Here is a 144,179-nt window from a genome sequence, read left to right on the forward strand (position 1 = left end):
CTCAGTAGTACTGACAGTACCTGAAACTCTTGCCAATAGAAGGTACAGATCTTCTCCTGTCACATTACAGTTGTGGCTAATATCTTCAAATACTGCTTACACTGATTGTTACCTCAAAATTATAGTAGTTTTTAGAACTGCTACTTGACCTTGTTATTTAATGCATAATAAAGAAACACATGTATTATCAAATTACAATCTTAAAAAACTCTTTTGGTAACTACCTCAGTAGGATTGGTTTCCTTTGTCATATAATGTATTTTACTACATAGTAAAAAAATTGTTTGAGAAGGGGCCCAAAGGCATTTCAGACTGGCAAAGGGGTCCCTGGCACAGACACGGTTTAGCTCTACCTTCTGTGTTCCGATTCCACAGACCTACTGTGCAGGTTGTCCCTCTACCCTAGGAGGTCCATTCAAAATGTCTTTAATGCTTCAGTTTAGAATATTGCAAATATTACCAGCTTTGTGTTATTTCATCTTCTATCACATATAAAATAATCACAATATATAATATATAATGTATTATATTATTTTATCTTATTCATAAATGTGAGATTGAACAATGCTCCACATCAGAAGATTGAAGGGTGTTTCTCATGATTCCTGCCTTCGAGGAAGGAGGCCTGACACACGACACACACTGCTCATGCGCTCCCATGAGGACACACAGAAGTGACCTAGATGATGTCCTTACCCCTCGCTTGGGTGGTGCTGGAGGTGTGGGCAGAGTATCAGCCAATGCCTCCCACAGGAAATGACACGTGCGAGGAAACCTAGAGAACGAGGAAGCATTAAACAGAATGAGAAGAGACTTTCACACAGAAAAATGTGTGAGCGTGAAACCTGACTCTGCCTGCAGTCCCGGGGCAGAGGAACGGCCCAGAGAGGAAATGCACACTGCTGGCCTCTCAACTCCCCATCCGCATGTGTCCAGAAAGACAATCTTTCTCACAATGCAGAAGGCAAGCGGCCTCCCAGTCTGGATGAGAATACTCAGCTAGCATTTACCATTCTATGCTGGCAGGTGGAGTTCTTTCTCTCAGCCTCTTTTCCCTGCCTCCTACCCCTAGAAGCTGCTAGGAGTGCAGAGCCCTTGGCTGACAGAGCCCTTCTGGAAAGGCCGGTCTCCATGTCCTGCGCCATCCTCAGTGCATCCTCCACCCAAGAGCTCTCCAGTGCGCCTCCATGGCTTTTACAAGCTCCTCCAGTCCCAGACTAGTGAGGGGCGCAGGGTCGTGTGCTTAGATGCCATGGTGCAAACGGTCGGGACACCTGGGGACAGACTCACAGTCCCAACTTCCCCATCAGCCCAGTCTGGAGGGGTGGGGGGTCTCCTCCCACCTGGACTACACGAGTCATTTATTACATCCTAAACAGAGATTATTAGCAAGAGACATTCCTATTTAAACTGTCGTTGAGCATTTCCTCCAGCCAGGCAGCAGCAGGGGCTGCTCAGCTAATTAGGGACTGACTGACTTCTCAGCACCGTTAGCAGCTGTGCCCAAGCCTTGCCCACCTGCATCTGCCACGGCACTGGGACCACTCCTTTGTGATGGGCTCTGTTTTCACTTTGTGTATCAAGATCTCAATGGAGCAACTGCCAGCCGCATATCTAGCTAGGACAGGGGTGTACATGAAAAATCTTTACATTTTTGAGGGTTGCTGTTTAGTTCAGGGAATTGTTTTACCTTATTCAATTATCCTGATGGGAAACAGGCTGCCTGTCCTGGGGAGGGGGCTCCTGCTTCCAGCTGCTGAGGTGAAGTAACACTTTCTGAGGAAGAGGATGGTGCCCTTTTTTGCACCATCCTCCGTAGGTTTTCTGTTTTGTTTTGTTTTGTTTTGTTTTGTTTTTTGAGGACATTTTAAATAATGATCATCAACTTCATGACTTCACTTACGGGGCATCATTCTTTTCTCTCAGAGGACAGCCTAGTTTTTTTTTTTTTCTCCCCTGGAGGATCAGTGTATTCATTTCCTCCCTTTCCTCTCCAACATTTTCTGAATGCTTTCACTGCTAGGCACAGGATAAACAGTAAAAATGATAGATCTCCTGCCCCTCTAGGTCAAATAAAGGAACACAAACATTTTAAAATAAAGTGCAATAAAGTGGTATTGATGCTGTCATAGTCATCTGGGCAGAGTATAGTTGGGACGTAATAAAAGGATGGTGATTTAAGTGTGGGGGCAGGCTCGTAAATACTGAAGGACAACAGAGCGAAGTGTTGACAGGAAGAGAAAGGGATGTTAGCCTTCCTGGAAGAGGGATTGGTGAGAGCAAAGTCCAGATGGAGACAACACTTGAGATGTTGGGAGTCACAGAAAGTCTGGATAATTTGAAACTTGCGTTAGATGGAGTGCAGAGAAAGATTAAATGGATGAAGTAGGCAGAGAAAGCATCATAGAGGATTTGGATACCATGCTAAAGAGTTTTGATTTTCTTATAAGAAAACGGGAAAGCTATGGAAGAGCTATAAGCAGGGGTTAGAGACTGACGCCAAGGAAACCAAAAGGGCAGTTATGAGGCTCTGTACTTAGACAGTAGCAGAGGGACGGGAGAGGGGAGGCAGTGAAGAGAAGCTTTACACCTTGAGAGGAAATGATTCTCTTCAGCATGGCATTCAAGGCTTCCATCTCTAGGATCCTGTCTGGTCTTATTTCCATACTCACCATTTACATTAATCTACTTTAAGCCCCTAAAGGAGTCATGCTGTCTCATGTTTCTGCAATAAGTGTTGCTAGTCCTTACTGAAAGGTTATTATATATACAAGGATCACTATTACATGATCTATCCCTTCTCACAACCGCATGTGGTCAGTTACTGTTTTTCCCTCAGTTGACAGATGGAGAAACTGAAGCACAAATAAGTTAAGTAACCTAACTAAGGTCACACAGCTAGTGAAGGACACAAATGAGATTTGACCTCCATCAGCCTCTTTCTAGAATCCATTCTTTTAACCACTATTTATAGCACTATCACACTGCCCCTTCTCTTAAAAGAAAGACCTCTCTTTCTTCACTTAGCTTACCTAATACTCCACCACCACTTAATTCAGCTTCTGCTTCCATCAACATTTTGAAAAATCGCTCACCAAAAATATCAATAATAGACTCCAGTGGGAACTTTTTCATTTTCTTCTACTTGAGTTTTCAAATGCTTTCAACCACTGACTACTCAATAAGCCCTGAAATATCCTCTTCCTTGATTCATATGATGATCTGCTGTTGGTTTTTCTACTTTATCTCTGGATGTGCTTTCTCAGCCCCTTCTGTTAATCATCCTTCTCTACAGAAACTTCATATTGGAGTTTTAAAGATTCAGTCGTAACCCACACACCCAGTCAATTAATCTTCAACAAAGGAGGCGAGAATACACAATGGATAAAAGTCAGTCTCTTTGGCAAGAGGTGTTGGGAAAGCTGGACAGCCGCATGTAAATCAGCGAAGTTAGAACACTCCCTCACACCAAACACAAAAATAAACTCAAAATGGCTAAAACACTTAAACATAAAACAGGATACCATAAATCTCCTAGGAAAAAAACATGGGCAAAACATTCTCTGACATAAATCACAGCAATGTTCTTCTAGGTCAGTCTACGAAGGCAATAGAAATAAAAGCAAAAATAAATAAATGAGACCTAGTTAAACTTATAAGCTTTGAACAGCAAAGGATACCATAAACAAAACAAAAAGACAACCTACAAAATGGGGGAAAACATTTGCAAATGATGTGACTGACAAGGGCTTAATTTCCAGAATATACAAACAGCTCGTACAACTCAATAACAACAACAAAAACAAACAACCCGATTCAAAAATGAGCAGAATACCTAAAGAGACATTTCTCCAATAAAAACATACAGATGGCCAATAGGTACATGAAAAAATGCTCAATATTGCTAATTACCAGAGAAATGCAAACCAAAAATACAATGAGGTATTACCTTACACTGGTCAGAATGGCCACAAAAGATAAATGCTGGAGAGAGTGTGGAGAAAAGAGAATCCTTTTACATCGTTTGTGGGAATGTAATTTGATATAGCCGCTACGGAAAACAGTATGGAGATTCCTTAAAAAAGTGAAAACAGACTTATATAATCCAGTAATCTCACTTCTGGGCATTCATTTGGAGAAAATGCTACTTTGAAAAGATACATGCACCCCAATGTTTATAGCAGCACTATTTACAATAGCCAGGACATGAAAGCAACCTGAATGTTCATCAACAGATGACTGGATAAAGAAGATGTGGTAGATATAGATATAGATATAGATATAGATATAGATAATGGAATACTACTCAGTCATAAAAAAGAATGAAATAATGCCATTTGCAGCACTATGAATGGATCTAGATTATCATACTAAGTGAAATCAGAGGAAGACAACTACCATACAATATCACTTATATGTGGAATCTAAAAAAATAAAATGGCATAAATGAACTTATTTACAAAATAGAAAGAGACTCAATATAGAAAACAAATTTACAGTTACCAGGGGGAAAAGGTGGGGAGGGGAGGGATAAATTCGGAGTCTGGGATTTGCAGATACTAACTACTATATTAAAAAAAAAACAAAACAGATAAACAACAAGGTCCTACTATTTAACATGGGGAACTACAGTCAGTATCTTGTAATGACTTATAATGATAAAGAATATGAAAAAGAATTTATTATCTGTATAAATGAATCAATATGCTGTACACCAGAAGCTACCACAACTATACTTCAATTAAAAAAAAATTAGAATTTGAAGAACTTCGGACAAAAAAAAGAAAAAAAGAAAAAAAACCAACATAAGAAACAAAAACAGCAGAAAAGATTCAGTCCTAGTTTTCCCATTCTTTTCTCTCTATGCTTTTTGCACTGAGTGATCTCATCTATGTTCCAGCTTCAATTTCCATCTATATGTTAACATCTCAGTTTGTATCCCGGCTTCCTCTTTGTTCTACAGACCCTTATAGACCAGTGCTTCTTTAACACTTGCTTGAATTGCTCAACAGCATCCTCCACTCAACATATCCAAGTGGAATTTTCAGTGCTCTCCCCAATATTGCTCTTCTGTGTACTTCAGCAAACACCTTTCACCTAGTCAAACAATCTGGAAACTTTTAGAGTACATCAACCAAAGAACACTAAGAACAAAACTGTAGTCCGAATTAGATTTATGTTGCTTACCGTGGCCAGGAGCAATGCACTCCAGAGGAATTATGGATCATCTTAGTAAGAGAGTTTTTAGGAGCTTCTTACAGGCTTTGGATTGTAGTGAATGGTTGTAGGAAGGATTTAAAAATGTGAGGTCCAGTTTTGATTGGGAGGTTGTCGGTTGTCAAAAAAGCTAGGGAAATTGAATAACTGATCTTACTTTTTTTTTTATTTTAATAGAAGGAAGGAGGATTAAAGTGGGCTGAAAGTAGTCACTGCTACAAAATAGCAATAACATGTTAGCCAGAAGAGAGCACGTTGAGAATAGCTTTGTCTGTCTTGTTCCAGACATGTCACTGAGTGGCCTTCTCTGAATATTGTCTGTAACTTATTTACTTTGAGTTTTAGCACCTCCCAGTTTTAGTTAAATTATTTTGGGAAAAGTGACTTGAACTCTCAGCTTTAATTTTTCAATATAAAACATAAAGCAAGTATCTATTATTATTTTAGGCAGAATATTCAGAATCACTTTACTTACGACTTTAGTTGTACACATATTTTCCTTTATTTTAACAAGGAAACTTTTTTTGAGGTTTCTGTCTAAGGAAAAACCAAATATTATTCTAGCCATATGCAAAAACAGATCCATGTGATTGATAGATTATGAGATCTACATTTTAGAGGCAGGACAACCAAGGAATCATCCATTGTTTGAGGTCTGCAGAGTTTTGAATCTATAAATATCTTGATTTTCTCGAGAGGAAATTAAAAAAAAAGACACAGAAGATCCTCAAATAATCAAGAAGACAGTATCTGTAGTGGCTAAGCAGTCAGAAGCCAGAATGCCTGGATATGAATTTTGACTTTACCACTTCATAGTTCTTCCCTGCCTTCTCCTACTTGGAGCAAGTCTCCTACTTGACCTCTCTTTATTTCAATTTTCCCATCAGTAAAGCAGCAGAAATAATATAGCCCCTTCCTCTTAGAACTGTTGTAAGGATTAAATAGGTTAATAAATATAAAGTGCTTAGAACAGCACCTCCAGCACAAAGTAGGCACTCAATAAATATTTAGTTGGTATTATTATAATCCATCATGTCATTTGGAGTTTAAAAAACCTTTTAAAATTTGAGGAGTTGCCAAGGACCCTGTGTATAAACGGTATGTATGTGTATAAGAAAAAGAGAAAGCTGGAGTCACCTCCAAAATTTTTTAAACAGATCTAGCCATTCAAGAAGACTTCTTCAGAGAGAGCTCTCAGATACCAGCACACTGGAGAATAGTGAATCTAGAATTATGTTAACATACTGGAAGCTTCAATGGAGACTGGAATGGTGAAAGAGCAATTTGGAGAGTAGACTTTCAAAACTGTCAAAGAAATTGATGATGTATCCCTGCTCGCCAGGAAGGGGCTTATGCAACACCTCTGGACTGCATATAAGAGGAACTTCTAGGGGGATTTCATGAAATCTATAACTGAAGTGACTCTTTCTTCTCTTCCTGTCAAGCTGGCCATTTTGACATCTATTAACTAATACATGTAAGTGGGGTAAATTTTTTTTGATTATGACATCTGTTTAAATTGGCTTTCTCTGTTCATAATTTCAGTTAAACTATATGCTTTTAGCATTTACTAGATTGGAGGTGGTTTCTTTGGGGCAGAGAAAAACAGTTTGCAACAAAGATTAAATTGTAGTTTTGTTTTTCTTTTTTTTTTTAATAATCATTTGGGGCACACAGAAGAGTTCTTTGTATTTATTCTTATATTTGGTGACTGGTCATTTGTGCATTTTGTGTATTTAAATTTAATTTACTGGCACATTTATGTAGAAGACTTCAGCTATCTGAACTGATCGCGCTCTAGTCATGAGCAGACTGCTTGCCTAAGTTTCGTTGTATTTTATATACACACATCTCGGCAGGAGACCATTCAGGGTTTGCAGTTCACTGTCATGAAGCTGTCTATGGATCCTTTGTTTAACCACCAATGATTCCACAAGCTGGAAGCTTTTATGAGAAAAAATTAGATCCAAATATCCTATATATTTGTTTTAAAATGGCAAGTTTGGCCCTGGCTTAAAAAAAAGCAGAGTTCCTAAATAGTTAATGTATACAATGTATTTAATAGACATCATTAACCCTTAAATAGCAATCCTACTTCTGGGAATATACCCATAGAGAATAAATAATTGAAGAAAAGAATAATGCCATATGCTCAAAGCTGTTTGTAGCAGTCTTAGGTACGATACCAGGAAGTCAGAAACAACCTGAAGGTCTAACAATAAAATAATGGATAAACAGAGTGTATCTCATTAGGATGGACTCTTAAGTCATTAAAAATGATCATGGCAATGGAGAATCAAGGGAAAATGTTAATTACATGTTAAGTAAAAATGGCAGAATATAAGATGGTATATTGATTGTTAAGGCAAATATAAACAATGCACGTATTTGGATCAACTGAAAGTAACTACTTGGTGGTGGGAATATGAGTAATTTTAATATATTTTCTTCATTTTTTTTTAAACAAGAGAGAAAATAAAGAGTATTAAATGGTATGACTACATTATTTGGGAGCCAAATGCCTTATTCATTTTTCAGATTTGTAAAAATGACAGCTTGTATGTTAAGGCAATTTGAGCTTTAGCCCAGGAACCTGATTCATTTGCCTCAATAGATTCACTGTATCTTGATTCTCTTAATAAATTCTGTGCAAATTCCAATGCCAATAGGTTTGCTATCTTTATTAATATGACAAGATCCCATGGGTGAAAGATACCATAATCAGAGACTTAAAAAAGCACAACATATGATGTGGAGAGTCCACCAAAAGATATGAAGGCCTTTTGAAGAGCTGCTCCTAATTTCTGTATATATTTTTCAAAAGTTAAGAGTTTTATGGTAGATATATAGATAATATAGAATCTTTTCACACTGTGAAATTTAACTTTCAAATTAAATCTTTTACATTATAATCAAAAAACATGGTCATAGTCAGTTGTGAGAAATGGCTGCAAAAATCACCATAATTCAACCCCCCAAATTTATTAACAAGTCCCCTTGGAGTAATGCCTGTTAAAGAATGTCAGCTGAAGGCAGGAGGGATTTGTGAAATTCTTGTCTCCTTTGTATTTATTCTTTGGCAGTGACCGAAGAGGAAGAGAGTGAGCAGGAGCCAAGATCTGGTCCGTTTAGGGCAAGGTTGTGAGTTCCCTTGAGATCTGTATGCTCCCCAACCTTGGAATACAGCAGACACTATGGGGCCTGGCAGGGTCTTCTGTGTTCTTGGGCATAAAATTACCTCAGAGGAGCCTTAAAGGGGCTGTCTTCTCAAATGGTAAGCACTCGGAGATCTCCTTAAAATACCCATTCTGACTGAGTAGGTTTGGGGTAGGGACTGAGATTCTGCCTTTTTAACAAGTTCCCAGGTGATGCTGATGCTGTTGGTCCGTAGAGTGCATTTCTGAGTAATAAGACTCTAAGCTCAGCTAACTTGAGGAAAAAAAGTGATTCAGGGAATTTCCTGTTTTAATCTTTGCTTCCCATATTATTTCTATGACTGGAAACTCATCTTTGGACAAGGAAGTATGCCACTGGCGTGGACTTAAATGTAAAAAGAAGTGTTAGTATATACTGGAATACTTTCTTATAATTTTTATTTATCACTCTGGTGTCTAGAAAGATCTGTATTGGTAACTAAGAAATACATTCTGTAACTCATATGTTGAAGTTTTAAGCATTGCTAAATGCCCACCAGCTTTTTCGGAATGTTACTGCCCTAATATTATGCTGTGTGGTCATCTGTTTGGGTGGCTGTTTTTGAAATTTTGCCTCAGAATTTTCAAATTTTATTTACAGACCTCTTCATAAAATCTCCTCTCTGATTTTTTTGTTGGCCCTTGTATATATGATATGTAAAATGTCAAAGTATTTGGTATTTAATAATTAGCAATTATCCTTGGGTTTATTTTTAGCAAGTATTTCAAGATTTATTTTAAAATTAAAATTAAAGTTAATATCGTGGGCAGGAAGCTTCTTGATTTTCACTGATCTTCCTAAGTAAGTTACAATTAACCACTATTTATGGTGTTCAAGTCTTTCAAAAGTGACCTTGGGCTGCAACTTTTTACTTTAAATTGCCAACTTCTGATTTTAACTTAGCATATACCTATAAGACAATAAAAGCTAAGTATGAATCTATTACCCAAAGTAGTAAACACAAGATACATTATTTGGAATGTCAACAGGATTCTTAGTATTGAATTTTTTTCTCAAACCTATGAACAGTGAGCAGAAAGATCTCTTAGATTTGTTTCCAATGAGAACACATTGCTGTGGAAAATAAATTTACATGGTTGTTTAGTTTTGAATACAGTACTTTACACTTTAAATCGTTGGCTCACCAAATTTGGGTACCACAGGGTAGACAAAAGGGAAAAACAAAAGGGAAGTCTGTAAGTAGATACTGAGCATTGAAATCATTATGCTTTCAAGATAACAATTAAATCCTTACAGTGAATGAAGAATGGGTGAACTATTCTAAAGAATTACTACTTGCTCCTTGGGTTTACACTACTGTTCTGATACTAAGGATTTATATTCCTAATGTATATTATTGAATTAGTTTGTTGTTCTGAGGATTGAGGTTTATTGTGAAAACTCCCAGTTCATAGATGTTTAATTCAAAATGATACATGCACCCCAATGTTCATAAAGCACTATTTATAATAGCCTAGACATGGAAACAACGTAAATGTCCATCGACAGATGACTGGATAAAGAAATTGTGGTATATTTACACAATGCAATATTAGTCAGCCATAAAAATGATATAATAATGCCATTTGCAGCAACATGGATGGACCTGGAGAATGTAATTCTAAGTGAAGTAAGCCAAGAAAGAGAAGGAAAAATACCATATGATATCACTTACATGTAGCATCTAAAAAAAAAAAATTTACAAAACAGACTCACAGACATAGAAAACAAACTTATGTTAAACAGAGGGGGAAGGGGGAGAAAAGGGATAAATTGGGAGGTCGAGATTTGCAGATACTAACTACTATATATATAAAATAGATAAATAAGTTTATACTGTATAGCACAGGGAACTATATTCAGTATCTTGTAGTAACTTATGGTTAAAAAGAATATGAAAATGAATATATGTATGTTCCTATATGACTGAAGTATTGTGCTATACACCAGAAATTGACACAACATTGTAAACTGACTATACTTTAATAAAAATATTTTTTAAAAAGTTTCATTGGACTTTATATGTCTTACTTGATCAGAAATACTTATACCCTGCTCTTCAAAAAGTTAGAGAGATTTAGTCTTCTGCTTAGTCTAACTTTCCAAGATAGCATTTCTATTCTGGCCCCAACAAACAGCTATCCTATCCTTCTTACGCATTTGTATCTTAGAGAAAGGTTAGAATCTAAAAATCAGGACATAAATTAAATGTGTATTTGATGTAACTCCAGTAGGCTACTATGACCTTCAGAAGCTCTATAACATAGCTTTACTTATTTAACTAAACAAAATTCCAAGGGATATAAAGTTTTAATTTTCATAATAACAGAACACTAAGGAGATCCTGGTTGAATTTACTATTGTTTCATTAATCTTAAAGGTAGGAGGTATGCTATTAATAGCAGTAATTTTAATGAAATCCTTTCTTCTCTAAGCATCTGCAACCAATTTATGAGAATGAAAACACATTACCAATAACCTCATTAACAAAAGTGGATATTAAAACTGTGCTAGAGATCTGAAATATGAAGTATATTTTAAAAGAATTTCAAATCTGTTTATTTTCAAGGTAAAGAACAGTACTTGCTATTCTTAAGAGAAAAGTAATCCAAGAAAATCATTTATCTTGCAAGAGCTTTCATTTCTTGTACTGTAAATGCTGACCCTCAAAAATACTAAATATCATTTCTCAATACAGTATAAACTGTTGTTAAGAGGTAGCTTCCTGAATATAGTATAAGCTGGTAATGTAAATGTGGACCCTTGAAAGGCATCGTCTGCACACACAGAATGATGGTCAATATGCTGAAAACTAAAAGTGAATCCTCCTTTGCCTTCAGTTTTATTTTTACTTCTGTCCTTTTGAGTCAAGGAGAAATAGAGCACTAACATTATTTTTTCTGTATGATTTAAAATCTGTCCCTTATGCCTTTATTCACAGAGGTTTACCTGCACAGTTATACTGTCTACTAAAATTGGAAATAGTCTGAAGTCACCAGAGCACCAGAGATGTCTACTGTTATAATCAAATGGATCTGGAATTGTTTTATCTTTCCCATGAAACACATTATTTGAGTATACTTTACTTGATGGAAAACCACCATGAGTTCTTTTTCTTAGAAGTGTCGGAGCAGTATTAGAAGCCTGGATTCTTTCCTGAGAGGGCAGCTAACTCAGAATACATGTGCATTTAGTTCAACATGATCAGCTGATGCACACCAAATCCTATGTTGACCAAGTGGAAAGCAACATGTTCAATTTCAGGTTGGAATTTGCATACATTCTCTGTTTTTCTAAAATTAGGCTTTTCCTCCCATGAGATTTAAATACATTCTCCTTTGTTCTGTGCTGAAATGTGTTAACTCTCTTATTCTGCATTGTGCATTGGAGAATTCTAATAAAGGTAGTACAGTTTTAAAAAAAAAAGGTCTTCCATTGATAGAATATCTGCAAACTTAATGAGGCAATCCACTGAGGTAAACACATCAGTTAATAAATTTCCACACATGTAGCCGTAACATCATTGGCCAAGTACAAATCATTTGGGGAGGTTTGGAGCCTTTGAGTTTCTTTGGTCACAGGTGAACCAGAGCACAAACTTCACATAGCAGATTATTTCTTAAACAGTCTTCCTCCATGAAAACAAGCCGTTCTACTGACCACATTTAAAAACAACCTAAAGGAAACTGTAATTAAGAGGAAGAATGGGAAAGAAGTGAACAGTCTAGGACACAGTTCATGGTAAAGGATTGTGTGTCTATGTAGACACTTTCTTCTCCTAAATGTCATTATCTAAATCTTATCTCTACCATATTCCTTTCGTATGTGTTTCAATGAGTAGATTATGAACTACTGAAGATTAGGAACTATCAAAAGTTTCTAAATCCTTCTCTCCAACCTTTAGCGTGTAGCACCGTCATAGTCACCTAGTTGCGAACTAACAAGATACTGGGGTGGCTGAATTATATTTAGCACCCACAACATACTTTTATTGAGATATGGGGAATCAATAAAGGATTAATTGAAGATTCAATTTAATAGTTATATAATTATTAATGTTTTATTTTTCTTCTTGAGGCAGCTTTGGCATATTGTGTTTCTTGGAGAAAATTCTCCATTGTATACAAATGTTTAAATTTCAAAAAATATTATAAAGTTGTGCATAATATTCATATTACCATTAGAATTTTTGCAGGCTCTACAGTGATGCTGTCTTTTATATTCCTGATACTGGTTATTTGAATACTCTTATTTTGTTTTAAATGATTACTCTTGCCAGAGTTATGTCAATTTTATTAGTTATCTAAGAACCAACTTAAGAGGTGTTAATTATTTCTCTGCATATTTTTCTTCCACTAACTAGTTATCTTTTAATCTTTGGTCTTCTTCTTTTCTAATATGTGTTCAAAGCTATTGTTTCCTTATATTATGGTTTTAGCTCATCTCACAGATTTTGATGTGTAATTTGCAATGAAAATTACAATGTATAACAAAAATTTTATAATTTTTTCATTATAATTCAGTTCAATTATTTTCATTATTATTCAAAATATTTTCTGATTTCCACTGTGATTTCTTCTTTGACTCAAAAGTTATTTAGATGCCTAATTCTTATATTTAAAGCCTATGGGACCCTATCAAAACTCCAGTGGCATTTTTCATAGAATGACAACAAATAATTCTAAAATTTGTATTAAAACACAAAAGTCCTTGAATAACCAAAACAATTTTGAGAAAGAACAAGATTGGAATATCATGCTCCCTGATTTCAAATACTACACAGCTATGGTAATCAAAACAATACAGTATTGGTACAAAAACAGACACACAAATCAATGGAACAGAACAGAGAGCCCAGAAATGAACCCACACTATGGGCAATTAATCTACGACAAAGGATGCAAGAATATACAATGGGGAAAAGACAGCCTCTTCAATAAATGGTGCTGGGCAAACTGGACAGCTATATACAAAAGAATCAACGTGGACTACCCTCTAATACCGTGCATAAAAATAAATTCAAAATGGATTAAAATTTAAATGTAAAACCTGAAACCATAAAAATTCTGGAGGAAAACATAGGAATTAAGCTCTTTGACATCAGTCTCAGTAATATTTTTTTGGATATGTCTCCTCAGGCAAAGGAAACAAAAGCAAAAATAAACACATGGGACTACATCAAACTAAAAGGCTTTGCACAGCATAGGAAACTATCAACAAAATGAAAAGATCACCTACTGAATGGGAGAAGATATTTGCACAATATATACAATAAAAGGTTAATATCCAAAATTCAGGAAGAACTCATACAATTCAACATCAAACACACACACACAACCCCATAAACAACCCAATCAAAAAGATCTGAAGAGACATTTTTCCAAAGAGGACATTTTCATGGGCAAAAGATGATCAACACCACTAGTCATCAGGGAAATGCAAATCAAGACCACAGTGAGGTATCATCTCACACTGTCAGAGTGGCTATCATCAAAAAGAACACAAATGACAAATAATGGTGAGGATGTGGAAAAAAGAGAGCCCTTGTGCATTGCTGGTAGGAACATAAATTGGTGCAGCCACTATGGAAAACAGAGATCCCTTAAAAAATTAAAAATAGAACTACCATATGATCCAGTAATTCCACTCTTCAGTATATGAAGGAACTAAAAACACTAATTCAAAAATATAAATGCACTCCTATGATCACTGCAGCATTATTTACAAAAACCAAGATATGGAAGCAATCTACGTGTCTTTTGAGAGATAAATGAATAAGAAGATGTGATATGTATATACATATAATATATATAATAGAATATCATTCAGCCATAAAAAAGAATGAAACCTTGCCATTTGTGACAATGTGGATGGACCTTGAGAGATTTGTGCTAAGTGAAATAAGTCAGATAGAGAAAGACAAACATCATATGATTTTACTTACATGCAGAATCTAAAAAGCAAGACCAATGAACAAACATAACTAAAGACATACAAATTCATAGATACAGACAACAAACAGATGATTGTCAGAGGGGAGGAAAGAAACAGGCGAAGAGACTAAGAGTTACAAAATTCTGACTGCAAAATAAATGAGTTATGGGTAGGAAATATACAGTGTGGGGAATATAGTCAATAACTATGTAATATCTTTGTCTCATAACAGATCTAACTAGAGTTACTAGTATTATCATGGTGATCATCTTGAAATGGATAGAAATATGAAATCACTGTGCTGCGAAACAGGAACTAACATAGTGTTGTAAATGAATTATACTTCAAACAAACAAACTCATAGAAAAAGAGATCAGATTTGTGGTGTCCCTGAGGGGGGGATTTAGGGAGAGCAAACTGGATGAAGGCAGTCAAAAGGTACAAACTTCTAGTTATAAGATAAATAAGCACTAAGGATGTAATGTAAAACATTGATAAAAATAACTAACACTGCTGTATGTTACATATGAAAGTTGTTAAGATAGTAAATCTTAAAAGTCTTTATCACAGGGAAAAATACATTTTTTCTATTTTTTTAATTTTGTATATATATGAGTTGATGGATGTTCATTAAACTTATTATGCCAATCATTCCATGATGTAAGTCAGATCATTATGCCATAAACCTTAAATGTGTACAGTGCTGTATGTCAATTACATTTCAATAAAACTAGAAGGAAAAAAAATAAAGCACATGGGAATTTTCTATATATTTATATATGTACTTTATATATATATATATATATATATATGCACAATGAAATACTGTTCAGCCATAAAAAAGAATGAAATTTTTCCACTTGAAACAGCATGTATATATTTGGAAGGTATTATGCTTAGTGGATAGGTCAGACAGAGAAAGAGAAAAACTGTATGTTATCACTTATATATGGAATCTAAAAAATAAAACAAATCAGTGAATATACCAAAAAAGAAATGTATTCAGAGATTTAGAGAACAAGCTAGTGGATACCAGTGGGGAGAGGAAAAGAAAGAGGGATAGTGGTAGGGTATTAAGAATACAAACTACTATGTATAAAACAAATAAGCTATAAGGATATACAGTATAGGAAATATAGCCAATATTTTATAATAATATAAATGGAGTGTCACCTTTAAAAATTGTGAATCACTACTTTGTACACTTGAAAGATAATATGTAAATCAACTATACCTCAATAAAAAAAATTAAACATATGTATAAAAATAAAGCAGTCAATTTAGCTCATAGCCATCCAGGGCTGGGGTCGGGGCGGGGGATGACTCATGCCTTATGACAAAGACTGGAATAACCGTGCATGTTAAAGAGGGCAATAACAATAAGTATACTACTAATACTACTACTAATTATTATGCACAGTAAATAGAAACACAGATTAAAGAACAATGTTCAGATGCAGGTAGTATGGAGGTTTTTTTGTATAAATCTCTGCATTTATATCTACTGGTACAGAATAATCATTGTCAGAAATTATCCTAGAATAAATATTAATCTTAAAATAATAGATTATGTCAGCAAGTAAAATTACTGTGAAATTTATCCACTGAACATAAAGTAATGTTCTTTATTCAATAATCAAACCTACTTTTAAACACAGACAATTTCTCAGATTTTGAATGGGGACACTAACAATTCATTCATAAGTTGTCTGATTAGAACTTAGAATACATTTTGTATTTTTCCTATGAAATCAATGTTATAAACATGGTTAAGTTCCCATTTCTCTCCCTCTAGGGCATTTAAAAACACAAATATTGCTTTTATATTACGCATTATGTGCCAGGAATTACGGGCTTTACATTGAGAATGACAACCATCTACATCAGTATAAAAGAGCTATGAGGTCTAAGAACTGAGACCACCTGTGTTAACATGATTTATTTGTTTGTTACACGAAAACTTTGCCCAAGGAAGATAAGACTGTAAACCAATAAATAACTTCATTGTTTGTTTCAGGAAGTTCCAATATATTAATTTATCTCAGGCAAACAATCTGTTCACCTTGCCAAAGTGTTCTCTTATCAAGCAATAGTTTACTTATCAAGACTTGCTTCAAGACCCTCACCTCACTGTAGATACTAACCATAAAGCTTATGTCACAAACTTTTCCAACTCCCAGTCTGTTCTTCATCTTAAAAAAGTGAACTTAAACTAGAGCCCAGACTTTCAAATCCTATAAATATACTCCACTGACTTCCCCCTTCAGAGACTGTCACAACTGTCAAGGCGAAGTCCTCTATTACTGCAGAGAATTCCAATAAACTAAGTTTTGCTTTATTAACAGGGTGCCTGGAGATATTTTGGGGGAATTCAACAACATATATTTATTCCTTTAATCTTCATAACAACCGTATGAGTTAACTCTGTTCTTACGTTATTTTTACAGTGAGAAAACTGAGGCACACTGAACAGTTAAGTGACAGACAAGGACACAAAACAACTCATGTGAATCTAAACTATGGTACTAATACTACTGAGTTCTTCTTCCTCCAAGTCTGTTAATTTGAAGATCCCTTACAGAATCCTGCGCCCTGACCCTCCTAGCCCTGTAGAGTAGTTACAGTACTGACTAGTGTAATTAGTAATTTTACTGACTTCCTCACTGGACTGTGAATTCTGAGGCAGGGACATATCTCTTGTTTGTCTCCATAGTGCCAGTGCCTATCTAGCATAATCTCTGACACATGGTAGGCAGTCAATAAATGTTTATAAAATAAATATCAAATAAAACCCTACTTTACAAATGAGGTGCTGAGGTATTAAGTGTCTTGCTTTAACTCACCCAGAAAGTAACTGTCAGAAATGGTGCCCCTGCCAATGCACCACATTCTTCAGCTCAACTGTAAATGAGTTATCACAGAGCAGTTTTTATGAGATGAGAGTCTACAAACATTGCAGTGGGGATTTATCTTCCAAAATACTACATTTCTTTGCCTTTTGCTGAGATGATATCATCTCAGTGTGATCATACAGGTCATTTCATGTTGATTAGACGCTGGGATCTCACATTTTTCTCTGATTAATAAAAACTGGAAAGCCGTTAATTGGTAAACTCAATTTCTGACAGTGTTTTAAAACATTCAGAAGTGACTATAAAATAGTCTCCTTGGTTAAAATAGTTGTAATGCACTTCCCTACATTAAACAGAGCTTTTACACATATAAGGTTCTTTTCTTTCTTTATTATAATGGGAAAAGAATGTTATACAACTATTTGGGCTTCAGAAAAAAATGTGTAAAATTTTATATAGAAATTGAAATGATAAAAGGAAAGAAAGTAGGCTAGAAAGGTTTTCTGCTCCTTCTGAGATAGCTACTCATAGAGCAAACAATATGAGGAAATAAAAGAGAATAAAATAAGCAACCTAAAGAGACACATCAAACAAATGAAAATGGGTGAACCCTGTTTTCATTCTGAATTGAACAAACTGATATAAAAGAAATTTTGAGCCAATCACGGAAATGTGAATGAGGACAGGTTAACAGATTATTATGGAAAAAAATCCTTAACTTAGAAATATATACTAAAGTATTTATGTGAAATAACAAACTGCCTGAGACTTGCTTTAGAATTCTCTGAGGAAGATGGGTGTGGTGGCAAGGGTGTGTGTGTGCGCCTGCTCGTGTGTGCACAGATGAAACAACACGGGTGAATGCTGATCATTAGTGAAGTTGGTGATGTGTATGTGGGGATTCATTATATTCTATGCTCCATTTCTGGACAAGTAAGAAAATTTCAGAATAAAAAGCTTTGTACTAGCTCTTCAAAGCAGCTGATCATTCACTTGCATACTGGCTGCAAACTCAGTATCACAACCTAAAGCAAAGAACTATTCTCATCTGTAGATAGACTATGAAATTTAAGAAAGAAGTTACTTTTTCTTCTGGAAGAATTTTACACAGTCTCTGAACATCAAGGAAGCTTTTTCCCAGCTGTCCATCTCTTCCATGTGTATTAGAAACCTCAACTTTTTTAATAATGAAAGGAACCTTTACCACACTGGGCAGAGGCTGGCCTTGTCTTATTCACTCTTGCTTTTCTTAAACTGGTCTTTTAAAGAGCAAAAAGCAATTCCAGTAAGTGCCAACACATCCTTCATTTTAGTAAGATAAATAGCCTCAAGAATCTTTAAAGTGAATATCTCACCTTTAAGGTGCATATTCCTTTAAGGACATGGAATATTTCCTCGCGTTAATTTAGACTAAAAGGCAGTATAAAATATGCTTTATATTAAGCCCTTTTTATGTCTATCCTGGCTCCTGGGCATTTATTTAAGTGCGAATTTTTCCCCCCTGATAACATGGTAAATCCTTCCAAAATGTGGAAGAAAATGTAAATGATCTTCAGACCCAACTGGTTCTACTATACGTACACCTATACCTTTTATCTGTTTTTAACTCAGTAAAACAGTTAGCAAATATCATGGGTCTCAGATATCGAACAGGAAACAAGACGCAGATTACCATGGATGTACTAACTTAGGAATGTAGGTCAGTCCTTTTACAATATTTTCATGAGTTCTTATTTCATTAATGTATGCTCTGACAATGGAAAAATGGATTAAGGCATTCTGTTGTTAGCTGTTATTTTATCGTCTATTTAAAATACTTAGAAATGTTTTTCAAATACTTATATAACATGGCATTAATGTTTAAAAAAGCAAAATTAGCAATAGGTTCCACAAACAGACACATCTATTACCTTGCTTCAACTGAAATCACTGCTGCTTCTTCAGCGCAATAATAGCATAACACCTGGGAGATTTCACAGGATCAAACAACTTCACAAGCGCAGACCATGCAATATCATCCTGCAAAGAGGTAACTGATTTAAATAGACAACTATTTGTTGAGGATAAAAACGAAAGATGTCAGACCATATACTGGAATACAAAAACCATGTAAAAACACAAATTATATAAAAGAAATTTTTTTCTGTCGAATAAAATTAACATTTAGAATTTCACCTTTGGGAATTTATGCTGAGGAAATAAAGATTTACATGGAGAGTGAACCACAAGGCCACTCTTTGCTGCAACTGTGAAAAATGGAAAGTGGCTAGTAACAACTGGGTATTACTTAAGTAAATTGTTGTATGATGAAACGTTATTCAGCTTCTGTAGTACATTTAATGAGATGGAAAAATTCTATATAAAACAAATAAATCAGATGCAACACTGCACCTAACTAAAGTAGAAATAAATGCTCAAACATATACATGCAACATACATACATTAGAAGCGCTAGAAAACACAAATAACAGCTAATGCTGAAGGGTGAGATTATCATTACTTTTAGTTTTCTTTTTTCATGTTCTTCAAATTTTCTAACATAAATGTTACTTTTATAATAGTAAAATGCTATTTAAACTATTAAGAAAACTAAAAATTATATAATCTCTATCACTTCATTATCAATCTTTTAATCTTGGTGCACACCATTTTGCCTATTTTACTGAGGTCACTGGCAATTGTTTTCAAAAGGGAAATGAGGAGTAAAATAGGCCTGATTCTGTCAACCACCAACTTGGGAACCAAAACTTTCCAGTGATTTTGAGTTAGTAGCTTAGGAAAGTACATTAGTATCTAAATATTTAAAAATTGCCTTTCTCTACAAAAACACCATTTATTAAAAATCCACTTGTTTCAAGTAGTCTGTTGAAAAGAAGCTCCCCATATGATAAAACAAAATTATTAAAATAAAGAGTTTATAGTGGAAACATAAAGCTGAATCCACAAATGCACTTTTTTTAAACAGTTCAAAAACTTTATTTTGATCACAGCTTAGAGTAGAATCTGAAAAACTCATTTTCCCCAAAGATAATCAAAAGTCCAACTTTTTTGGTCATTCAACACAGATATAACAAATAAGACTGCAAAAAAAGCAGCAATTTTCATTGATCAGAAAGAAATTTCTATACTGCAGAGTGCATATGTCCCAAAATTCAAAAGTGAATTAAAAGGTAATTTTTACAAAATAAAATATATGAATGATACCTTTTATGTCTGGCCTTATTAATTTTAGCTATACAATATGTCACAAATGATGGTTTGACTTCAGTGCCTACTATACAGTAATTACCATACAATTAAAAGAATGTAAACTTTATTATAGCAGCTTTGCTGAAAACATCTGTTGTACATATGTTTTTGTTTCAAGAGATGGAAAGAATGTTTAAACTTGGAAAATATAGTGAGAAAAATTACCTTACTAGTTCTACGTGAAATTAAGTTATCCTAGTTATAAGTGGATCCATTTTACTGGATCTAAGAAAGATATTTGTGATACATTTAAAATTAACATAATTTACCTGCTCTTTCAGGTAGCAAAGTCGATCCAGAAGAATCAATGTCTCTATACAAGGAGCAAGAACAACTTTCAACTAAAAGAAAGAATAAAATAGGATGGTGGTACTTCAAAACAAACAAAAATACTAGCATAACACTTGTGTTTAAGAAAATGTACCTACAGAAACTTGTGTTAAGGTCAAATCTCCAATACCCAATGTACATCTTCAGAAAATGAATACTTCAGAGATCAAAAGTTGTTCTTTAATAGTAATAGGAAACTAATGTCCTTTGAGTGACTTTGGGGTAGACTCCAAAAGCAATCATACATATGTGATAGAAAGCTTTTAAAGGGGTACTAAGAATGAAATTCATTAAAAGGAATGCTTGTGAAATAACTGAGACCAATATGTGTTCAAAGAACTCTAAAACTTCTTTCCGTAAATTTATAATACACTTTAAGAGAAATCTACCATGTGTTCTCTTTATTACATTACTGACACCTAATATAGTTCTGAAATAGGAAATGATTCAAAACGGTTTTTCTACAAACAACATAGATTGGTTGGTCCTGTTATAAAATTTAATAGGATCCTATTCAAGTCTAGCAACATATTTAGTTTAATATGTTTAATTCTGAGATTTACCATATTAAAAGCCTCCAGCTCATTCATTCTAGGCTTATACTTCTCGTAGTAGTCCATTATAGTTTTTTCTGGCAGCTTTAAGATAAAACAACAATAATAAATAAACTTAACAACAGTGAAAAAATATTTCTTTCTTTATCAAACATACTCTAAAGTAAAATAAACATAATAATTTAAAACAATCTTAGGTGTCTGAAGAGCTCTAAGGATATTCAGGAAGGAGTCAATAACTAAATTCTTTCATTTAAATCTTCTGCATCTATATAGATTATTCAGCATAGCATAAATAAAATCACCAATAACATTCTATTAATTTTGTTTGATTTCAACAAGTAGTGATGAAATATTTACTTTTTCACTTGTTTCTTTGTTTGGGGTACATAGTAGGAGCTCAATAAACATCTTGAGTAAAATTAAAGTTTAAAACAATTAATCTAAAACTATATATCCTAGAGAATAATTCAAAGGCAACAGGAACACAATAAGGACACATAGTCATAGTTAATTTCCTCTAACATCCACTTAAATCCATCAACAAGCACCGCTTTCTTTTTTTTTTTTTTTCTTCTCTAAAACACAATACCCATAATACGCTGAACTCTTGTGGTTAGAAGGCCACCTTCTAGATCACTTACATGATTCTGTTCCCACCAGTTGAGATTTATTCTTACTGAGTTGATTGTATTTGCTCCTCAGGACATGCTACTTTAGAGAACTACATTCTGCTGGTTTTGTCAGTGATCTATATATAACCCTGGGCAATTTCTCCTGGCATCTTTCTGCATCCCTTGTTTCCTTCACTGTACTTCATAATACACATGGTTTGAGATTTAACATGCATTCTGATTTTCAAAGAAGGAGTTTGTGTTTCTGTTTCTCATTCTATTTGTTGCTTTAGTGTGACTTTGAAGAAAAAAAGGTGAGAAACTCATTTTCACTTTCCTATTTTAAAAAATGGAAGTCCTTTTCTTCACTTTGAACCAAAGCTGGATACTGTAGACTACTCATTATAGGTATGTTTGATGAAAAGAAGTTAAGGTAGTTTACTCCAAATAGTAAATCTATATACAAAGCTGTGTACAAAACCAAAACAAAACAAATGGCCTTGTTCTTATAAAAAAAGTTCAGTGGATAAAATTATATTAATGTTTCTAAGTAAAAAACTCAGTATTTAAGGTATGATTTCATGCTTTAATTAACATTTTCAATCAAATGCTCAACTACCAGCCTCATAAGATTAGATGAGAGATTCTATGGAAATTTTATGAAGACATTATCTTACTTAATTTTAACATCACTCTGTAACACATATATTCATGGTCTCATTTTATAGATGACATTATTGAGTGTCAAATCCAGTAAAAGCCTAGAAAGGGCAAGCACCTGATGAAGGCATCAGAACTGAGGTGCTACTGGGGTAGAACATACTCAGGCAAGGACAAACAGGCAAACTTACAAACTGAAGTACGCACTGACTGGCAGCTGGGAGTATAAGTCATGAATTCCATTGCTCCCTGCTGCCCATCTCCTAGACTGCAGAAAAAGGGATTAATAGTAGTTACTCTGTGTAATTGGGTCCTAGCTCAGTGGGCTATGGTTTAGGTTCAGGGAGACACCCAGTTCTAAAGAGAACCTGGGTAAGACACAGTATATGAACAGTCATGTTAAGGTGCTTTAGATTTTATTCCCCCTACTTTCCTTACAATTGTTTTGACTGATTTTAACTCCAGTATAGCCTATGTGTTAGACAGTATATGTCCTACAACTCAACACATTTCAAATACTTGACCAACTTCATCCTGTCTGCAAAAGTTTCAAGAGTCACAGTTCGGGGCATAAGCATTTCTTTAATGCTTCAGTGAGATTCATCATTCCTTGAATTTCTTCTGCCTTTACTTCAAACCTCAATTCTCCAATCTGTTTGAGAAGTGCATTTATTTTATCTGGTGGCAAGCGCAGATTCTTCTCTTTAGTCTTCCTTGTTGGCCTATTTGACGACTGCTAGTTTTAGAAAAACGCTAAACAAGCATTCTTCTTGTGCTCAATGTCTGTTAATAAGTTATACAAATATGATAAAAAAGGAGCATGGAATCTAGAGTAAGACAGACTGCACTGGAATCCTCCCTCCCCAATTTCCCAGACTTTGGCTTTAAGAAATCTACTTATTCGACTTCTTTACCTATAAGTTGAGGATAACAGTACTCATTTCATAAAGTCATCCTTAGTATTCAGTGAGCTAATATAATCAAAAATTTTAGCACAATGTTTGCCACAAAGCAAAGTTAAATAAATATTAGCTTTTCTCATATTATTTTTAAAAATAAAAATCTCAGAACAGTTTTAGATTTACAGAAATTTTGAAGATAGTAGTTTAGATATTCCCTACAGCCAGTTTCCCTTATAACAGAGTTATCTGTTATAGTGAATCAATACCGATATACTAGTATTAGTCAAAGTCTACATTTCATTCAGCTCTCCATAGATCTATCCAATGTCCTTTTTCAGCTCCAGGATCCCATCCAGGATACCACATTGCATTTAGTCCTATTGGTTGTGACAGTTTCTCAGACTTGCCCTGTTGTTGATGGTCTTGATGGTTTTGAGGGGTACTGGTCAGGCATTTAGTGGAATGTTCCTTCACTAGTGTTTCCCAGATGTTTTCCTCATCATTAGACTCGGGCTATGGGTTTTGAGAGGAAGATTACAAAAGTACAGTGCCATGTTCCTCATGAGATAGTGTTTGTCAGGTTTCTTCACTGTAAATTTCCTCTTTTTCCCCCTTTCCACACTACACGCTTTGGAAGAAAGTCACTATGTGCAGCCCACACTTGACTGGGGAGTTATACTCCATCATCTTGAGGGTGCAGTATCTAAACAGAATATTTGGAATTCTTTTTCATGAAAGATTTGTCTCTTCTCCTCTGTTTATTTATTAAAATTGTCTTTTTATAGATCTATATAAGGGGGTCCAGATAAGGAAGGGTGGACCACACTTCGTGGGGAATGCGTTGGATAAATGGATGAAAGACACACAGTTGTTCAGAGATCCTCCTTACATCCTACCTGATCATAAGATAGGTTAGCAATTGATCATGTTTTCACCACTAGATGTTGGGACTGAGGCTGTTATACACCCTTTGGCTAGAACTCAAGGTAGGGGGATGTGATGCCAAATTGTGAGTGCAAGGGAAAAATTCTTGAAGGAAATTAAAAGTGCTACTCCAGTGAACACACAAATGATACAAAAATGAAACAGCCCTATTGCCAATATGGAGATTTTAGTGGTCTATATAGAAGATCAAACCAGCCACAAAATTCCCTTAAGTCAAAGCCTAATCCAGATCAGGGATCTAACTTTCTTCAATTCTACGAAGTTTGAGAGAGGTGAAGAAGCTGCAGAAGAGAAGTCTGAATCTAGCAGAGGTGGGTTCATGAGGTTTAGGGAAAGAAACAATTGCTATAATATAAAAGTGCAAGGTGAACAGCAAGTGCTGACACACAATCTACAGCACATTCTCCGGAAGATCTAGTTAAGATCATTAATGAAGGAGGCTCCACTTAAACAACAGACTTTCAATGTAGACCAAAATGCCTTATAATGGAAAAAGATGCCATTTAGGACTTTCATAACTAGAGAGAAGTCAATGCCTGGCTTCAAAGCTTCAAAAGATAGGCTAATTTTCTCATCAGTTAGGAGCTAATACAGCTCATGACTTTAGGTTGAAGCCAGCCTCATTTACCATTCCCCAAATCCTAGGGCCCTCAAGATTTACACTAAATCTGCTCTGCCTGTGCTCTACAAATGGAACAACAAAAGCCTGGATGACAGCATATCTGTTTACAACATGGTTTACTGAGTATTTTAAGCCCACTGTTAAGACCTATGGCTCAGAAAAAAAAAGATTCTTTTTGAAGTATTATTGCTCATTGACAATGCACCTGGTCACTCAAGAACTCAGGAGCTATACAACAAGATTTGTGTTGTTTTCATGCTGCTAATACAACACCCATTCTGCAGCCCATGGGACAAGCAGCAATTTCGACTTTCAGGTCTTATTATAAAAAAATATATATATAAAGCTATAGTTGCCACAGATAGTAATTCTCTGATGGATCTGGGCAAAGTAAACTGAGAACATTCTTGAAAAGATTTACTATTCTAGATGTCATTAAGAATGTTCATGATTCATGGGAAGAGGTCAAAAATAACCTTAACAAGAGTTTGGAAGAAGCTGATTCCAGGCCTCACAGATACTTTGAGGGGTTCAAGACTTCAGCAGAGGAAGTAACTGCAGACGTGGTGGAAATAGCAAGAAAACTAGAACAAGAAGCAGAGTCTAAAGATGTGACGGAATTGCTGCGATCTCATGATAAAAGCTTTCCCAGATGTGGAGCTGCTTCTTATGGATGAGCAAAGAAAGTGATTTCTTGAGATCTACTCCTGGTGAAGATGCTGTGAAGACTCTTGAAATGAAAGCAAAGAATTTAGAATATTACATAAACTCCATTGATGGAGCAGCAGTATGGTTTGACAGGCTTGACTCCGATTTTGAAAGTTCTGTGGGTGAAATCTTCACAGGCAGAGTGAGTCACTCCTTTCCCTATGCCTCCATTGTACCTTATATATGTGTCTACTGTTGTAAGTTCATGTTACAATTACTTTTCTTCTTTTTTCATGGGTTATGTCTTAATTATCTTTGTAGCTTCAGAGTTTACTGCTATTGGCACAAGGGAGATACTTCAGATTAAATATTTGCTGATAACTAAACACTTTTAGTCTCAAAGGTCTTGCTTTTGCTGGCCTGTTTTGGAGAAATATCTAAGGATTTTTTTGGAATTATCCTTTATCAACTTTCACTAAGGTTCTAGTTCAGTGATTTTCAACTTTACCCATCCAACAGCACCCCCTTTCCATCAAATCACCAATTTTATTGTCTTTATTTCATTTATAATAGCTTGAATAAACTTTTTCATTCATTTGAATAAATGCTGCAGACCATGAAGAAAACATGAAATTTTAAAGACAATTTTGGAGGTTTTCTGAAATTTGGTGAGATATCAAAGTTTGGGACAGAAGGTAAAGGTTGAAAATGACAAATGCTCGAAGACAGTGATTTTCAGCTGGGGGTGATTTTGCCCCCTTCCCTGTCAGGGCATTTTTGACAATGTCTGGAGACTTTTAAAATATGATAAAATGTAATTTTTAAATGTAATTAAATGTAATCATTTTGATTGTTCACTAGGGTGCTACTGCTGACACCTAGTGGGTAGAGGCCAAGGATGCGGCTAACATCCTACAACGCACAGGACGGCCCCCACAACAATTAGCTAAGTGCTAGTGCTGAGTTTGAGAAATTCTGCTCTAGGAGGAAATGTCCAATGCTGTCCTTCACAACTGACTACAGGACTTACGGACTAATATTTTAAGCTGTGTCTGAGCCACATATATCTAGCTTTGGAATGATGACTTGTCTGGGAATGTTCTTGGTTTTTCCACATGTTTAACACGATTTCTTGTGACTAAGAATGTGTCAGGGCATGTTAGGAGATTTTCACTTCACTTGCTTGCATAGTTTTGAATGTGAAGAGATGTACTTTAAGAGATCAGAAATATATCGATGTGTACACCACACTTTCAATTATATATAAAAGTTTGTTAATAAATGATTATGAGTTTAGTCAAAGATCTTTTAAATATTTCAGTATATTTAATATTTTAAATTTAAGTGCTTTTGTTACTTTTTAATAATTAGGATCTCATGTGAAAATTAATTCCATTTTTTAAATAAAACTATTCATAGATCTCTTTTTACTGTGCTTGTGGTCAAAACTTTCATTTTAGCCCTGCTACTTCGTGATATGGGAGAAAAGTAATAGGATTCTGTTATTAGATCAGAAGTATGTCCGTGGTTTTAATAACTTATCCTATTTCCAGCCACTCTGGCCTGACAGACACAACTCTCTAAATTCCTCTCACTTAACATTGAAACAAACAAAAAAACCCAAACCATGTACTCACCTATCTGCTTTCTCTCACCCCACTACCTCTTAAATGCCTTATTATGTCCTATACCTTCCTCCCTTGCCAGCTTGGGCTTCTTGTTCCTTTTCCTCATCTATTTTATTTGACATATGTTTTTAATGAGTGTAAACAGTATTAAGAGAAAAATCAGTGGGGCACTGTTATTGCCCTTACTAGCTAGTAAAAGTAGCTTAAAAATCATTTAAGACTGATTTTTCATGGTGATACTTATCTACATTAGTCTTTTTTCCTTTTGTTTTTAATTTCACATTTCCATGTAGTGATGGTTAACAGTTGAGGTTCTGATGTAAGCTGAGTCTGTGTTCAAGTTCCAGCTCTACCAGCTGCATGCTCTCTGACCCTGGGAAAATGACTTGCCTTTTTCTGAGTCCCTCTTTCTAGATCATTACACTAGGAATAACGATAGTATTTATCACAGGTGTTTTTGTGAAGAGTAAATGAGATAATGTTATGATGTTCTTAGCATAAGAACTATATCACATAGTAAGTGCTTAGTAAATATTAGCTATTATTAATATTTGAATCAGTAATATAATAAGCATATTAAGAAACATTTATTATGATTATTATTAGAAACAAACCTGGAAAAAGAAAGCCAGCAGGAAAAATAAGTAACATTCTTTCTGGATTTTTACTATTTGGTTTTTGGTAAAGGATAATATATTATTAGTTTTTGGCAAAGGATAAACACATCATTAGTTTAAGTAAAAACTTAGCTCTCTAATTGTAAAAATTATGCTTAGGTTTGTGATCTTGATATTAAATGTAAGACACAGAATTGAGACACGAAATAAATACATATACTCATTAAGACTAATTGGAAGGAAAACAAATCTGATTAAAAATATTTTTTAAAGACAAATAAAATAACTAGGATAACAGTGTCTATTTGTATTTATTTATGCAAGACTAGAAGGATCTTCGTTTTGGTGACTAAATAAAAATATTTACAGGAGTCATATCAATTGCATTATTATAAGTAGTACATATACAAATATCAGAATGATAAAAACTAGCATATTTAGTTAGCACTTACTGTGTACAAACATTGTTTTTAGAGTTTTATGTATGTTACCTCATTTAATCGTTCTTAAATCATATGAATTAGGAATGCTTTTTAATAGCCATTTTATAGGGGAAGAAACTGATTAGTACCAGTCTAATTGCTTTAAGTAATAAAAATTTTAAGTAATAAAACAACTGGGGACTAAATGGGTAATTGGTACAATATAACTTAAACATATCTGTGTAACTTTTCTCTTTCAAGAAATATATTTCATTCCTTTAACCACCTATTTTATTCTTTATTTCAATTTATAATCAATTCAAAATACCAAAGTGATCTAGGTTCAACTTAATATTTTAGCTAACAACTCATCTGAATCATGTCAAGAGTTGCTTTTTTTCTCAATGTTAGAATATTTATTACCACTAGTCCATCAGTTTACCTTTTTGTCTTCAACAATATGTTCTCAATTATTAGCTTGGGCCTCCTATTATGTTATCACTTCCCAGGATTTTCCCATTCAAAGGCTTTTTGAATTGAAGATTTTTCATTTTAATTAGTTATACAATCTTTAAATAAATGCAGTTTAAAACCTTATCTCCTGTTCTACTTAAAATTCCCATTTGTTCTGTTATTTCATTTTCTCAAGTCTATTTTGACTTAAGAATTGGTACAATTTTTACCTGAAAAACCTAAAATAGGAATCACTCTGGAGGTAAATGACAGCAAACCATCCATACTGACAGGAAAGGTGAATTGGAGTAAAGGTGACTGGAGTTCGGTTTCACAAATAAGAGAAAAGTGCAAGGCAAATAACTTTTGTATTATCTCAATTCAAAATCCCACAGAAGTCCTCTTGTTTCTTATAAAGCAATGGGTAATCATATACCAACCTTGGACTCATCTAATCCAAGCTTCTTTAGAGACTTTTTGACATAATCCAGAAAGGAAGAGGATTTGGCGTAAATTTTACCAACATGCCGATCACTGCAAAAAAAACCTGAATCACTTTTTAGTTTTTCCAATTTAAATCATAGATCATTTAAAATTCAATCATAAAATGTTTTTAAATACCTTCTGTGTACATGACACAAGCTCCACTTGTGAGAAAAATGTAGTAATATTTTTGTGAACAGTTTTAACTTATATATTATAAAAATATTCAAGATCTGCTTTTGAGAATTCCTTTAACATACAACAGTGGAAGACAATACTATGAGAGAGAAGTTGTAAACTTATAAAATTTAAAAAGCTGCATTTTTAATGGGAACACTAGGTCTTTCAAAAGTTTCTACTGTGCTACAAAACACATTTTAATTTTACTGAAAGAAAGAGGAAATGTAAAGAGACAGCAGCTGAGTTTAAAACACTAGATAATGTCAAGATATGCCAAAGGGATGAGTAAGAAGAAAAACACTTAAAAAAGGCAGATGAGTGTTCAGAGTAGGAAAAAGAAACTTAAGAGAAATGCAGTGTAATGGAAGACAATGAGGAAGAGAGGTTGGGAAAAAAACAATGATCAACACGGTCAAATGTGGCTGAAAGGTCAATGAGGCTCAAGAATGAAGTAAGTTTTAACATAAACAATATCTACTGAGTAATACAGGCAGACAAGAATGTGGAGGGTTGGAGAGATCTGAAAAGAAAGGTTCAGAAAAGACTGTATGTAGATGATTTTAAATGGTCATTAAGAGAACAACAAACATATTAATGAAAAGATTCCAGGTCTTAAAGGAATACTTGAGGGGATATGAATTTGCACAAGGTTACCATCTTGGGGTGACCTCAGAAAAGGAAGATAGTTTTTGGGAAACTGAGAAATTCACTTTTAGACATTGTAAAGATTAATATATAAATATATTAATATCTAAAAAGCATGCAGACTGGGATACAAATTTGGGAGTTACCTACATAGAAATGACAACTGAAACCACCCCTATATATAGAGATATTTGTATGTCATAATTTCTTTCATTAAAAATGGATTATTTTTTCTTACAAAGAAATTATACCGTATCTGAAAATAGCTCCTATCTCTGTTATTAAGTGTGGACTCATTTTTGAGAATTTGAAAATCGCCCTATATTAATTTGAAGAGTAATCCTATTACAACCAAATGGCTATCAGAATCCTAAAATTACAATTAGTAAGAAGACATTCATGAAACTTGAAGGGATTTTCAATGGATGCTTGAGTACAGGAGCTGCTGAACCAATATTACGAAAAATTCTGCCACCCCTTGCCTCTCTGTATAAGAAGTCACTATCTGGGTAAAACAGAAACAAAACAAAACATACGCAGGGCTACTGTTCCACCAGTAGAGACATGAATGGCCACAACGGCTATTTAGGATTGATACCTGATCTAATTAGCTAAGTGGTTATGAAATATTTTAAATATAACTCCTGCTCATATTAAAAGATTATATTTACTGAGTTACTTATATATATATTTCAGTACTTCTTAAATTCTAAAGTGCATTTTATATATATCACTTTATCATTACAACAACCTTTCAGGACAAAAGGGAATCATTAGAGCCTTCACTTTAATAACGATTAACCTAAGGTACAGTTGCTGCATATTTCTTTGTTATTTCCTGATGATGCTCAAATTCAAAGCTGCTTCTACCAGTAACAGTGACCCTGAACAAATTCACCTGAAAACTAAAAGACTTTTCACTTACAATACAGGATTGTTATTCTTATTGAAATAAAATTCTCATACCATTTGGTGATGCCGTAGCAGTCTTTAATGATATCCTGCAGGACAGCACGATAGAAAAGGGACTCAGTAGGCAGCTGAAAAAAAACGTAGAGATACGTGAGCACAAGAAACAAACAAAAGCAGAAATCAGATCAATCCCTGAGAGTCAAGACCATAAGTGAATGTTACAAAGCTGACTTTATTGCTAAACATAGGAGATAATTTTATAATTTTTCTAAATTAAAATGTACTGAGGCTAATTCTCATTGAGAAAGTAATTCTGCAAGAAAATAGAAGAAACTAGAAAAAAAGTAGTAGTGAATGAGGAAGAAAAGGCATAATTAAAGAAAAATTAGCTAATGTCCCAAATGCAGATAAAACATAAAAACATAGAAATAAGTTTTCACAACCAGCCAAGTCGGCTCTATACAAGAGAACAGATAGGTAGGATATGTGCAAACAAGAAGAGAATGTGGGTCTGCCCTAATTGTGATGGATTAGAGACAGTATTACCTGGGATTCACACCAGAGAGAGAAGGTACTACCCCAAGTAAGGACATACTAAAAAGAGGTCTGAGGCCTAACACAGCACTGCCTACTACAGAGTTGAAAAGAAGGGCTTTGGAGAGGACATGAGCTCAGAGACTGAAGTCTAGGCAAGGCTCCACTTCCTGGGAAAAAAAGAGGTGGGAAATGTCCATGAAGGTGCAGAAGTTTTTGAAAGGAAGGAAGGAATGGCTGAAGAGAAGGACTCGAATGAAGCATAACAGTTTCAAAGAAGTAGAAGGTGAAAAAGGGACTGTACAGAAAAGAGAGCTTCATTGTAGCAAATACAACTCCTTGACTTGAAATAAAATCTCTGACTTCTAAATCTTCCTTTCCTGAAGATTTCTCCAAAACATTTCATTCAGAATTTCCCCTCTCGGGATATATTTTTCATTTGACATCTTTCCATCTTAAGTAATTCTTTTCCATAATATCCCAAATCTCTGTTTTACCATCTGTCCCCCATGTCCCCCAAAATCCTATCAGTTCTCTCACAAAAATGCTGAAGTCTCTTTTCATATATTAACACTTACTTCTATATTATTCTATTGAAATTCAAGGTATTTTGGGAAATATATTATTACATGAAGTGCAATATTAGTATTATAAATGGCCTACAAAGTTCTTAACTTATTATTTGATTAGTTATAATAGATAGGAACTTTAATTTTATGGGAAATGCATGTGAAACTCCTAAAAATAGTCGAATTGTTATTTGAACTGAGAAAGCCTGGCTCTGATGTCCCTGTCGCAAACCATGATGTTATTTTGCCTCTCTGACACTTTGGCAGGGAAGGGGTGTCGTTAATCTTTTTATTACATACTTTCATTTAGGAAAGAAGAGAAAAAACTTCTAAAAATAAAGCTCTCCTTTTCCATGTCTTTGAGAAAAAATACATAAAATAAATTTAGAAATAAATGTGTATTTATATTGTACTGATTGTAGAAAGACCACAAAAAAAAAAGACCAAGAAATGTGTTTTAAGCAAGAGAACATACAAAAATGGAATGCAGAGAGGAATACAAACACAACAGAATAAAGCATCATTCCCAAGTTACCCTGAGTAAATAAGAGCTTTACAGCTGTTTCCTAAGACAAAGGAAAGAGAGCTATGAAGTGCTGTCGAATGCACACTCCTGGAATAATCAGGACTATCCATCCTGGTAAATACAGATGGAGGTAAGTGGGAAGGAAGTCAGCATCTCTCAAGCAGCCTGTGCCTGACTACTCCAGGAATAAACGAGACGTAACTCAAGAGTTTACTTTCTTTCCTTCACAAGTGATAGATCAATTTAACATTTTAATGCATTTTAAATGGGAGGGAGTAGAAAGAGTACAGCCTCAAAGTATATCTATTAGACACGCATTTTACAGGTCTAGTGAAGAGAGCACTAAGCTGGAAATCAGAACTCTGCAACAAATTAACTGAGCTAGAACTCACTGTTAAACTGCTGTGTATCATATTCTTATGTAAGTTTAGGGAATATCCAACTCATAAGATAGACATAAACATAAGCTAACACTTGGGAAATTGTAAAACAGAGCACAAATGCATTGGGGCATTATTATGATAACAGCTCTTTCCTCTTTCAGACCCCTAAGGAAACATTAAGTTGATCTGCACTATGGTAGCTAAAAGCTTGGGCTCCAGAGTCAGAGATTCAAATCCCAGTGTTCACTACTTAATTTCCTCATGTGTATCATGGGGTATACTTCCTATCTCATAGGCTATGTTTGTGGTACTTTAACTGATGAAGAAAACTTTCAACAGTACTTTGGTAAGCACTGTGGTAAATTTAACTATTATTTTCATGATCATAACTATTAACCACGTATAACAGCAATAACAGTTGACATTTATTGAGTATTTACTATATGACAGATACTGTTTTAAGCATTTTATATCTTTCAGTCACTGAATCCTTGCAAAACTCTAGGAGGAAAGTATTATTGTTACTTTTATTACTATTGCCATTATTAGTATTTTATAGATAAAGAAATTAAGCTATGGAGAAATCATGACACGTGTCCAAGGTCACTAAACCAGTAACTAATGAAGACAGGATACAATCCAGCAGTTTGAGACTAAAGCCTATACACTTAAACAATATGCTCCAAAGCCTTTAAAAAATCAATTTTTATTCATTTTTAGATCGGAACAATGGATACTTAAATATACACACACACACAAAGTTCTAAACGTGATGTCTGGCCCGAGTAAGCACTCTGTAAATGATACTTGTTGCTACTATTTTTAAAAATTCAAACTGACATATTAATGCTCTCTGAAAAGAAGCAAAAGAGAGATTTCTAAAATTTAGGTCCAACAAGAAAACTCTAATAAAAACTTTTTTTAAATCTCTAAAAAAACTTTATTAAACCTCTATTTAAAAAACTCTAAAATTCCTAATACGTTTCAGGAATCATAAAGTAGAGGACATGGCAATTACATGAATACCTGGGGGATATATTTAACATGTTTATATGTGGAAACCCATTTGGCTGTTGCAACTAATGACTAACGAAGTCAATAAAGAAAAAAGTTAAAAAACAACCAACTAAAATGTGTGTTTTGGACTATAGTTAAAAAATAAATTGAAGGCTATACCTTGTTTATCTTTTTTGAACTAAGCCCATAAAAGCCTACAGTCAGTGACCACATTCTTTAGAAATATTTATAGACTATTTAATGTAATATGAAGAAATGAGACAGCAGTACAGGAGTATACTGTGGAAGTTTTTCTAAAAGTTCAATATACTTTTCCTGAAAGCTCATTTCCCTTTTAAAAGTAAACTTACAGAAAATGTATAAATTTGAATATGAAGAAGTGACAAGAAGAGGTGATATTTATTAAAATACATCAGGTTTTAAGTTCATCAGCAGGTCAAGTATGAAGAGTACTTTGGGAATAACTATCACATTCATCAACTGGATTAGAGTAAACACTCTTACTTACCCCTTGGCCAACTGCAACGCGTTCCAATGCCTTTAAGGAGGAAAAAAATAAGACAAAGACTGCTGATATATTTAGTCTTATCTTATAAGACTTATAAACACACTATATAAGGGCTTATAAAAGTGACATTTAAAAAGATAAATTAAGTGACAACATATAAGTTTATATACTTAAAAGTGTTAATATCATTAAGGAATGTTAACTGGTCCACTTGTATAATTTAGGACTGATGTATGGGTATGTGTCATATACACACCCCAACTCTACATACTCCTTGAGTTTTAGAAGGAATTAGAAAATACGAAAGAAACAAAATGATACATTCTTGGCTCACTTTTATTGTAGCTAAAATAATCAAATAAATCCAAAGTTATTACTGTGTATATATACATATAAATGTATTTATATACTATTTTTAACCTATTTTCTTCCAATTTTTAATAAATATAATTTCATCTTTTATTAAACAAGATTATATTGAACACATTATAGTTGAAAGTTTAGAAAATTACTTATATTTTTGGTCTGTATGGTCTGCATTTTTGTTTCGTGGATATAGTATGCCTTTATTTCTAAGGATTTTATTTATTTTATTTTATTTTATTTTATCTTATCTTATCTTATTTTATTTTATTTTATTTTGGAGAGTACCCATTTCCTCCAAGTTGCTTCTTTTCTATTTGTTTATCTGATCTCTATTCTTCCATGTTAGACTTCCTTAGACAACTAGTGGTTCTTGGCTGTCTGCTGACAATTAAAATGTGGGTATCATAAATGCAACTGGAAACATTGCGCTTATGAGTGAAGACTATTAATTGTGGGCCTCACCACAAAAGTCCTGTTTCATTGTGAAATCCCTCACGCCAATATCTTTAGTCTTTTCTCTTAGGTTAGTCAGATTCCCTACAAAAGACTATTTCGATTTCTTGCCTAGGGTGTATAAACTGCCAGCAATCTGAGAACAAAGTCATTCCAAGAATGACCTGCCATTCTAACAAGATCCTAAACAAGTATCATTTACAAATAAATAAAAGAACAAGGCAAATTCCCAGAAAAGCATTTAAGAGGACTTACAAAAGGGAATCATTGTTTGTGCATAAGTAGATTTCTAAGTTAATTCTCAGATACATGACCGAGAATACTGGCACACTATTTTTTATATTGCTGTGTTACTGGCATAGAAATGATGGACCCATAATTAATCTTGGTGTTGGACATTAAAGACACCATTTTAAAAACTCTATTTTAAATTAATGATGACAAAAGTCCATTCACCTCCTTTAACTTGAACCTGCTCCTTTTTAAACCAACGGAGAAGACCATGGGCTAAACTGTTCTAGATCTAAGGAGACTAACTTAATCAGGCGCTTTATATAAAGGTGCACTAAATAGCTAATTCATATCCCAGGTAGCTTAATAATATTTTTCCTATTTTATAAAAAAACAGGAAACCAAATGATCTGCTACAAACACACACAAACATACCATAGAGCTGTGGATAAAGCACTAAAGTAATTCTTTGTTTAAGATGTGGCTGTTGGTACATTTTATATGATAATTAAAGTAATTATATGTAAGAAGTTAAGTAGTATAATGTAGAATTATAGTATGACTATAAATTGTTACCACAGTGCATATAGAGTGAATGATGTTGGAAGGGCAAGTCATTTTTGCCTCATACTTTGCAATGCACAAAAGCATTAATGAGCTCTAAAAAATTTGGCATTTAATACAGCCAAAAAAATAAATAAATAAATTCTGCAACATCTGGATAAAACTCTCAGTCTAGAAGAAAAATAGTAATAATCGTACCAAACATGCTGACATTCTGGCATTACGACCACAGAACCATCTCTCTTCCTTTAAATAGTGGCACATTGGAAATCCCCACTTTTCTTGGGTATATTCTGCAGATGGGGAAAAAATATGGATTATTTAAATAAAATTCTTCCTTTTTTAGATAAAGTAAATAATATATTGAGAAAGCAAATCAGTCACTGAGAAAGTCAAACAGTAGTTAAACATGGAAATGGTAATGTTTAATAGTTCATTCTCATATGCTAATTGAAAGCATATTAATATTATGAAAATGGTATTTTCTCAAAAACAGCTGCTTTGTATTTAAGCTCCAGGTGTGATAGCAACCAACTTGCCAAAATTATTTCTCAAAGACTTAGCGAAAGCAATTTAAAATGGAAATACTTTTCATATTCAGTGTAACTACAGCAGGTAGGTAATGAGATATTGGACATTTACTGCTGACCTGATTTTCTAATAAAATGATTTATTAAATGTGACATTTGGCAGTTTATAATAGAACAATATTAATTTCATTCCTAACAATGTTGAAGCATCAATTTTTTTCCCACGATGTTCACTTTTCAGAAAAAGAACAGCTGTGTGGGCTTTTCTTTCTTCGTTATATTAACAGGCTGTAATATTTTCAACTGTGATTCAATTTGGCTCAGATGCATTTATGGCTCAAGTATCAGTAACAAACAAAAGCAACATTCATTGCTTAATCACACATACCTTCTGCTCAACTCACTTACAGATTTACACATGTAATTCGCTGATTTTTAACCCTTTAAGTACAACTATTAATTTACACAGGGTTTTTGAAAAGGGAAAATAATTCTAATTTTCTATTATAAAATTATGATTTAATTTTATTAATTAATTTTAATATACAATTAAAATTTAATATAGAATTATTAAAATTAGAAAATTCTGTTCTAATATTAAATCAAAGCCTGGAAAATAAGAGCTTAAGTTTAATCAAAACTCTGACAATTAAATATAAATATAAATATAAATTTTCTATTTGGTTAAAAAGTAAAGCAGAACTCAAAAACAAGAAAATGCTTCAAAAGAAAATATCGTTGAGGTAGATTCCACTAAATAAACTTCTGTGCTATGAAAGATCAGATGACTTGATTAAAATAGAGAAAATTTAAATTTTGTGCAGATAAAAGCCTGTGATAGTGATTTCTTTCAGGTATTAAATTAAGATTTATAACATCTTACTGATAATCAGATGGAGGATATGGACCTTGTCCCAGGTATATAAATAATAATAATGCTAGTATTTATATAGCACTTAATATTTTAGGCACTATTATAAATGCCTTAAATATATTAACTAGCTTTAAATGTTAACAGCTTTAAATTCATTAACTAGTCCCCACAGCAATGGTATACCTATTGTATACTATTATTCTCATGTTTCAGATAGAGAAACTGAGCACAGGGAAGTTAAGAAAACTGCCTAAGTTGCAAATCCCTCACATGGCTGAGCTGGAATTTAAGCCCAGGCAGTCTGACTCCAGAGGCCATGTTCTTAACCACCAGGCTACATAAACAAGTTCACCTAAAACTGCACGGGAATCAGGGAGCCTGCAGTCCTGGTAAACTGCTGTTGCCTCTGACTGTTCTTATCTAAAGTATGTTAGCTTTTGGACTTTTATAACTGCTTCCTAACTAGTCTCTCTGTCTCTGATCAAGCTCCATGCCAACCTATCTTCTATTATGCCAAAAATACTATTTTTCAGAAATGTAAGTGAAATGTATGCAACTCTTTTGCATTAAACACTCAAAAATATTTTTCATGGAACAAAGTATACTTTGTCTTCCACTAAATAATACTCAGGTCTCAGTACAGCACTCATGGCTGTCATAATCCGGTCCTAATTTGTTTCTTCAGTCATGCTTTCTTATTTTTAAGAAAAGTTTATTATTTATTTTTATTGTTCATTTTTCATATTTTCACCCTCACGCCCAACTTAGTCTCTGCCATATATCCATGTGGACTTGCCTTACTCAGAACAAACAGTTTCTGCCTCTTTGCCTCTTGTCCACAAAGTTTTCAAAGTGTCCTTCCCTAACTCATTTATCTTTTTGAATGAGGATCAAATGTCATCTTTTTCAGAAAGCTTTCCTTTATCCCTCAGTTATTAAAAATTATTCTCTCTTTTAGCCTTAATAGCATTTGGTTTATACATCCATCACTCATTGCTTCTTTCATTCTTTTTTTCAATAATTCATATTCATGGTTGGTTAAGATCTATAGGTCATGAATATATCATTCTCAGACATGCATGAAAGTTCTGTGTAACTGCTTCTGAATTCCTCACTAGATCATGAGCTCCCTAAGGGGACAGAGAGTACCTCACTTACCTTACATCCTCAGTGCCTACTATAGAACTATGTCGTATTGAATCAACATGTCCTCATTCTATTTTGAAAATATATGCTTTAAAAATTTATTTAGCCATAAATGAAACATGATATACAATTTTATCTAGGAAAAATAAACAGTTATTATGCCATAGAGACACAAATTTTTATCACCTGAGTTAATAATCTCAACTTATATTACACCTTCATATATAGAGGGTTTTAGAATATCTTATTTAAAACCACAATGACCGTTATTGAAAGACAGGCAAAAAAGATAGGAAAATATATACATAAAGTAAGTGATTTTTGAAAAGTTTTATTTTTATCTTCACATTCCTCCCCTGTTCAGTTTTTCTCCTGCTTATAACCTGACGTTATATATCTATTTATTTACTTTTTTATTACTTGATGCCTTCTTATAAGAATGTAAGTCTAGTGAGGACAGGGGCTTTGTTTCGGTCAATCATGTATCCCTGTGCCCTAGAATAGCGACTAGCATGTGTCAGGTACCCAATAAATATTTCTTATATGAAGGGGAAAAAAAATCCCAAAATTACTAGGAATAAATCAAACTAAAACTGGGCAAGATTAACATAAATACCTCAAACAACAACCAAATAAATAAAGAGATAATTTATGTTACAAAGAGGAAAAACATATCATAAAGACATAATTTCTCCCCATAATTATCTTTAAGTTTAATGCATGTCAATTAAAATCCCAACAGGTTTTTTAATGGATTTTAAAAATCTGATTCTAAAACCCATCTGACACACAAATCATCAAAATCAGCTTTTACTGAATTTGGTCAACAATGTTTATTATGATACAAACATTATTAAGAAAATGAGATAACTTAAAAATCATTCTTCTTAAGTATAAAACGTTTTGCAATTTTCATATGAATTTGCATTGTAATGTACACTTTAATCCCAAAAGAAAGAGTCAAACTTTTCTACCTAAACTTATTAAATGGTTGATGTGATCAGCATTTCAATTCTCTTACCAGATCTCTGGATAAATAAAATATTCCATCTTCAAATTTTAAAATGGTTCTAAATTGTTGATATTAAATAAGCACTTTAATATTAATTATCTCCTTTCCTGAAAGATGGCCTGTGCCTTCCACAGTAGACACATGATAAAGAGCTCTAGCAAAATATGAAACAGAAGCCTTATTGCTTGACTTTCCCATCTGGCATTGTTCACCGTGTAGTACTGTTCACACTAAATGTCCTGGCTTCCATTCCATCAGCAGAAATACCTGCTCAACCATAAAGAGTAACATTTTCCTAGCATCAACAAGATAACTCCTTAAAAGATAACATTCTTTTTTGATCTTGTAAGGGGCCAGATTACCCATAGATCTGGATTGTGTAAACTGCCCATAATATGTCACTTAATGTACAGCCCCATCTCAAAAAAGTTACATTACTGTGCTTTGACTTCTAATGGGCGGAAGAGTTGTTGGAGCTCTCTGAGATGCTCTTCCTGGGTTATAATCAATAAAAGTGTCCTGGCTCGAATAAAATTTTCCATTTCTTTCTTGGATAGACTGATTGATTTTTCATTGACACTCTTCAGCAGTAATAATGAATATAAATAAACTAAAGAATATAATAAACTGAAGAATCCAAAACAGTACAACGAGAAGAGGAATAACTAGATAATTTAAAAGTAGGCCAATTCTAAAAATTGATCTACTCTCTTAAAATGATTGGAATAAATATCGGTATAAAAATTTGGTAATTTAAAAATATAAAATTTATGTGTAGTTCTCAATAAAGATTCAAGTTGTAAAGCAGGTACAGAGAGATCCTAGAATTCAAGACTTTTAAAGAAAATCACAGCAGGATAATCACATGTTCACATAAATTAACTGATTCTATAATATGAGGGAACATACTGATCCTCTCTGCCTTCACCAGAAAGTATCCTCAATTAAAGTCACTGAGATATATATCCCATGCATGGTCTTTTGCTTCAGAGAATACTCTAAAGGAGCATAGCTGGTTAGCCAAAGGTAAAAGAGTAACTTATTATTTCTCATTTGTTTCTCTCTAGACAACACCAGGCATAGCCCTATTTATATCATTTTTTTTCTGCTTCTCATCTCTACTTGTGGCTCCATTATGTAACCAATGTATTAATATTTCACTTACCCTTTGGTTAAAAGTGAAGCTGGAAGTATAATCTCAAGGGAATATATAAACTACAGTATATATAGAAAAGAAAAGAAAAACCCAGTTACAAATGCATATATTGCTTTAATAGAATTGTACCTACATTCAAACACTGTTTCTGAATGAATCAGTCTGGATACTACTGTCTTGGTATTTTTATGCATGACTATAAGAATAGCAAGTTCAGGTACTGAGAGAAAAACACTGCGTTGGTCTGGCAAACACTGTGACAGCAGCTCCCCAGTGGTGCTCCTCACTGTGCATGACAAATTTTCTCTGCGGCTCTCGATCCACCCTTTATAGTCAAGACTGGAGTCTTGATAAAAGAGTTTACAACTGAGACACATGGAATATCTGAAACATTAAGTCAATGAGACAATCTTTACACTAATATTATAAAGCATGTTGCAACTTCATTCCTATGAAAATTTTGCTCCTTTTGCCAGGCTGATGGTGAAGATAACTTAGATAATTTGCTTATAATGTATTTACCATGGGGAAAAAGAAATGTGAGAATACAATATTTATAGCAACATAATTTTCAAGATAATTTGCTGTAAAGTATACAAATCCACATTTGTATAAAAAACTAGTAAAATGTAAACTAGTTTCTTTTTTAAAGCCTGTTTGTTTGTAAACTTTCCAATAAAATTTTCTATCAGCTTTGATTTCATATAACTTTATATTTGGAGCATATAATATTTCTCTTTACTACTTCTTTTAAGTGGATATATTAATTTTTTATTTTAGGTTTAATTACATTCGTGACTTCCTTATTTAACATGAACACAGGGAGAACTTGTTTTACGCTGAGTATAATCTACATGAGCTTCTAAAACCACTTTCTATTAGTCACGAAAACCATTAAAGAAAGGGGAAATGTATTAAAACTCCATGTCTAACTACTTCTAGGCAGCAAGCAGATACCCTATGGCAAAAGTAAGAATCAGTGCCAATACTCTAGAAAATGCACAACTGACTGAAGACCAGACACAGCTGTCTGTGTGAGGTAACTGCACAGACTGCCAAGTACATCTAGAAATCTCTGCATTCATTCCATATTAATTGGCAAGAATTTTCCTGAGACATAAGCCCAAATGAACAGCGAGAAATAATGTGATATTGTAACAAAAGCTTCTAAACAGCTGAATCTACAAGGTTGACAGTAGAGTCTACTTGTCTGCTCTAGGATTACAAGAGCAGTATCTATATCAAGCTGAGGTAGCTCCGGATAATTACTGATTGAATTTCTGAACAAGCTAATAAAGTTACTATTGATAGTTAAGAAAATAAAAATTTAAATATGCATTTAACTAGGAATTATTGTTAGATAATTTTACTTAACATAAAACTGTGAAAAGCAACACTTATGGCCATTATTACACTGACATATATTTAAAAGTATAATCTTCAAAAATACCATTTTATCAGTCAAATGCAGAATCATAGCAGGAAAGCAGAGTATTTGTTTATTCAAACCCAATATTATTAAGAAAAAAAGGTAAATTAAACCTAAATGTTGTGATAAATAAAGGTGAGGGTCAGTTTAAATAAAAGGCATGTTTTGGAAAGTTTCATTCAAGTCATAGAAGTATATTATTGGAGTCATAAGAGACCTCCAAGATCATTTAATTGAACACTTCTCTTTTTACTAATTGGCAAATGATCCACAAAGGCTAACTGATTTATCTGAGTCCACAGCACTGCAGGGATAGAAGTAAAACTTGAGTCAGTCAAAGCATCTCCTCCTTTACAGGGTACTTGTGGACTTCCTTGGGCATTTATATCTCACTGTCTGTGTATCCAATATAACATACATAACTCTAATATAGAACCTATCACACTGTATTCCAACTGTCTTTTGTTATCTGTCTTCCTGTTGGGTTGTAAATTTCTTTATATTGTCTTCCTAGAAATCCCTGGTCTCTTGCAAAGTGGACAGTTAGTGGGTACACAGTTCCTTGAGTGTCTCCTATATCTCACCACATTCAATGCTGAGTAAGTGTTCATTGATATTCTCAAAGCTCAAAATCGTTGTTACTAAATCAGCTCTTATGTTCTCATAATTTCAGAGAGAAATTTAATTTCAGGTTGGATTTAAATACGTAGAACTTTCTAAAATATTTCCATGCCCCAATATCCAGATCCAGGTTCTAGATTAAATATTAATGATTTATAGAAAGGCTAAAAGAAAGTTCATTGAAAATAATTAATTTGAAATATTATCAATTATTTATAAACTATTTGTTTTTAAAACTTTCTTTTCTTTAAAGAATTATTCTGAAATATAATTAATCACTTATAATGTATTTTTAATAATAATTTGTTTTTATTTTCTCAATTTTTATGCTAAAATTCTTTTCAAAAAATTAAGTAATGAACATGTGATGTAGCAGGCACCATGATATATAAATGAAGTAAAATATTCGCTCTTAAACTTAGAAGTTTATGAATCTGAAAAATCCCTGTGAGATTCAGTTGAAAAGCTTAAGTCCTTTTGTGAAAAATTTGACAACTAAAAAAGAAATAAACTCAGAAAAGACATAAATATCCCTTTGTATTTGTCAAAATAAAGCAACTCATTCTTTTAACAAATACATATTCAGCATCTGCTATATACCAGATACTGTCTGGGATGCTTTACAGATAAGTTGATTTGCAGCTTAAATGAGCAAATTCACTTAGTTATAACAAACATAAATTTATATTTATTTCAAACTATGGGCTAAAGTCAGTGGTGTAGTGAAGTTGGCTCCCAAGAGAGCTGATTGTGCCATCCCTCCCCAGCTCAGCATTCAGTGACATCAGGTGGAGAGCCTGAAACTGGCCAAGCTGGGGGTACACCAAGGAAATCAGGAAATGCTATGTATTCAGGGACAGAGCAAACCATTTAAATATCTACTGTCACACCACTGGCTACAATCCATTAATGGGTCATGAAATTACTTTAGTGGACTGTGACTGAGAGCTCAGTCCTCTTTTTGAGAGTTACTCCTCTCAACTCCCGAAATTGGGACTCAAGAGAAGGGAGACAGGAAAGAAAGAAGGAAAGGGCTGCTGGCCTGGGGAGGGGAGGGGAAGAAAACGGATGTTTTTGTAGATGCCGTTAGAAGCTTTCCAACAGCCATTTTTAACCCCTGTCTACTTCGCCTGCCCCACAACAGATGCTGGAAAGTCAAATATTCACTTTGTCAGGCTCCCTTGCAGCCAGAAGGTATCTGTGAACCATGTCTAGACAATGAGACATAAGGTAATTCTGCTAAGAATTGCTGGACAGATTTTTCCCTCCTTGACAAAAGGAGAGAAACGCTTGAGAAGAAAGTCTCTAACTCATGCTCACCTCTCATGAAGACATGATGCTTACAACTGCAGCAATCACCTTATAGCCCCAAGAGGGATGTCTAACTGTGAACCCAGAACCCTGATGTCACCCAGCCTGTGAACCGACCCTCCTGACTGCTGGTTATATGAGATAATGGCTTTATTGCTTAGGCCACTGTTAAGTGAACTTCATAGTATTTGCAGCTAAGAGTATTTAAAACTGACATAGGTATGGTTAACTACTATCCTCCTTTCTAAGATGTGGCTCTTCAGAAGTCCCTGCCTCTACATTACAGATAAAATTCATCCTGAAGCCTTCTCAGTCTCCTTTCCCTCAGGGCCCACGTGGCCCACACAAATAGAAAATGATTAGAAAAAAATAAGAAGTTAATTATGCAGTACAGGTAATAAAGGGAAAAATGGAGAAATTAAAATAGGTTGCAACAATTAAAGTCATGCCAGTTTAATAAAATCTTAATCCTAGTAAATGAAGTAGCTGAAATCTACATAAAAAGATAAGCTTATAAAATGTAGGAGATGCCAGATTTTTCTTATAATGAGTACTTACACTTATTAAACCTTAACACAAAATAGAGACCTTTAAGGATAGTGCTGCTCCTTAAGACAAAATGTAATCCCTTCCACATGAGCTGAGACACTCAGAGACACCTCACCCTGACCACATTCCAGAGAAGGAAAGCAGCACCAGGTCACTCTATTCGACTGTGAACAAGTTAGAGGACAAAACTGAAGAGAGGGAGGCAGGGATTAGGAAACTGTCTTAACCCAGTGTTACCAAGGACAGACTTACCAGTCCCCAAACTGTCTCTGTCAAATCAATGTCCCTACTCAGTTCCTAAACTCAAAGTAACCAAGCTTTTTTCGTATTTAAGGAGCACTATTCTTAAAAACAGATGAGGGCTAGAACTAGTGTTCAGTTCTGCATTTGGCCTCTACTCTATACTCAGGAAGAACTAGTATTTGTGTACTCCCCTGAGGGGTAGCTTTCCTTGCTCACCCATTTTATTCCCACATACTCTGCCTCTGCTTGTGTCTTAGGTTCTGGTTTAGACTCTAGTCCTCTAATAAAATCAGTACCCATTCCAGAACACTAACACATTGGGTTGTAGCCTTGATGATTTAAAATTTAAACAGAATCTCCCCAGGAGGCCAAATCCTATTCCTCTATGCCAGCCTCTGAGTTTTAACAGTGTGACTCTACAGCCAGAATGACTAGGCTAAATAATTCCTCCACTTATTAACTGTGTGATCTTAGGCAGGTTACTTAACCTCTGGGATTCAGTTTTCTCATCTAAAAATGAACACAATGATAACAGTACAGTTGGCCCTCCATATCCAGGGGTTCTACATTTACAGGATTCAACCAATCATGGATCAAAATTTTGGGGCAGAAAAAATTCATAAAGTTCTAAAAGCAAAACTTGAATTTGCTGTGTACCAGGCAACTATTTACATATTATTTTCATTGTATTAGGTATTATAAGTAATCTAGAGATAAACTACACAGGAGGATGTGAGTAGCTTATATACAAATACTATGCCATTTTATATAAGGAACTTGAGCATCCCTGAATTTTGTTATCCACAAGGATCCTGAAATCAACCTCTGGTGGATACTGAGGAATGACTGTATTACCTTACAAGAGTATTATGGGGAACAAAGGAATTAATAAAAGTAAAGTATTTGAAATAGTGCTTCACTTACAGTAAATGCTCATTAAAAATTAGCATTTATTAACCAACATGGGTAGTTTTGCACCTAATGAGAACTCTTGCTGCATGTGGTCAAATTTTCCAGTAAGACCCTTTGATAACAGATGCCAACTCATATAAACTTACAGGAAAAGTAAACTACCTTTCATCCCTCAGCCTGGGCCTGAATGACTCAGTTACAGCACTAATGCCATTTTCTGACAGAATACATAGCAGGCAGCTACATTAGGGTGAACCAAAACCTAGCGATGACCAAGGCCAGAGGCAGCAAAAAAAAAAAAAAGGCACAACGCTTCTGTCTTGTGTTAAAAAAAAAAAATTCCTAGGGAACCCCCTAGAAGATATGTTCCTCATGCCTCACTGGTTAAGAAATGTGTCTCACAGTTATTCCTAAACAAATGGAATTACCAAAACTAATTTAGATTGAGCGTCAAAAATTTCTAAGGCTATAGCAGGGCTCAATCTCCCTAATAACTGAAGCTTGAAGAAAATCATAGCTCAGTTAGCAAGGAAAAGGAGATGTGTGGATCTGGGTAAGTAATGGATAGGTAACCTTAGCATCTTTCTACCTTTATGGGAAAAGTGGCCAAAAGAAGTTCTCTCTCCAAATTCTAGATGAAGAAATAATATCAGTATTTCAAATTAATTATGATAATAATAATCAATATTGAGACAAAACACCAAAACAAGTCAAGATTGAGAAAACAAGCTTTATATTCTATAAAGCACAGCAGTAAAACTGTTTCTGGTATTTCTTGTTCTCCTAGGAACTACTGGCTCATGATGTATAAATATTTAAAAGCAGTTTTTAAAGTAGGACTTCGGTATTCATAACTGCTCAGAGAGTTCTGAGGTATTTTTGAAAACTGACGTTCATGACAGACCACCTCTATGGTCTACCACAGTGTACTAGGCAAACACATTCATGTATAACACATATAGTTTACATAGTACATATGATCACAAAAAGAAGCAGTGTACATACCAGACTCTCCTATACTTTGTTGGACTATTAATAACTCAAATTTATATCCCAAAGGGCAACGCTGCCCTCAATTCAAACTACAAAACAGCTGTGCAAACAAACTAAGGGTTAGGGGGAGGCATGTAAGATATGAAGGGAGAGACACACGACATACTTGATTATTCAGAGATATAACTTCACGGAATCAAGTCCTAGATATATGACTGGAAATACGCTAGCCCTGTGCATGTAAACCCCTTGCCCTAGAAGTTAGTTACTGTAATATAATGATTAAACTGTAGAGTGGTGAATTTCTATTTTAGTAAGGAATACTAAGACTATATAGTATATGTTGTATGTATAAAACAAGACCACATCTCTACTCTTCCAAACAGTCACTGCTCAACAGCCAAAACCAAATTGTGTGCTGTTGTTTGCCTTCACAGACAGACAGACAGACACACACACACACACACACACCTGCTCATCAGTAAAATTAAGCTATCAAAATTTTAGTGGTACTCATATTTTGGACTTTCTTTGCCTAGATTTTTTTCCCTTGATTTTTTCTGATTTCTAACCCTTAACTTTATTGTGTATTTATGACCCAGTTTGCCCTGTATGTTTGATTTCCCAGGTTTTCACTCTGAGCTCTATACTTCAAGGACTTTTTTTGGTGGGGGTAGGGAGGGCGTGGTTAATGACTCTGTCTGCACTCTGAACTGTGATATACCCTTCTGGACCCTTTTGGATTCAGCCTCTGGTTTGGATCTGCAAGCTGGCACGTGAGTAGAGTCCACCTAAGTCTCTGCATGGGAGAAGTTAGAATAACTACAAGTAACATTGAATGTATTTCTAAAAAACATCTTCTAGAATGCTGTACATCTTTTTTAGGAGCCATAATAAGTCCTTGTTTTCAATGATGCTATTCATTAGAATTACCTATAGAGCTTCTTAAAAATATTTATATTCAAGTGTCATTCTTAGAGACTGTAATCCAGAAGGTCAGAAGCAGGTCCCAGGCATCTAGATACTGAAAGTGTCATATTTGATCCAGTTGGGCAGCCAGTGTTGAGAAACACTGCTATAAAAATTGCAGGAGATGGTCCGTATCTTCTTTCTTTCACTATAGCCAAGATAAGGCAAGAAAAATGAAGATAGGAGTGTGGGAAAGAGAGAAGTGACCACTGCCACCCAGTTTTTGAGATGAGAAAATGCAGAGTCCAAAGCTGGGCAAAACTGCAACGTGAACCAATGTTGCTTTTCTTATTCCTATGACTTATTTTTCTACATTTTCCTCCTCTCTTTTGACTTTCCAACTCTTTCCCTGACTTCCAAAGCACTGGAAGGTGCTCACGTTACATACATCTCCATCTATGTCACCGTATCACTCAGTCCTGCTTATTCTTTGCTTTCCTAAAAAGCAAAGCTCCCAGCTCTCTGTTCTTTTCAGGCATTTATGAGGAAATCAAATAACACTAAGTTATTACTATTAGCTTTCCCCACTTAAGTCTAGTATTGTTTACCAGATAATCTCAATGATTCTCAATGGTTAAGATATTTTTGACAGGAAGGACTTTCCATGAATTTAGAAGCAAAATCAGAGTCTGTAGCTGCCAGTCACTGTTGTAACAAACCTTTCCAATCCTTTCTGTCGGAGTCCTGGGGCCAAAAACATCCTATCAATGTCGTGAACAAAGGTAACTGCTACTCAATTATCTACTCAACAAACCCTGTACAAACAACGATCTACATGAACCATGTTTGATGCAATGTGCTTAGTTCTGAAGATACAAAAGTGAATAAAAACAAGTGTCTGTATTTTAAATACTTATAAATCTATCAAATCTTCCCATGGCAGAAACAAAGTGGAAGAGGCTGAAGATGTGGATGCACTAATCTTCCTTCTTCCTTCAGATTCTGTAAAGGCCTCTCTACTGAACATGCCTTAGTCAAAGGAATTTTTTGTTTCAGTTTGAATACATGGTCAGTAAAAGTTGTAAACAGTTTAATACAATAATCTGTTAAAACAGGTGCCTAAAGACTGATATAAAATGGACTGACAAAGGAGCAGATGGTCACTCTCTTAAATTTTTCATACCCTGGTAAGCAGCTTCTGCTAACCCCTTTAAGTACAAAACTGAAGAACCAGACATTAGATAAAAAATGTACCAATGACATTTCTGGTTGCAAAAAAATATTGCTGGCCCCTTAAATCTGAATTTATTTACATATTCAACAAAAGCCAGACAAAGAATTAAAAAATTATTCATAAGCCACACTTTACATTACAAATCTTCATTTAAATGTAAGTTAGGAAATAAACATCCCAAAGCAGAAGAACCAGCTCAGGGGTTCACTCCAGAGGGAGAGGCAGGTGTGGAAAAATGTGTGTGATGGAGAACAAAGTATACTGCTAAAAGAGAGGATCCCACTCATGGTGAGAAATGCAGACAGTAGGTCTGAGACCTGATGATACAGAGCAATGGCTGCAATGGCAGTCTTAAGAAGGTGCCACCTAAAGAGGAGGGGGAGCCTCTTAGGAAAGGAAGGCATTTGGGGGGGGGGATGATGATAAAGTGAAAGAAGGAAGCAGGCAGCTGAAATGAAAGCTCTTACACTGTAAGACAGTACCTCTGAATTGAAAGACACATGAAGTGACTATACCTACCCCAAACTGAGCCAACTATTAAAAAAAAAACCCATTCCATTGTACCCACAGAACAGGAAGCTCTTGAACTAAGAATGAAAAGTCCCCTATGTAGAATTTTGTGCTATTGCTGATTCAGGAAAACACTTTGCATTTAATATTTTAAAAGCTGTAAAACTGTGATTGTATTAAAGTGTCTTTTTCCCCCCATTTCTTTCAGGAAAAATGGACAAAAGGCTGTGTAAATATTGGGTATATACTTTAGAATAAATAAATCTTTAAGTTCACTTTTCCCACTAAATTTCTACCTTGAAAATTTTTGTACTCAGAGAAAAGCTGGAAATAATGGCATGACAAACATATATTCTCCATTTAAATTAAACTATTGTTAACTTTTTGCCAATTTGTTTTCTTTCTCTCCTTCTGTGTATCTATATAAATTCACAATTTTACTTCTGCATGCCTTTCCCAGAAGACAGTTTTTAAAACCCTGACATAAAAAAATTCAAATTCAGTTAACTCTTTTTCACAAAAACCTTTGCCAGTTTTAAGGATGATCTCTGTTTTACCCAGCTGAATTTCAGTGGAATTATACGATCATAATTTTCACCTCTTGGACCTGACTAAATTAAAAGTAATCAAAATTTCATATTCATCTAGGTTTTAAAACTGAGAAAAAGCTAACAATACCAACCATATTCACACAACTTTCTGACCTAAAAATTGTTAGCAAGGGATACTGGATGTGGATAGAGACTTCATTAAACTAATAGAAAAGAGAACTACTAATATTAATAGACTAAATACATCTACTCTGAATCAGTGGTTTTGAAACCATGTCTAACAGAGAGATATAAGAGAGAAAATGGGTCAAACAGAGGAACGTCAGGAGCTGCTCTGGATGAAGGGTATGGGCATCTTAACACCAACGTCCTCAGTACTTTGCTCCTCAGGTGCCTTCTCAGCCCAGGGAGCACAATCTGAATACTATTATTTTAATGCAATTGCACAGTTTTCTAGCTTTTTAAAATCACAGTATTTTGACTTGTTGAAATACAGTAAGAAACTATTAGGGAGTGCAGAGAAGTATCAATGTTTCTTACAAAACACAGAAGGCTTTGGAAATGAAAGCAAATCTTGCCAAAACTAAGTTTATGACAAAATAGCTTAGCTTTACTACCTGAGTAAATGTATATCTTATAAATATTTTTAAACAAAAGTTCTCTAAAACATAAGGTACAGAGTTTTCACATATTTGCGCTTTTCAACATTCATTAAGACCATACTATGACCAAAGAAACTATAATAAAACACAAGTGATAGTGCATCAAATTTTGTTTGATGTACCATTTCTAAAATTACAAGAATATCAGATATTATCTCAAATGTTAATTCAAAGTGACAATGATGTCAACAACAAAAAAAAAAAGAGGGAGAGATACAAAGCAGCCATTACATTTAAATAGATACAATTATGAGAATGAAGAATTTTGTACCTTTTTGTGGGTTTTCAAACTCTTCAGATAAGAGGTGGTAGCAACAACCCACGCTGCAAACTCCCTTGATTTCAGACTTGGAAGTGAATATTCGCAGAGTATTTGGAGCAAGATCACCACAAGTATGTAGACCTACCATCAAACAATCCTTAAAACATGAGAAGGAAAAATAAATTTTGGAAATTAAACAGAAGGTTAAAAAATATTTCAGGTGAAGATTCTAAATGTTCATTAGAATACACAGAGCTTTTAAAATGATGAAGTTCTACCTAGAAAGTGTTGTTTGCTTTCTGTTTTCATAATAGTTATTTCCTTTAAAATAAGCAAAATGATTGTGATCTTTTATCAAAAGTAACATACTTTTGAATTGATTTTCTAGTGTTTTTGGTTACTTATCCATTTGAATTTTCTCTAGTCTTTTTTACAGCTAGAATTTGCTTAACAACTACTCAAAATAAAGGTTGGACCAATCCAATGCAGTATGCATTACTAGGACAAACATTAATATCTTACTAGTCAAATTTTAAAATTCACTTCACAAATTACCCATCGAAACTTATAAAAAACTAACTGTTGCAAAGTTGGCATTTCTACTCCAACATCAAAGAAGATTATTCATGCACTGTATCAAATATGGCAATATTAAATTCAATTAAAATTTTTTGTTCCAAATTTTTTAACATGAATTTTATGTAAAAATTCTATGAAATGTTTCTCCTAATTACCCAAAGCCTAACCTAAATGGATACATATACAGATTGGGTACCCAGGCATATACTCCCAGAATCTTGATCAATACACCAAGTCTGTTTTAACTCTTCAGTTCCTTAATTTCCTCATCAGTAAAATGAGGCTAATAATAATATCTCACTTCAATGGATTGTTGCAAGACTTTAGTAAGTCAATACTAGTAAATGACTTAGTATAACCTGTGGCATTCAATAAAGGTCAGTAAATGTTTTCTATTTTTATCATCATCATGTTATTATAAATTCAAAATAATAGACATTAAGTTGTGAATCAAGTATATTTTTATAACCATCTTTAGAACAGATACAATTGTTTCATTTCAGTTAGTTTACCGACAAGTTATTTTAGCCCATATAATTTAGTCTGCAGGCAGGGCTGAAGTTGAACCTTTCTAAAGAAAAAACTGTACCTGTAAGTTATTTTGACCTGACAGAACATGCAGTTGCTTCAACCACCATTCTCTTCAAAGCAGTTTCTGGAGTGTTGTACAACTGTTTTCCTTTTCTCAATGATTAGACAGTTTGGGTAGGTTTTATTTAGATGTTAGGATGTTATAAATAAAATGCAATTCAGACAGGAAGGGTTCATTGCTAATTAAGGGTAAATGACAGAGGTATGACTCTCTGTCTTTAAGCTTTGCTTAATTCTCCCTAAAGATAACACAAGAATTTAATCTCATTCTTTAGTGTATTCATTACACAAGATTAGTTAATAATATCAGTAGGTGGCAAACAAAAATACGCAATCAGTATATCATCCTAACAGTAAAATACTTAAGTACTGCATGTGCATTGCAGGGTTGTAACAAGGGAGGGCATGGGGAATATTGGTTAATTCTGGTTGTTAAAATTGCTAATTCACTAAAGACCCATGCAACAATCTTCTAGCATATCTTTCATTAGAAGGGTTCTTATAGAAGTTTGGATATAGTTTTGATTATATACTTTCCAGAAGACTTTGAAAAATAAATATATGATAATAAGCACTAAAAACACGTACTTTTTGAAGTCAGGTTAAAGTAATTGGGGTTATTTAATCCTAACAGAAAGTTAAGTTATAACTTACTGATTTCATATACAGGAAAACCTGATGAAGATTACAAAGTTTCCCATAATTAATGAAATCCAAAAATATCTGGGAAAAAGGAAAACTCTCCATTCTAAAATGACCAAATAACAAAACACTGGTTAGCTACCAAACAAGGATTTAAATTTATAAAGAATTCTGGTATCTTTTGCTTACTCGTTCTTTAGGGAAGAATTTTTGAAAAATTTAACAAGAGTAGACTATTTTAACTTCAAAGGCTACCAATCACATAAATTGCATAATGAAAACTTGGCTGACTAGCTTTTGTATTAGTACATCTGTCTGATTTAGGCTTAAAAATGAGTGGAGGGCACTCCATTCTGGAAAACCATAATTGTCAAACTGTCTGATTTTGTACTCCTGTCATATTTTAATAGCTGTGGAAATCATAAAAGCCTGAATCTAGCTTTGTTTTCTTGGTCCTTTTCATTAATGTAATCAAATAAGATATGCAGGTTAAGTAAACTATTAAAATTTAATTCTATGTCTTAGAACTTTATATAAATTAAATCAAATTAAGGAATTCAAAAATAAAATCACCTCCAGATCTTTAATAATATCATGTAGTTCTGAATCAGCAGTGATAAAAGATGTTAAAGGTGAATATATATTTGATTCATTTGACTTTGATATCATTTTTCTTCTCTTTTTATTTGCTTCAGACATTTTTCTCTTGGGTATTTGGCATGAAGAAGCAGGTTCTATGGCATTAATAGGCAAAAGGTCTCTGAGAGAAAAAGTATTTTCAAAACACAAATTTTCTTCTTGATGTGAATAAACGTGTAGGTTTTCCATTTGTCTCCTGATGTTGGAAATTACAGAGCCTGAAAAATCTGGCAAAAAATCTGAGGTAGACAGCTTTTCTTGATTTGTAGTACTGTTGTTACATACTCCTTCAATATCTGCTTTGCATTTAATTTCATCTTGCACTTTCCTTTCTTCTGCCATTTGTAATGCCACTTCATTGACATCTAATTTTGACCTCCTATGATAAACTTTCCAATGTTTCTTCAACTTCTTGTTTCTCTCCTCAGCTCCGTGAGTATTGGTATTTGAGGAATCGATTCCATAAACATTTAACTTATATTTCAAGGACAAAAAGGAGCTCAGGTAGCCTTTTCCAGAACCGAGGTCAATTATCTAAAGAAAACCAGAATGAATTAAAAAAATTTTAGTCAGATGGCAATAGCATTCTCAATTTTTTTTAAACAAGTAAACAAAGGGTTGCATAATTTTTGCAACCTGTTGTGCTTTCTAAAAATTTTTTGATTCCTACTAAAACCCAACAACTCTCATAATTTTTATTCACTATTTTAAAGAAATTCTAAGCAGTATAATAATAAGTTGAGGAAAAGACATAAAATACATAAATACGGGAAATAAACTGCCTTTCTTCATAGACAGCATGACTGTATCTGCATAAAATTCTGAGAATTTACAAAAAAGTTAACAGAACTAGTAAGTGAACATAGCAATGTGCCAAGATACAGAATCATTAGCAATTAATAATGAACCATCAGAACATATACAATATGGTAAAGAACCAATAGAAAATAAAATTTAAAACCAACTGAATTAAAATAGCATTAAATAGAAATCTAGGAATAAATTTAACAAAGATTATGTAAGACCTATAAACTGAAAACTATAAAACACTGCACAGAAAAAATTTGAAAGAACTAAATAAAATATAGTATGCTCATGAAACAGCAGACTCAATATTAAGACGGCAATTCTCCCAAATTGACATACAGATTCAATGCAAGCCTAATCAAAACCCCAGCAGGGCTTTTTAAAGAAATTGCAGATATTACAATTTATATGAGAAGGCAAAGTACCTAGAATAACCAAAATAATTTTGAAAAGAAAAAGTTTGAAGATTTACACTTATTCAATAACCAATATAAAACCACAGTAATCAAACACCATAAAGATGGTATAAAAATAGACACAAAAATCAGTGGAATAAACAGAGTCCAGAAATAGAATATATAAAGAACTCTAACAACTCAATAATAAGACAAGCAAGCAACTAAAAAATGGGCAAAACACTGGAACACACACTTCACAAAACAAGATATACAAATGGCCGATATGAAAATATGCCCAACATCATTATGCTTCAGGGAATCGCAAACTAAAATCAAAATGAGATATACACAAATATAAAGTAGTACAGTCACTTTGGAAAATATCAGCAGTTTACCACAGAGTTAAAACATATACTTACACTAGATGATCTACAAATCCCACTTTGGGCTATTTACCAAAGAGAAATGAAAACGTGTCTACACAGTCTTCTATGTGAATATTCACAGCAGCCAAAAGAAATGGTAACAACTCAAATGTCCATCAACTAATGAATGGAGAAACAAATTGTGGTATATCCATTCTATAGCATATTACCCCCAAAAACGTGGAACAAAGAGTAAATGCACACAACAATGATGACTCTCAAAAGCTATGTGCTAAAGTCAAGTCAAACACAAAAATGTACATACTATTTGATTCCATTTTTACAAGTTTCTAGAAAAGTCAAAACCACAAGCAGAGCAGTGGTTCCCTAAGAACAGAGGAGGAAATATCTTGCAAAAGGGTATGAGGAAACTTTTTATGGTGACAAATATTTTTTATTACAGTGGTTAAACAACTGCATACAAGTACCAAGTTTATCAAAGTGTACACCTAGAACTGGTGAATATGTAAATTATACCTCAATAAAACTAAGAATGATACAAGAAATATGAAAGTACCAAGACTGTTACTCTATTACCATGTCATTTCATAAGAAATAAATGGACAATTACAGAAATCCTATCATAAGAAACCACTATCTAATCTCATTATACCTATCTTTAATTCCTAAAATCAATTAAACCCTAACATAAGTATGAGCTGCTCCAGGAAAATCTCCTATATTTGAAATAATGCATATCATCAAATCCTCAAAAATTTCAAAACTGCAATTCAAGTAGTTCATAGGTGAGACTCCAGTAAATGATGTCTCCTAAATAAGTGTCTAGTTTACAAATAATTTCCTATGCCCCCTCCTTTTTTTTTAATGTCTAATACGTAGGCTAGGTATTATGGGAAATATAGAAAAATTATACATCTTGATTTTAAGGAACTACAATCTAACGAAAGTTACCACACCCATACTCAAGAATATAAGGACTATACAGCAGAAACTCTGTTAATCAATTTCCTCATATCTGAATCTCCAGAGAAAGCAAAGCTCTCTATCCCTTTTCTTCTACAAAACACATTCACTGATGCCAACGACAGGCTTAATGCTGGCGACCAGCGGGATGCTTGTAAGCACCAGCACATTTGTTCCCACCAATACCGATGTCTTCTTACCAAGAGGTAATTGATTTGTTCCCAGAGCTGTTTGTAAAAATTCCACTTGTGAATCAGGAAAATTCTGGCTGCAAGTAAAGGAACATCAAGTTTCAAACAATGAAGAAAATTCATCTCACTCAAGAAATCTGGCAGTGGAGTGGCTGAATCATTCAGAGGCTCAACCACATACGGCCACTGGACCAGCTTATTTATAAATCCTCTGGTAGCAAGATGGCTGTGAAAACTCTAAGAATCATGTTTCACAATATAGTATCTAAAAACCTTTCTGGTAATAGGCACATTTTCTTAGAAAAATCTATCAGTTGACTTTTTTCTTATTGACCCAAATTGATTTTTATCCCTCTCCAAATTGACCTTTTCAGTAACACATACAGTTTTAGCTATAGAATGAGAAACTGCAATTAAAGGTTATATAATCATACACATTTTTTACCTTCAAACTATCTGATCTGAATGGTAAAATCTCCACTATCCCGATCTCTTACCCCTTGCTCACAACAGTCTTCTTTCTTTCCTGGATCATCTTACAGGTTTTTCTAAGATAAAGGAGCCTCCAGTCTAATACCTGGTGAGAGGTATCTTCTAGTCTCCTAATTCCACTGAGAAGACTTTCTCAGAAACAATGCTACAGATACTGGTTATATTTCCTTAATAATACTAGTGTGGTACTGTATTTCAGATAGAAGAGCTGTATTTTGTAGACTGACCTAGAGATCTAAGTACCCCTTGAGGCTAATCACTTTCAAGTTTGTAACTCCAGTATGGAATTCTAACATGAGCTTCATACTCATATATGTAACAGTGTACCTAACATCCCCACTTGAATATCTAATAAGGATCTCATTTAACATGTTCAAAACTAAGTTCTTGATAGTCTCTCTAAGACCTGCCCCTCCCATAATCTTTTCCATCATAGTTAATAATATTTCCATCATTCCAGGTGGAGAAGAGGACTATTTTCTTTCTCTCACACCCTCCATCTATCTGATTTGCGAGCAAATCCATAGTCTTACCAAGGATATTTCATACCAACTGCAGTCTAAGCCTGGGCTATTACAACAGCCACCTCAGTGATCTCCTTGCTCCCACCTTTTCCACCTTGAGTCTGTTCTCAGGAGAGCAAAAACAGTCTGATCATACCACCCCTCTTAGTAAAATCTCATCACTTCCCTAATCTCATCTCCCGATACTAACCTCCTTTGTTATTGAGATTTTTGCCTCAACTCTGAAAGCACATGCTCAGGTAGGAGCTAATTTCTAAAAAGAACCAGCCTGAATGTCTACAAAGGCTATGGTGAAGAGTGCAATATAATGGAAATATTTGCTTCACAACACTCCTCAACACAGTTGTCAGGGTGATCCAGTGGTTCCAACGGTGCCCCATTCTCACTCAGGGTAAAAGCCCAAATCATCACAATGGTTTCTGTACCTTCATGACTTGCTTCTACCAGCCCAACCTCAGCTCCTACTACTGCGCCCTTGCTGTCACCACTGGAGTTAATTGGCTTCTTGGCCGTTTCAAGAATACACCAAGTGTATTCCCACTTTAGGGCCACTGAACCTGTTATTCCCTCTATGTAAAAAGTTTTTTCATCCAGATAGTCTCATAGATAACTCCCTTATGTCTTAACTCAAATGGTTACCTTTACAATGAGGTATTACTTGCCCCTCCCTTCCTAATTGAAAGCTTTAATCTTGCATCCCTGATTTAGCTACTTCCTTTTCATTTATTTTTTTCTCTTTAAAGTATATCAATGTATACAATAAAATATACTCATAATGGTTTTATTATCTCTCTCTCCTTACTAGAATATAAGTGCCATGAGCACAGAGATAGGCTTTGCTTTATTCACTCCTGTATCCTCTGCATCTGTAACAGCACTTGACACATGGCAGGAGCTTAAAAAGTACTTTATAAGTGAATGCATGCATGCAGGTATGAAGGAAGGAGCATATTTTAGAAATAAAAATTAAGAAGTAAGAAGACTTGGTAATGTGACTAACAGAGGCAAAGTTTTTGCCATGTAGGGAGCAATATGGTTGAGGCTAAAATGAATTTTTTTTTTCCTTCTCTAGTTGTCTATGTCACTAGTAAAGTTAAGATTGCAGAGTCTGGGTTTCCAACTATCTCCATGAAATCTATATTTACTAAATTTGAATTTTTAAATTAAAAATAGTAATATATAGGGGGGTGGGAAGGGACAGACTGGGATTTCAAAATTTAGATTAGATAAACAAGATTATACTGTATAGCACAGGGAAATATATACAAGATCTTGTGGTAGCTCACAGCAAAAAAAAAATGTGACAATGAATATATGTATGTTCATGTACAACTGAAAAATTGTGTTCTACACTGGAATTTGACACAACATTGTAAAATGACTATAACTCAAGAAAAAAAGTTAAAAAAACAGGAATATATAATACATTTTAAACTAAACTATTTTAAGAATCAAATATTGCTATTAAGTAATTTCAAGAGAAAGACCCTGTAAGTCTTTATTTCAGGTTATTTCACTCACTAGAAACAATCTTCATTACTATGAAAAAAGTTCCTTTAGAGCAGGTCTAATATGAACATTATGCTATTATAAATTTTTTTCTCTGCACTTTAGAAATAAAATAAATCTGCCTTATTAATTTAAGGCTATTGATGATATAATATTTCATATAAATAAAAGAATAAATGTAGTCAAAATGTAAAGTTATGAAGCATAACAATAAATACCCCTTTCAGATTTGAACATAAGTGATTTATCTGGGAGTGAAAAAAACACCTGATAGGGAAATAGAGAAGAGAAGGAAGACAAAGAAATAAAAGGCCCAATAAAAGGTGTGTTCTGAAGCAAAATACCACTTTAGGACAACCTGGATTTAATTGTACTGGGAAACTCTAAGAGCTAGTGCAGAACGTATACCTCAGAATCATCCCACCTGGAAAGTCCAGGAGTTGATGTATTTATCAGCTTCTATCAGTCATTGATTCAAGGACACTCACAGGGAGGAACTAATCTCCAGAACCTGTATGCAGGCAGTACCTTGCTTCAGCAGCCAGAGAAAACCCACAGGGAAAGAAATGTAGAAAGTGCCAGGTAGAAAGCAGGCTGGCACACCGTGAAATGGTAAAGCCTGAGTGTGTTTGGATAAAGCATCCAGGAGCATCTGCGGTACCCATGAACCTACCAGCCGTCCTAAGAACTAGAATGTTAGTATTTCCACTGCATATAACAATGCTTTTTTTCCACATCCCATCCCCCTGTTTCTCCTACCAGAGGTAAGAACTATTCTCAAATTATTATTTATGATTTCCTTGCTTCTTTAGTAGTTTTTTGCATTTTTTTTGCATTAAGAACATATTATTTTGCTTAAGAGCTTTTTTTTTTAAAACGGTACCATAAACTATATAATCTTCTGTAAATTGCTTATTCTTCCCATTCAGTTTTATGTTTCTAATATTCATCCATGTGTTATGTATGGCAACAGTTTGTTAAGTTTTACTATGTACTAGCCCCTTCTACTCCAGCTGAGAGTCACTGCCGTAGTGAGCCTGTTGCTGATTCTGATAGGTGCTACCTACGTGTAATGTACTGGAGAAAAGGTTGAAAATCACTGCCTTAGCTCTTGTCTCTGGTCTCTGCCCTACAGACCTGTGTTGCCATAAGTGGCTCTGCATGCCTGGCCCAGGCTGTGATAGTTTTCTAGTCACCCTCAAACTCTCCATAGGTCTGGAAGAATAGATGGAAAAGATTCTAACACCTAATAAAAACTGAAGAAGGGAAAATCCCCTATTACCCCCATAGATGTTCTTATAGGCATAAGAAAAATAACTTACTATTTTTATAGGCTAATGTAGGCAATCACTGATTTTACTTTAACATCTGTTTTTAGACATTACTACCTTTCACAAAAGCTATTTTTCACAACAGGAATGCATTATAATTCTGACACTGTGAAAGAATCCAAGCGCTAAAACACAGTTTCTTTGTGTTACTATGATGAGGCAGGTGCCCCAGATTACAGCTTGGTAACCCAGGTCCTTGAGAACACCTAGTAGCAAATAATTTTGCCGAATGTCATATTCATAATGCTGGCTCGAGTTGGAGTTACAACATATCAAAGAGAATTACCATTAACTTCTATCCAATCTCAAAAGAGTGAAATTTATGGCAAAACATTGATAGTCATATCTTATTTTTAGTATGTATTTGTTATAACTACAGTGTATTGGGAAATGAGAGTGTACATTTAAAGAATCAGATATGATGTGACCTATCTCACATCAGCTATTACTTAATGGCATTTAAAGGCTAGACAGTGATAGTAGAAAAGGAAATTTAATGATACCAAAAAATAGCAATAATTTTAACACCTAAAAACACAGGGCAATGCTCTTACCTGCTTTATTCCGCAGTAATCAGCAATACTGCTGATGAGCTCTGACATTGCCTGAACTTCATGAGATTTTTTCAAATTCATAAACTCATCTGGCTTCATGTTTTCATCTGAACAAAAATAAAACAAAATACTGCCATTAAAGAAACAAAATTTAGCAAGAATCATCAGCTGATGTTCATGTTTTCTATAATTAAATATGAAAATAATATAGAGCTCCTATTGTGGTGTCTCTATGATAGATCTCTATAGTTCAGCTGTTATGAATCAAATTTGCATTGATAAAATAAGATGACCCACAGAACATTATTAAAAATGTTCCTTGACACAGAAAACAATTAACTATAAAGAAGAAGACTGATAACTAGACTACAATGTAGGAAAAACGTGGAGATCTCTGACTAAGTTGTCCTGTTTAACATGATGCATGAGAAAATCTACTCGTTTAGCACAAGTAGTCTACCAGGGCTCATGATACAAGGTCTAACAGCAAACTAAGGCCATGTTGGAAATACATACATATATGACCAATATATTGCTTCTAAATGCCTAAAAAACATACACACACACACACACAAACACACTTACCGATTTTCTGTTTTTGATTTCCTTGAAGGGCTACAAGCAACTGTTCAAAAGGAGTACATATTCCCAAGTTTTGTATAGAATAATATTTCGCAGCCAGAGCAAAGGCTTCCACATTCACCAGCTTCTGGGAAGTTTCACAAAATATTTTTGGAAAATCAGTAATACCTAAAAAAATCAGGATAAAAAAAGGAATATTAGCAATAATTGAATAATTAATAGTTAATCTGAGATTAAAAAAAACAAGAAATGAAAAACACCAATCTTGATAACAAATTATAACTTTTTCATTTTGGTGTGAATTTTGGCAATATCATTAATGGTTCCATTATGTTTGTTATTTAAACTATTAGCTATCTGTAACTCTTAGTTTTCCCCTAATGCGCTAGACAATTACACACTTAGATTCCAAATTAAAATTTGGCCTTGTTCTTCTTGTTGTTTCAAGCCAAAAGAAAAGAAAAAAGTTTAAAATGTTTTAAACTGTAATGTGGTCATTAAATTTATGAATGGCCCTACCTGATGGACAACTGTGAATTCAAAGGAGTTCAGTCCATGCAATACTCTTACTCCCTGTCCACACTTCATGTAGGACAATGGCAATATCCCCAGTGAAATAAATGTTATTGTATATATGTGTTCAGGCACTGCCAGTACGAATTCTAAAACAAATCAGGTCATGATTAGGTGAAAACAGTTCATTTTCTTCCCATGGTCAGTTTTAAACCATTGTCTAAGTTTCATGTAGAAACTATCAACAGTGGCCGAACACTCACTCACTTAGAAGAGTACAGTGAACTGTCACACTGTCCATAACAGCCAGTGTCCCTCTCTGGACACATCCTGTTGAATGCAGATGGGACTACATCTCACCAAGGTGAACTATGCCATTTTCAGGCAGAAGTTTTAAGAATATCAAAAGATTCATTACACTTTTTTTCCCCAGAACTATAATCGTTGAAGCATGTTTTAGGATGGAAACTGCCTCAGTCTGATTCCCCACATTGACAACAACAAAGACATCGCTGCTGTCAAATTACAAGAACCAGCAACATACATGACAAGGTAACTTCATTGTTCTTAGTTGCTGAGTTTTTAGGCTTATGACTCCAGCATAATCTTGCCTATTCTAATGGATACACAACAGTATAGATTTGCTTTTTATTTGTTCAATTTCATTTTACTATAGCCATTTTTAATGCATGTTAATTCATGAAGGTCAAAAAAAGGCATTCCAATTTGTATGTAAGGGTTCAAAGGAACTTTGGATGAAGAAGTCCAATTGAGTCCACTTACTGAAAATTACGTTTAATAATTAAAAGCCCCTATATATTCTATGGCAAATAAAGTACTTAAAATGTACCCCTTACAAAAGCATGATGCCAATCAGGAAACAACTTTTGTTCTGCCAGAAAAACAATACCATATGCTATGAAGTCTATTCTTGCAGAGCTGATCCTCCAAAGAAACTTATGAAATTATAAAAACCTACTTAAACACACATGTATCTTTTTAAAGCTAGTATCTATTAAGTTGATGGTACTAATATTCACAAATTAATTAATGAGAATAAAATAAGAGATGCATAACTTCCATTTCTGAATCAATTAAACAGAAATTTAAATTACAAGAATACTATAGTGAATTCATTTAAAATACATTTTGTCTATTATAGAGAGTTCTTTGGACACTTTGCAAACTGAATTTACTAATGCAGCCAAAAGTAATAAAATCCACATCAAAATATTTAGGCATGATACAGAGGGGGAAACTCAGTCAACTATTAAGTGAGACTCTCAAGTTTAAGGGCAGTCTCAACATCCCCAAGTTCCAGGGCAGCAATTTCTTAGAGTGTGATAGAGTAAGAGTATTAAATCTCAAAGTGCAGAGGGACTATTATAATAGTCAGTTATTGGACAATGTTGCCAACAGAAAGAAATGTGATGTTTCTGTTGGAAAAGCAAAGGTTCAAATCAATTTTAGTATCCTACTGAAAATACTTGAAAAAATTCCAATCCAAGCTGAATTAAATGTTGTTAATTTGTTTTTAATTACAGGCCTTCTAGTAATTTCAGAAAGAGTCTAAATTGCAAAGATACTATCTTTTGAACAACGCCCACTTTTATAAAATGGATAGTGTTCTGATTCAGTCCATTAGTTTATGCCATTTAGGGCTATCTCAGTCTATTCAGATAGTCTAGAAATCTGTGAAAAAAATCTTTTTGAATTATGAAAATATAGCTTCTGTACTTTCTTTGTTTTCAAATGATCCAGACTGTAACTGTCATTACTTGCGATTTTTAGAGATTCAGAGAGACAGAGAGAGGTGTCAACGATTTTGTCTTTACTTCTATCCCTGAAACAGAATGTGAGAAAAGCTACCTGGCAATGGTAATGGTGCATATAGTCCTCCAATGCATCCCTAGGTACTTGCATATCAAGTTTGGGTTTGGCAAATAGCAAAACAGAAACCACAGCATCACCCAACTTATCATTTAGTTAATTCTTAGTTAGTTAGATTTTTTTTACACAGGGAAGGCTTTGTTTTTAAATCTGATGCCCATTACACCTGTATATTATGTGACTTGATTATTTTGCCAACAACTCCCTCTACTGGAAGTACCAGTGCTGCTTTCTTACATGTTTTGTCTTTATTTACTCTTATTTTTTGTACACCCTACGCTCTCCATAGATGTTTCTTATAAGACAGATTATCTGAGCATGAGGGAGTGAGGAGAGCAAAGAGGCAAGAGAGAAGTTATTTCTATAGATATGAGATCAGGATATTCCTGAGTATTCTTTTTTTCCTACAGCAGAGATCAACGTACAAGGGAAGACAGAAAAGTTATATATACACATTGAATTATAAAAATCCCAAACTAGAGAAATGAATAATAATGCTTCAAAGCTAAAGTAGAAACAATCAATGAATATATAATATTTACAGTAAATAAAAATAAAATTTTAAAACTAAATGTCTGGTATTTTACTTGAATATTATCTAGCACTTTAAGGAACATAAAGTACGGCAAGGATTCCCACTATCTCATCACTATTTCTGCTAACATTTATTGCACATATACTATGTGCCACGCAATGTGCTAAACAGTTTCCACTGAATGGAACAGACCGATAAGCTAGTTACATAGTGCTCCTATCCCCATTTACCGAGGAAGAAACAAGACTCAGAGAGGCTGCAATTTAGCCAAGCTCCCACAAACACTAAGTAGCAAAGCGTGTGAACCAAGGCTGTATTCAGACCTTGCTCTGAATTCCCACATTTGATCAGCACGCCACAGCAGTGAGTTCAGAGGGCAACAAATGAAATCAGGAAAGACAGCAATTGAAAAAAGTGCGAGGGAGATCTGCCTGCCAGACGCAGGTCTAGCAAGAACTCCCTTTGGCAGAGATCAATACATGGCAATATCTTAAGATAGTTCAGAGTCACTTTATCTTCTTAATTCTTCCACTTTCCTCACTCCCCTCAGTACCTCCCTCTTTACCAGAAGTGATTCTAAGATTTTAAGAAATTAAAAGAGTAATTTCTACATACAAAACTGGTAAGTCTCTGAAAAGGAAATTAAAGGTTTTACAATAAGATGTAGTTGTAGTTATCTACATCCAGGAAGAAAGCAACCCTACTGCTTCATGCCCAGTTGTAAGCAATAATACTTTGAATGTAGCAGGCATTCAGTAAGTAAGGAATGAATGAATGAATGAAAGCAATTCCTCAATACATTTACTACTGTACCATCACCAGGTACACTGGGAGAAACAAATTCTAAGATTCTTTGGTAGCAGTGATCACGGAGGTCACTTAAGAGTTCAACAGTACTGTTGGCCCTATCACTGAGAAGAGCATAAAGCCTCATCTCAACCCTAATGTTTACAATCACAAGGCGAAACAAAAGTGATTTAAGATATTTAGAATGTGATACAAGATAAAATGCAATTATGTGCTATAATTTGAGGTTTAACTGTGTTACAGGGATGAGGGCAAAGGTCACTGCTCTTATTGTCACATAGCCTAGAAACATTCTATGGTCCAGAAGTTCAAGAAGAAATCAACAGTGCCCTCTTAATAACAGTCTTCACAAGGACATAGAAATGTTGCGTACTCATTTCTACATGAATGCCCTACAGATGTCTCCAATGCAGAAGGCCCAAAACTGGACTGAACGTTCTCATGCTCACCAAACCTTTCCCTTCTACTTCCTATCCTGTTTAATAGTGTCATCAGTCTCCCAGTACTGAAAAGTCTTCACATTATCTTAAATGCTCCTTGTACCCTCAATCCACATACCCAGTCACCCAATAATTCTAATGTAAAAATGCATTTCATTTGGGACCCCCCACACGCCCCATCACTATTGTGGTTCAAGTTCTATTAAGTATTATCAGTGTTACTACAATAGCGTTTATAGGTGATTTTTTCCGTATCAATAAAACTCCCATAGCACAGTGCTCAATAAGTGTTGGATAAACTGAATTGAACATGGTGTCTAAAATGGAAATGTACTTATACTCAATGGAAGTTTAATTACATATTTTAAGGTTCTGGCTTCCACAACCATTGACTTTAGGCTTCAATCTTTCACACTTGTTTAGTAGACTTCAGTCAAAAATTAAAGCTGTCTTGCTGAACTATGAAAATTATAGATGGGATGTATTAAATTTTATGAATGTTTGAAAATATCCACAACCCTATAATCTATGTAAGGAAGAAAACAATATTTACTGTTGCTTTTGAAAATAAATCAATTTATATCACTCAATTATGTGCTAGGAAACTTTTTGCCGAAGCTCCAGCATAATTTATAGTTGCATATGAAGTGAAAAAAAATGTTATTTCAACACATAAACCATGCTCTTAGAAAGGAGATATAATTAAGAAAGAATTGACATTCGTGTCCTTACTGCGCCAATAGTCACATCACATTAGATGCATATAGTTAGTACACGTAACCTGAATTTCAAAAGCACTTCCACATTTAACTAAGTTATTTATAAAAATGAAATTAAATATAAAAATAGGAAAATCTAACCAGAGTATTACTACTCTAACAGACCCTTTCCATAGTTTAATTTGAAGGAAAATAAAAATATCATACAAAGAAATAGCCTATTTAGAAAACTGATTTGGTATATAAAAGTTAAACTTGTTAAAAAAAACCAAACAATTCTGGAATGCCTACTACACGCAAGGTAATAACTGAACCCAATAAAGTTAATTTGTTACAATTTGTGATTCATCTAAGGGATATGGTGTCTTACCACTTACAAAGCGTATGGACAACAAATGTTCAGTGTGGATTCTAGATGGCTCAGCAATTTCCAGTTACAATTCTTTTGAGATGCCACACGTGCTGTGCTTACTCAGGCCTTTGCACTTGCTTTTCCCTCTGTCTGATACCATCTTCTCTCAAACATTTCCATGGTTCTCTCTCACACTTCCTTCAGGTCTTTGCTCAAATGTCACCCTGTCAGTGGAAACTTCTCTGTCAATCCTATTTAAAACTGTTAACCCCACCTAACTCTCATTCCTCATTGATCCTTTATCAATTTTTTTTATACATTCATCACCATCTGACATAGTAAGGTGCAAGAGGACACAGGTTTTTGTTCACTGCTGTATCCCGAGAACCCAGAATAATGCCTGTCAGAGCAGGTACTCAATGAATGAATGAGTCAATGAATGAGCAAGAACTAGGTTTGAATTCTGGTTCTCAGACTGTCCATCCCTCTGTGGCCATGAGCAATCTATTTATCTACTCTTAGGACTTGATTTCTTTATCTATAAAATGGAGAGGGGGATATCTATTTTACAGTGTTTTAAGGAATATACATATATATGCACATACACATATATGTAAATTTGTACACACACATACATATTTACATGTATTAATTACATACACCCTAAACATCCTAAAACAGAGTCTAGAACATGGTAGGCAACTCCCAAATCGCAAAGTCCAGACTAAGTAACTGAGTGTCCTAACACCACCCTTGGGACTTTGTTGGATTATAAATACTCAGTTTCTAAATGCAGGGCCTGCTGGAAGAAAGGAAGTTTGGGCTCTGAGAGTTGGATGCAAAACCTCCATTATTAGAATGAAAGCACAACTAGGGACAGGTCAGCTGTAACTTGAGACACAATGTGGAAGTCCAATAGCAAACACGGGTACTACAATCTAAGTAGGTTGAAAGCAAGAATTTTTCAGTGCTTGGGAGCTCAGCGGTTAGCAGTGGACACCATGTCCTACAATCAGCTTTATCGCTCAAGAGAGAGTTTTATTACCAATGATTATTTCTTACTGAATTTGATAAGAAATTTTTGGCAGACAGGTTACAATCCTGACTATGCTTTAAAGACCTAATACAGAGTTTCAAGTTTGCTTTAATACAACATTTTATTTTCCTATATTAGAAGTCTCTACTTTCAGAAAATAACCAAAACCATGAGATAGATTACTAGAAATTCAACAACTTCAAACTCGATTTAAAATTAGAAGCACTGAAGAATAAATATTTATAAATATTTTCTGAAAAATAAATTCAATTTAGTAAATCAAATATGATTTTGTTAGCAAAATGCAAAGTAAATTCTAGATCATAAAACTTTAAAAACTGACTTATAATTGTAAAGAATATTTAAAAAATGAACTTATTTCAGTGCAGTAAGTGCTCTGAAATCAATCTCTTCGTTATTCTCTTGTTGCTCCCACAGGCGTCTCATTTCCTACTCTGGCTGTCATTTTCTGCCCCACAGTGCTTCAAGGATGGCAGTATCTTAGTAACTGACACTGCCATTGATCTCTTACTGAGAAGGTCAATATTTTCTTTGTATACATACACAGACTTGGGCCGAGTCTTCCAGGCATTCAAGAATTGAAAAAAAAAAAAAAGACTTTTCAGTTTGTTTATTATTAAGGCAGGAAAAAACAAAGGACTTTTGTCCCAGGTAAACAGTAATTGTAAGGATAATTAAATGACTAATAATGGATTTTCAGAGAGTAAAATTAAGTCATACCTCTCTCTTAAAACTACTTTTTTCATCATGCATTTCATTAACTTGAGTTTAATTTCATCAGCTATTCTTACTCTAAACTCCATTACTTACATTTCAACAGTAACACAAAATAGATGTGTGTCTATTCTACTGTCTCTTAACTGAATTCAGTTATAATCATTGGCCAAGTAAAAGGAACGTGCAAAAGGAATCTGCATTAAATATACACCTTCTCTATCTAGCACCTACTGTACCTCCGGCAGATCCTGCTCTTTACTGGCTGAATTTTTGTAACGATGTATATAATTCATAAAAACCAGATCAATTTTATTCTTTTGGGGCCATTGTTCAAGGTGGCTGCTGTATAGGGAATAAACAAATAAGACGCCCACCTAAACTTAACACTTACATTTGCGATTTTGACTTAATGATCAAATTAAGAGGGAAAAAATCAGTTTCAGTAACTGTCTCTGGTGTTGCTAAAGATATTGGTCTGAGACTCTGGCTATATCTGAAATGCAGTTTCCTTCACAAAGAGAGAGATGGTTTTCAGTACTTAATAAAGATTAGTTAAATAAATGCTTGAAAATATATAAATATATCATAATAAGGAACAAAATGTGACAAGGGAAAAATGAAGAATGAACACAAGTGTTAGTCTAGATCAAGATGAATTCAAAGAGCTTTGTGAGACTAATAATGCTTTCAGGTGGTTCTTATCCTGAGGTCTAAGAGCTAAAGCAGCTTATGAAGCTTTAGGTGTAAACTTGTCTATACAGCTAAAAGTCTGCTGCAAGACACACAGCTAATCAGAGTCAGAGATGAATTAGAACCACGTCTTCTGACTCAGCCTATCCACCTCTATTTCAGAGGAGCAGAATATGGAAAGGATGGCTAATATTGACTAAATGTCTACTCATTTATGTGCTAGGTTTTAACATATATCTCGTTTACTTCAATACAACTCTTTCAGGCAGGAATTATGATTCCCATTTTTCAAGTGAGGAATCTGAGGCTCAAATGCTTAATTTACACAAGATTATACACCACTAAAGTATCAGAGCCAGGATTCAAAGCTGTATATGACAACCACAAAACCCATATTCTTTCCATGCTGTCTCCTATTTGCTTATATCAACAGCTGAGGTTCCAGCTGGACAGGAGATAGATAACACTGCAAGGTGAAGAACTTATTTTGTAGGAAATGGAGACCAACTGATGGCTTCTGAGTAGAGGAGTGACAACACTAGAACCAAGATTCTGGAAGATAACTGGAAAGTGGCTTGAATGGAGAAGCAACTGAAATATAGAATCTGAAAGCAACAACACCTTGGAAGTTATTGCTAAAATTCTGTAGTAAGATTAAAAAAGGAGACAGCTGAACTATTTGCTATGAAAGTGGGAAGCCACAGATGCAAGAGAAATGGAGGAAGGTGAGTTGGCAGATTATGAGCCTAAGTAACAGGAAGAATGTTAATACAATTTACAGGGGACCTTTTTAACCACTGAAGTGATGAGGAGAAAAGACAAAATAGGGAGACCCTAGTAACCATGAAACCAAGTTTTTTTTTTTAATTCACAGAAAGAATTTAAATCATGATAAAACCATGAATACAGGTTACCATGACAGCAAATTTCTAGTGAAAGATTAATAATTTGACATACTTTAAACAACAATAACAACAAAACATAGAATGAGTATCTAAAACAAACAGAAGACACTCAAATTTATTCTGATTGGCTAAATATAAATAAAATTTTAGTAGAATGAGGGGGAAAACACCTCAGATGAGAAGAATCTCCATGAACTTTGTCTTACTGAACTTCTTAGTGAAATGATATATGGGAAATCAGAAGCTGAAGGGGTAACCATTAAAAACTAGAATGTAAATTCGAGTTCTAAATGATCTCATCTAAAAGCAACAAATGGAAAGCACTTTCTACATATCAAATAAATAAAATATGATGGCAAATTATCCTGGGTTCCCACAGATTTGTTTACATTTCTGTTCAACCTTACCTATAATTACAGTAGCAACCCAGGAACTGGGCTGACACTTGCCACTATCTTTTTGTGGTGTGAAATTATTTTCACACTTGAAGTCTCCTAAGAAGACCCAGAATATTTTTTAACAGGGAAAACAGAGTTCAAGAAAATACATATGGAAAGTGAAAGAATAAAAGTTAAATACCACAAAAACAGTGTGGAGATTCCTCAAAAGACTAGGAATAGACTTACCATATGACCCAGGAATCCCACTCCTGGGCTTGTATCCAAAAGGAAATCTACTTCAGGATGACACCTGCACCCCAATGTTCATAGCAGCACTATTTACAATAGCCAAAACATGGAAACAGCCTAAATGTCCATCAACAGGTGACTGGATAAAGAAGATGTGATATATTTATACAATGGAATACTACTCAGCCATAAAAACCGACAACATAATGCCATTTGCAGCAACATGGATGATCCTAGAGAATGTCATTCTAAGTGAAGTAAGCCAGAAAGAGAAAGAAAAATACCATATGAGATCGCTCATATGTGGAATCTAAAAAACAAAAACAAACAAACAAACAAAAACAAAGCATAAATACAGGACAGAAATAGACTCATGGACAGAAAATACAGACTTGTGGTTACCAGGGGGGTAGAGGGTGGGAAGGGATAGACTGGGATTTCAAAATTGTACAATAGATAAACAAGATTACACTGTATAGCACAGGGAAATATACACAAAATGTTATGATAAATCACAGAGAAAAAAAATGTGACAGTGAGTGTGTATATGTCCATGAATGACTGAAAAATTGTGCTGAACACTGGAATTTGACACAATATTGTAAAATAATTATAAATCAATAAAAAATGTTAAAAAAAATTTTAAAAAAAGTTAAATACCACAGAGTAAAACAGACGACACTAATTATTTCTGTTGTTCTCACTTTCTATTTCCAGCATGCTTTCCGGCTTCATGTGTTTCAAATTAAATGTCAGCACAATTTCAATGCACCATAATCACCAACATCACCACCACCAACAACAAAATACTCAGAATGGCCAAGAAGAAATTTAATCTAATGGGATGCAATAAAAAATAATTTAAGAGAAACCCCAACGAAATAATCTATCACAGGCATAAACTTTCTGTGTTGTTCAATTAAAATGATAGTAAATTAATTACACAGATGTTCACCAAAAGGAACCAATTTAAAACATTTATTCAACACCGAGTCCTGGTAAGGATCATTTGAGTGACAATAACAAGAAACAGGAGAAGCAGTACAGGGCCTCAAGAAGCTGAAAGAAGGGAGTCAAGAGGCCCTGGAGGCTCAAGCGGAGCCTTAGAGCAGCCCTGGGCTTTGGCAAAGTCACAGAGGATGGCTCTGCAGGCACAGAAACTGGACTTCCTGAGAGCTGAACAGGTTTTCCACAACTGATTCTAAGCAAAGTTATAAGAAATTGACTTTAAAATATAAATTCATTACTTTACATGGGGAAATACATTTAGAGTAATAAACCACATCATTAATTTGATAGGATATGGTCTCCTAATTTTAGAATTATAACTAGAACAAATAAAGCCAGATATTCTTAAAGAACATTTTAATCAAGACAGGTAGCTAGTTGAGTTTCTTCTGTAGTCTTGAACTATTTCGGTTTCACAAAATATTTTGGTTATCCCAAATAAGAATATTTCTTCTGTTTTGCCTTTGGGAAGATTTTTCTAGACTTATGAAGACCAATTAATTTCTGAAGACCAGATAATTCACTGAAGAATGTTACAGATTTATACATGTACTCATTACTTCCTAAGGATACAGCCTTGTTCCCTTGAAGAGAGTTAACAAAATCTTAATCTCTGAGATGAGATCTAGGAAACTTGCTTGTCTTATCAGCAAAGTATTTAGAAGCTATCCTACTGGCTTTTTTGTGTGTAGATGGTTAATCTCATTTATGTAGGTAATAAACTTTCAGAAATTTTTTACCTCAAATGATGCCTGAGTTGATTTTATCTCCAGATTCTCAGGGTATCTTACTATAATCTTCAATGTACTGAATGAAGTACTGCATTTTCACAGAGGGAAAGAATATTACTGATTTCTATCTCCTCAAATTAAGTTTAAAAAACCTATTAGTTGGATCAAATCATACAAAACAATAATAAATATAACATGGACAGTGATCACATCAGAAATAACAGATATATCTATTCAGTACCACATTTCAATGGGTACCTTCAATAACATTCTTTATAGATCTATGCATCACTTTATTCTTTAAGAATAATTGATCTTACTCATCTATATTCCAGAAACTGTTTGATGTGCTAAGAACACAATGAAGCACTGTACTTTTGTTTTTAGCGAGTTGCTAATGTAGCTGCAGAGACAAACCAGTGGACAATGACGAAAGTATGACATGTGTTAATATGAGAGAGAATCGAGTTGTTATACAGGAGCATATACATTTCCAAGAGTTCTTGACAATTTGTCTCTTCCAAGGAAAAACCTAATTACACCAACACCACCACAATCATGATTACCACAATTCTCATCACTTACTAACTATAATTTATTGAACCCATGCCATATGTTAGGAGTTACATCACACCATCTTTAATCTCCACTACAGCTCTGTGAAAAACAACAACACTCAGCTGTGACAGACAGACAGCTGCTCACAGCTGGGCAGCACACAGACCACACTCTTTCCTACTAATTATGAAAACTTCTACGGTACACCAATATCAGACAAAGTCTGTGACCATGACAACTCTACAATCATATCTAAACACAGAAACAGGAACACATGCAAACACAACAGCCTCCATGGAAGGCCCCATGGAGAGGTCCAAGTGAGAGAAACCAAGGTCTCGGGCCAACACGCAGCACCAGCCAGACTCTCATGTGACTGAGATGCTGTGGGGGTGAGCTCTCCAGCCTCAGTCAAGCCTTCAGGAACAGCAGTCCTCGGCAGTGCCCGCCAACACCTGGACTGTGAAATCATGAGACCCTAAGCCAGATCCATGAGTTAATCTACTCCTAAATTCCTGACCCACAGAAACTGTGAGAGATCGTGTTTTTCAGCAATAGATAATGTGTAACGTTAATGTGTAAATTAATATAATTGTATGTTAATGAGTGTGTACTCTTCCAGTTAGAAGAATTATAAAGGAGGTCGTGTAATTAAACATTCATTAATACTGTGCTTTTAATTCTTAGACTGTTTTCTTTTTTGAACGTATTTATAATAGCCACTTAAATCCAACATCTGAGCCCAATCAGGATCAGCTCCAATTAATCATTTTCCTCCCCCTCAGGTCACACCTTCTTTTAATTCTATGAACACAGCTACTTAACTTCAGGATCAGAGCTCACATGGAATCAGTTTCCTGAGTATGAATCACAATTTCCTGTTTCTTTGCACATCTAGCAGTTTTTGGTTAAAAGCAGAATTGTGAATAATTTATTGTAGTGGATCTATTTTGTTTTTCTAGGGATTTTATTGTTGTTGCTCCACGAAGAAGTTAGCCTGCTTGGACTGGAGCTGCGAAATCTACCTCCCCTTCAGCGCGCAGCAGCTGGTGCCTCTGCTCAGCTGCTGGTTTACTAGCCTGCCCCTGAGGGTATCCCTGGGCCTACGAAGATTAGAAAGCAGATAAAAATTTGGGTAGGTTTGATGTCAGATTGGGAGGCTCACTCTCTCTGTAGTTACCTTTGTTTCCAAGGCTCCCCAGCCTAAATTACCAGTTGCTCTACCAGCCCAGAATTCTGCCCTTAGATACAGGAATTTAATCGGGCTTCCAATTTTTACCACCCAAGCTGTGCACACTCTGGGGGATACACTCCATCAAAGATGCAGCCAATCTGCATAACTTGCCAGAAGCTCTGTCTTTCAAGGGTTCACCATCCTCCTGGTTTTGCCAGCGTTTTTGCTGGACTCTCTGGGTCTCCCATGGGTGTGTGAGCATGTAGTCTAGAGGTCAGCCAGGGTTTTAGCCAGAGTTTTAGCTCAGATCTTAGATTCCAGCCCTTCTGTGGCTCTCCTTCCAGAATGTATTCCTTAAATTTCCATCTGCTCTTCTCTCTGAACTCTGTCGTGGCCTCCATGAGCTGGAAGAATGTCGTTTTCCACTGCCAGATCTAGGGGGCTTTGGAGCACCTCCAGCAAGAAAGTCATTAATCCTCAGTTCTTAGCCAACCACGGTAGTCATTCAGCAGCAAACTCTTGTCATGTTTCTGCCTACCTTTGGTCATCTTCTAGAACATTCCATTAGTTGTTTTTAATAATCTGGCCAGTGTTTGTCATCGTTATCTGCTGGAGGAACTGCCTGACCTCTTTGACCAGCCATTACTTGGAGTACCCGGGACTATTTTAACAGCCTTCCATCCTGTCTTCCTGCATCCACCCTCACCCTCAATTTCCCAGACAGAAGCTAGTGTCACCCCTGGGATATGAAATACACCCATCATAACCCCTCACAAAGTCCTTGCAGAGATTTCCACTTCACTCAGAGCAAAAGCCAAGCCCTCAGTATGGTCTGCAAGTCCTGTACGAAGCTGCCCGAAGCTGCCTCTCAAACCTCGTCTCCCATCAGCCTCATCCGGACGGCTCTGCTGTGCTTCCAACACCCCCAGCATGTTCCACTGGGCACTTGCTGTCCACTCGGCCTGACTCTCTTCCCTCAGATACCTGCAACAACCGGCTCCCTCACTTTTTTCAAGTCTCTGTTCAAATTCTGTTCTGTTAGGGAAGACTTCCCTGATCACCTCATACAAAACAGCATCTCTCCACACCATCTTTTTCACTTACCCTCCCCGGAACATGTGTATAAACACACACACAGGTTTCTCTGTATCTGTCTTCACAAAAACATGGGCTGCATGCAGGCAAGGACTTTGCTGTGTTCGGTATCATAACTGAAGGGTCTGGAACAGGGCCTGGGAGGTGGGAGGTGCTCAGTAAACAGTAGCCAAACGAGTGAATGGGTTAAGTGCTTTGCTCTGTTAGGCATTATTGTCCACCCTTATGTATTCATTCGTGCAATGTTCACAGCACCTCATCGGGCGGGAAATGTGATTAACCCCACCTTGCGATGAGGGACTGAGGCACAGGGAGTGGACGCCCAAGCTAACCAAGCGAGTAAGCAGTGAGGCCAGGGCTTGAACCAGGCAGTCTGTCTGCAGGGCCCCATCACATTAGGCTGCTCAAGGTGCCATAACAAAATACCACCGGCTGGGTGGCTGAAACAACAGAAATTTATTTGTACAGTTCTGGAAGCTGGAAGTCCAAGATCAAAGTGCTGGCAGTGCTGGTTCTGTGGTGACGCCTCTCCCCTTGGCCTGCAGATGGCTGCCTTCTCACTGTGTCCTCAGTAGTTTTTCTTTGGGTGCACTCGCCTAGTGTCTCCTCTTCCTAGTGGATTAGGACTCTACCTTTTTGACCTCATTTAACCATAATTACTTCCTTAAACACATTATCTCCAGATATCACATTGGAGGTTAGGGATTCAAATTATGACTTTTGAGAGGACACAATAATCATAATTTATGCCCTTCAAACATCAGCACCAAATGATTATGCCGAACATCTGCTAGTGGACGTCCACACACTGTGCACTAATTTAGTGCAGCTCTGGGAACCACCTCCTTTGTAACTCCTCACACGGAGCCGGCAGAAAACCCTACTTCTGGTGAGTCCCTAACGGAAATCTGCTCCGGTCTCTTAGCTCCTTGAACACATTGTGCCCTCCCACCGCAGGGCCTCCACACTCCCTGATCTCACAATCTGGAATGCTCTCCTTCCAGACAGCTCCATGACTCATTTTTCTCTTTATTTAGATTTTCCCCCCCAGAGTTATCTCCATTAAATTTTGCTGGAACAACCTACTCACAACTGCAAGCATACTTTCCCCTAGCATGTCCCCCTACTTCTCCCTTTGCTACTTAAGTCTTCTCTGAGGCACTTTAAAAAAATTATCTATCTTTTCCCTGTAGAACATAAGCAAGATGAAGGTAGGATTTTTTTTACTTTATTTACTGCTATTTCCCCAGTTCCTAGAGAACTGCTGGCACATAGCAGACACTAAGTAAATGTTCGCTGAATGAACAAATGAATGAATGAATGAATTTCCCCAAGGTCACAGAGCTGGTAGAATTGAAATTTGAACCTTATCTGACTAAACAATCTAAAAACTTAACTGCCAAATTATACTGTATAGAGCAGCTAACAACTCTTTAGTAAGATACAAATCTGGTCAAATGGCAAAAAATGCTCTTCTTTGACACAAACAGTAAATTTCATACAGCGATGGGAAAATGCCCATCTTTACATAATCTCTACATAAACAAAATTAATATTCCTTACAAGAATAAATTATAAAAAATCATTCTTTTTAATACTGGAGGCAGCTGACCATTTGTACAATTGAACATTTTGTATAAAAAATTTGGCAAGGTCAGAGACACTTCAAAGGTGAATAATCTAGTCCAGATTCCATTATTGTTGAATAGACACAAAATTGGTTATAAGGGTTTCCCCAAAAATGTATTTTATTCCAAGGTAAGAGAACAAATAAGTGACATTTATTCATTTATTTATTTGTCAAATATTTAGCAACCACCTACTCTGACCAGGTACTGTTCTAGGCACTAAAGATACAACAGTGAACAATTCTTACATTCCTGAAGGGGAAACAATGATTTAAAAAAATAATAATAAGGAATGTATTCATGTCATAAAAATATTAGTTTTGATAATAAATGGCCTTTATAAGTCATTCCGAAATAATTTAGAAAAACTTCCATCACAGCAATAAAGTTTCATACTCTGTGGAGCCAGATGGCCCAGGTTTGAATCTCCATTGCAAGCTGTGCCCCTGGCAAATTATCTCCTCAATTTGCAATTTCACAAATGGGTAAAACAGAGCCCTGCAAGGCTGATGTAAAGATTAAAAGAGGAAATATCCGAACAAACAACACACTGCAGGGAAAATTATGAATATCAAAGAATCTTATTATTATTATTATTATCATCATCATCATCATCATCATCATCATCATCATCATCATCATCATCATCATCATCATCGTTAGGCTATGTAAACAAATCTATTTCTTCCATTGTATGCCAACTAGGCTGAACCCATATGAAAACTCTTGGGCTTCATATTTATTCAGTATCTTTTTTTTTTTGGAAACCTGGATGAGTCATTAATTAATTCACACAACAAATATTCACTTGGCATTTAATAATGCATGAGAGGTGTTTTACTAGGTGCTGGGTATACAACAGGACAGGCAAAATCTCTGCTCTTTTGGAGTTTAAGCTGCCAAGTTACCATAGGTATTAGGTATTATAAGAGTAAACTAAAGAAGTGCCTAACTTTTCAACAATAAACAATGACTTTAAAGAAATCAATATTTACCTAGACCTATTATAGGAGGCCCCTCGAGTGATGCTCTAAAGTTCATGAGCAAGTGCAAGATTGGGAACACCTGGAAGGAAATGAGGAGAAATCCTAGGACTCTACTTCCAAAAGGTACTTGCCTTAGTAGAATCTACTTAATTTCATGGCACACAGTAGTACTTTATAAACAGTTTTCAAATGAACTGGTAAATTACAGGTCTTCACTACCATCCTAGCCCAGGATCCCATCACCTTTCCTGTACTACTGAAATGGTCTTCTAACTGGCCCCTCAGATTTGCCCTGCTAGTCTGTTCTTCAAATAACTATCAGAGTTACTTTTTCAAATATGTTATATTAAGTCACTACGTTGACTAAATGGCTCCAAAGGTTTCCCATCACACTTCAAACCCTATACCCTCGAAGGCCCAGAGAGCCCTGGGCGATCCGGCCCCTAACTACATCCCTGACCGCCCCTGCCTTTGCCCAGCACTTGGCTCTAGCCACTCAGGCTTCCTTTTGAACCTCAACCAGCCCCGCTCTTTCGTGTTTCAGGGCCTCTGAGATCCATGGGTCTGAAAACCCTTTGGCTCACAGCGCTTCCTCACGCTCCTTGCTCAAGACCAGCTAAGTTAAAGCGGCCTCCTCACACAATCGTTATCACATTTGACTCGTTTCATTTTCTTCTTGGTCATCATGTGAAATGATCTTGACGGTTTATTGTTGATTTATCTTCTGCTGTGTTTCCTTGTGTTATTTATAAGCATTGTGAGAACCCTGTTCTCCTTGTTTTCCTCCAGCCAAAAAGAATTATTGCTGAGTTACTAAATGAAAGAAGCTCTTAGCTCTGTTTCCTGTTCTCTTTAAATTGCGGAAATAACAAACACCCAGGGACAAAAGGGAGATCCTGGCAGGGCTCAGCTTCATCCCACGGAGTGCCTCCGGAGCCCCCTCTGCCCGCCCGGCCGCGCACCCGTTTCCGCTCGACTTCCACTAGGGGGCACGCTTCACTGGGCCGGCCTTCTCTTCGCCTCCCCGCCCGCCCCGTCCACCAGCCATTCACCTGAGCCCCTCTCGGCTTCCATCAGGGGGCGCGCCTCTGAGGGTTGGGCCTCAGCGGCCGCCGCCGCCGCCGGCCTCCTCAGCGCCGCCAGCACCGTCTCCGGGGGCAAGTCGACCAGTTTCTCCCACACAGACTCCGTGTAGAAGTCCACCGTATGTGCACTGGAAATGGGCAGGGCTTCCCTCAGGAACCGCAGGAGCTCCTGCAACTTAGCACGCAATGTGGGCAGGCCTTGGGTCACCGGGAGCGGGCGAGAAGCCGCCATGGCGCACACCCTCCCGGGCTGTAGGTGGCGCAAACGTGGCCGCAAAGCGGGAGCTCGGTAGCACAGGCCCGATAAGTAGAACTCCGATCTGGACTATGGCTAGGCGATTGATTGCTTCTGCCTGATGACGTATTTTGACTGCGTCCGTTGTGGTCTTTCTAGCCATGGCGCCGGTAAGGCCGGCTGCAAGGTGGCGAACAGAGAGTTTTGGGACGCATGGTGAAGGAGTTTCACCGGTTGGATTCAGAAACAAGAATGTGAAACACAGGACGTGGCGACCTAACCATGCGCAGGCCTTCGTGGGGAGCGTTCGCGAAGGTATGTAAGAGGGCGGCCTTTTACAAGTCGTCAGGCCTGTGAAATTTTAGGATACACGATCCACCGAAGCAGGGAAGGGTTTAGGAACCAGACCGGAGCCCTACGTGGGGCAGAGGAATCTTTTCTTTAATGTTCTGATGCTGTGGGCTTCTCAGAGCTCTGGATGGGAAGACGAGGCAGTGTTGCTAACTCTTTAAACATCTGCCCTGACTTTAAATTTCATTCTTGTTCAGAACGCTTTATCTCTGCATTTCCCCCGTGAAACTATAAATAGAGAGCACCTACGGGTTAATTTGTGCGTGTAGTACAGTACAGGATAGAAAGACGGGGTCAGGTATGTACTGCCCCATACCCTTGCTAATTACAAATACCCCACAGCCCTCCAGTCTTCTCTTACTGTCTTTACTTCTTCGCTTTAATTCGTGTTTTTCATTTTGCCTTGCTGTCTTTCAGTACCCTTAAATTCCATTTGGAGTGTCTTTCAGTACCCTTAAATCTTAAATAAGTTTAGTCTTCTGATAATTGCCAGACGTTCAGAAAGTTATACAACATCCTCCCTCTTATGTTGAATTACTTTAGAAAATCAGTTGTATGGTCTTTTATCTAAGGTAAAATAGTAGATTTTTTTACCTTAGATATTTATTGAAGACCTAGATTAAATATTTTAGATGAATTAAGGAATTTGTTTGATTTGTGCGTACAATAAGTTGGAGCTGTGCAACACTCTAGTTATTTTCCCTTCTTTGAAGTTCTTGAGTTCTGCACAACTACTGTTGTTCTGGACTTTTTGCAAAGGACCAACGTACTAGTCATTCCATTAGCTTAACCTTGTTTTCTTGAAATAACATTTTAAAGCAAAATAATGTAACTCTTGTATCTGAATGTGATGATGTAAAAACTATTTTAAATTAACAAGTACACTTTTCATGCAACTTATTTTCTGAGAAAGTAATTTATGACCAATATTCTTCAATAGGACAAGGCTTTGCATTTCGAAGAAAACTAAAGATCCAGCAAAGTTACAAGAAATTGCTATGGAGAGAAAAGAAGGCTCAAACCTCACAGGAATCCCAATTCACAGATCGATACCCCGATCATCTGAAACATCTCTATTTAGCTGAAGAGGAAAGACTCAGGAAGCAAGTTAGAAAATTTAAGCAGCCTTTGTTAGAACAAGTTGACCAGCCTCTGTCAGAAGAACAAGTTACTCAACCTTTGCGGGAAGAGCAGTGTAGCACTAACCAAGCTTTGTTTGAAGAACATTGTAGCATTGAGCAGCCTCAGCCAGGACAACAGTGTAGCGTAAGAGGGAAGTATGTATTATCTTCTTTTGAAATTCTTCACTGTAGATGTAAGTAGTGTTTTATGAAAGAGATTACAGGACAGTTTCTGTAGGAATGGTAATTTTTCTCAAAGCGTTTTATAAGTCACAGGTAATGTGAAAATATTTTCATGGAGGCTCTCTTGTTAGCTTAAATGTCTGAATTAGGCCAGTTTAGCTTAATAGAAGAAGTAATGGAGTGGGAATTAAGAGATCTGGGTTCTGGATTTAAGTCTCTCAAGTCCATTTAACTTATTTGGACATTGATGGACACCTGTTATTGATGTACTTTTTAAAAAAAAAGTAATTTTTAATAAGTGTGTAATTTAGAGCTGCTGTATTGCACAAACCTGGAACGGATTGTTTGCACAGACTATGGTATCCCTAACCTATCTCATGATGTTGTGAAGACTAAATGAGTTCATTTAGTTCATACATGGTACTTAAAAAGGCATATGATACATGGGATGTGCTACTTCAGTGTTAACTGATACTACTAGTATTAAACTGGATTTTTTTTTTGTGGCGAACATAGACTAGGTTGCAATTAAAAAAACAAATGAAATGGAATAGAGACAAGTTGGTCAAAGAGCTTTGGGATTAAAGTTCATGTACACCCAAAACATCCTTCATAACATCCTTTAATGCCTTTTTCAGTCTCTCGTTTCTGCTAGTCATATGCTGGTTTCCTATTTTTAAATATTTGAGGGTCTTTGAGAGCTTTCTGTATTTTCCCTGGTTGAAATATTTCTCCCAAACTTTCCATTTGCCACTTTTTCTATCTTGAAAGCTGTAACTATATTTTTTTAATATGTTATTTGGACAATTTACCAATAAAATTAATGTCCCCTTTCTTTCAACCTGTCTTCCCCTCTTAAGTTGCATTACTGAGGTTTGATTATACAAGTACTATATTTGACAATTTTGTCATAATTTTGGCTGTATTATTTTTAATCCTTGTGACTTACTTGTCTTCATTTATCTCACAAAGCTCCATTACTATTCCAAAGAAGAATAAAAAGAAAACGTCAAATCAGAAAGCACAGGAAGAATATGAGCGGATACAAGCTAAGCGTGCTGCTAAGAAAGAAGTAAGATCTCCTTTTAAAATATTTAGATTCATTTTTCTTTATCTTTAGTGTATATGTAAGCTTCTCTTCTTAATATAGGGCACATAATATGCCCTCTATAATTATTTGTATAAATGAGTGAGCTGAGCAAAGCGGGAGAATTTTAACATGTTTAAATTCCTTGATTGTTTGTATTACCCTTGGGAGGTAGTACTGGTAGTTCAACAATAGGCTTTTAAAGGTACTGCTTGTAGGTTAATAGTATGAGCGTCTGGGACAATGTTTCTCAAGAGTATGGCCCAGGTAGTTGCATTTTAACAAGTGCCTCAAGAGATTCTTATGTGTGATAAAATTTGAGAACTATTAATTTAAGAAAAAAATAGATGATTTTCATAAATTTACATCAAAGTAAGTTAAAAGTCAGAGGGAGGCATTAGAATAAAATATTTTTTTACTCCAAAGAGTTGGTTTTGCTTATTAAAAACCCTACTAGGTTAATTTAGCAGAAAGTTACCACTCTTTCTTATCATTCAGAAACCCAAAATTATAATAGCATTTTTTAAATGAGTAAAAACCAATTATCTACAACTTCAACAAAATAAAAATCTGTGGTTAATTCGTATTTCTTGTATTGAAGCTATATTAATCCATTACTTTAAAAAGGATTGCACATCAATCAGAAATACTCCAAAGATGGCACTGACATAATTCTTTTTATGTCTTAGCTTTACAGTTTGTGTAATTAAGAAATCTGGAAGTTAAACATCTAAAATTCTTACAATTATTCTTAAACCGATGGCAGACTAGGATGAAGGAGGAACATTCATGGCAAAACTGGACCTTTGTTGTATTATGCTTTTTTATAACCAACCATATGATATCAGTCAACTTTGGAAATAGTATACCAGATGAAATAAGGACTATTATACTGTAAAACAATATTCTTTAAAAATTTCCTTTATGTATGTATAAATGCTTTGTATTTGTGAAAATTGAGCATCAGCTTCTCATCTGTAAGAGGAAGATGAATTTTAGCATAAAAAGTTTTGAAAGGATGGAATATGCTATGATGTGTATGAAAGCACTTTGTTAATTATATCACCATACCAACGTAAGGCTGTGGTATTTGGGGGCTATGTGTGTTACAGAGGAAATTGAAAAATAGTGCACATGTTGCATAAAGAACTTTTAAAACTTTCACATTTAATTAAAGAGTATTGCATTTCAAGCAGTGCTTTTCAGGTGTGTATATAACTGAATTATTTTTCCTTAAACTCAAATGAATTTGAGTCTTTATCTTAGGAAATCAAATGAGCATAGTAATTCTTAAAAGATCAAATCATAATACCTAGCACATAGATGCAGTATATAGCTAATAAGTGCTTCTTGAATTAAATCTGTCAGATTGCAAATTAGAAAGAACACCAGATATTCTGGAAATGAAGATTTTAGTGTTATATGGACTAGATAACCTCTAAAATCCCTTTTAACTCTTCAGTGGATCTGGTTAAATGACGAAATCATTAGATAAATATGCCTTCTCTCTTCTGTGCTCTAATTTTATTTGTATACAAATGATTAAAACTGTTTAATAACTTTACATTATTCTGTGTTATAGCATGTATTGTAGTATAAAAGCAAACATGGTATACTGCTTTACTTACAACACTTCATATTTTGTAAAATATAAAACAAACCTTAAGTGTTTGCATGGTGGTAACTATTTCAACAGAATTATTGAACAGTATCTGCTGTTTGTTACTGGTGAAAATTACATATGTTAATAATTGCAGGAATTTGAGAGGAGAAAGCAAGAGAGAGAAGAAGCTCAAAGGCTCTATAAAAAGAAGAAAATGGAAACATTCAAAATACTGAGTAAAAAGACTAAAAAGGGCCAACCAAACTTGAATTTACAGATGGAGTATCTTCTGAAAAAAATACAAGGAAAAAATTAAATCAGACATGTTGTCTGATTAAACAAGAGTTAAAATGTCCTCCGGCTCTTGAGTCCTTTTGTGTGTGTACTGTCCCTCTAAACAGTTAATTAAATTTGTCAGCAGAGACTAGATTGCTAAGCTATACTAAATATAAAATGTCCAAAATTTTTTTTTTCTGTAAAAGAACATTTTCTATATATGCTCTACATGATATGATTTGTTTTTTATTTATTTGCTTCATGAAGAAGTGACAGAACCTGCTGTTTGAGTGACAGGTTCGATGTAATACTTTTGTACCGTAGGACATTCAGATGAAATAAAGTGTTTTGAAAATAAGGGAGCAGAATTTTTAATCATAATATTTAAAAGAGAGTTTTGTAATTTTGTTTCTCAAAAATCTGAAATGTATTTCTGGGTTAGTGTTTATGGACAGATGCTGAAGGGCAGAAAATACAAGTGCGTGGAAGGGAAGATGGGGTCAGGTACTCCTAAGGCAAATACTGAAGAATGCAACCCTGTCTCAGCTTCTCCATTCCCTTTGTTAGTCACTTACCTGTGTGTCTTCACTCACCTGTGTGTGTTAAGAGGGTGATGGAAATGGTAGGAGATTTGGAAAGTGATTGTATAAGCTTTTAAACTCACTCTGAAAGCCGTCTATCTCGATCAGATTTAACCTAGCCTATTGCTTGGTGCCTGTTTCTTGAGAAGTATGCTGAGGTCAATAAACTCTCCCCAAAATCGTTTGACCAAAAAATAAAATAAGGGAGCAGAGCTTTCAACAAATCATTTCAATGAAATGTTTAAATTTAGTAATCTGTTTTAAAATTCATTTTAATGATGAAGTCCCCTTGGACTTTTCAATTTATGTATTTTAATTTAGGTGCATGTTACAGGGGATGGTCTTTCCAGAAATCTGAGAGCAGGCTACTGGGTGCTGAAACTACTCTCTTCCCCCACCATTCTGCAATGTGGTCTTTATCAAGCAGAGTTTGATGTAAGAATTTGGATAGTCTCATATTTATAAATATTTCCTTGAATGGATGTATATAGCTTGCTAGTTAGTATAAGATCTTTTGAATGACGATAGCAAACCAGCAGGGTCACAGCAGGAATTAAGCGTTCCGGATCCTGTGGGACTTTGTCATATAAGCACATTGTCACTGGGCCTTACCAGTGTTGTCTCAGTTGGTACCTTTGTCATCCAAGGGAAAGTACTGGAATACTGGTTCTCCTCTTGCCTCCTTGCAATCACTGCAAAATGAGAAAGGCTTGGCTATCATCATTATAAACAAAAGGACGGTACAATAATATTCATAAAACATTGCATAGTAAAGTTTTATAAGTGGTAACAGGTGCAGCCAAATATTGGAAGCCCTCCAACCCTACTGATGGCTCTGTATTTAAAAGAGCAACAGAAGGGGGTAGGTATAGCTCAGTGGTAGAGCGCATGCTTAGCGTGCACGAGGTCCTGGGTTCAATCCCCAGTACCTTCATTTAAAAACAAAAGCAAACTCCCAAAAGTGCAATAGGAGATGGTAAGGAAACAGCTTACTAAACAGAATTCTTTATTGCATAGAAAAACAGTGCTTAGAAATTTTCAGTACATTATATTGCATTTAAAATGAGCAATGTGGCCTAAATTTGGCTATATTGCAAAGCAGAGTAAAATATTTTAATTGCTTTATAATGATTTCACATGTATTTTTCATTTACTTCTAGACATTTTATCAGGGTAGGACAAAACAGGAAGAGATCTGGTCTTTTTGAGAGATGAGTGAAATTAGTTAAGTTCATTTTAAAAACTTTTTGTTGAACAGCTGTTATATATGCAGGGTCCATGTTAAGGAGTTATTCTTGAAGAAAAGGAACATACAAGGCAGTAAATGCCAAAGAATATCATCATAGAACAAAAAGCAATCAGTGGCCATTCGGTACAAAACAAAAGGTTCAGACTTTACTGCACCAGAGAAGCACCCACAGAATTTCTTAAAATGCTTATTCAAGGGCCCTACCCAAGACTTGCATAACTGATTGGCTCAGTGATTGATGTTTTAACAAGCAACCCCATGATTCTGTTGTGGTTGGTCCTCAGACCACATCTTGCAAAGCATGGGACCAGGGCCTCCTGAGAGGTGTCATTATGTCTTCAGGCTCAAGGGAATTTTCACGGATGAGATGGCACGTGAGAAAAGACTTTCAGGTTGAGAAGAGAATTAAAGGTGAAGAAACATGAGGAAAATTACAAGGAGAAGAAAACTTGGGATGTATTTAAGAGCTTACCTACTACAGTCTTAAAAATAGTTACCAGATAGATACGTGTATGTCATCATTACTGATGGGGGCTAACACTTCTAACCATTACTGATATTTCCTTCTACGTGAAGAGGGTACCCTCAGCCTAACACTCATAGTCTCTTTACTCTTCTTACTTGTTCTGCCCAGGGAGGTAGCGAGTTATATAAATGATAAGTTTGGGAGAGGACCTGGCCTGCCTGCACAGTGCACATACTCTTAATTACTATTCTCATACTGAAAACTGTAAAGAATGGGCTGTGTTGATGAAGGCAGAAAGGGGACAGAGGCAGAGCAGGGGAGAGGCCTGTGTTTGGGAGCGTGTAATATCTAAAACTCCCAATTTCTGCTGCGTGCGTCAGTACCTTGAGGGATAAAACAGGAATGAAATTTGAGGGAACACGATACACAAGTGGAGAAACTTTGGGTGGCCAGAACTTGTGGTTTCAGACTTCAATGTGTATTCAGGGAGTTTTAATCTTGGCAGTTTGTAGAGGCTTATATTGGACCATTAATTTGACTTTTATAAATGTGCAATAGGCTTTTTATTGCTATGGTTTTGGCAAGAGGCTTTAAGTCTGAGAGGCACTTGGGATTTTTGAGCTGAAGTTTAGGGTAGCTTTGTCCACAGAAAATTGGTTATTTCTACAGAGGTGGGGTACAATTTTGGACCTTAAATAGAAGTGTGTAGGCTTCAACAAAGAAGCAGGGAGGGGAGTGGAAGTGATGGAGACAGGTTTCAATAAAGGCACAGAATGTGGCCATGTGGTGCCTACCCATATGCTGGCCTCCCAGATGGCCTCAGCTGTATCAGCCAAAATGAAGTTTATCGAGCTATTCTGGCTGTAGTGGCGTTAACAAAGGCATTGGCATGTGCAGGCAGCCTCAGGGTACAGGCTGCTGCAGTTTAACCTTGAACTACATTTAAATTCATGTATGAGCATCAGGGGCCTCATCAGAGGCTGCAGAGACACCAGAATGCAAGTTCATTTGAGGCAAGAATTTAATGATGGAAAAATATTTATAGATATGCTAAACATTAATGACTATATCAGTATTTGCTATTTTTGAACATCAAGGCAGAGGACTTGTAGGCAATACAGAGCTCTAGCAAAGTTCATGGTTTACACTGTCCATGCCAGTCATAAAATGCAGTGTAAAAGAGCAAATTTTGAATATAAAGAGATTTTGATTATACTAGATGGGAAAGATCAGGACCACAAATGAGACCTAGTGACTGAGACTGCACCACTGCAAATCTGTACTTTGCAAGATAGCATCGGTGTCTCAACTGCCACTCTGAGGGAAGGTACAGTGTGCCAGGCAAAATGCATGCTGATAAATTTAACTTCTTGCTGAAAAATTTCTTCCAATTTAGTCTAAGTGTGCAGGGCATAGACCCCTGACAATGGGCATGAACTGATTGGCATTCTGATGAGGCTCAAGCCATCCTCAGTTATCCCCATTCCTACAGACCCATGAGTTTCCACTGTAGAGTTTCAGTAACATGTTGTCTGACAAAAATAGCTACTGGGTCTGGGAACATAATTTTGTCCAGGTGTGAAGCAAGTGTTAAGATAGCCATGAGTATTCTGTTACTTCTTTAGACCTTTTAAAAATTGAGACACCCCATAGACTTGATGCTGAATTAATTTAACTTTTGAGGAGCTGAAGGAGCTACATCCATTTCCAAGAAAGACACACAGGCTGCAGCTGCTGTTGGAATCTATGTAGTCACTAATGTTTCTTGTTGTGAGTTGAACAAAATAAGAAACTGGGAGGTACTTTAATTTCATTAGACTTCTACCACATAAGGGCAAGAACACTAGATTCTGGGTTGTGATTTTATTGCCTTTGCACATTAACTTGAAAGGTAATTTAATAGATTTTTTTTCTCCCTAGGAGTTTGAGAGGGGGAATATATAAAATACGGGACATCACATTTTGCTGGCAGTTTAACATGGGGCTCTCTTTAAGTATTTGGGTAATTGCCACTGAGAACATCTGATTGAATTATCCATGGCACTGAGAGAGCTCCACCCCAAAGGGCACATTTCATGGGCCTAGTGACCTCGGGGTCTCACAAATAGTAGATTTCTTAAGGTATAATCAATTGAACGTATTTAAAATGTATAATTTGGTGAGTTTGGGGACATGTATACACTCATGAAACCATTCACAAATCTGTCATCATTATCTCCAAAAGTTTCCTCATGGCCCTGAAATCTATGATCTTGCTAGTCTTGCAGCTTTTACTGATTTTAATTGTGTGTCTCTGTTCCAGCAAACTTAACTGAGACCTGCTCTATAACAGCATTATGAAATTAAATGTTTGCCAGGTGGCACCACATGAGAGCAACCCAAATTGTGGCAGTTCCTTCACGGTACTGTCCTCTCCTAGTGCAATGTTAGATCAGATTTCTTGTACCCTTTGGGCTAAAGACTCTACTGATAGGAGTAGAATATTTGAAACTGGCCTACTAAGATTCAAATGAATCCTTATAACCGCCCCACCACCACCACCACACACACACACTGAGGTCATCCCAATATCCATTCAAACCTGAAGAAATCTCAGGAATAAAATACATTACTAAGTGTTAGAATAAGGATGGCCACATCTTAGTCCTTGCAATACTCCCACAAAGCCAGTTAAGAAGCCTGTCAGAAAAGGCTACCCCATTTGTTCAAGATCTCAAGGTGAGGAATAGAATGTCATTCCTAGTTTCCTGGTAATTCCCAACACACATATGTCCTGTCCTCCTGTTAGAGCAGGCAGATAGCTAGATATGAGCAGAGAAAGGGGGACACAGACCAAATGGCAGGAATTGGGCAGAAAGAGGGTCACAGGCCAAATGCAGGAAAACATACTGTAAGCACCAGGGGTCCCTGGGCAGAGAAAGAAAAGCAGGAATCTTTGGGTTGATAAAGGGCTACACCTTTTGGCCTGGAGACCAACGAAGAAAAGTCAGAAAAGGCAGGAATTTCCAGTGTCCAAATGTAACCTTTTGCTCATTATGCCCTCATTTCAATAAAATTAGCCTTGCAGATCAGAAGTACCCATCATGCTCCGATGCCATGACGCTTCTGATCCAGACTAAATAAGGACAAAAATCCCTCCTCCCTTTGGGAAGGTGGAGTTGGGATGATAATCAGGAAATATAACCCCAAGCCGTTCCCTCCTCAATGAATATTCTGCCCATTCATTTTTACACCCTATGTAGCTAACTTGCCAAAGAAACTCAGGACAGCCTCTCACCTATGCCTGCCTGCTCTCCCCTTGAAAGTGTACTACCGCTCCTTTAATAAATTCTCACTTTACTTTTTTTTAACCTCTAAGTCCTGTCTCTGAATTCTTTCTGGGACAGGACAAGAACCTGGAACACCAGTTGGATCCACCGGCAACACTGAATCCCCTGAAAAAGTAAATATCTCACAGTAGTCAATTTATATGCAGCTTTCCTTCGCATACACATAGATAAAGACAGTTACTCTTTGCTATTTTTGTGGAATATTAACAGTATGTCTAGCTGGTTATACCTCAAGGATTTACAGAATTCTCATATTTTCTTCAATCTAAACAAATCAGTCGAAACGAAAGGATTTTATTTTTCTTTTTCTTTCCATCCTTGTACAGTTTGTAGATTACTGTGCCCTCTTAATGTAAGTCATCCCCAGGAAGACCTCATACAGCTCTTTTCAAGATTAGCTGAAAAGCTTTACAAACCATGTAGAGAAAAGCCATAATTTTGTTAAGAAATTGTACAAATAATTTGAGTCACAATCTGTCAGCCCTAGATGTTTTCTGTCCTCCACCAGAATAGAGATGATTCCATTTTACCAAAGTTCTAAACTAGAAAGGAATGAAAAGATTTTTGAGGATTGACTGGTTATTGTAAGCAATAAATGCCTAATTTTTAAAAAATGGGTCAGTCCTCTCATGAGCTCATTAAGGTAACAACTCCTGAGTCTCTTCCAGGGAAACAACACAGAAAAACAGCCTTCTCCTCTTTTACCTTTTCTTTTCACCTGTCTCCTACTTTGGGAACCCCTAACCTTGACAAACCCTTCTCTCTTGTTTAATAAAGATAAGATGATGCGTTAAGAGTGTCAACTCACCAGAGCCTGCCGACTGCCTCTCTTAGCATGTTCCCTGGTTTAAGAATGGAGGCACAATTTCTATGCTTGTAAGAGGTGGCTGCAGCTGCCAAACTGGTTGAAACTTCCGCCAGTATGTTATTTGCGTCTCACTGACTCTGTGGTTTGCACCTGCTGGAGCAATCCTTTTAGGCAACACTCACAATTTCTCTACCAGCAACTTTTCCATTTATGAAGCTCTCATATCATCTCTTTTACATATCACTATTTAACGTAATTCAAACCTTGCTCTTGCAACTTGATTCCCTTTTCAGGATGAAGGGGAAACATGTGACTATAGCAATAATAAATAAGGAAAGCATGCCCAGGGTTGATCTTCCAGAACCCCTTTTAGTTAATCTTGACTTAATACACTTTATAGATTTTATTTTGGAAATTACAAAGGCATCCTCTTTTGTTGTGGGTACTGAAAAATGCAGCCATTCAGTGGCTCCATTACATAATATTCAATCTTCCCAGGTGGCAGATTAAATAGCTCTGACTGAAACCTTTATTGTAGCAAAAGACAAAAGATATGCTTTTATAATTGTTCATGATTTTGAGATGTCCTGAAACCTAGAGGATTTGTGACCTCTTCAGATAGTCTAACTACGGGAAAGATATCAATGATTTAGTAGAAGCTATTCAAAACTTACAAGAAAACGGTGGTTTTTAACATAGAAGCACGTTGGCAGACCGAAAGCCAATGGCAATGCCCTTGCAGTGCTGTGTGCTAAATGAGTAGCCTTTACCACACCAGTTGTATGAGATGCTTCTCTCCTGACCAAGCTAATGTCCTTTCCCATCAAACCTTCAGATTGATAATTGTCTCAATTTAGGCCAGCTATGGTTGACTCACAGCAATCAGATCAACCTTCTGAAAGACGGAATTGGCCATCAAACGGATAGAGGCTAGAAGTCTGAAGTCAAGGTATTGGAAGGACCATGCTCTCTGAGAAGGCACCAGAGAAAGATCTCTGTTCCAGGTCTCTCCCAGCCCTGGTCCCTTGGCATGTGGCAGCCAAGGGAGTCTTCACCTGTGGTGCTCCCTGTGTGCATGTCTTTTTTTCCCCAAATTTCCCTTATGATAAAGACACCAGTTATATTGAATTAGGACTCACCCTAATTACCTTATTTCCACATGATTACTCTGCAAAGATCAAACCACCAAATAAGGTCACATTCCATGGTCCTGGTGGTTAGGACTCCAGTGTATCTTTTTTTAGAGTCCAAAATTCAACCCATAACACATATCAACATGGAAATGCTTTTCAGCATCACTGAACACCATATCTATTCCTGTAACTATGGGCTCATGTGTCACAGTGCAAACAAACTACCAACCCAAATCAGTAGATTTCCACTCACATGAGAACTTAAACTGAGGCTGAGTCAAAAAAGTCTCCAGAAGCAGAGAGTTTCAAGCAATCACTTTTCCCAAGAACTCTGAACCAAGGGGATGACAGTGAATATACAGCCAATGCCTGGTTGACAAAAGAAGACACAGCTGAATGAATTTCTTTAAAACAATCATTCTCTTTCTGTAATTATTGTTCTGTTCTCTTCATATATTCTTGGTCATTTAACCCAAATATCACAAGATCATTGTTTTCTCTCGGCACAGTTGAGTTTAACTGTATTCAGTTTTTTTTTTTTAACATTTTTTATTGAGTTATAGTCATTTTACAATGTTGTGTCAAATTCCAGTGTAGAGCACAATTTTTCAGTTATACATGAACATAATTTATATTCATTGTCATATTTTTTTTCACTGTGAGCTACCACATGTATTCAGTTCTTGGTATATTCAAAATACATAGTTACAGTTAGCCTGTGCATTTGCAATTGCATTTAGTGCAAAAAATGGTGGGGTATATGAGAACTTCTTATTTATATACACAAGATATCTCCATGCTACAAGTATTTTGTGATTCCAATTATTAAGCAGGCATTTGTGATTGCTCTAGTCCCCAGTGACTATGATCCACATGAGGTTTGGGAAACCTTTCCGGTGTTTCTCTGGAAGCCCAGTTTACCTGATCAAAAACCACACAGCTCATGGGGTCTAAGTGGGGATAGCTTTTGTTATGTCTCAATTTTGGAGGCTAAAAAAAATAATAGATAATGACCAACATAAACATGTCACTTTCAATAATGTTCAAGAGATAAAAAAAAGTACAAAAATGATAGTAAGATATAATACCAAGAGTCATTAGTGCAAGTTTCCCAAGGATTGATTTTGAGTAACTTCTTCCCTATAATGGGTTAGTGAAATTAGGGCTTATTGCATGTATTACCTGTTAATGATTAGGCTTAGAAATTTAGCCTACCTTATGTCAGATTTGCAGATTGTACAGAATACATTAGTGAAGGCAAAGCAATATTCCATCCACCAAAAACAGTTCATCACTGGCTGGAAGGATTGGTTGGTTCAAGGAAAATTTCTACTTGTGTTTGTGTTTTATGACAATACAACACAGTTGGATAGGTTTCAGAAAATTGGCATCTTAATGAATCAGCTCTATTGCTGAACCTCCAATATATAGTGACACTCAAATGACAATTCTATGCTAGAATAGATCGAATTCCTTTTGGTCAAACTTTCTCCTTTAGGGTAGAGGGGTAATCACAAGAAGGGACTGATGATCTCTGACCTCTTGGGTACACTACATACAAAGCAGAGGCAGCCAAATTCCACAATCCCAAATTAGGGGAATTACATATAAAGCAGAGGTGCTTTGATGGTATAAGCCTAAAATAAGCACCTAGCCCAGGGCTTATTTAATCCACAAATCCAGGTATAGCCCTCCAATGGACATTTCTGAGAGACCCAGTTTTTGTAATAAGGAACAAAGATGATTCGTGGTTATAGAAGACCTAACTCCATTTCTTCTCCCCTTGAAATTTTCTTATGAGAGCCTCCTATATTTGGTCTCTTATTATGTATAAACATACTAAAAATTATTTTATCATATACTATTTTATTATACATAATACATATATAATACTAATATAACAAATAGAGAAACTGGTGGAAGGATCTGACTTGGGTTGGAAACTGTTGGGTTTCTTTGATTTACATCTAAATAGGCCACTAATAGTTCACAGAAGTTGAAAAAGTCAAGTCATCTTTAATACCATCCACTCCCTTTTGCCATCCTTAGGAGAAAGTCTTAAAAATTCTCTTGAGTTAATTACCATAGCAGTAGGTGACTTTTTGTGCTTTTTAAATGTAGATTAAAATCTGAATTTGTTTAAAAAACATTAGCATATTTCTGTGACCTGCATTTTATGCTTGCTTATAGAGAAGTTTGGACTTCTTTTTTCCCAATCTACATATAACTTGGTGTGGCATCAATGTATCATCTTCAATTGTAAACATTCACAATAACTGTTTCCTTTATTAAAAAGTGATGAACTATTGCTAAATTCATCTATTACATAAATCTTACCCCCAGTCTGCTTTTCCAAGCAAATTTATTTGTGATGTACTTTATTAACAAATTAGTAAAACAGATAAATCTAAGTTTTGAATCAGAAAAGAGAGGCTTACAGTTTATGGCAACCCATGCCTGGCCCTTTAAAATTATTTTTTGAGATGTATTCTGCAATATGAATTAACACAATTTGTAATTCTGGACATTTCTATATGCTTCACAGGGTGTATACTCGATCATCAACTCTAAAAGCTTATCCATATTCTTTGATTTAATAGGAATGTTTTTGCATTAGAGGCCTCATCAGTGAGCTATCCACAGGAGTCATGATGACTTTTTTGTATACATAGATGTTTTAGCAATAATGGAATATGTATTCTTGAAATTAGAAACCACTAAACTAGTGAGAAAGGAGAGAAGAGCTCTTTGCTTTTGATTAAAATAGTTCAAGAGTTTGCAGTATTCTACTGTCCCCAAAATGGGTGAAGCTGGGAAACATTAGTAATTTATGTGAAGTATGATAGAAATAAAAATGCTTGAATTATCAACGTACATGTTTTCAATTTGACTGAAAGGATAGAATCTATGTTTAGAGTTGTGATTACAAAATTATCATTGTTTTGCTACTTTTATAAAAGCTATTAAAGAATTGGAGAACTGGCTTAAGTGTTCTCTTGGGACACGCTGCAGATGACAATTCCGAGTTTGGCTTCTGATACTGTGAGAATGCGGCAAACTGCTCCAGGCAGTTTGTGGGACAAACACATTGAAATAGCAAAAAATGCTTCTCAAAATGGCTCAATTAACTGTACTTATGTCCATTTATTTCACTGAGATTTCAGAGAAACAGAATTCTAAATACAATTTAGAATTTAGAAATGGGAATATATGAAGTAAAATGCTGCTTAATTATTTATTCAAGGTCACACAACAATGTGGTTTCCAAGCTAGAAACAGAAACTCAGTTTCTTAACATCTACCCCAAGCTGCTCTATGGATAACTCTAGAAAAATCCATCTGTGAAATTTTAATCAAGACAGATATTTAAGCCCTTTGAAAACTTTGCTTGCTCTGTAATTTCACATTTCAGACTGCTTATTATATGGTAATCCACAGCAGGTTTTTTGGGTTTTTTTGGACAGTATATGCTGCCACAGAATTTTGCACCCCTTTAGAGTAACCATGACATGCACTTATTCAAATAAATTAATGTCCTAGTCTCAACTGACTCTCCTGGGTTGACCAATACAATCTCCTGTCTAGAATACAAAATGACTTCTTAGCTAGTTTTTTTTTTCTTTTAAAAATGACACACATCTATGGATGTCCATCCAACATTCCATGTCTGAGACTCTGGAGTCAGTAGAAAAGGAAAGAATGATGAGAAAACACTTAAAAACATATGAAATGTTTATATGAAATAAATCACATTTCTACTTCTTACAAGCTATGTGATGTTGCAAAATAATTTACTGCTTCTGTGCCCCAGTTTACCTATTTGTAAAATGAGCATGATAATGTAGGTTCATAACTTATTTTCCAAAACCCTTGGGTCCAAGGGTCTTTCAAATTCAGAATGTTTTGCATTTTAGATAGGTAATGCAGTGCAAATACTGTATATTTATGTAATAGTCCCAGTGGTGTCTCAAGTAGTATATTAAAATATTAAAATTGCAGCAAAATGAATAAATACTCAAACTAAGAGATAATTCAGGAATATAAACAGCCTCATATCAATTCAGGTCAAATTTCTGCCTGTGTGGAAAAAAGAACACAGTTTTCAGAGACTTTTGCTTTTCAAAATTGTAGGTAAAAGATCACAGACTTGAAATAATATGTAAATCATATGATAATTTAAGTGGGTGAACAAGTTATTTCATGTAAAGCACTTAGACTGGTAACTGATACATAGTAAGTGACCTAATTATTATTTTAATTATTTTAATACTGTATATCTCATTTTTTTCTTTGACATATTACATATTGATTCAGTCATCTTTCTAATAAAATATGGTCAGCTGCTCAAAACTTACTAAGATCTTTATATACATTATCTCATTTAATCCCCTTAAGAATCCTCTGATAAACACTATTATTATTTCCATTTTCCATTGAGGAAATTAACATTCTTTGTAATATAATCCCTTAATCAAATGCAATAAATTAATTGATATACAAGCCAAGCTTCATATATTTCATACAAAGAATAGTAGTCACTCAAATTAAATTCCTCAAAATCATTTTTGTGAAAAAAAATTCCCAACACTGAACTTCAGTTGATTCAAGCACCTTGTTTCCAAATAGGAATGATATTCATTACTTATTTGATGAAAGTTTCTTTTAAACCAGGGATTCATTTTACAATTACAGAAATGAAAAAAAGATATTCAAAGGTTATCAAACTGACATATAATATGTTTCAAAAAATATAAAGAATAGCAAATAATATTTGCCTTTTCTTATTTTCCAGTATCAAATATATATACAAAAGGGTTCTCTTAGCTATCTGGTGGGCAAAAAAATTTTGCACAGTATTAATTCTTCTAAAGAATAAGCTGAGTAGCAGTACACTTTAAAATGCATATGTAAATGAATATTATATTTTTCCTAAATATTAGACTCAGATGAAATAGTATTTTTTATAAAGGAAAATTGTGTAAAATTATGAACTACTAATGCATTGGTACACATCTTTCCAGTGTATATATTCTGCTTACTATATTACAGATATTTTTATATCATTAAATAGTTTAATAAATCAATATATTAATGATTTATAGTTGAACAATATTTAATATAGTGTTGAGCCATAATCTTCTAATTAATTGTAAATTATTGCCTTTTAGATTATGACAATCTTAAAGAACAATGTAACAAAATTTATGTATATAAATTTTAAAATTTTTTGAATAGAATTTTCTTTACAGATCTGTATCCTATATACAATATCTATATAAAACTTCATATCACATTTCATGTAAACTAAGTATTTTGGAAGCTTTAGCATTTTAACTATCACTGTAAATATATATCTGGTGGATATTGCAAAGCACTCCCTTTTAAGCTTTTTAAAAAACTCTTTTAGAGTTTTATATTCAATTTTAGTGGAAAGAAAAATGTAGAAAAATAGTATTATATATCTTCCAGATCTGAAAGTGAAAAGATATGATTATTTTTCCAAACTTTACATAGGTTTATCGAAAGATGAAAGTTTCTAATTACATTATCATAAAGCTATAATAATTACTACCATTTTTAAGAAAGGATATTTTATTTTAATTAATTTGAAATGGTAGTTCATACAAATGGGAGATAGAAAAAAAATCACTCATGCAATTGACTGCAAAAAACATGAAAAAATAGCTCCAAAAACATGAAGCAAAATAATTTCTATATTCATTTTCAGTAATATCTTAATATATTGTAGTATGCTTTTAGAAACTTTCAGTTCTGTAGGAGATTCCATCTTATTCAGATCTTCCAGAAAAGGAAATATGCTTTCAGTAAAAAAAAAAAAAAAAAAATTTGTTTGGCTTAAGCAATTAACATTAGGGCTCAAAATGATATTTTGGAATTTGAAGTGCCTTAAACCTTAAAAAAAAAAAAAGAAAAAGAAAATCCAAATTGAGGAACCTAAGAATGTGGGTTTGATGGCCAGAGATATAGGGAGAATAGGGGCCTGGACTCTATTTCTTAAGTCCAATTTTTCCCCATCCTGTGCATATAAAGAACCATTAACAATGCAATGATTAATTTCAGAATAACAGAAAAGTCCAGCTGTCATCCTGAGATTTAATGTGTCCTTTTCTTGGGACATATATTCTTTCTTTCTAACAGACATCTCCTCTGAATCAAAGCTACACAACTGGTAAAAGCTGTCTGGCCTGAAGAATCTCTTATGTAATAAGTAAGATCCATGAATTTAACTCATATTTAATTTGCAAGTACTATAGCAATCCACAGTTTATATTAACAAATGTTCCCACAGCACAGGTAGGCGACCAATTGTGATACTTTACCCTCTCGTTTTATAGTTAATATAGTTACAGATTATATTATACTATTTATTGTTAATACAAAATAAATAGGCAATATAGCCTAGGAAGACGGAAACATGGACATGTTTCAATCCTGAGACTTTATAGTTAATAAATGGTACTGTAGTTGAGATAGGGAGCTGGTTAAATAGGTCGGCCCTCTCCATCTCATGTACTACAGCTTAATGTTTCCCCAGTAATACTGATCAAAATAAAAAACCAAGCCTATATGTCCTCTGAGTTGTGTTAAAAGTTTCTAATTTCCAGGTTATAATATAGAATAGGCTTTAATATAATGCATTTTGTTTCCTAAGAGGAGATGAGAACATAAAATTTGCATTATCTAAAGTCACAGCATGAGGCTGCTTAAACTCTGCAGCTGGATGTTTATAGCTGCTTTTTCTCCTGATTCTCTTTGTAGTGCTATAATGGGATGTGCTACATAATAAAATTCACGTCTTTTGTGCTGATGTTGTATTAATGCATTTTCTCAAGTTGAGTGTTCAACTGCAACAGCACAACAATATAAAAATAAACAGGGCTCTGCTATCCCCATTTTTTTCCTTTTGCTATAAATGAAATAAAATGAATTCCTCATCATGGCAATGAACTTCTCCATGACCTAGTTCCTTCTCATTTCTTTAATGTCTTAGTCTGCAGCTCCTGTATATGCAACTTATGTTATACTGAAATTCTAATGATTTTGTAAGAACTGGACCATGATGCCACTAGGTAGGAACAATGTTGTTGACAAGAGAAGATATTTTAGATGTATATTTAAGACTTGGTGTTTAAGTAATTGGAAGTGGGATATAATAGAAAAGGAATAATCTTGGATGACTTCCAAATTGGTATTTTGTGTGACACAGTGAAATGAAGTCCCAAGGGTAGGATTGGAGGGATAAGAACTTGGAAATGATATCATATCATATCCTGTGATTTCCCTACACCTTGCCTATACCTGTGTAAATAATTTCCTTATGAACCTCTTCTCAAGTTTATGTCACGTGTTTCCTTCCAGGACCTTGACTAGTGCAATAACTGGTGCCCAAAGTAGCCTCAGGAAGCAGAGGCTACAAATTTGGGAACCAGACTGCTCACATATTTGAGGAGCGCTGGGGAGAAATGAACATGGGTAATCCCCGACCAGCAGTGACATTATGATTACTCAAATGATCACTGATGTCAGCATGTGAGGAAGTAAGTATACAGGCAGCCTACAGCACTGGGAATTCAAGTGAACATAAAACTCAGTTGCTGTGGCAAAAACTGGTTATAAAGTTTGTGGTGTCACCTGGTTCCTTCTGATGGCCCTGAGAGAGTGTGTACAAGGAAAATGAGCAATTGAAAACAAAAAATATCTGGCATGGATAATTAAAAAGCTTAAAAGGAAGTCTTGAAGAAGTCCCTCATTTCCTATGGCCAGAGGGAAGATACGGGTGAGAACCAAGTCCAGGGTCCAATTCTGAGGGTTTCAAGAGTTCTAACTCAAACAATTCTCAAGCCCACTAGGTCTCTTACACTGATAGAAAAGTATTAGTGGCAAAGGGGTAGAGTTGTAAATCATGAGAAAAGGACATTTAAGCAGCATGGATGAAGCTGAGAACTCATGTTCACCCCACGCCTACCATCAATTCACTCAAATATAAGACAAATAGAAAAAATTATTCTGTATATAAGCCTTTTAATGACTGCACTTGCCTCACAAATTCCCCTCACAAGACACCCATCACTGCTTCTGGACTGAGCACAGATGAAAAGTACAATGATTGCTGTAAGAGGAGATGGCCCACACACCCAAAGGGTGTCAGGATCTCTCCAACCTGTATGTGCAAGAAATTAGAGACTGTGTGTGGGAGGGAGTGGATTTTAAGGCGTTAGACCATGGAGGATAAAATACAAGACATAACTGGCTTGAATTCTTTGTCATGGATGCATTCACCCAGAATATGAAATTTAATATATTGGCTTAAGCATGTGAAAAGTCATTAATAACCTGATAAGTGGGCTAGCTAAAGCCTGGACTCATCAATAACCTACATTTTATAGTGTGGAAATGCCTGGATTTTGCGGATATACTCTAAAGGAAGAAGCACAAAGACTAAAAAAGGTAGAAACATTAGAATGAATCTGCTTAGCCCCTTTCTACCATACTCTGGGGGAGAGGGTATAGCTCAGAAGTACAGCACATGCTTAGTATGCATGAGGTCCTGGGTTCAATCCCTGGTATCTCCATTACAATAAATAATTAAACAAATCTAATTACCTACCATACTCCAATGAGGGATACTTGAGCTTTCCTTCATCAAAACTCTAAGAAATATATTATAGAAGAGGCTGCCAGCCTTGTAGGGGTGGAATTTTGTTAACTGTTTGCTAAAGACAGCCATCATTAAAAAATTAAGTTAATTACCTCTATAATAAGGCTACTAAACTGTTTGCTAAACACAGTCATCATTAAAAATTAAATTAATTATCCCTGTAAAAAGGCTATTGAAATAATTCTTCTTTCTCCAGCTTCATATCGTGTGAAGCAGGAATTCTTTCATCTACTTCAACCGAAACAACATATTGCAACAAATTGGATGCAGAAGCATATATGGGATTCCAACTGCCTTCTACTAAGGCAGAAAATAATAAAGACATTAACAAAAGTATGAAGCAATGCTATTTTGGTCACTGTATTTTTTTATTTTAGAAAATACTTTTCATAAATTGCATTATTTTAGTATATAAGCCTATTATTGGATTTATTCATTTTAAATAAATATTTTGAATTTGTGTGGTTTTACCTTATAGCACAGTAAACAGTAAGATACACACATATCTATCTGCATATAGTAAAACAGTTCTTTCCTTAATAAATTTGAAGAGCTTAAAGGGAAAAAGTTCTGAGATAAAGTGTAAGAATCAGTGCTTTAGATCATTCTACCAAAGTGAGACAGCTCACTCTCTCAACTTTCCTTAGATCTTTATTAAAGATCACCTACAATGATTATCATAAGTAAAATTACAATGCTTTTTTCAAAATCTGTATCTTCTATCCTCCTCCTTTGATTTATTTTAAAAAATGTATCATTAACTTATGTGTATCTTATTTATTTGGTTTACTATACATCTCTTCAGGTGCATATAAGTTTCCTAAAGGCAGGGAAATGATCTGCCATATTTCCCACTGTGTCTGTAGTGTCTAGAAGAGAGCCTCATATGTGGTAGATGTTTAATAAATATTTAAAAATCATGTATTGTCTTTTGAATAAATGTTTTGTTGAATGAATAAATGAATTTCAGTTACTAGTTCCATAGATTTCTCTGCGTTCCCTAATTACCCAGAGCAAAGGTTCTTAATAGTTTTGTGCCATGGACATGTCAGAGTATATTTTTCTAAAGGTTAAGAATATTATTATCATTAAATGTTGAAAGAACACCTATCAAAATTTATTCAGCTCATTAATGAGGTAACTAACAAGAAGGCTAAGCTTGTTCAAAGGAACAGGGGCTGCACTGTCATTGAAGAAACAATACTGAATGAGCTTTCTGTTTAGATACAAAACTGGTTAATATCCCACTGAGTGATAAACCCATGATTTGGCATATTATATATTCTACTGAAAGAAAATAACAGACAAACATACACAAGTTAACTGTAAAATCATACAGTCTGGATCTTTAATCAATAGGAGATAATGACTCAAACAAACAGTAGAATTATTGATTCCCCAGGGTAATGAATTATCTTTGGATTGCTCTTGTAAACAATATTCCAATATGAGATTGAAAGGATATACTGCTCTCTCATCATTTTATTTCCAAATTTTAGATAATTTTTCTTAAGAGTTGCTCTTTTATGATCATAAATAATCTCCAAAGATTACGGCTAACCACAAAAATGGCTGGTCTTACTGTGTTTTAATCTCATTATTTACATGCGCTCACTGGGAAGTGCTAATTAACACCAGCCTCGTAGAGAATACAGAGTTGAGTATATTAAGGCTAAAAACTAATTTTTGTCTAGAAATTTCATAAGGAATATAGGATTGGATTTTTAAAACCTTCTTTATTTGCTCTTTTATTTCAAATCTAGAAAAGCAAGCACAAAAGTCTCTTTATACAAGATTTCTTGCAGTGCCTATGAATTTGGGTGAATTCTCTCTTTGAAATCACCAAAATAGTCTGAGAGCCCTGGCCTCCAGGAAGTGACTTTTCTTATCAGTTGTCAGACTGGGATCTTGTAATTTGTATTATAGATACCAGTTCAGCTTGCCATGAGGGTGTTGTGTATATTGGTTCCTTATGTGAGATCCTGAGACTTATTATCAAGTATAATACTCTATTAGAACATTGGCTGCACTATCAATTAGTCAAATATGTCCTGGTAAAAGGAAGGATGGATTTTTATTGAATCTATGAAATAAATGAATTTCATGAATAGTAAGATTCAATAAAGGCATTTACTTCTGAACTCTAGAGATCAATGAAAATCAGATGTTTTATAAAGGTTTCATTTCATTTTACGAAACCATAGTCTACTAAATTGAGGGCTAGAAATAGATTAATAAGAAAGGGGAAAAAATGAAAGGTATCCTCATGAATCCATCAGAAAACAGATCTCTAGAAATGTTAAGAGTATGCCAAAAGAAATAACCACAAGTAAATATGCCTCATTAGTGTATCTGATTATATGTAATTAAATCCTGTTTTTCTGAATCTGTTTCTTGAAAATTTTACTTCTGAATGAAAATGACTCCTGGAAATCATAATCCAGTTCTCCAGGCTCCCTGAAAATTGTCAGAGCAATGTCTACTTAAACTCCAAAGGCTTGTAATCATGAGTCTGTTTCTAGAAAGATTACCTGGTATAGTTCTTTTAACGAGTCTCTGAGACTGACTCCATTTTTTTTTCTTTTTATGCAGTGTATATCAGAGCTCTCAAGAAAATATGAAAGGAAAGAAGAAATTATCAGTTGATGATAAAACTGATGAATGGAAGTAGTTAATTTATAGAACAATGAAAAATATCAGCATGCGGAAAGATTACCAAATAAACCATGAAACTAGATTCCCACTTATTGATGCTGCGAATGACGAAGAATAGGCATAAGGATGTATGGAATAGCATAGGGCCCAGAAATAGACTCACGTACAAATGATTACTTTTCTGTTTTTGTTTTTGCGATGACAAGATAATTCAATGGTGAAAGGATTATTTTTTCAGTAAGTGGTGCTGGACCAATAGGATAACCATAAACTTGAAATGGTTCATAGGCCTAAAAAGCTAAAACTATAAAACTTCTAGAGGAAAACAGAATCTTTGTGATCTTGGCTTAGGCAAAGATTACTTAGGCACAACAACAAAAATGTGATCAAATAAAGAAAACATCGATAAATTCAACTTCATCAAAATTAAAAATTTTGATCTTTGGAAGGCATCATTAAGAAAACAAAAATACAAGCCACAGACTGGGAGAAAGTATTTGTAGATCACATACCTGATAAAGGACTCATGTCCAGAATACATAGAGAACACTCACAACTTAATAATAATAAACAACTCAATTAAAAACAGGGTAAGGATTGGAACAGACACACCACCAGAGAAGACATTTGAATGGCAATACGCACATAAAAAGATGCCCAGTTTAGTCTTCAGGAAAATTCAAATTAAAATCACACCTATTAGAATGGCTAAAATCCAAAAGGGAAAATGCCAAGGGTTGAGGATGTGGAGAAACTGGAACCCTCTGTCAAAAACTGTGAAAGGTCTGAGATTTTACCCAGCTTAAAAGCTAACAAATTATTTTGTAAGCATTTTGTAGATGCTGGCAGAAGACACAAGACCCCTAACTCTGAGACAAAGGACAATTTATTACTTAATAGCAGTAGCCAGAGTATTATTTTACTGCACTAGGTCCCTGAGCCCTAATTACCACAGGGTGAGGGCCAGGTGGATGCTGCGTGTGCAGTGGGTTTTATCACAGCTGAGGCACCCTAAGCTTAGGGAATCTGAATCTTCTGAAACTGAATCTTCAAATGTGCTGACCTTTGCCCCAGAGGGAGACATTCTCTTTATTAAACTAGATAATAAAAGCAAACATGCTCTTGGCTTTTTCAAGGCTGTTCACTATACAAAGATACTTAAGAGATAGCCTGAAACAAAAGATCAGTTAATTCCTCTGTTTGCAAAATGTGCAGAAACCTGAAATGCTCATGAAAATTATCTCCTGGTATCCTATAACATTACTGGTGAGAATGTAAAATGGTACAGATATTTCGGAAACATATGGCAGTTTTTTTTAAAAGTTAAAGATGCATTTACCATTGAATTTGGTGAGCCTATTCCAAGGTATCTACTTAAAAAGTAAAGAAAATATATGCTTATCCAAAGACTTGGATATAAATGTTTATAGAAGCATTATTACTCAGAAGAGCCTCCAAATTATAATTCAATAAAACTTTTTTTTTTAAATCATAGAAACTAAAAAACATACAGTAGTGTGTCTAGAGTTCCAGGTTTTAAATGTTCTTCTAGCTGGCAGCATAACCATCTTCTCATCTCCTTCAGGCTGCCGGGCTGAGGCGTGCTGCGGGTTCCACCAACAGCATCAGTACCAGATTTAAGGCACTTACCCTGTTCATGGTTCTTAGCCTTCCCTCTGCGTCAGGATCATCTAGAGAGCTTTCAAAACACTAGCAGAGATGAAGCAATCCTCTAGTCCAAGATTTGGATTCAACTAACTCGATCACACTATTCTTTTGTTTGTTTGTTTCCCAGTTGGTGCTAATGTGCAGCCAAAGTAGAGGAAAAAGTACTGTACTATTTTTCTAGAATAATTTTGAAGCTATTTTGACAGTCAGTATTGCTGGCACCTGTGATCACAGACAGCCCCCAGTGATACTGCAAAGCAATTGAGGAGAAGGTTTTCTCTACCTGATCAGTAAAGCTGTAGTTCTCAGCACGGGGCAGGGGTGGGAAGGGGAGGGGGTCATCCCTTGGGGAGTTTCCCTAATTACTTCTCGATCTCCTCTATTATTGAGGGAGATTTTTCCCATCTAGAGAAATGATATTTTCCAAAACGTTATTCTAGTGTTTATATGGCTTTAGAATTTTATATTTAAAGTTTTAAAATTTTGCCTGGTATTTATTTACCTTTTGTATACAGAGTTTGAGGTAGATAACATTGTTATCAAAGTCCTCATTCCCCATTTGATTAAATTGTCATGTCTGTCATTTATTAAATTCCTAATACACTCTTTTGGAGGCTCTCTCTCTATACTTTTTGTCTTTTCTTGTGCCTGCCTCAAACTGTTTTGATTACCATGATCTTATGATAATATTCTTTCAATACTCACTTCTTATGACATTGTAGTGTAAATTTTTAAATCTGAAGGAGGATCAAGATGCTTATTTTTACTTGAGTTATTATTATACCTGAAGTCATTATGTAACATTTAAAGTGTTTCTAGTTTTCTAGGCTAGAGTACAGTACAAATATATATGCATCTTTTAAAAGTTAAACAACTCCTTCAGGCCAGCAGAGGGAGCACAAGGTACTGTTTTACTAGTGAGGACTTTAAACATGTTCTTGTGCTGATTCAGGGAATAAATTTAAGAATTCAAAATACTTTTTCCATAAAATACCTTGATTAATAGAAGTCTGCACCTACATAATCAAAACTTGCCTAAATATTTCTAGGCCCTCCATAAGTCACATAATTTAGAGAAGAACCTAAATTTTCTTTTGAATGAGGATAATTTGGGGCATAAACTTACATATATAATGCAGATAATATAAATTGAAATAATGTATGCAGTATAAGAAATGTAATTCAAACTTATTTTTGAAAATCAAACTCAGGAAAAATTCAGAGAGAATGACTAGAAAATAGTTAATAAACATTTGTTATTTTGTCACTTATTTTTGATCACATGAACACAGTTTTCTAATACTAGAATGTGCAGGTAAACACATGAAAGTCTTGAGCGACGAATGCTTCTAAACATTTCTGATGTGCTCATTTCTTTGAAGTGCAAGAAATTAGAAAACACTGCAAGTACAATAATATAAAAGGGGGTGGCCAATGTAGTAGGAACTTATAAACTGGCCAGTTTATATTGGATATTTTGAAAAAGCTGTGTTATTTCAATGGAAGTTTTTGTCTGCAGGCTGCTGCCCTTTGATATTTATAAATATCAGAATGATGGAGACTAATATGAAGTAAAAATGCTTCACTGAACCTCTCAGTGGCAGTAATTCAATCAAGCAAAGGTTACAAAAGCCCTGTGGGCCACTTGTTATGTGATAGCAGAGTAGACCTGATTCTGTTGTATCAAATATTTTTTAAGCCAGGAAGCTTAGTGTTAAATTTAATGCTCTATCAGAGTAACTGTATTACTCTGAGCTGGGTATATCCATTTCATTTTTGTTCCACATTTTGATCTGTTGTCAGTATATATTATGTGCTGTGTAAATATATATGAAACACATATAAACATAGTATGTACACAGAATACACACGTACACATAATACATATATTACACATATATGTATATACACGTGTACACATAAATATATATTTTTTACACAAAACAATAAATTTAAAATGAAATTAAATATTATTAAAAGTACAATATGTTAGAATAATTTAAAGATTTATTTTAAAATGAATATTTCTCAAATATATGTGCTGGTTTTACAGCCATAATTAAATTTTGAAATAAAGATTTAGGATGGTATATTTTAACTATTATCATTGCTGAATTTTTCACACCTTTTTCAAAATTTGCCAAATATGAGTTTTGAGTTTTGAATTTTGCAAGAAACAAATTTAACTACCTTTAAGTTTCTAGTCATCTTATGAAAAGTGAAAGTTATATTATTATAAAATATATTCAGATGAAAATACTTTAATAAAACAACTAGAAAAAAATACTTGATTATTCATCTTTTCCTGGGGATCAGAAATAATTAAGCATTACCTCAAAGTGAATCATAAAGAAAAAGATGGATATATTTTACTATGAACTGAAAAATATGTATGCATGTCAAAATAAACATAATCAAACTTAAAAGGCAAGTTTCAAATAGGAAAAGACATTTGGACCATATATTAAAAATTATAGATCACAGAATAACCTTTCCCAATTCAATATTTTAAAAAGGATAAAGTTCATGCTGGAGAGGCTGTGGAGAAAAGGGAACCCTCCTACACTGTTGGTAGGAATGTAGTTTGGTGCAGCTATTATGGAAAACAGTATGGAGATTTCTCAAAAGACTAAAAACAGACTTACGATATGATCCAGCAATCCCACTCCTGGGCATATATCCAGAGGGAACCTTAATTCAAAAGGATACATGCACCCCAATGTCCATAGCAGCACTATATTTACAATAGCCAAGACATGGAAACAACCTAAATGTCCATCAACAGATGACTGGATAAAGAAGTTGTGAGATTATATGGTATAGCACAGGGAAATATATACAAGATCTTGTGGTCACTCACAGCAAAAAAAAAAAAAAAAAAAAAAAAAAATGACAATGTATATATGTATGTTCATGTATAACTGAAAAATTGTGCTCTACACTGGAATTTGACACAACATTGTAAAATGACTCTAACTCAATAAAAAAATGCTTAAAAAAAGAAGTTGTGATATATTCATATAGTGGAATACTACTCAGCCATAAAAAAGAATAAAATAATGCCATTTGCAGCAACATGGATGGACCTGGAGATCGTCATTCAGAGCGGAGTAAGCCAGTAAGAGAAAGAAAAATACCATATGATATTATTTATATGTGGAGTCTGAAAAAAAAACTTATTTACAAAACTGAAACAGACTCAGACATAGAAAACAAACTTATGGTTACCAGGGAGGAAGGGGTATGAAGGGATAAGTTGGGAGTCCATGATTTGCAGATACTAACCACTATATACGAAATAGATAAACAAGTTTCTACTGTATAGCACAGGGAACTATATTCAATACCTTCTAGTAACTTATGGTGAAAAACAATATGAAGACGAATATATGTATGTTCATGTATGACTGAAGCATTATACTGTATATCAGAAATTGACACATTGTAAACTGACTGTACTTCAATAAATATATATATATATATACAAAAAATAAAATACAATAAAAAAGGATACATTTCAAAGTATAGGCATTTCTTTAAAAAATGTATAAAATGTTACTAGATACATGAAAAAATACATTCTCACCAGAAAATTCAAATTTGAACAATGAAGATTTGTTTGTTTTTGTCTTTCAACTTGGCAATTAAAAACAATAATATAAAGTGTTGAAATTTAGAGAAGTCATTACCTGTCTGCATTTGCAGTGGGTGTATAATTTGATGCAATCTTTTAGGCATATGATATTTATCAAGAGGTTAAAAAAAAAATCCACGCACTTTGATTTGGTGATTCCATTGCGAGTAATTTATCCTAAAGATATATTCAGAACTTGGCTTTCTACATCGACTTTTCCCTTTGCCTGGAACTCTTTCAGGGATAACTGGCTAACTCCCTTACTGCCTTCTCATCCATCTTAACTGTTCAATGAGACCTTCCCTAACCAACTTGTTTAAACTGGAAATCCCACCCTTTTATACAAAATTTCTATATTTTGCTCTTTTTAAATTTTCATTGTACATATAACATCTTCCAACGTCCTCTATAATGTATGTATTTAATCTGTGTGTTGTTCATTGGAAGCTCAATGTTCCTGATGTCCTGTTCCTCCAATTATCTGGAAGAGTATTTGACATAGGGAAAGTGTTTAATAAATATTTTTCAAATGAATAAATGAATGTCAAGGATGCTCATTCCAGGTTTATTTATGGTAACTAAGGGAAAAAATGGGAATAATTCCTCTCTGTCTGGGAATGATTAAGTAAATCATGGTCTAGCTACATGTGTATCAGTTTCTTAGGGCTGTTGTAACAACTTACCACCAACTGGGTGGTTTAAAACGATACAAATATATTTTCTCACAGTTTTGGAGGCCAAGAGTCTGAAATCAAGGTGTTGGCAAGAATGGTTCCTTTTGGAGACCTTAGGGAGAATCCGTTCTGTTCTTCCTAACTTGTGGTGGCTGCTGGCAATCCTTGCTGCACTGCTGTGCCTCAATTTCACATTACCTGGGTTTCTTTGTCACTTGTCATTGAATTTAGGGCTCATCCTAATGCAGGATGATCTCATCTTGAAATCCTTAAATGCAGCTTCAAAGAACATTCTCCCAAATAAGGTCACATTTATAGAGCTGGGTGGACCTATCTTTTGGGGTGGGGAACCCTTCAACCCACTACAATATATCACATTGCTACAGTTCTATTAAAAATCTTAATTTGGTTACTATTTAAAATCTTGAGTAATGTTCATGATGTAATGTTTAATTAAGACATGTGTATATATTTGTATATAGATACATAGCTACACATACACACACATACTAAGTAAATAATCCTAATTTTAATTAAATTTGTGAATTTAAAATATCCAGGAGGAAATATACCAAGATGTTAAAGAGTTTAATGCTGGGATTCTGGCTGATAGGAAAACAAGTGGTCCATTTTTCTCTTCACAGTTTCCAGATTTTTCCAAAATTTCTACCAAGAAAATGGATTTTAATTTTTATATTTATAATTATCTTATTAGGATAAAAATAGAAACAGCCCTTATAAATGATTTATTGAGAAAGTAAGAAAAATTAAGTTTCAAAATGACACCATAATTAATCACCAATTTTATATCTAACGCCATTAGGTTTATTCCCATGAATTTTTTTATGTTAATCTGCTCAGGAGGATGTGGAGTTATCTGTCCCCAAAGATTTTCTAGAAAAGATGAGAGACCACTCTGTTGGAAAGCTTAGAAATTCACCTTTCTGAGAACAAGGGAGTAGGGCTAATGAACTGTAGACTCCCTTGCAATCTGTCTAAACCGTCATGATTTTGCCAGTTTGAGCATATTGTACATTTTATGATTCATCAAACGCATATTAAATAGGAAATTCTCATCATCTTTTCTTGACTCTTCTTGTTTTATTTGTTTTTAAAATTTGACACAATCATGCTCACTTTTTTAGATTCTGCCACTTACCCTTATTGTTCATTTATTAATTAAACTGGTGTTCATTGAGTGCTTCTACAGTGCCAAGCTGTACACAGGGTGAGTTAGAATTTGGGAGATTATCAGTCCTGAGTATGGGGACAGGTGTTCACGCAGGGGGCTTGTGTTTGGGGCTGTCCCCTAGGAACCAGCTGCACAGCACACACACAGAGCCACATCCTCTGAGCACACCAGGCTTCACAAGAGGGTCTGGCCTGGGCCCAGACAGCACAGGAGCCTTGTAGGAAATTGTTGGGAACAGAATTGTTACAGAGATTCCTGGGTCTTGTCCTCATTTACGTGCATCTCAATTGACTGGTGTTGATTTGTAACCTCAGGAGCTTCCCAGATGAAATCACAGGCAAGGAGAGATCCAAGAAAGAGAAGATCATCCCAATTGGTAGGAGAGCAGCTTCTTTTTTTTTTTTAAATTTATTTTTTATTGAAGTAACACTAGTTTAAACATTGTATGAGTTTCATGTGTACAACATTGTATTTCTACTTTTGTATACACTACAACGTACTCACTACCAAAAATTTAGTTTCCATCCGTCACCATACCTATTTCACCCTTCCCACCCTCCCCCCACCCACTGCCCTTCCCCATCTGGTAACCACTACTCTGGTCTCTGCATCCACGTGTTTGCTTTGGTTTGGTTTGTTCACTGATTTTGTTTGTTTGTTTTTTAGGTTTCACAATGACTGAAATCATATGGTATCTGTCTTTCTCCATCTGACTCACATAACTTAGTAAAGTACCCTCCAGTTCCATCCATATTGTTACAAATGGCAAGATTTCATCTTTTTTTTAAACATTTTTATTGAGTTATAGTCATTTTACAATGTTGTGTCAAATTCCAGTGTAGAGCACAATTTTTCATTTATACATGAATGATTTCATCTTTTTTTAAATGGCTAAATAGTGCTCTATTTTGTGTGTGAGTGTGTGTGTGTGTGTGTGTGTGTGTATTACATCTTCTCTGTTCATCTATTAGTGAGAACTGAGGTTGGCAGGCAGCAATTTTAATAAGCAAGGAAATTTACATATCAGGCTTGTCTTGAGTGTCTGCAAGTTGAGTAGATCTCCACACCCACTCACCAGAATCTTAAAAATTTGTACAGAGGCTTTAACTGGGGTTGGTCACATACATGGTCCACCACATTGCCCTCTCATGGCTTCACCCTTGAATACTGTTCCCTCTGTGGGAATGGTGGGCAGAATGTACATTTCAAAAACAAGGGAGCAGGTAGGGAGCCTACAGCTGTCTGGGGCCACGTAGGAGTCAACCAGTGGTCACATCCTCTCAATAACCTCCTCCAACAACCAGGGTCCTATGTGCAAAAAAAACAAAAAACAAAAACCAAGAAACTGTAGAAGCATATTCTCCAAAGTAATTGGCCATATCCATTAGATAATTCTGAGAAGAGGATAAAGACAGAGAAGTTTTTAAAAAATTAGTGAGTTATTCCCTTTTTAGTATCTTAATTCTAATGGTTAAATGAGGTTTCATGCAATTTGTAATATTTTGACAAGGGATATATTTGTAAGAGATTTTCCTGAGATGGAGAGTACAATAAAGTCAAATATACTTTTAAAAGTGTGCTTTCATGTTTATTAATAAAGATGAATTCATTGAAGCAAGGAAGATTTGATTTGCAAATCTTACCTATATTATTGGAGGTATAAATGAAAGCATTTAAAAATTTTGCCAACTGTTCTGTCCTGCTGTGGACATAAGCCAGTATTAGGCCTTTTAGCACCGACATGAGCACTTTCATTTTGAATCTTACTCAAAAGATGATACCTCCAGGAATTTAGCAACCCTTTTTGTCACTTTGAAAATCTACTAGTGAACCTCTAGGGAAATCTACTGTACTGCCTCTTAATTAGCTTTCTAAGTCCATTTCTCCAAAAGCCATTTAGCACTTCAATGATCCTGGAGAAGCTGCTTGTATCAAATCACTTTTCAGCTGGTAAGACGACCACTTCCCTTGTCCTGCCCAGGACACTGAGCACAACTCTGCTCAGTGTCCTGGGGCTGTGACCCCCGGGGCTGTGGGGAGCCCAAACCTCTGTCCTCCAGTGTGAGTAGGTCAGTCATGTGTGAGGAAAATAAGGATGTCTCTGCTCATGCTCGCTCTCGAGCTCACTCTCTGGTTCTTCCGTTTATCTTAAATAATATTTGTAAATTTTAAAAGGTAAGGCTAAATTTTAAGATAGAAAATCTGCATTTGTTGCAGGTAATTTCTGATGGCTTCTGGAAGGGAGACATTCATCTACCAGAAGGAAGAATGACTAAGACCAAGCCTCTGATTTATTTCCAGGCTCATGTGTTTTCCACAGGTTAGGTTTTTTTTCCCTAGGTTAATTTTAGAAGAAGCATGATTGCTTCCACCCAGGAATGAAGAACAGTGAACCATGTCCTGGAAAAAACACTCAAGTCAGGGCCATGCCATATTCGTTGTCATAATATCCATCGTGTGCCTGACATATCAAAGAATTTCAATAACATTTTCTTCAGTGCACTTAGGTCTGTGTTACATAGCCCTGGGCCAGCCCGTTAAGGTCCCTGAGGCTCATTTCCTCCATTTTGTAAAAAGGATATAAAAAAAGCTGCTGTTGATCAATTTTGAGGAAAAACCAAGCTAATGTTAATATATTTTTAAGCTATGGTTTTGTGTGGAGAAAGAGTTATTACTGTGTACACATAACAAAATTATTTATAAATAAACAAATACTGTAATATTGAGGTTATAAGATGAAATTAAAAGAGATTGTTGGAATATCCGATTTATCCAGCGACATCAATGCATTATATTTCTGCCATTTTATGTGATTTAACTTTTGTTCATAGTACTTATGTCACATATTTTTGTTTGTTTTAAAATATCTTTCTAACTAGTTATTAACATTTACTAAAGTAAAGACCTTGCCTGTCATCTACCCTGCTGAATCCCAAGCATTTAAAACAATGTCTGGCACTGAGCAGACACTCAACTATTATTACTATTTTTAAAATAAATCAATACCACCATGTTGCAGACAGCAACTTACCTCTGGGTCTCTGTCTGCTAATGTTTATGGCTGGACAGTGTTTTTGAACCTAGCTGAGACTAGAGAAAATCACAATCATTATAACCTATATAAATAGAAAAAAAATATTGTAAAATACTGTGTGTGGACAAGTATATTTTGCTCCTGAGAATTAAAGGGATTTTACATGAAGATATAATGATTAAATCACAATCTTATTACAGGCAATATGTGTTCAGGTTACCAAACTTAACCTTTGTGAGAAAAATATCATACTCTTATTTATATTATATTTTCTAATAAATAGATTCCAGTATTTGATATTTAAAAAGCATTACTGGTTATCCTACTAAAAGAAAACATTTCTGAATGAAATTTTATAAATATATCATAAAACCTTATCTTTAATCAGTATATCCAAATACTATTTTGTGTTTATTCAAGCATGCACTAAAGTAGTTGGCATATTTCTGGCAGTTCTGGTCAAATTACTTCATCTTTTCAGAAATGTTTAAACCAAACTGACAGTTTGGACAACCTGACAGCCTTTATTCATGATTGTCTAATTTTTTCACAGTATGAATCAAATTATTTTCTTGATTACGAAGTTGACCAAAGAAGGGTTGTGTCCCATAATTGTTACTTTGCAACTTGAGAATGTATGGAAATACGACAGCTGCACTCAAGGTCATATATAGCTGATATGAAATATTCATGGAAGAATCATGTTAAGAAGTTTAGAAACTTTCTCTTTCATAGTCTACTTTTTCTGGTAGAAGTAATTTACATTTTGTTCTGAATTTGAACATTTTCTTTTTGTTTGCTTGATTTGAACAATCTTTAAAGTTTTGTCTTCCATTTCTGTCTGAATATCATTATACATTCTAATAATTTGCTCTCTGAACAAATATGAATTTTATTTTAAAAATATGAATTTTATTTTAATAGTTTACATTTTATCTAAGAGTTAATTGATTGTTGAAAATCTCATAGGTTTTTGTTTGCTTGCTCCTGTTTCAGAAAAAACTTTAAAATTTACAATTTATTTTCACTGAAGTCCACTTAAATTAATGGGATTCAACTTTTTAACTTTGAGAAAAACATTCAAATTCTTTATACTGTTATCTTCCTTTCTCTAATATTGTGATAGTAATTCTAAATTCAAAATAATTTTCTGTAACAGTATGTTGTATCCACACATTATAAACTGACTACACTTCAATAAAATAAATATGCAAAACAAACAAACAAACACCAGTATGTTGAATCCCAGGAAAATAAAGTAAGGCTCACTAATGTGAGAAACTACTTCAGAATATTGTGTTAGGCTCTATATTGTATTTTATTTGATAGAGAAGTATTAAAGTATTAATTAGTATTTTGCCTTAATTAATATTCTGTTGATTGCAAACAGAAATCAATTTGAAAGAATTTAGGAAAAATAGCAACTTTAAATGTTAGATATTGAGTTATCCAATGGAACTGAAGGGCACCTAGCGCTCTCAAATCACTAGAGAGAGGATCAGGAAAGTAACTAGGGCTACAATCTGCAATCTGTCTCTTTTCTCTGTTTTGCTCTAAACATCTGCCTCACTTCTTTTTTGTTTCCTCTTTGTAGACTGGCTTCTTCTACTTCTCCATAACCATAGCGGAAAAATGGTTACTCACAGATACCAAGTTTATATCAACATTGTTTCATCTATCCTAATTGGCTGTCTTCGACCTTCAGTTCCAAACTCTTGATAAAAACGTCCTTTATTAATTTGGCTTTGACATTGTGGTAGATATTCATGCTATTTCCCAAGTGTTCATAGCTTTCTTTCCACCTTGCAAGCATCTGATAGGACTGCACTTCTTAGCTCCACTGTAGTTGGGTGAGACCATGTGATGTATCCTGGTCAATGAGGTGCGAGTAGTAGCGATGTGTGTCATTTAAATACCAGTTAAGAGACTCGAGTGTGCTTTTACTCTGCCTCTATGATCTGCTGAATTACAGTTAATGGCTACTTCATCGGCTGTAGTTCCTGAATGAAGATACACCAGATAAGGGTCCCCATACATCCCTCAATGGAGCAAGAAATAAACCCCTATTGTTTTAAATCACTGAGATGTTGAGGTTATTTCTTATCTCACCATAGGTAAGCCTGTCTTGACCAAAATACAAGTATACCTGGAATTGTATTAGACTTGCAATATTTTCGTCTGGATTTGATCTGTTATTTAAAACTCCTCTCTCAGCCCTTGCTTTGTTTCTGTTTGCCCTGCATTCAAACTATTTTCCTGTCCCTAGCGCTCAGTACCCATTTTCTTCCGTCATGCTGTGTGGCTGTTATAAGAGTTCTCAGAGGACATATAGACAGGGCATTAAAGTGGACTGGAATAAACAATGCTTTAGGAATTACAAAACTTACATTCTTTTACCTTATTATCCAGCTATGAACATGTGGAAATTTATAATTTTGAGACTCAGTTTCTTCATATGAAAATGCATACATTAGACTCTACCTACCTCAATTAAAATGTATAAAGAGGAAAGTACTATATTATAGAAATGTAAGTTATTGCTATCTATTCATTTATATACAATCAGTCATCTATCTGTCATCTTTATATACATTGCTTAGGTGTGTTTTCCCAAGGTATAGCAGGCATTGTTTTAACTAGTTCAGTTACACCAATGAATATGCAAATTCATGAAACTTGATAATGACATGTAACAAATGAGTCATGATTCCTTTTAAATAACTGCTTCTAAACCTTTGTTTCCTCAGTATTTCTTAAATTGTGTTTCAACACAGTGATGAAGCCAAATGATAATACTAGTTACATACTTCAAAACAGTATGGATTGCATCCAGGTAGTGATTGAACTATGCTGTCCATTGGATGCCAGTGGCAGCACTAAGCTACACCCACGTAGCCATGTTTCTGGTGGCACTGAGGGAATCTCTCAAGCTCGTGCCCTGGTGTGAGACTTGGGAGGGAGAAGCAATCTTCTTGTCTTCTTTGAGTGTTATTCTGTGAGAAACAGTCATGAAGATGTGAGGTCTGTCTGCTGCTGCTTCTCAGGCTTCACTCTCCAACTTCCGGTATTGAGAGGTACATATACGGAAGCAACAATGGTGGCTTCTGAATCTCAGCATCCTGAAGCCCCTGCAGCTACACCATATGTTCTTGACATCAGTTGTTCATGTAGTGGACCCAGAGGTGATAATTCCCTAGTGGGTCAATTCTATCCTGTTCTTCATTTCTGGAGGCCCAGCTCAGAGCTTGCTCCTGTGGTCTTCTCAATGATTATGTAAGCCCCTAACCCTTATTTAATTTATTCTTATGTGAAATATCTCCAGCAGTGGTTCTTAAACTTTAGTGTGCCTCAGAGTGACCTGGTGGACTTGTTAAAACACAGATCACCTGGCTGCACTCCCAGAACTTCTGATTTATTAGGCATAGGGGTAGAATCTAAGAATATCAATGTATAAGAAGTTCTCCAATTGTCAAACCAGAGACCACACTTTGACATCTAGAGTATTTTCTGTTTCCTACTCAGATCTATAATGAAATAGACCTTGTCCCTGAGTGTATCAAATAATCCAGGCCAGTCACAACTGCTTCTCAAAAGTTCAATAACTGGGCTCATTAAGTGTTGCCTCCCAAATGGAGAATATTAATTGGAATTACAACAAAATGTATATTAAGCAGTGTTAGTACAGATTTGATCACTAGAATGGCTTCTGTTATGTGGAGCATGTAGTTTCATTTTTATGCCTTGGAATAAAGCCTACCTGGATGACGTTACACAGTAACATTATTTTATAATAACATACCCTTTTTTTCACCCCTGTCTGAATATAAGTTCAGTACAGGTAATACTTTTGTTATTATGGAGCTTTTCTATAATCCTGTTCTGAAAATAGAAACTTAAAAAGAACTACCATTTACATTTAATTATGATCCTTTTATACTGCATACGTTAAGAGAATCTTCTTATTTTTAATTTTAGCTTAATCATCTATTTAACTTAGTTCAGCTCAATACTTTTTTCGTAAAAGATTTTGAGGCCTAAAGATATAAGCATTTAGAGAAAGAGCTGAAGCTAGACTCTAAATCTTTAATACTTAGTCCAGTTTTCTTTTCACTACTATCAACTCTGTGGAGTGTGGGCTTCATTGTTATCAATTTTATATGTGTTCAAATCACAGAACAATGGAGACTTTCCCCCATATTTTAAACAAAAATTTAAAAAATATATTAGTATGAATTACTTGCCAAATCCATGCTAATATTTAACTATTAACCAGAGATCACTAGCTGCTATCAAGTTTCAAGTTGTTATCTGAATGCTGTTTAAAATATCATTTTATGCTATTTTGAATTCTTCTTTAATTCTTAGAAATAAGTAATATATTTGGATGTTTTCCAATATCTCCCTATGAATAAGTTCCCTCACTCTATAATCATGTTATTTAATCAAAAATTTACTTCCTGCCAGAGTGGCTTGTTAAGGATTTGCTAATTCTGACTTTCTTCTCTGAAATTTAATTGAACTCAGCAGTCAATAGCTCCTCTCCCCAGGTCTCAGATAACAAAATACATTTTGTTTCTTTCTTTTTTTCCTCCAGATTTATCATTTCTCAAACTTTGAACATTTTTCTTTAAAAATTACCTTCTTTTTTTTTTTTAACAAAGAAGCAATTGAAAAAAACAAACAAATCATTATAATTTGATTATTCTTGAGGCTTTGCTGTTTTTCAATTTTGGGTCATTTTCAATCTCTTTTAATACGTTTTTGCATCTGTTTAAATATATATCAGCCTAGAATTTTCTAATGCAGTCCAGTGTCTTGGGCAACTCAAAGACATTTGGTTTGTTCTCATCTCTGTTGTCAGTTCTGTCCATGGAAAGTATCCTTCCAAAGTGATGTAGGCTACTTCATATGTTGCAGTAAAACAGTGAAAGTCTCTCATGGAGTTGTGAAATGCTTTAAAAACTTAAGTTGCATGTTTAAGATCTAATCTCATTTAATGAAGTTTGAAGAGCTAAAAACACATCTCTGCAAAATAACTTCTGATTTAGGTTTGATTAGGTGATTGATGATTGTCAAAGCTGGGTGATGGTACAAAGGGTTTACTATACCAATATCTCTACATTTACATGATTGTAATTTTCTGAAATAAAAAGCTTTTGAAAACAAGATGAACAAGATGTGAAATGATACTTATAAGGATTGTGTGGTAATAGTGCCTAGAGAGGTGTTCAGTGTGTAACACAGATAAATATTTAAGATAAAAGTGAAAAACAAAACAAATACATTGCTATTGGTATTTATTATGTGCAGCTAGACCACAAGAAAATGGGTTAAAAAAGAAATTTATATGTAGGGATAAATTATTTCTTTCGGTGTTGTCTTTATTTTATAATATTGTTTACATCACAAAAGCAGATGTTAAGTGGACTTAATTTTTTTGTTATGTAAATCTCTTTTTCATAAAATTCAGTGAAATAAAATCCAAGCAATTAAATTTAGTTCTCATTCTTATTTCCAAGCAACAATTAGTAATGAAGGTCATGTTCTTGCATTTAAAAATGATTACAGAGTTTTGTAGGACAAATGAGAGCAAACACTGCAAAGTCTGAAAAAATAATGCTATAACTTATGATGAAGAAGTAATTTTAACTTTTTGAGTTTAAGATCATGAACCTTGTAAAATGATTATAAATCAATAAAAAATGTTTAAAAAAAAAAAAAGATCATGAACCTCTCCCCCAGAAAAACTGGCATAAATGTAACTCAAATATCACAATATTAGAGTTTATGGAGCAAGCCCATAGGGCTCCAGGTTAAGATTACTTTTCAAAAAGAATTTCCATTCTAGTCCTCTAAAACAGGTTACAGATCTATGACTATTAGAAACACCGAGTGTTAAAGGTAAAACTCACCGTGAAAAATCATGACAAGAACGTATGTAGGCTTAATATCTTTAAAATTTAAAGAGAAAAAAATTATAAGATAAACACTCCACTAGGTAAGTGAGTGATGACTCTGACCTTGTAATTTTTGGAGGAGGTCATGGAGAGGGTGTAACCATAGCTTGACCCACAAGCTGGATCCAGGTAACTGGAGGCACCCACGGCTCCCGCCATCCTTGGAATGTACATTCTCCCCACCACCCCGACAGTGGGAGCCAGTTTCAAGAATGCAGCCTTGAGAGCGGCGTGTTGTAGAGACCATGTGGACCTGTGCCTGACTGAACTGCGTAAGTCCTCTGTATAAACTTTTAAGATTCTGGCAGGTGGAGTGAAGCTGAGATCTGCTTGTGGCACCCTATGTAAGTTTCCCTGCTTACTAAACCCACCACCCACCAATCTGGAGTGGCTGCCTCTTTCTTCCATCTCTCCTTGTTCTTTCTGTACCAGAGACCCTTTAGGATCTCACCCGGGAAGCTCCTGAGGGGGTGAACCACAGTAATAAGTAATTGAAAAAACAGTAAATTAAAGAAATGTGTTTATCCTTTGTACCAAGGCTGGTCTTAGGGTGAAGTAAGAAAGATGCCTAGGGAGCAAAATATACAGAAGTACTCCTTCTCTGGGTCACACAAATGCAGGGAATGCCCCTGAGAATGGAGCCTCCTTACATTTTACCCTATACACACCTCACTTGTTTTGCTTTTGTCCCAGTCTTGCTTTACATTCATCAAAGAAATTCAAATTACAGCTATGATTGGCCGTCTCCTGGATGGTTCCCTGGGACCCCCTGCTCCTGATGTTCATGCCTTTGTGTGTGGCATTCTGCGTGACCAACCGATTATGTCTGAAGCGATGGTATGTGACAATGTGGCTTCTGCTTTGCTGTCTCTTCTGGGGGAAACTCACTCTGGAGATGCCAGCTGCCATTTGGTAAGGCTAACCAACCTGCTAGATGCAGAAATCCCAGTGATAGGAAGCTGATACCTTCTACTAACAGCTATGAAAATAAGCCATTTTGGAAGCAGATTTTTCAGCCCCAGCCGAGTCTTCAGGTGACTGCAGCCTCACTAAGACTTTAATTGCTACCTCATAAGAAACCCTGAGTCAGGACCATTCAGCCCAACTGCTCCTGAATTCCTGACTCACAGAAACTTTGAGATAATAAACACTTATTTATTGCTGCATTTGTCATGCAACAATAGGTAACTAACACAACAGCAGACTTGACACATTTTATTATTTCTACCTAAAGAAAAAGGAATTCTGCCTGGTAATACAGTCTTATCATAGTGGTTAAGAATACAGACTCTGGAGCCAAACCAGGTTTGAATTCTAGATCAGTCACTGATTAGGTGTGCGGCCTTGAAAAAATTACTTTACCTATTTGTGTTTTAGTTCTTCATTCATAAAGAGGGAAAATAATAGCACCTATAATACAGGGTTGATGAAAGAATTAAGAAAGTGAATATATGTAAAGTGTCTATTAAGTAGTAAGTATTATAAAAGTGTTTGATATTATTATTTCCAACTATTTTTGCCCATGCTTATTTCTCACATAGATACATGTATTATTGTTAACAGTGAGTGAAGTGCATCTTTTTTATGTGCAAATATGTTTGACTAATGCTTTACACAGTAATGCCTGGTAATAAATGTGCATGGCTTCCAAAAAAGATGTTTTGTATCTCCAGAGGAAAAGAAATGAGATTTATCCCACCTTAGTTTTAGGTGGGGAAAACCAATTTCTGAATTACGTAGCCAGGAAAAAAAAAACCCTATTACTCACACTTTATTTGAGTATTTCTTTCTTGCCATATTAGTAGTGCTCCCAGCTTCAGTAGCTGGGGTTAAATTTTTGCATGTCTCCTCTAATAAAAGACTTAGAGAGGTTTTATTGTCAAATGTTGCATGCCTACAACGTGCAGCTTGCGGTGCCCCATAAATGAATCTCTTGCATCGTATTTGCGTGTGTGTGCGTGTGTGTGTGTTTGACCTACATGCATTCTTCTCTCTTTAAAGGAATGTTCTTATTGCTCTGCAGACAACATCCAGCCTGAGCTGGAGGTTACCATGGTGATGTGGCCATACAGGATGGCTTCAAGACTACATCTTGCTGAGTTGTTTCCAGGGAGAATTGAGGATTGTTGTCTTTTGCTGATAGGTTCTACTTAAACATGACCCTCCCTGCCATCTCTTTTCTAAGAATAATTAAAGAATTTTGTTGTTGGTGGATGCCCAGGCTGGCTGTTTTCAAAAGTGTAAAAGTAGGTAACATTCATCTTTACATTTTCCTTTTCTGTGACCTTTTCCCCAGTAACAGCATTCTTCTTTTTCTCTAGGCATTTGATGACCTTATATTACCTCAGGCCTTCCTAAAAAACAATAAATGAACCTGATAAGCTTATCCACACTCTGATTTTTTTTTTAAAAATCATATCACTTTTTTGATTTGCATTATGTAGACTCACCTCAAAAGTCATGACTGTAGAGATACTTATTTCAGAAGAAAAAAATACTTATTTTTGGAAACACACGTATGTGTTAGAAATCTCTGCAGTTAGAAATATGCAATTAGCTCTATATTTTAAAATTACCAGTATGAAATGCAGTTAGCTTTCAAATAATTCCCCAAATACATATACAAGGCAGAACAACCAAATGTGTCTATTTGCGCCCAAAACAGCAAAGGTTTTCTTCCCCCTCTGTCCAAACTCTTAATCCTCCTAAAACGACTTCAATTTTTGTTATTATTTTTCCTAAATTAGCTGAAATAGCTTTTTTTAGAGTTTCTCAAAATTTTGTTACCAGATTACATATTAAGTTGGGCATCAAAATCTTTTTAAAAAACGCAATTATGTTTCAACAATGAAGAAAACAAAAATAACAATTCTTGCCTATTATCCTGTGAAGTAAATGCATTTGAGCTGTGAAAAGTAAATACTGCAAACCATATCAGTAAACAAAGAATGCTGAAACCATCAAGTCATCAGCGGATGTCCCCTGCCCCACCTCCGTGAAGACAAGCCTGCAGCCCAGCCTCTGCAGCCACTCACAATGGCGCACTCTGAGGGGAATCAGAATACGAAAGGACAGGATACTGGCCCTAGATAGCGAGGTGCTTGTCAAAGGAATGAATTCAATGAGCCCAGATGTTTGCTTCCTCCCATACAAAGAAAAGCGCTAAATACTTTAACTTGAGATGCCTGGTTTTCTTTAGTTAACAAGTAATCTTTTAATGTTCCCACTACCTGGTCTTTGTTGGAAAGCTCCTGTATATCCTAGCTCCTCTCCTATATCTTCAGAGCAGTCCCTCAGAGAGATCTGAGAGGCTGTCATCCCGGGCTCGAAGGGGTTCGAGTCCTCAGAAATGTCCGCCAAATAAAACTTAACTCTCAACTTTTAGGCTGTACGTTTATTTCAGTCAACGAGTCTTATACTATTTCTGTCATTCTTTAGCATTTAATATTTGCTGCCTGGTATTTAACTTTTTATGTGTACAGTTGTACTCCTCATCTAAATTAAAAATGTCTTGATACTAGAGATCATGCCCAATATTTTGTTGTTTATTCCCAGATAGCACTTGATTAGCAATTTAACAAACATTAATTTATTGACAGATTTCCTTAGAAGCAATTGCAGAATGTATGCAAAGTTTCAGGGAAAGTGATTACTTGTCTTTTATTTTTTTCCCCCAGAACTATTTTATACTAGCTATTCTTCAAGTTTTAGTGTATTTTTTCTGTCATAAAGAGAGTTAATATGTTTGTTTATGCATTTAACAAATTCTTATTGAATACTAGGCTCTGTTCTTTGAGATGTGAATGAAGGTTAGACGTTCCCTACTTTATTATAGAGCTTACACTAACTAGTGGGAGGAAATAAACAGATTAGCAATTAGGAAAATAATGTCTAAGTCCAATGAATAAAAACAGGCTCATACCACAGAGACTGTGTCGCTACTTTAGAATCAGCCTCTCTGAGCAGGTGACAATCTGAAAATTTAGGAGTACATTGGATTTCAAAGTACAAAGAAGGCCAGTGTAGCTGAAGTGTAAAGGACCAGTGATTAAATAATGTCAAAGAGAAAGAAAAGAACCAGGCAATGGTGTGTTCTTTGTAAACCAGGGTAAAGGATTTGAATTTTCTTTTTAAGTAGAAGGGGACCCCACTGGAAAGTTTGGAAGGATGAAACAATATCTAATTTACAATTTAAAAAGTTGTAATTCTATGTTATGAAATGGAGAGGATTTGGACAGGGTGTAGTTGGGGTGGAATTAGGAAGCTAGATCAGGAGTTTTGATTTTTCCTGCTTAAATCTGAAATATTTGTTTGACATCCCTATAAAGATATCAGGTACAAAGTAGATGACTGGGGCTCCAGAGAGAAGTCAGTGTTGAAGATAGGGTTTTTAGAGCCATGGGGATTTAGATGGTATTTAAAGCCACTGGCTGTATGAGATGAACTAGAAATAGTAATTTATAAGAATATTGAGATGGTGATTTGAAACAGAGCCTTAAAGCACCGTAACACTTAGAGGTTCAATAGAGGAGAAGGGATCATAAAAGAGGCAGAGTCACCAGGGTGGGGAGAGGACAGAGGAAAGAATAAAGTAAGAGGTAAGAGGACAGAAGTGTCGACTGAACTAAATGCGCAGCCTAAAAATTAAGAGTTATGTTTTATCTGGCAGGAGGAATCGAGCCGGATGACAGCCTCTCAGATCACTCTGAGGGACTGCTCTGAAGAGATAGGAGAGGAGCTAGGATATACAGGAGCTTTCCAACAAAGACCAGGTAGTGGGAACATTAAAAGATTACTTGTTAGCTAAAGAAAACCAGGCACCTCAAGTTAAAGAATTTAGCGCTTTTCTGTGTATGGGAGGAAGCAAACATTTGGGCTCACTGAATTCATTCCTTTGACAAGCACCTAGGGCCAGTATCCTGTCCTTTCTTATTCTGAGTCTCCTTAGAGGGCACCTTTGTGAGTGGCTGCAGAGGCTGGGCTGCAGGCCTGTTCTCACTGTGGGGTGGCGGCAGCTGCTGATGACTTGATGGTTTCAGCATTCTTTGTTTACTGATATGGTTGCAATATTTTCATTCACAGAAGAGTAAAGAAAATATGGTAAGAGGACAGAAGCATAGGTACGATAAGATCAGAAAAGTGCACACTGGATTTGGTGTCATGTAAGACATGGGTAACTTTGATATAAATATCACTGGTGAGGGTGAGAAGGGATAAATTGGGATTTCGAGATTTGCAGATACTAACTACTATATGTAAAACAGATAAACAAGTTTATATTGTATAGCACAGGGAACTATATTCAATATCTTGTAGTAACTTATGGTGAAAGAAAATATGAAAACGAATATATGTGTATTCCTATATGACTTAAGCATTGTGCTGTACACCAGAAATTGACACAACATTGTAAACTGATTATACTTCAATAAAATATATATATATGTGTATATAAAAACAACAACATAGGTAGAATGGTGGAGACAAAGGCGGGCTAGGGTGAGTTTACCTATGAAAACCATGAAAAGAATTATCAAATTATAACATGTGTCTCATAATATATATAGTGAGTGGTAACAACAATAATAGAATGAAAACACCTACCACTTAATGGGTGTTGGCTTTATGTATGGCATTTGATAAGCACTTTTCATACATTATTTCACTAAATGCTTTTAACAACACTTTGAAATCTGTATTATTAGCTTCATTTTAGAGACAGGGAATTTGAGACAGAACATTTAAGTGACTTGCTAAGATCATGTTGCTTTATTGCAAGCAAAAGATTAGTAGCATCAGCCTTAACCTAAATAATTAAGCGGGCAAAATAATTATTATTTATTTTCTATACATCTTTTCAGTCTGAAACAATGTTTAAGTGGTTGTCTCTACTTAATTTAACTTTGGCAGCAAAAAAAATACTAATAATAACGAATGTTAGCATAAGTGTGAGGAAATAGACAGTTTTAAACACTGTAGGTGAGACAGGAAGGAGGCAGGGCACAGTCATTCAAAGAACACTACAGCAATTAACAAATGGTGAAAGATTCAACCCCCAGTAGGCCTCGAGGCTCAAACGATGAGAGATTTAACTTCTAGCAGAAGTTAAGCTTCATTATATGCCCAATGTAATATATTAACATGCTGAATAACATGCCCACAGGCGCCATGGCAGTCTCAAGGCTAACCACAAAAGGTCAAAGAGTGGGAAATGGCCAACTTCCTGGGAATCCCAGTGCCTTCCCCAGGCTATTTGGACTGGTCTTTCCACTTAGCATATGAAGCCACCAAGTCCATAAAAACCAGCAACTCGGTGCCTTGTGGCCGCTCCCTCTTCGGAGACATCCCACATTCTGTCTATGGACTGTGTACCTACTTTTAATCTGAGCACCCAACCCCCACACTTGGTGGCCTTTCTCTTGCCTTTCAATGTATCTCTTTGAGTAAATCTACCTTCACTCAACTGTGGCTTGCTCTTGAATTCTTTCCTGTGTGAAGCCAAGGACCCACACCTGGCGGGGCATGTCCCAGGGGCTCGACCGCGACCTGGGACACGGCCCTCATGCCCCACGTTCGTCTGCATTATGGGTAGGAGTCATAAACATTTGTTATGGGGGAATTTTCAGGAGAATCTCTAAAATGTCAGTTGTGTAAATTTTTTTCTTTTAATAGGATTGGAGAGAAACAATACTATAGACATTGTTTATAAGTGAAGTTTTCCAGTAGTTACCAAACTCTTCTCTAAGGTAGAGGTTCTCACTCAGGCTACGCATGAGAAATTCCTGGGTAACTTTTAGAAAATATCCCCAACCAATCATATGAAAAATCTCTGGGAATGGGGCCTAGACATTGCTAATTAAAAAAACTGTTCCCCGTGGAACCTAATATATACCAGATGGAGATCCCTTTTATAAGTTCTTAAGTGAAAAGAAATAGTATCTTCACTTTTCCTAATAGGGAGAGAAAATAACAAATCTAAAGTCCATTCTTGAGTCTCTTATCTTTCAGGAAAATCACCAACCTACCTTACTTAATGGAGAGAAAAGGATTTATCTCATAGCTAAGCTTGTTTAATGAGATTTTGCTTGAGCAGAAGCCTAAAGGGAATAAGACTGGGGATGCTGGCTAGATTTCCTCAGCAGCATCAGTCTCTGTCCAGGAAAAATAATAATGGATCAGAGCATCTCTTCTCCTTTTTTCTAATTTGCCTTCTAATGTCTCTGGAGCTCAGGAAACTTCAGAGGAGTGGTCTCCCACCTTCATTCAGAAATCTGAAATCAGAGTGGTCATGTTCAAATTTAGGTACATTATGCTTAATTTGGGCTAAAGGTCAGGTCGAAGACATTTGATTTAGCTTTGTTTTTCTATGACTTGAAATCTTTTTCATTGCTCTGTAAGAATCACAGTATGATCCATCCAGGAGAGGGAGGCTGATTGAATCATGGCAGACTCCAAAACAATATTTTTACAGCTTGTTTGTAGACAGTTTGGTGATATTGATTTTAAAAACGTTGGTATCTTTTATGCCAGCATTTCCATATACTGGAGTGTATGGTATATGGTTTCCAAATATAGCTGTCTATACTTTCTCCCTTCTCTGTACACATATAGACTCCAAGAGATGGGGGTTATTTTCTCTCTCCTTGAATGTGGGTTGGACTGTGACTTACTTAGACCAACAGAATGCAATGCAAGTGACATCCTAGGATTTTCACCTTAAATCTTGAGAGATACTGCAGCTTCCATTTCCTGTTCTTATATCTCAGCAGACATGATGTAAAGAAGTTCAGGCTAGATCATCCTTTCCTTTTAGAACTTACTTCCTAAAGAAGATAGATCAAGATAATTTCAGACTGTGATAAATACTAAAGAGGAATTAAATGTATTGATGAGATAGAGTCAATGTATTGAAGATACTATCTTAGATCAATGCTGAAGGAAGGGTTCTCTAAGAAGATAACTTTTGAGTTGAGATCTGAAGAATGGGAAAGCTCCAGTCCAAAAAAAAAAAAAAAAAAAAAAAAAACTGGAAGATTCCAGGCAGAAAAACTTCAAATGTAAACAGGAATGTTCTAAGATCTGAAGAAAGGATTATGTGGCTGGTGTGCAGTGATGGGTGGGAAGAGGAAGCCAAGATGTTATTTATTTAGCATCTTGCTAGCCATATTAAGAATTATTAATTTTATCCTAAAGTTGAAAAATGTTAGGCAGACCATGTACTCATTTAAAATATATTTAAACATACGAATATGGTAAGTTGGAATATGTAACAATCCTTTATAGTAGTTATCTCTGAGGAGTGGTTTTAAGGGGGAATTTTTACTTTTAAAAGTAGATTTTATAGTGCTTTAACTTCGTATACATGTTTAACAGACTCTCACTTTCTTCTAAAATCATTCTCTCCTTCTACATTAGTAAGACTATGGTAATGGACACGTTTAGACTGTATAGCTTCTGTTCCCTTGTAGTTAACGTGTAGTCACATGGCTAAATATGTGAAATTTATAATTATATGAAATAATATGCGTCATTCTTATCTTTTGCAATAGTAATTTGGCCCCTTCCATGCTTGCTTTCTTCTTGTTTTGGCTACTTGCAGAGGCTGATGAGAATGATAAAGCCTTAAGATGGAAAGAAACTTTGTCTTGAATGATTGCATGAAGGGGAGCCACACTGATACATTAGAGAAAAAAAAAACGCTCTGGTGTTTTAAGCTCCTAAAATTTTGGATTCTCTTACCATAGCTTAGTCTAACTTAACTAAATATATTGAAGTACATGTATTGCTCTCATAATGGAATTAATTTAATGTAATAATTTCAATTGTACTTCAGGTTAAGCCTTAAGTCCTTACAAAGCTTTGTTGTAAATAGGTCAAGGAATTACTCGGAGCACTAGAACAGGAGACTGTTTGAGAATTTTGGTGAAACAGTATTTAATAATTCCAGTGACTGATCTTATAGTCTATGGCATATACTTAGATTCTCAATGATATTCCTCTATTGCATCATGTGTCAAGAAGCTTCCACTTGTCTGTATCAAGGACTAGGAAGTACCATTGGATTATACATTTTCAAATCACAACTTACACAGTATATTACCAAAATGTGACAAAATACAATTTTTCACATTGTCAATTTTCTGAGACTATTATTAGATTATTAAATTTAAAGTCTCTTGCTATTAAAATTAAGTAGCTTGTGTTCTAATGACCAGGCATGTCAAATTACCTTAGTATGAACCTTGTACCATCTATTTACATCTTATTAGCATCTGTACTTGTATGCACAGAGCTTGAGAACATATTATAAGTCTGCATGTCTATTTAGAAAACAAATCTAGAGGTCATACAAAGACAATTCTAGAGGTCATGCAAAACTCTTATTCTCTCTTTAATTTATATTATTTCTGCTGAACCCATTCAAAATGAGAAACTCTTTTCTAACATCTCTCACATTGTTTTTGGTGAAGTGCAGTAACTGGCAATAAAAAAATTATTCCCTGGCCCCAACCTCATGTTCCTGACATGATATCAAATCTAGCTCTGCTAAAATAGTCAAACATTTACGGAAAATTTACTGTGCTGTTACTTCTAATACTGAAAAATTTGATCTAAAAAACAATAAAAAATCATTCTCTACCTCTCTAATGGAACATAAACAACACTAGAAATGTATAATCTGAATATGTTATAATAACCTAGAAAAATTCTGTGTTAAGTTAAAATTAACTAATAGAATAAAAATTGTATCTGTGATGCTGTGACTAAAATTATAAAACTAAATAATTTTGTAAGGGTGTAGCTAAAGAAAAAGAAACAGAGTTTAAAGATTTGATTTATTGGAGTCGCAAAATTGTGGTTGGTATTTTTCCTCTTTTATTTATATTTTATTAATGGTGCTATAATGTTGTTTACGTATTAGGGAATTAACTCATTCGAAGTCATTCTTTAGTCATAATTAATTGTTGAGTACCTACGTTAACCTAGATTCTATCTTGAGCTCTGGGAATACACAGTTGAGAAGACAAACTCACTGCCTATTGTAGAACTTACATTCTGTTGAGGGAGAGATACAATAAATAAATAAGTAGATGATATAATTTGCTGTGTCTCTTGGGTTCTCTAGAAAGTAGACACTGAAATGGATGTAGGAGTGAAAAGGTTTACTGGGGACTAACATTAGTGAAAAGAAAAGGGGGGAAGCAGGATTGGGCAGAGGTCAACTATGCTGCTGCCCTGACAGTATTCCCACCAGTCCAGTGAGGCACTCCAGAGCAAAGAGTTCTCATTAGAAATGGCTAGGTCCTTGTATCGACACATTGGCTGAGGTCACCCAGAGAAGAGTGTCACCTGCACTCAAAACTGAGGCAGGCTCTGAAGGAGTTAGTAGTGGGGCTGTTAGTTAACCCCCCTCCTCACTTCTGGGCAACAAATCTTTCTCAAAGGAAGGTCTGAAAGGAGTATCTCTTTGTTCACATTTTTGTAGATAAAAACAGAATAAGAAGAAATAGTGGGAGGTTTATTTTAAATAGCATAGTGAGGAAGGCCATTGATAAGATAATAATTGAGAAGAGATTTGGAAGTTAGTTTCAATCCTTTTGATGATCTGGGGTAAGGATATTCCAGGAGAGGGTTCAGCAGTGAGAAGATCCTAACATGGGAACAAGTCTGTGTGGCTGAAGTGAAGACATGGAAGCAACCTAAATGTCCATTGACAGATGTTTGGACAAAGAAGTTGCACTCAGCCATGAAAAAAAAAAATAAAATTATGCCATTTGCAGCAACATGGATGGATCTAGAGATTATCATACTAAGTGAAATAAGTCAGAGAGAAAGACAAATATCATAGGGCATCGCTTACATGCGGAATCTAAAAAAATCATGAAACAGAAACAGACTCACATAGAAAATAAACTTATGGTTACGAAAGGGGAAAGCGGCAGGGGTTGGGGGGAGAGGAAGGAGAAATTGGGAGTTTGGGATTAGCAGATACAAACTACTATATACAAAATAGATAAGCAACAAGGTCCTATTATATCGCACAGGGAATTATATTCAATAGCTATAATAACCTATAATGAAAAAGAATATATATACACACACACATATATATATGACTGAATCACTATTATACACCAGAAACTAACACATAACTAGCCATACTTTAATTTAAAAAGAGTCAGTTAATTGTAGATGTTAACCATATCTACAAAATACCTTTAGAGAAATACCTAGATTAGTGTTTGATTAAATAACTGAGGACTAGAGTTCAACCAAATTGACAAATAAAACTGACCACTACACTCTTTGAAACTGTATATTGAACATGACAAAAACAGATTGCTTTTCCTAGATTTTCTCGGATAATCCTGGGGTCAATTTGGTCAAATCTAAGATGCTATTGATTGTAAGACACACCATTATTTTTGTACCACTAATGAAGGAAAAAAAAAAACTGTCAGCAGTTAAGCTAACATGTTATTGGTTGTAAGACATATCCTTATTTCGGTGATGTTAAAATAATAAAACTATGTGTATATTAGAATTGATTAAAAAAGTGTAAATTAAAATTAAAAAATTTAAAAAGTGTATTTTAGATTCCTAGTTGACATGTAAAGAGTTTAAGATTATCATGAAGCTCAGAGAAGTAGAGTGGAGATTAAATTTGGGAGTCATTAGAGTTTAGGTGAAATTTATAACAATGAGAATGACTAAGATCACCTTTGGAAGTGAGTGCATATAGAGAAGTATGCCTTTGATTGAGTCCCAAGGTACTCCACAAGGAACAGGTAGTAAAGGAGACAGAAGAGGCGCAGTCAGACTGTGTAAGGAAGAACACCAGGACATGTGGTGTCCTGGGAAGCCAAGTTGTTTGTTTTTTTTCAAAGGGAAGATGCTCAACTATGTCAAATGCTGCTGAGAGGTCAAGTAAGATGAAAACTTTTGGAAATGGTAAAATGGAAATCAATGGTGACCTTGACAGGAGCAGTTTCATTACATTCACAGCAGGGAGGAAAGCCTTCTTTGAAAGCAAGGTTAAGAAAAAGGGAATTGGAACTTGAGAAAAAAGAAGCAATGCAAAGGGTGTGTGTGTGTGTGTGTGTGTGTGTGTGTGTGTGTTTACTTTTTATCCCTAGAAGACATTCTTTTTTAAAAGGCACAATACATTGTATTCTTTGGACTCTATATTTTTTCTCTCACTAAATGACAGATCTGAAATATAGTTGAGTCAGTTGATGAAGCTAGTCAAGTTCTACTGCTAAAGTTTTTGACTATAGGTAGTGCTAAACTCTTTATAAATACTGTTTGGTAAAAAGAGTTGGATGAATTTTGCTAATGAAAAAGTTACTACCCTAGATGCCAAGAGCTAAATATATCAATATAAATTTCATAAATATTTTGTTTGGAGCAGCATCTAATATACATTTCTACATCTATAATTAACCAAGTAAAGGAAAAATTAATTGGTAGTTAAGTTATAGTAATTGTTATGGGCTCACACATGCCATTATTATTAGATTGTTTCCACATACATGACCACATTTAATACTGAAAATGATCCTGTGAAAAATGAAAAAAGTGAGGCTGCGTTTCTGGTAACTTGCTCAAAATCAAAATAGCTACTTTCAGGTATGGAATTGTGAAGGAAAAGCTGGGCTGGTCTAACAAAATAACTCACAAGTCTAGGAATGTGAAGGAGAGGCTGGGCTGGGATAACAAGATAACTCACAAATCTAAGTATCGGAATACTGATCTGAGTTCTGCTGGACTAACTTGTAAATCTAAGTTAATTAGTGTTGGTTTGCTGTTTATGTTTTTTTGCCAGCCAGCTGGGTTTTCAAAGATACATATCTGGCTTTGGAATATTGGTTTGCTGACTCCCTGCCTCCACCTTTGTGATGATAATGCTGCTAAAGCTGTTCCATGCCTATTGGCCGAATACTCCAAGCTTGTACTTTACCCTATAAAACCTCACGCACACGTCTTGGAGGTGCTCAGAGCTTCGGAGCAGAAGCCCCTCTGAGCCCGCCGGCGTAATACATCTGAGTACTCCAACCCTCCGAGTGGTGCTTGTTTCTTGACTGGCCTGTCGTTTCCGTAACAGAATTTGATTGCAAGTCTGACATTAGGCTCTTGCTTACTCTGCTGTGTAATGCTACTTCTTCGTTTAAAATTACCAAACAGCTTAAAAGAGGCAATCATTTTTGCCTGGTGTGACACTAAGTGGTTATGAGACAGGAGGGAAGAGGGTAGGGCACAACCACTCAGGGAATGACAGCAATTTAACACCAAAATGGTAGAAGATTCACCTCCTGGTTGGCCTTAAGGATTAAGAGGTTTGACTTCTAGTAGACCTTGAGCTTCATTATATGCTCATTGTAACAGTGTGATCAAATAACATGCCCGCAGGCACCATGACAGCCCCAAGGCTAACCACAAAAGGCCAAAGAATGGGCGGTGGCCCAATTCCTGGGAATTGCAGCTCCTTCCCCAGGGCAGATGGATTGAACCCACCTGTAGGCGTGTGAAGTTACTGAGACCATAAAAAGTGACACCACCACGCCTAGTGGCCCTTTGTGCTCTCTCTCCCCTTTGGAGACGGCCCGCACTCTGTCCATGGAGTGTGTACCTACTTTTACTTTAACCTGAGCACCCAATTCCTACACCTCTTTCCTTGCCTTTCTCTTGCCTTACACTCTATGCAGTGTGTATCTCTCTAAATATATCTACCTTTACTCAACGGTGGCTCGCACAGGAATCCTTTCCCGTGCAAAGCCAAGGGCCCACACTTGGCAGGGCACGCCCCAGGGGCTCAACTGAGACCTGGGACTTGGCCCTTCTCATGACCCACATCCGTTTTCCTGCATCATCTCGAACCAAGATGCCAGAATATTCAACTTCCAGTAGACCTTGAGCCTCATGGCACACCCACAGGCTGTCCATAAAAGAACAAAAAGTTTCCAGGAAATCCTTGCTCCTTCCCCAAAGTAGTTGGAATAATCCTCTCACTCACTAGCAAATGAAATTACCAAGCCCATAAAAACTAACACTCTGCACCTTGTGTTCCTCTCTCTCTTGCCTTCTGAGATGGCCTGTACTCTATGGGGTGTGTATCTTTTTAAATAAACTTGCTTTCACTTTACTATGCCTGCTCTTGAATTCTTCCCTGCACAAGGCAAGAACCTATTCTCCGATAACAACACCAATCAAAACTTTTAAGGACTTCAGAATGAATTACAACCCAGTAAAGATCTAAGAATTACACATGTAAATTAAGGCCAAATAGTCTATTTTTCTACATAGTGGTTAGTTAAATAATTTGGAGAGTTGACCTAATTAGTAGAAATGAATTTTATATGAAAATATTTTTATATGTTCTGTATATATTCTTAGCATAGAAACATACTTAATTTTTACAGAATTTCAATTGTATAGCTGTTAGCATCTTTAACACCAATACACATACATATACACAATTAGGAAATTTTGCAAAATTCTTGATCTTGAGGAGAATAGGCAAGGAAGAACAAATTTTAAATTGGCACTTGAAATGTTGACTGTGGTATAATAAATAGGCATATTTGGTACTGATAGGTAACATAAAGATTAAGACATTTGTTTATGACTTTATGTAAAATAGTAATCAGATGCTATAGTATAGCACCAATTATTACCTAGGTAACCACATAAATGTATTATCTTGAACTGAATTTATTAAATGAAAAGTTTTCTTTTGGATTCCCACTATTGCAATGTGAAAAATGAGAACAGGATTTAAAGTGATTCAGAATTGCATAAAACAGATTTCGAATTACATTTTTCATGATTAGAAAAGATAAAATAATTACAAAATTTGTTTCAATTAAATATCCCAGACAACATATGGTGATGATTTACACTGTATTACTCATTTTCCCCTAAAGAATTTGAATATGCTCTATATTGCTGTTAGGAAATTCTGAGAATACTTTGTATGAATTAGCTATTGTTAGACATTTTTTATATTATACCTACTTTATTCAATGAGAAAAAGAAACTGATAACTAAAAAAATCCAAGTTAGATACATCTTTAACTCCCATTTATCTTTCTTTTGTTATTTTATCATGATGTGGCCTTGATATTGAGGCAGATTCCATTCTCCACCCCCTAGACCCCTCAGTTTTTCAACTAGTTCTATTTCCAAGTTAGGTATAGTCATGTGGCTAAATTTTCTCTAACATGCAAATGGAAGTGATGTGTGCCACTTCTGGACCTGGTTCACGGTAGTTCCCACCACAGTCTCTTATGCCTGTTAGCCAGATGCAATTTTATTGTAACAGTGACCCAAATTTAATCATACGATAAAGATGAGGCACTAAGGAATGGTGGAGGAACATGAAGGAAGGAACCAGGGTTTCTGAATGAACATGTGGAGCAAAGCAGCTTTCTGACCTGGACTGCTCCTTTCAGTCTATCAGTTGAGAGAACAATACATTTTTGTCTTTTTAATACTACTCAATTATTGTTAATTATTTTTATTTTAGCAGCCCAGCCTAAATAACAGTGAGGGAAGGAATAGGTCCAGAAGTTTTCTCAAGTTCATGGGTTCAAGTTAGTCTGTTTATCCGTGGGTCATATCCTCCCCCATAATGACATCAGTCTTGCTGATACAATCTTTTTCACACTCCTCCCAAGTTCTTTCATCATCCTTTCATGGATCTAATTCTAATAAATGCTTGCTCTATTTATTTGCACTTTTTCTTATTTTAATGCTATTGCCATAGCTAGGAGTAGGGTTGGTATCTATTGCCAGGACAACCAGGAGCGGCTTTTGTACATCATAATTTTGCAAGAGACGTTTAGCTCAACTTGATTGATTTTCATGTTTGTTTTTGGCTAGCCTTACTCTTGCAAGTAAAAGAATCCAAAGTATTCCATGGTCTACACATTTTCTTTCTTTGTTTTCTTTTTTTTTTTTTAATCTCTGATGATTTACATAGATTCTGATGAAGATATGAAATCAATGACTTTATGCCTTTTTAATATATACAATTTATATTTCCCTATATATATATTTGTACTATATATTGTATTTACATTTTTGTATACCATATATTTAATATGTTTTTCTATACAATATTTATTATTTTTTGTATTTTCCCCATTCAATATATTTCTGTTCTTAAGTTATTTTCTGGCCAACACTCCCTGATTTTATGGAGGAATAAGATAAGAAATAGAAGGAATAGTTAGCTTAGATGATTTCATGAAGCTGCCAGTTCTCAAACTTGGTTTCTCTGACTCCAAGTTCTTTTCTTTTTTTTTTCCATAAATGGTAATGGAGTGACGTGCTAGAATGTACAGTGGAAATACTGGAAATAGTAGAGTCAACAGCTTGAGGGAAGAAGGGTTAGAAGATTAGCAAAGAAAAGCAAGGGATAAAGAGATTTGCAGACTTGTGGAGAAGCTGAGCTTGTTTTAGGTGACCTAGGATTGCAGGGTTGAGAGGCTTCATGGGAAGTAATTGTTCTTAGATATGCCAGTAGTGGAGGAGCGTTCTTGTTGTCAGAACTGGTTGACCATTCCCAATACCTGCATGGACTAACTTTCTACGTCCAGAGTAGACATAAAGGTCTCTGCTGGGGAGTGTCTTAAGGTATGGGCTGTGGGTAGTTGCAAGCCCTGCTCTAGCACAGCCTCTCCTGACACTAACAAGAATCTCTTTACCGGGTCTTGCTAATTTGCAAAATGAAAGCACTAACAGAAGGCTCTTTTCCTGGTGACTGGACATGGTCTGGCTCTCATTTACAGCTTAGTTACAGGCTTATTTATGGCTTTATCATCTTTCCATTCATCTTTAACTGATCTCCTTATGTCCTCACTTTGTGGATTTTATCACATACTAATTAAAATGCATGAAACAATAAATGTATGCTTTTATATACAGTGATATATAAGGCAGTATCAGTGAGGATAGGAAGAAAGAGATTTTTATGAGAAGCTTAAAAAAAATCAACAGTTAAAAAAAATCTAAGAGAAGATATCAGCTATTTTTAAATGTCCAAAAAGTAACTTTGTGGTCTTTTTCATCATCTCATCTATATCTTTGTGTACAAATGTTATGAGCTGGCCACCAAAATTTGTTGGGATTGTTCCACCACCAGTAATGGCTAACATTAGTTTACTAGGCTGCCATAACAAAATATCACAGGCTGGTGACTTAAACAATAGAAATTTATTTTCTCAAGTTCTGGAGGCTAGAAGTGTCAGTAGGTTTGATCTCTTCTGAGACCTCTCTCATTGCCTTGCAAATGGCCACTTTCTGGCTATGTCCTCATCTAGTTATTTTTTTCTTGGCATACACAGCCCTGATGTTTCTCTGCATGTCCAAATTTCCTCTTCTTATAAGGGCTCCATTCAGACGGGATTAGGGTTCACCCTCATGGCCTCGTTTTAATTTAACTAACTCTTCAATGGCCAAATCTCCAATTCAGTTGCATCCTGAGGTACTTGAGCCATAGCTAACATTTAATAAATGCTAATGATATGTCTGCACTGTTTTAAACTCTTTTTATGTACTGACTTGTTTAATCTTTGAAACAAATCTATGAGCTAGATGCTATGAAAAAAATCTTTTCATAGCATCTAGCTCACACTATGTGAAAACGGAGGCACAGAGAGGTGAAACAAATTTCTCAAGATCACAAAGGTAATAAGTGGCAGAACAGAGAACGCATGGAAGTTGCCTGGTCTCCGAGCTGCTCTCAGCTGCCATGCTGTTTAGTGTTAGTTTGTACAAATTTAAGGGTGAACACACTAGGAATGGATGCTCAGTTCAGAAGATGACTTCATATTCTGGCCCCACTACTCTATGCCTTTCAGAAAGCTTTCTGTGCTCTTTAGGTCTTCCATAGTCTTCTTTTTGTGAAGAATAATGGACAGGATGATATAAAGCTCTTCTGTAAATAAGGACTACATAAATGTCAACTTTATAGTAATTTAATCAGTAGGAGTGTGTCAATTTTATTTATGGGCAGCCTGGTTACTGAGCAGAGGAAATTGTGTTGATTTTCAGAGAAAACAGATCCATGACAATGTGAATAAAAGAAGATCATATAATATGTGGCAGTAAACCTTTTACTTCATGTAGCAAATCCAACATGGTACCCAAAGATCTCAACCTTAGTTCATGTGTACCTTCTAATTTCACAATTAAGCAAAAAATTTATTATTCCAAAACATTCAGAGGTGAGAAAGAAAAAAGTAGCCCCTGACATTGGGAAACTGTTGTGACACAGCTCTAAGTTTCAGAATTACTTGGTGCTGGCCTGGTACTTACAGCTGGTGATTCTCCCATTGGACGGAAATAATCAAACACCAACTCATCAAACCCCCAGAGCAGACAAGGCCACTCTGAGACCGCAACAGAGTGTGACAAAACAAGGCCACCTCATGACTTTTTAAGCACATATAAAAACAAGATCACTGTGTTATTTACAAAACAGCAAGCATCCCCCTCTCCTGGGTAACATAAGTGACCGCTACTTTATTACCAATTACAGCAGGAGCCTTTCTTTGATGGGCTGTCCATACAGATGGGCTTTACTGAGATACCCAACCACAGAATTGTCCCTGCTTTCTGACAGCATCTAGAGTGAACCTCTACTTTCTTAGACTCTCCTCGAAAGCACCCAGCCAAAGCCCAAATCCTCTTATAGGCTCTTTCTACCACCCTCTTCCTGAGATGGCCCACAGTTCCCCATGCTTCTTCCCCCTTTGCTTCATGAGTGAATAATAAACCCAACTTGTTCAATTATAAATGTTTCCGGTGGTCTTTAGCTGAAGGGCAATGATAAAGGCAGTGCAATTGCCCAACCAGATTTTAGGAAAACAATTTCATTTATACTACTACTTTCCCAAGTGACAAAGACTTAAAAAGATCTTTTTTAGTCCATACAGCTTTGGGTATTTGGGGGAGACTATTTCAGTAGGAGAGAAAAAACTTCCATTTGGATACCTCCGTTTTGCTTCTGCCGTGACAGACCCACATATTTTTAAGTGCATCCTTACGCTTTGCTTGACTAAGAGTGTGAGGTTCTGAATATCATGAATTCCATCTTGTTACAATGACTGTCACACATGGTTTAGCCCCAAACTCTGGTTCTATATATTCTTATATTCTTCCCACCCACAATGGAAAAAGAAAAGAGTTATACTGGTGTGTGCTGCCTGCCCAATTTGGCTGCTAACTGTCCACCCACTGTTCTTTCCTTTTTGCCTTACGCCTATGCTGCAGTTTGAGTGATCAAATTAAAAGATAGGTCTAATTAACTGTAAGAACTTTGTAAGATTCTAACTAGAAAATCTGCTGCTTCTGGCTCACTTTTTTTCCCCTCACAGAGAAACTGCTTTGTACTTACAGCTTATTACTGTTTGATAATTTATACAGTATTTGCCTACACACACATACACACATTCAACTGATTCAACTGATTTTGTTCTAACACTTCAATCCACATGCCTATATCCTGTGGCACGATATGGTTGCATAGCAACCTTTGCAAGTTGTGAACAAAAAAACACCTTGTTATTGGGTTCTAGAAGAGAGATTTTCAAGTACCATCGAGCCAGGAGTTTCATAAGTAAGAATTTTTTTCTTATACTTTGGTGGAAGTATATTTTAAAAGGGAGGATTGGCATCTGTGATAAATCAGAGAGAAACAGAACTTTCAGACACCAACACAACGCTGATAAACCAACTGGCTTGATGGATTCTAAGACTTTTTCCTTTGTTAAACATGAGTTACTGTTGGACTTGAGTTTCAAATGGTTTGAGTATAGATGTTTATTTTTAACATGATTAGACTAATTCACTCATATACTGAAGCAATCGTCCTTCCACCTATGATGCCAGGTGCTGGCAGTAAAGATGTATCAGACACAAACACTATACAAATAAATTTCATAGATTTTGGTTTACCCTTTGGATCTGGCTGAAGGTAAAGAGATCAGAAGGCTCAGTGCCTGAGGACTCTCCTCTTTCATTACAAGGATTGTTTATTCTTTCAGAATAAAATCTGTAAATCTGTGGTCTTGCTGTGGGAAGTCTGACTTAAAGGAATCCAGTTTGAAAATGCATGCTTTTTTTCTTATTAGTCAAACAAGTTGCTATTTGTAGTGTTGACAACCCGATTTTATATTCACTGTCTGCCTGAATGTCCCTAATTAAAACACTTACACAGGGAGAACTCGGTTTCTGACCGTAGCACACCAGGGAGAACTTTCTGGTGCTGTGGTCTTCACCTGGCTGCATGGTACTTTACCTGTTTGAGTCGTCCTCCTGCATTCTATTCCTCTAATGTTTCCGAAGCACTTGTTTTCTGTGTGAGTTGCTTATTATTGTCCATCTAAGGAGCTTCAGTTTGCTAAAACGTAGTGGTCACAATAACTATTTTCATTCATTCTGAATTTAGACCCTGTCCATTAAAATTGTATTTCAGAAAATCGTTTTGGTGTTAATGGACTGTTACTGATGTTCTGAGACTGCACTGTTGATGAGAGCTATGTTTCACATTTCACACTCAGAAAGAGTCAAGCGCAGGACTTTTTTTGACTCTGGGTCTAATGTCTGTAATAAACTTGTGATGGTTAATTTTATGCGTCAGCATGACTGGGCCACAGGATGCCCAGGCAGCTGGTTAAACATTATTTCTGGGTGTGTCTGTGAGGATGCTTCTGGAAGAAATCAGCACTTGAATTAGTGAACTGAGTCAAGTGGATGGCCTTTTCCAATGTGGGTGGACATCCTCCAATCCACTGGAGGCTCGATTTGAATAAAAAAGGCACAGGAAGGTTGAATTCAGTCTTTCTCTGCCTCACTTGAGCTGGAACACTGATTTCTGCCCTTCATGCTCCTGGCTCTCAGGTCTTACATAATCAGCTCTCCAGCTCTCCAGCCACTGAGCTGCACCACCGGCCTCTTGGCTCTCCAGCTTGTGGAACTTCTCGGCCTCCTTTAGTTCTGTTTCTCTGGAGAACCCTGACTAATGAAAAACTCTAGGATCAAGACCATATAAAATCAATTATCTAATGGAGGGAAAGCATAAGTAATATTAAACGAGCTCCTACTATGTGTCAGTGTCTATTCACACACCTTTTTCACTAAATGCTTGTAGTGCTAAGGTGGGTGTTATTGTATGACTGTTAACTGATAAGTACATTTCAAAGACACTGAGAAAACTGACCTGTGTCACATAGCTAAGAGTAGGAGAGGTGGTATTCAAGCCTGTCTGCCTGACTTCCGAAACTCATTCCTACCACCCCATTCTGAGGTCCAGAGAGCTAACATTTATTGATTACCTACTTTCTGTCAGACACTGGCTGGAAGAGTCATATATATTTTATGAATAATAGATTGTATAAGGTGCTCTGGATGCAGCAGAGAATTCTAAGGCATGGCTTGTGAACTCAAAGACCTTGTAGTATATTTAAGATTAAATAGGCAACACTAAAGTGCCTGCAAAGTGGAGAGCACTGCTATAGGAGCTGAACTGCTTTCAACTCTATGTTTTCTATGACCTTTTGAATCTTGAATGACTGTGGTAGAAATGAGTGGATCCCAGCTCTGTCATGTATTAGATGTGTGATTCTGGGCAAATTATCTACCTCTTTGCACCTAAGTTTCTCCATTTGTAAAATGTACATAATCATAATGCTCAGTTCATGAGTCTGTTGTGACAATAAAAATGAGAACTTAGAGTGCTTTGAAGTTATGTTACTAGGTACACACAAGTTATTGTATAACTATAACATCTTCCTGGTGAATCTTTCCTTTTATCATCCCATTACTCTTTATGCCTAGTAACACTTTCACATATTTTTTTCTTTTGTCTGTAAATTGTTTTGTCTTATGCTAGTTTTCTTTTGATTAGAATTTGCTACTAGTAGTATTTGATAGTATTTGCTATCTTTTTTTTTTTCCTCCTATCCTTTTACCTGCAATTGTTTGGGGTCCATATGCCTTAGGGATTTAAAAATTATATTTATGCTTATGTAATTATTATCAGTTTTTATCTATCTTGAACATTTTATTTAATGCTGTTTTTCCTGTGCTTGTATTTTCCTTCTTATGTGTTCTATTGGATTGACAGAATTTGTCTTTTAATCTCTTTATTCATTTGGAAATTATGTATTTCCATTGAAATGAGATTATCTATTTCTTTTATTAACCTTAATATTTAAACACATATATTTAAGCAAATTTAAAAAAATTAGAATTGCTGCTCTCTTTCCAACCAATATAACTGACTTGGAATGCTTTCTCTTTCTTAACTCTTATCATGTTTTCCATGTTATTGTGATCAAATGTTAGTTCCACCTTTAGATTTTCTATTCCACCTATAGATTTTATATCCCCTAAATTAATCATTATTCTTCTATATAGTCATTGCTTTCTTGGTAATTTTCTCAACACTGCCTAACAATTCACTAATCATGTTTTCAGCTTCATTTAATTTTCTGTTTTTACTCTTGATTAAATTTTTAATTTCTAAAACTTCTATTTGGTTCTTTTTCAAAACTGCCTGGATTTTTCTGATTGTATTTGCTCTTTTTATTTAGGTTTGTCATTCCCTTCTATATATACTAAATCACTTAAATACACTTAGTATTTTATATACGATTGTTCTGAAGTCTTGAAGGTCTTATCTGCTGTTTATAGTACCTGCTGATTCTTGCTCTCAGTGGATGATTTCTTTACATTCTTTCTAACTTTGGACTGCTTATCCTCTGCAGGCTGTCTTTTATTGCCTGGGTTTAGGCTGTATCCTTTAAGAATGACTTTTTCATTTAATGCTATCAAGAGTCTTAAAGATTTATTAGCCACTGGCCAACATTTTATATTAATTTCAAGCTTTCGAGATTTGGATTCAGCATCTTGTGGGAATTCAAACACCAAACTTGACTGAGGTCAGGACTATGGTTACAAATTCTTAGCAGAGATTTCTTTTCCTCTCGCTCACAGAACCAGACTAGAAGAACAGATGTGCTACCTTTTCATTTCCCTCTGGTGGGTGCATTTTTATAGCCTACCGTGTTGTGTGAAGGTGTCCCCTTTGAGGATCCTAGTTTTACAGGGGAGGGTCAAGAGTTCAAGGCAGGTAATCCATCAGGCCCTTGGTTAGAGCAACAGTACACTTCACCTATGCATCCCACCAACTTGGTATTTATGGTATTTACAGTTCTGGATTTTAGTTCACTCTTAACTTTTGAATTACTCTTTATTTTTTTCAAATCTCCTTGAAATGTTGATGCTTTCTTCTGACCTACCATGTATTTAAAAATGTTTCTTATATTTATCCAATGTGCTTATGGATTTTGCAGTTTGAGGGCTTATAGATTTTCCAGTTTACCATATTGCAAGAAATGCATCTACACTCATGGAAAGTAGAAAGTGGATTCTAAAAGCAGTAGAGTTTGTTATGGCAGTGATAAGGAAAGTTCTGAGTTCTTATAGCACATTTTCCACATTGTATCCATGCCATTCTTTCTAAATCACAAATCTTACTATACCATTGCCTAAAAACCCTTTAGTGATTTCCCACTGCTCTTGGTAAAAATTCTAATTCTCTTAGCATGTCTTTCACTGAATTTCATTATTTGCCCCCTCCTTGCCCATCCAGTTCTCTCTTTCCATGCAGTTTTTTCATGCAGCTAGAATTAATTTCCTTAACCTTTTCAAGTTTGTCATTTTGTTTTCACCTCCAGCCTTTTTACCCCACGGATCCCTCCCCTTAGAACACAGATTTTTTCTCATCTCTCTCCTTCATCCCAACTCCCAACTGATGATTGTCTAATTTTTCAGGATTGAGTTTAAGCATCACTTCCTCCAAGGAGCTTGTCTTGACTCTCCCTCCCCAGAACATGTATTTCCATTACATGTCCTTATAGCATCCTATACTTCTTATTTCCTCTATCATGTCACTAAAATAGCATTTATTTATACTTGATAGTTTATTGGTCATTCTTGCTAGTCTCTAAATTCCATGAATGTAGACACCCAAATTATTTCCTCATTACTGATTCTCTATATTCTAGCATGATATATTGTAGGCAATTAGTAAATATCAGTTGAATATTCAAATTATAACTGCTATGGCTATTATCATTTCCAGTGGCTATTATTTATGTGCCTAGTACAGGGTAGAAATTATAGGCATTATGCTGTTATAGGGAAGCTTTAATTTGGGGTTACTTATGAGAACCTTTCACAAATAGAAAATGGCTATGTCCTATAATTTTAATTATCTACTTTGTGAGGCTGTGTATTCAGATCTATCATACTGAGTACAGAAAATTTTGACTATGGTGACTACTTTTAAATGGGTCAAATCAAATGGGTCATTTTGTGGAAAGAATCCTTGATGATGATACTGGTACAAAGGCGATTAAATTCACTCATACGTTCCCCTATGGTTGTGCCATGTATGTTGGCATGAAGAGTAGGAAGAGTCTTGAAATTTTTCAGGGTAGTCTTTCTTTCAGGCATGGACATCACACTTAGTACTTACCGAAATACCAGATGGCAAATATGAGTGAAGAAAAATCCAGACAGATATTGTGGGATGTGTTAATGGCTACAGGTAAGGCTATGGCATCACTAGAATAGGTGTCCATGGGCCTTCATGGAAAGGACTTATGGACAGAGATGCACATACTGAAGAATACCAATAACAGAATATGTTTATGGGAGCAAAGAGGAAGTAGTGTGAATATCAGCAAATCAGCTGGACAGCTAGATCAGTTTGTACTGTTACCACATGAGGAAGGCGAGGTTCAAGGTAGACTGAATGAGGGTAAATTCGTTGTTCAGAAATAGGGCAGAGACTGTTTTTAGAGATTAGTACTTCCAGCACAATCTGACATTCTTGCTTTCAAGTTCGCTATCTGGCTTAGATATCTAGGTTTTAGGTGAGACTTCTAGGTTTATCAATAATCTTGGAGTTGAGATATACAAAGACCAGCAATTGTCATCTTTGTCACCACTTCACTACACAATTTATGAAGTTTTAACCTGTGGCAATAGGTTGAATTTTTTATACTGTGACATATCTCTGCCCTCTTGGTAAAGACATCCCATCTTAAATGTGGTTCTTGAGGTTTTATTACCCACGTGGAGCAGATAGTTGTGTTCAGTGGGACTGAGCTCCTTTAAGAATCACATGCAGAGGAACAGGAGCCAAAATTTAGAGTTCCTCTGGGCCTCCACAGCATCCATGGTCATTTAGGTCCATCAATCTCAATCACAAGCAGCTGAGAAAGTTTTCAAAGTGAAATTTAAATTACAGACACTGGAGAATATATTATGCTATCAGGAATCACTGAAATGATGATTTCTTATTCAGAGGATATGTGAAAAGGACTGGGTGATGTCAAAGATGAGAAATAAGAACCAATAAT

At 35.4% G+C, this 144,179-nt stretch overlaps 2 protein-coding genes across 2 annotated transcripts; one reads left to right on the forward strand and one right to left on the reverse strand.

Moving 5' to 3' along the window:
• Positions 1-510: 510 nt before the first annotated feature.
• On the reverse strand, positions 511-79,164 carry METTL25 (methyltransferase like 25). The gene is made up of 13 exons (XM_072973330.1): positions 78,792-79,164; positions 61,309-61,473; positions 60,724-60,830; positions 53,503-54,102; positions 51,127-51,274; positions 36,412-36,506; positions 34,600-34,629; positions 31,117-31,190; positions 29,283-29,376; positions 21,341-21,415; positions 20,717-20,788; positions 19,109-19,217; positions 511-775 (listed from the first exon to the last, which is right to left on the reverse strand). The coding sequence occupies exons 1-12, from the start codon at positions 79,054-79,056 to the stop codon at positions 19,125-19,127; spliced, it is 1,818 nt and encodes a 605-aa protein (XP_072829431.1). The 5' UTR covers positions 79,057-79,164; the 3' UTR covers positions 511-775; positions 19,109-19,124.
• CCDC59 (coiled-coil domain containing 59) lies at positions 78,853-83,759 on the forward strand. Its single transcript, XM_006197868.4, has 5 exons — positions 78,853-78,943; positions 79,219-79,374; positions 80,351-80,687; positions 81,687-81,786; positions 83,559-83,759. Exons 2-5 carry the CDS (start codon positions 79,221-79,223, stop codon positions 83,718-83,720), a joined length of 753 nt encoding a protein of 250 aa, XP_006197930.2. The 5' UTR covers positions 78,853-78,943; positions 79,219-79,220; the 3' UTR covers positions 83,721-83,759.
• The last annotated feature ends 60,420 nt before the right edge of the window (positions 83,760-144,179 follow it).

Source organism: Vicugna pacos, chromosome 12 (genome assembly GCF_048564905.1).
Source record: "Vicugna pacos chromosome 12, VicPac4, whole genome shotgun sequence".
In the NCBI taxonomy this organism is placed as follows: domain Eukaryota; kingdom Metazoa; phylum Chordata; class Mammalia; order Artiodactyla; family Camelidae; genus Vicugna; species Vicugna pacos.

Excerpts from the sequence above, each read along its gene's own strand:
- METTL25 (XM_072973330.1), bottom strand. The coding sequence starts at position 79,056 with ATGGCGGCTTCTCGCCCGCTCCCGGTGACCCAAGGCCTGCCCACATTG. Across the intron at positions 51,275-53,502 it reads ATATTATTAAAGATCTGGAG|GATTGTTTGATGGTAGGTCT; the intron begins GTGATTTTATTT and ends TCATGTTTTAAG. Across the intron at positions 21,416-29,282 it reads TTGGATTAGATGAGTCCAAG|CTGCCAGAAAAAACTATAAT; the intron begins GTTGGTATATGA and ends TTTATCTTAAAG.
- CCDC59 (XM_006197868.4), top strand. The coding sequence starts at position 79,221 with ATGGCGCCGGTAAGGCCGGCTGCAAGGTGGCGAACAGAGAGTTTTGGG. Across the intron at positions 79,375-80,350 it reads CGTGGGGAGCGTTCGCGAAG|GACAAGGCTTTGCATTTCGA; the intron begins GTATGTAAGAGG and ends ATTCTTCAATAG. Across the intron at positions 81,787-83,558 it reads AGCGTGCTGCTAAGAAAGAA|GAATTTGAGAGGAGAAAGCA; the intron begins GTAAGATCTCCT and ends TAATAATTGCAG.